Source organism: Molothrus aeneus, chromosome 16 (genome assembly GCF_037042795.1).
Source record: "Molothrus aeneus isolate 106 chromosome 16, BPBGC_Maene_1.0, whole genome shotgun sequence".
Taxonomy (NCBI): domain Eukaryota; kingdom Metazoa; phylum Chordata; class Aves; order Passeriformes; family Icteridae; genus Molothrus; species Molothrus aeneus.
This window is the reverse complement of record NC_089661.1, coordinates 6,769,059-6,913,237: the sequence shown is the minus strand read 5'-3', so window position 1 is coordinate 6,913,237 and position 144,179 is coordinate 6,769,059. Positions and strand designations below refer to the sequence as shown.

The 144,179-nt window shown below is 39.3% G+C and overlaps 2 protein-coding genes across 5 annotated transcripts; both read left to right on the top strand.

Moving 5' to 3' along the window:
- The first annotated feature begins 47,564 nt into the window (after positions 1-47,564).
- On the top strand, positions 47,565-63,151 carry ERCC4 (ERCC excision repair 4, endonuclease catalytic subunit). Its single transcript, XM_066560683.1, has 11 exons — positions 47,565-47,753; positions 49,095-49,275; positions 51,961-52,156; positions 53,456-53,663; positions 54,749-54,929; positions 55,282-55,416; positions 55,991-56,101; positions 57,236-57,827; positions 58,535-58,627; positions 59,256-59,368; positions 60,402-63,151. The coding sequence occupies exons 1-11, from the start codon at positions 47,580-47,582 to the stop codon at positions 61,133-61,135; spliced, it is 2,718 nt and encodes a 905-aa protein (XP_066416780.1). The 5' UTR covers positions 47,565-47,579; the 3' UTR covers positions 61,136-63,151.
- A 12,738-nt stretch (positions 63,152-75,889) lies between these two features.
- On the top strand, positions 75,890-143,109 carry MRTFB (myocardin related transcription factor B). Of its 4 annotated transcripts, XM_066560526.1 has the most exons (17): positions 75,890-75,905; positions 78,900-78,944; positions 92,775-92,948; positions 116,298-116,363; positions 117,335-117,390; positions 117,957-118,032; positions 118,540-118,701; positions 119,229-119,413; positions 123,524-123,664; positions 125,091-125,338; positions 126,895-127,048; positions 129,186-130,208; positions 131,549-131,704; positions 134,013-134,171; positions 134,459-134,596; positions 135,957-136,017; positions 137,679-143,109. In XM_066560526.1, exons 3-17 carry the CDS (start codon positions 92,795-92,797, stop codon positions 138,215-138,217), a joined length of 3,318 nt encoding a protein of 1,105 aa, XP_066416623.1. In that variant the 5' UTR covers positions 75,890-75,905; positions 78,900-78,944; positions 92,775-92,794; the 3' UTR covers positions 138,218-143,109. The 4 variants fall into 4 exon arrangements, with proteins under 4 accessions (XP_066416623.1, XP_066416622.1, XP_066416625.1 ...); XM_066560525.1 differs by lacking the exon at positions 75,890-75,905 and having other exon boundaries at positions 78,857-78,944; XM_066560528.1 differs by lacking the exons at positions 75,890-75,905; positions 131,549-131,704 and having other exon boundaries at positions 78,857-78,944.
- The last annotated feature ends 1,070 nt before the right edge of the window (positions 143,110-144,179 follow it).

The window sequence follows — 144,179 nt, the reverse complement described above, 5'->3', positions numbered from 1 at the left end:
TAAGTAGGAATCTACAGAACCTGTATTATGGCTTCCAGACTAGGTCAACATCCTCCTGGTTTGTTCTTATTTCAGCTCCCAACACAGGACGATATTGTTCACCTCTGCCTGGATTTCCTGCAGACAAAACAAGCCTGAGCAGCCTTGTCAGCATCCCTGTGCATTTGGGACCTGAATCAACTGTATCAATTCTTTCCTGAGGTCTTTCAGGTGCTGAACAACCATCCCCCAGTTTTTTCTTCAGTGAGCACTTAGCTTAGAGCAGCAATATAGGTCAGTCCTTACTGAAGGTGTTTTCATTTCTTTATCTCCACTAAACTGGCATCTGCAAAGGCTGGCTGTGGGCTTGGTTTCAATACACTGCTCTCAAATGTGCTGTATTATGGGACTGCAAATAACAAAATGTCTTCTAAGTCTGTATTCAATTTACATAGCATGTAATTGTAACTGAAAAGTCATCTTTATTTCCAGAATGCTTACTGGAGTCTTTTTGGCCATGGTGGGTGTTTTACAAGCTGTAATTTTAACGGTGCAGTCACACAGATGGGGTAATAGTTACAAAGTCTCTACTTGAGGGTGGGAACTGTTATTACAAATTCTACTGCTCAAGTTACAAACAGTGCTGTGGGAATCTGTGGTCATCCGAAAAAGCAAAAGAAGAAACTCCTAGAAAAAAAGAAAATAGGAATCCAAAAGTAGGGCCAGCTACTAAGAACATGATATCCCATTTCTGGAGATTGCCAGCCCAGCCAGTTTATAGCCAGAAACAAAATTACTCCCAATTACACACAGGCTCAGGAGGCCAGGTAATGAAGAGGTGACACAGCACCACTTCTCTCCCTCTTTAACATCTGTTTAACTGCTTTGTAAAGGAATGTCTGAACATAAAGTTAAAACTTGTATATATGGTGTCTTTTCAGCATCAATACAGAAAATTTACACCAAGACAGACAATTGAATTCCTCTTAAGTGGATTCCTCATTAAAACATCAGTGTGAGACCTTGCTCTTTTTCCTAAATAAAATTATTGATTTTTTTATGTACCTGGTAAGAACACAGAGATGACAAAGTGGGAGGGTTTGATTATTGCTGTAGATCTCCTACTTCATTTAATAAAATGGATGGAAAAGGAGATTACAATGAACTCTTTGTTCAAGTATATTGGCACCCCTTATAAATTCAGGGCATGAAAGAAGAATTCTTAGCAAATAAATGGGACAAGAGTAGCTTTGCTGGTGAACTGTGTGGAATGAATGTGCCACAGACATAATATGTTCAAATAAGATAATATCTCCTTTTCATGGCATGACTCACCCTGTCTTCAGCTGAGCTGGTTTTGATTTACACCACAGTGCAGTAGGAGCACCTGGGGCCTTGGTTGGGTTCCACTGTGTGTGCTGCTCATGGCTGACAGGGGGTGAGTATCAATCCTCTCTCCCAGAGCTGTCAAATGCTGACCCATCCATGGCAGCTTCAAGTTTTTCTTCTCAGATACATTCCCTCCAGGGAATGTGTTGCCTCTCCAGGCATTTCCACCATTATGGACAAAGAATGAGGAGCAAGACAAACCTTCTCCATGAAACCTTCTGTAACTGTGGCCATTTAAACAAAAAATTACAAAATATTACCTGTGACACTAACTTCAGAGTTCTAGTTCTCAAAATAACAAGATATTGTCCAAAATGTCCCTGCTCACTCTCCCAGCTGACAAGAGGATATAAAATATTTACTAAATTTTCCTTTTGTATGTTACTTACCCCAGCTAAATCTGGCATTATTTCAAGCTGAGGGATTATCCTTGTCTCCCAAAGGAACTGTGCTGTGCATGCTTGGCGCTGATTTGTTCCCATGGTGGGTACCCCAACAGCCACACTGCAATTCCAAAGCCAAATTCCCAAGGTTTGGGACTCCAGAATGAGCACCAGCCACCCACAGGGCAGGTGAGACTTGTTCTGGCACTGCTACAAGCTCTGCCTCACATTTGTCCCCACACTTGCTAAACGGAAATCAAACATTTTGTAGAGAAACTGAAAAACATTTTTCTCCTCTCTACCCCCCGCAACAGTTCCTGTCAGCAGTTTCAAGTAAATCAAGTTCATCATTCATGATAGCTGCCACAAAGCCACTGATGAATAAAAAAAAAAGTAATTCAAGTTTTTCAGAGATTTTTGGCATTTTGTTATGAAAAAGAAAGGTTCCTAATACAGAGATGATAGCGTGAAATGTGAGGATTAGTTAAAGTTTCAAAGCCAAGCTCAAAATAAAGAGAGCCAAGCTCAATATAAAGAGACATTATCTGGGAACCCTGATCTCAGTTATTATTGACAAAAGCAAAATTTCCCTTGGTATCTATTTGATAAACTAAAAAGACTGAAGCAGCTGAGAGTCCTAAGGCAAAAGAATTGTCTAAAAGAGGAAAAACCAAAGTCCTGTTGCACAATTCACTCTGTCAAAAAAGTATTATACCCAAACAACAACACACTGAAGTTCTCAAATTTGCACAATCTTTATCATCAACTGTTTTTCTTCATTTATTTGCTTTTTATATTTCCAGTCTAGCTGACCAGGTGTTGCTTATCCTGAATCCCAAATTGTTTCTGGACAATAACATGAAACCAAAATGTCAGGAAAGCACAATTCATTTCTAGGGTTGTTCACAAAAAGATGGATGATATTAAAATGCATCAAGTGCTTCTGTCCTTCCCTATGGAATGGCCAGACAGAATAGAGGCTTTTCCCCCTTCAATCAGCTGCAAGGGATGTGGTGCTAACCTGGGAGCAACTACGACAGAAGGCAAATGGTGCCTTGCTAACAACACAATCATTCTTTGTTGAAGTGTAAACAACCCTTTTTGCTTCTCCATCTAAAATCTGTTTGGTTCTAACTGACAAATACATGTTTGTGGAACAAAACCTGAAGTTATTATCTACTGGGACAAGTATTTTGAATATTAAATACACAGCTCAAATTTTTGTAGGTAGTTAGAGTGAAAAGTAGGTACCACATTGAACATAAAGGCAGATGGGCTGCTGAGAATTAATGATGAGTTGAGTTGCTAATTAGGAACTCATGCTAAGTTATAGTCAGGACAACAATTGATTCCTGTTAGGTTCTTCCTTGAAGAAGGAAGAACCATCTATCAAACAGCCTTTCCAAGCTACTTGATAAAACTTCTTGTGGCATAAAGATTTTCTTTCATGTTTATCACTGAGAAATTAATCAATCACTCGACAAATACTGGTGGTCATTAGTTCACCTTCAAGTTTCTAATGAATCAAAAGTTGTCTATGTTGACCAATATGACCTTTAGCTTGTGTGCCCGTGATCTGTGCTGGAATGGGTATTTAAATGTCAGTACTTATTCCTTCTAAAAATAAAAGTGTTCAAAATCTCTTACAAATTGTCTTTAGATGAAACAAACACTAATGCCTACAACATGCAGGATATTACAAATGACAAAAAATACGACTACCAGACATTATTCAAGAACTGATCTTAAAAATATTATGTATTGCAGTAGGAATGCAATTCAATATTCTATGTGCAAACTTCCAAAACATTGTAACTTTTTTCCTTATCAGCATACCTCTGAATATTCCCTTTGTGAATCTTATTTTAAAAATAGTTATTTACCTGTGTTTATCAGGAAAATAAACAATCTGCCAAAACTATTCCCTAACTAAATTGTAAACGTATTTTCTCTGCATGAAAACAAGCAATTAATCAAGTGCTGAATGACTTCTAAGAACTATTAGTTTCAAGAATACATTTAGGGCATAATATAATACCTGAGGGGAAGTCAATAAATTGCTCCTTGAGGACTGTTTGACCTGGGCAGGTCACACATTCCCAGGGTAATAATGGAGCAGCACAGCTGCCACTGCTTCACTGCTGGGGGAAGCTGAGCTGGGGTGTCTGCAGGACCTGCCTGGCATCGGGTGGGCAAGACCTGCTCAGGGCCACAGAGGGTTCAGGGTGCCTTCCAGCTTCCCCCAGCAAGGCAGGATGCAAAGCAATAGGGATGCACATCCAATCCATGGACACTTCCACAGCAAACATCACCTCTGACCTTTTTGGGGCAGTTACCAACAGGAGATCCCTCTTGATTTGACTCTACACACTCAGGTTTCACCTCACCCAGGAAAGAAACAACTCACATTTAGCCAAACCTGTTAAGCATTATGATTAATGAGAGGAGAAGATGCTTTCAACAGGTATCAATTTTCCTCTAACTCATTTTTTTGTAGGCAGAGAACAGTTGTTTTGAACAGTGAAATCTGGCAGACAGTTAACCTTTATTTCAGAGAGACAAATTACTTTTTCATCACAGTTTATCAAATCAGCAACTCACCTTCATAGATCAATGCAGTAGGAAATTTTTTTCAGAACTGAAAGAGGATTTTACTGAAAACAGATTGGCTCAAAATAAGATATGCCTGCTCCTGTGAGGAAGAACACCAGGGTTTTTCATGGTACTCCAAAATGAAGAATGGGGGCAGGCAAATCAGAGGAGGCAGCATGACTTGAACTGCCACAAATCCCTTCCTGCAATCTCCTAATGTAGGGGAAGATGGACATTTATTGTGAATTAGGTGTTCCCTGTCTTCACACAGGCTTCTTTCACTGCATTTTTTCCTAGAATTTTATCAGGGGAAGGTTGAAAAAGAGTATGGTAAGCACAAAAAGCTTGAAACAAGCAATAAAATTAAACTTCAGTGTGTTGAAGAGACACATAAGCAAAGCTTCAAAGACTTAGAATTTGTGAGTACCAGGACACCAAGATTTGAGTTTATCTTTAGTTCCAATTGCCTAGGCATTCTGTGAGAGCAATACTTAACACAAACAGGCTCCTTGAGTTTAAAATCAGTTTTTGCAAATCTTCATGGCCTTCTGCTCCTCCCTCAACTATCTTTTCAGTGTTCTTCCATCATGCCTGAAAAGCAAACACAAGACTGGCCAGTTTCTGCTCCAAAGAATATTCATTTTTCAGGCTCAAAAGTTTCCAGCTCTCCTGATACAGGCTCAACTAAAGTCCAGTAAGCAAAGCCACTGAGTGCCAATGAGAACAACAGAAATGTAAACATCCACATGGCAGAGAACTTTCCTTTGGAAAAAGGACTGTCAGGTTTGCTCCTACCTGTGTGTCTCTGTTGTTCACTGCACAGCCTGCAAGGTTCTCAAGCTTTGAAAAACTACAGACTGGTCTTTGCTGTGCAGCTAGTTCCAGGTTTGCCTCAACTTTCACCATCCATCTGTCCAAAACTGCTTCCCTGCACACATAAGCAACCCCACAAAGATGCACTCAGAAGGGGCACCTTTATTATTTTGCAAGCACTTTGACCCTGTTTTTCCTCACATCTATGCTACATGCTGGGGGGAAAAAAAAAAAAAGTACCTCTCCCTGAGTTTATCTTTTTAAGAGCTTTTTCTCTGTGTTACAGAAAAATTGCAACTCCATTAGTATCATACTGGCCTGGTATTATTAATATCTGAGCACTGTAGCATCAATCATCACTATGGAAAAGCTGTATTTATATATCACTGTATGGTTTCCTCCCCAGGAAGCCTAGGAAATAGTTTTCACATTATTGTCCTGGCATACAGAAATAGTGTGTATGTACTTAGACTGAACTAACTTCTACATCTTTACTAAAGTGGAATTCTCAGGGAATGCTAAAGTTCGTGACAGAATCATTTCCTCTCTCTTAAAAACAAACTTGTGATGTTGTAGAAATGTAATTTTTTTAAAAAAATTATTCTAGAATAAGTTGTGCTTTATTGCCTCCTGATTTCCAGTGCAGTTACTGCTCTTGAACACCATCCTTAGTACACCTTGAGGCTACAGAGAAGACAGCCAATTCCCCTGAGCTCTCATGACAAACACCATTTGGGGAATGAGAATAAATAGCTCTGAGAATCTTGAATTATTGAAACAAAGTTACATCTGAATCATTTCTTCCCAGCTTGTATGTTTTCCTCTGCAGAGTTATCTGGTGATGGAAGAGACTATTCTGACCCTTGATCCATATCCAAACAGGCCAATGCCTTTCCCTTTGCCCAGCCCAGCAGGGAGCAAGCACCTGCCACACAAAGCCAAGGAGTGGAGCTGGACCTGTGCCTCCTGCATGGGCAGAGCTCTCAAGGAAAAGGGACCCCAAAAGTGTCTGCAACATGGGGCCCAGTCAAAGACCCTAAAATTCAACAGGACTTGAAAAAGGTTCAGGACCACGCATTTGCAAATCCTACTGCCAAGTTCAGGACACATTCCAGCTTGAAGGAAAACATTTATAAACAACATTCCTCTGGGGAAAAGGAGACAAAAATTTGGTCAAGGAAGTCATTGTTATCAACACAGGTGGAAGGCAAGGGAGACTGGTTCTGTCAAGAAAGCATATTATTCTCTTTTCATGTAGTTCTTCACACAACAATTTTCTCTATGCTGAAAGGGACAACAAGGCCTTGCCTAAAATAATAGTACTGTGGATAAGCATGAAAAACTCTGATTATAGGTCAGATGCTGATGAAGATGATGAGAACAAGAACAAAGGAGCAGAGACAAGCTGTTACCATGTACACCACAGATATTATTTTGCTCATTACATCCCATTAAAGTAGTTGCTGCTTCAAATTATGCCAGTGCTCCTACAGAAAGATGCATAAAGCAAAATTGTGATTCACTAAATGTGACATTGAATAGAGTTTTAACTGTTTAAGTAGTAGTGCTCTGCACTGGGTTTGGCTGAGTCCTCAGTGGGAGGGTGACTGTCAGAATCACAAGGAACTTCTCAAACTTCACTCTCTGTTCTTCACTTCTGTTCACACAGAACTGTCTAATCCTTTCAAAGGAAAATCAAAAAGCACGATTCATATATCAGAGATTAAGGCCTCAGAAGACCTTTGGAAATAAAGTATCATCTTATCTTCTCTCCATCCAGTTACAGGGAGAGCCAGCAGATCAATGTCTGCTCTCATCCTGGTGTCACCAGCAGAATTTTAGGGTTTGTGAGCATGGGCCTGTTTACAGGAAAACAAACTGGGTACACCTGACTCCAGAGGGAAAAAGGATCTTTGCACAGGACTTAGCAGGAATCAGCTTTAAACCAGATTTGAAGGGGAAAGGGATAAAACCAGGCTCACCAGAGATAAGCCTGGGGCAGCACTCCAGTGTTTGAGGGATGACGTGCTAGTGAGGACCCTCAGTCCACTGGAGCCAGGGCTGGAGATCCATGGGGTGGCAAAGACAGAAGAGGCAGCAGGATCCCAGTGGAAATGCTTCTAACCAATGTGCACAGCAAGGGAACAGACAGCAGGAGCTGCAAAAGGCTCTGGATATCCTCTGCCTGGACTTGAGTAGCACCTTTGACACTGTTTCCTACAGCATGGAGAAATTGGTTGGCCATGGCTTGGATTTGTATTCTGTTTCCTGAGTAAAAAACTGTTTAAAACACTTTTTTTTTTTTTTTTTTTTAAAAGCACAAATTCACCATGTTTGGGACTTCAGGGAGTTGGTGGAAAAAGACAATGCATCCACATGACCTTTAAGAGATTGCTTTTTGGTTTCTAAGCATTCCTTCACCTCTCCCAGTCTATGGCTAATCTGCTCTGGGGCAAGTGCTCCCCAGTGCAGCTGTTAACAGCCACAGCTCTCTAAGTGGAGAAGGTGTGGTCAAACCTGAAAGTCCAAATTCTTTTCCCAGTTCTGGCAAAAAAAGTGGCTCCTAAGCTGTGACTATTTGCAAACCACCTTTGATAATATGCCCATTCAAGTTTCAATTAATTTATTTTTTAATATAAAAACACTTTCAAGTGCCACATCAACTAATTATAAACAGTAATTGTACCATGTATATCTCCATATTGTCTTAAACTTTTCCTATTAAATCTAATGAATTCCTGAGATAAACTATACAGCACAGGGACAGGGTCACAATCTGATCTGGATTTGGGTCATTGTCTGTGTAGCACTGATAATGGATTCATTTATATACTTACATATATCCTAAACCCTGCACATCTTGGGTTTTCAATAATAAACCTTAGAGCAAGGGGATTGAAATTTTGCTGCAAGAAGTGGATGCATTTGTACAATGCATGACACAAAGCACTGCAGCATAAGGCAGGTGGCCCTGGAATCATAGATAGCATCCATTACTGGCACAGAGAGAAGTACAAGTGAATCACCCATCTCTGGAAAAATTTATAGTAGGGAAACACCTGCCTGCCCACCTGTTTCTTTGCATTCCTTTGTGCAATTAACACCTGAGCTTTGTTTTAAAGGGCTGTGTGTTAAAATCCATAGACCTGAGGTAAGGGCCTGTTAAATAGCATGAGTAGGAAATAACTGAAAGCAGCAGCAGCCTCTCAAATCAGTTCTGAGACAACTTTTTCTCATCCAAGACCAACATTACTTTAAAGCCTGAGTTATTCTGTGAGTTGTTTAGTTATTCTGAGTTATTCTTTCCAACCTGAGTTATTCTGTGAGTTGTTTAGTTATTCAAAATGCAAGAAAGAACTCTGAGTGACCTTCACCTGAATTACTGAAGAAGAATCACTTGTTTGGGGTTTTATTCCCTACAGTCATAACATTTATTGTCCTTTGGGAAAAGTACAAAAAAATACACACAGTAGGTAGAAAATTACTTTTTAAAATGTAAAAATTGTGCAATTTTAGATTGTTCTCTTCAGCATATCATTTGTCCCATCACTTGTTCCATTTCTGGAGCAAGTAAGGGAGAAGTCAAGAAAAATGTAAACTCTTAAAATGTTAAAGAGCTTAAAGTCTACACACAAAAATATTCAGCTATTTTAAAGTAAGTGATTAGAAATTACAGGTTCTTTTTTTCATCCTGCAATTTCAGTGCATGGGGCATAGCTGTCGCTAAAAGCACTCAGAAATTTGGGCATGAAAATTATAATATGGAACTTTTCTTCAAGAATGAAAAATTATGAAAATTTGCCACCTACTATATATGCAACAGAAGGAGAACAGGCATAGCAGAATCATTGTTTTTACTTTCTAAGTAATCTCAACTATTTGACTTTGGTTGGCCCTTATTCAAATCATTATCTCTCTAACTATAAAAATATCCATCTATATTTTCTCTTACAGGATACTTCAATAAGGGGCAGTAGGGACAGGATCTTTGAAATATGGCTACAGCAAAAGGAATCTCCACATTATTTTCTATAAAATTTCATGTAGACACTACAAAAGAGTTTAGGAATGATAGATTTGCAGTGTTGAAGAAAATGGCAACAATATTGCATTAAATAAATCATCCTCCACATCGATGGCCACTATCTTGCCATGAATTTGAAAACTCTGTATTTGGCACATACAGTTTGAAATAAGAGATGAGCTTCTCCAGCTCTTTCCAGAGACAGTTTTTTCTGTTATCAAATTCGGTGTCTTTTATATGCAGGAAGCAGGAAAACTTTTAAAGAAAGGAAAAAAAGAAAAGCAACCGGTAAATACTGCAACTGAGCAAATAAAGCACTGTGTGTTAGTTTCTCTAAGGGTAAACTAGAGGTAACAGTTAGAAACCTTTGTTAAATTGCTGTATAATAACCAAGGATCCTTTCACACACCACAGGCATAAATCTTTCTCCAGGGGAAAATGGAACAGCAGTTTAATGAGGTAAAGCCAGACAACAGATCACAGTTTTTCTCTAGAAGCAAAACCAGAACAAAGCAATTTTCAATTTCCTTATTTTTGAAAGCAGTCTAGGTAGACAAGGAGATGCTGAAGGGTTGGCCTTTAGAGTTGCATTATTGTAGAAAAACCCATGCACTTGAAAGACCAAGACTTTCCCGTACACTTACTCTGCTCTGAGACATGGCCTGCTGACAATTCTAAAGCAGGAACCCCATAAAATAAACAATTTCTGGCACAATTTAGCTATTCCTGCTCTTGTAATTCCTGCTTAATTTTTTAAATAAGATTAAAGGGAAATAAACCAAGATTACATGGCTCTTTTCACTGTGTTCTTTTCAAATTCATTAGCAACATAAAAAACTTTAAATAAAGACTTTGAAAGTTACAAACAAAATCCTATAAAATAATGCAGTTAACAGTATTATTTAATCATAATATGTTGATAATGCCTTTAGAGATCTCTCTCAAAGAGAGATAATATCTTTAGAGATCTCTCCCTTGTTGCAGGAGCAACAGGTTAAAGTGCTTGAAAACAACTGTCCCCTTCCTCCCACTGCTATCAAGTGCTGGAACAGGCACAGAGCACAAATACTTGCAAATAATGTGATTTCATCCCAATTGAATACATGGTCAGCAGTGCTGCCAAGGACTTCAGTACTATTGCTTTAAAATAGTTTCTAGTAATTCAAGCTTTTTTGTTCAAAAATGCTCCCCTGTTTCTGTCAGGTTCCAAATAAACAAGATTTAAGGTTGGGATGCAAATGTGTCATATCTGTTTCCACATAATTGCTTAAAAGCTTTTCTCTGTAGACAGGGTTTTTTTCCACAGCCCAACAGGAAGGCAGCATGTCGGAATATTAAATTAGTTATTACAGTAAAGACACATTCTGAAAACAAGCTCACTTTACATCACCCACAGGATATTGGATGAAGTAGGGGCACTTTCAGAGAATGAATTCTATGGCAGCCACCTAAAGGTGCCTTTTCATCTGCATTATTTCACAGGTTACACACAGACACACACTCCTTCATAACACTTCCAAATGAGCTAGCACGGTTGGGCAGGATATCCTATATCAGAACATAAACAGCTTCATATAAGAAAAAAAGTGAAGCAGAATGATTTCCTAGCTAAAGTTCCTAGATGAATGCTTTCACACTCTTATACTTCTCATCTTAAAGGACACTGTCCACTTGGGAAATCACCTTCTGTGAGAAAAGTGAGGGATGAGTGCAAACAAGTACAAAATTCTGCTGACTCTGCTGGTTTACAAATCTGGCATTTCTGTGGCAGACACAGAAAATTTCACATATAAATTTCTTTCTGAATAAACCTGAAGTGTCCCATATATTTTTCTCAGACCATGCAATTACATCAATTTTTACAAAGAAAGATGATAAGCCCTCATCCATCTAGAAATGCCTTCTTTGCCTAGGCAGTATATCCTTACCCTCACCCTCATCCCCACAAAAGAGGCAAAAGTTGGCAAGTGACTTTTGCTTTAAGAACCTAGAATCATTGGTCAAGAAAAACTTATGTGAGAATGCATAAATCAGTCAGCCAGCAGCTTTTTGGCTGCTTAGTTTGTTTCTTAAAGGCTTCCATAGCCCCACTATCAGAAAGAAACTTGGAAATTTTAGATACAAACATTTTAGAAGTGAGCTTGGGTTTTATTGGCATCAATATTAATACAAAAAAGTGAGAGCTACCAGACAATCTTCAGCTGTTTTAAACTAGTACAGACCCACTGGTGTCAACTAAATGATCTGATGGAGTATCACTGGAAGAATCCAGCCAAAATGACAACAAAGTAATAGTTCGAAACACAGCCCTGCATTTCTGAGTCTTCAGAGAGTATTTTTGAAAGTTACAAGCATTTGGAAGTCTACATACATACATACACACACACATATATATAGTCCTTTTTAACACTTTGATTATATAAGATTAAGACAAAACAGCATTCTAATTCTAAACTGGCACATTCACTCAGATGATTTGATGCCATCTACAAGAAAAAAAAAAAAAACAAACTACTGCTTGAAAGGAATTAATTAAACTCAAAACATATTTTGGGTTTATTTTTCTGAAAGCTACTTTGGGATATATGACCAGCCTTGAAGGTTCATTTATTCCTTGCTAACGAGAGAGGTGGGATTACTCAGACAGCAAGCAGGCCACCAGTTATTACAGCCCAGATCCTACTGAATATAGATGAATACTAATGAAATGTCTGAAAGGAAACAAGGGATACAAAGAAGCTTGAAATGAATGATGAGTCAAAGAACACTACAGCACTTAAAAATCCTCCTACCCTACCAGCTACCAAAAGATTTGGAAAAATATTTGTATGCACATCCTGTACCCCTGTTCCTTCATCCTCCAGGAAAACTGTTTTTCATGGTTTCATCTTCTCTAGCCATAATTAAATTGTATGTTTTTCAACACTGATATTTACTTTAATAAGATGTATATTAAGAAGTTAAAATATTTGCATGTAAGAAAAGCCTTCTATTGAAATTGCCCAAATGAATGAAACCTGCAGTGAAACAAGAGTGGAGGAAGACAAGGGTGATTCCCTATACTGATATATGGTCAAACACACGGTAAAGACATAAGCCTAAAAAAGGTCACTGAGTAGTTCAGAAAACTGTCCTAGAGCAGAGCTGGTAGGGGGGATGTACTGCAGGAAGAACAACTTCTTTGTACAGGAGGTAATGGCACTTTCTGTGATTGCTGCACTGGCCCAGGATGAAGAACAGCACACACAAAACAGTTCACAGAGTTAGTGCCTCTCTGCAGTTACTACAGCCCCCATGGCCACTGCACAAACCTTCTCCAGCCTCCAAGGTGTACCACGACTGATCCCTCTGTTTTGCTCTTGATAACCCATTGACACTTTTCCAGCTGTAGAGTAAAACTTCTTTAGTTGCAAAAAACAAAATTAAAGATGCTGTTTTCAACAAGTACAGTGTTGTCATCTTATTGCAGGGGTTACATGCTGTTGTCTCCTTATCACAAAAGTTCCAAATCTTCTTGGTGTTTCTCATGGGCAGCTCCTCAGAGCACTGACTCTTTCTTCTTCCCAAAGCAGCCACTGACCCCAGTTCCCTTCTCACCCACCCACCCCACTCTTTTATAGCATCTTCTTCTCATTGCTTACACCTGTGGCCTGTTAAAGTCAGGCCTGTTCCTGATCTTTGATAATTGGCGCAGCTGCAGCTCCTTAGGGGTGAGATCACTTTCTACACTACCTTTATTTTCTTATATTCTATCCCCCTACCGTGCTGCTGCTGGTTTTACCACCTTCAACTGCCACTCAGCATCCTACTGAAGAAACTCTTGGGGACAGTTGTTAATTCATCTTCCCCTTAATTTAAAGGCTGAAAAAAGCACATAACAGTGTCAACAAACCAATTTGTTTACCTAAACTCATCTATTCTTTATCTTAGTTTTGAGGATTCATATTATATTTATTCATGATGACTGTTAAAACTGGGCTTTTATTATGGGGCTGTGTCACCACTACCCTGTATGTAGCTTTGTAAAAATCTGCAGGAACTCCCTGATTCCTGGGGGGAAATACAGCAAGTTGATTCCCAGCCTCATTTCACTTGAATAATTATTTATACACATATAAAGAGGACACAGTCAGAATTGTCCACAATGTGAAACCAAGGTAAATAAAATAGAATTGTGTATTGGGGAAGAGAGGCGGTATCATTCTTAAGGTGTTTGTAAGAACATATACTCCAGCATACTCCCCTTCTGCAACTCAGGTTCTAGTTTCCATCAAAATTCTATGGTTTAGGACTCAGTTTTTCCATTTCTATGTTCCATAAGAATGGGGCAGATCATAGATAACTCAAGCAAGGGAACCTCACAAGAGAAATGCATCATTGTCAAGGAAGAGCCACTATTTGAGCCTGGGTTCTCACCTCAGCATAAACATAGTTCATCCTCAAAAAGTACATTCAGTGTTGGAAACTGCTCCTTTTTTCCTGCCAAACACTCGAACTAAAGCTCACTGGGGGAAGTTTAACCAGTGCTCTGCACACATTCTGCCAAGTACCCATGCCCATTTGCTAAACACAGAAAATGGGGTTTGCACAACAGCTGCAGCACTGCAGCCAGTCTGGCAGTGCCATAAGCATTGGGCTGTTCTCTCACAGGAATGATGCAGAGCTCAGTCTCAGAACATTAAGATCATAATAAGATCATAATCATGCACTAAAGGAACCAAAGGCACTCTCAGTTCCTTTGTGATAATGAAATATTTTAAAGGTTACATCCTTGCTAAGTTCTTTTCCAACTTAAATTGAAATTAAAAATGGGAAAAAGCAAGAATGAAACAACATATTAGTGTGGAAAAGTAGGGCATATCCCATGAAGAACTGTATTCAGTGCAACTACTGCCTGTGATCAGGAACTACAGCCCAGAGCCCATGACAAGGCAAACAATCCCTTATGCCAAACCTGGATAGAGAGAGAGTATTCTCTCAGAGCATAGCACCCAAATTTTTCAAAGATATAAGAGGAACTCTGCACTATGAATTTCTGTGTCAAGAAATTTTTCCAGGTGGGAGAAATGTGAACACACCATGGTCAGGACCAAGTTGCATCCTATTCCTTCCTAAGGGGTATTGTTATCTATTTTTGAATTAGCTACTGCTGGATTACACCTTAGATTTTAAAAAAGCCTCCAAATCCAAGAAAAATATTGTTCCATTCAATAAATTTAGAAAACTGTGATTCCTTTGACTTCATCAGTGTGAAAATTCATACTTATACATAGTGGTTTGGTGTAGTTTTTTTACAATTCAGGCACTAAAGAAGCCAATATTAAAGCAAACAAAAGACAGGGTTTACACATTCAAAGCTTATCTGAGCCTCTGTCCCTCCAGGTGATAGTGGCCTAAAAGTCCAGAACTTCGGGAAGTTAAAATCTCTTTATGCCAGATATTCTGGAGAGACATTCCTAGACATGAACATTACATGTGATCAATTACCATCTTCCTACTAAAATCAAGGCTAGAACTTGCAGGGACAGAAAAAGGCCTGGCCTAAATGGCCAGAAGCTGCCCATGGCTGCCAAGGCAGGCCTGGCACAGGCACTCCACAGAACTCAGAAGGGCCATGGAAACACAAACCCCTCACCTCAGCTGCTCAGCTGCCTACAGTTCAGAGATTTGAGTAACACCTGAACTCTTTCTAAGACATTCAACTAAATACACAAAGGATCAATTCATTTATCTCTTCTCTCCCTGAAAAAGAAACTTTTCTTAGGTTTTATATCTGTGGGAATGGTGAGCCAAGAAGTTTTGATGATGTAAGGATTCAATTTCTTTATTTTCTACAATATAGTGCATTCTGCCAGTTTTTTATGCTGCCTCTACAAAACCAGAGTTAAAAAATATACCCCTTTCAGTTCAGCTCAAATCTCAGAGTCTTGCTCCATCACAAAAATATTCCTTCTACAAGTCTTCTATAAATATGAGTCCCAGTGTATCAAGATACATTAAATGGTAATATCAGAGACTGATGAAGTGATTCAGTAGATTTTCAGTCATCTCTCCCTTCCTCCTTTCCAGCAAAAATATTTTAGCACTTCCTTTGGCCTTTTGTCATGGTGGTGATTAATAGCTTGAACAATTACACCAAAATTAAATGCAACTTTTCTATCTGCTCTTAGTGCAAGTCAGAGACAAGAGTTATTGTTGCCCACTTTTTACATCATGTTATTGTGGCAAGGTTATAAAAGGACTTGGTCTGGTCAACACTTATCTTAAATACAGAACTGTTTTCTCAACCCCAAAAGAAGCTAAAAAAAAAAAGGAAAAAAACAATCCAAACACAGGAATTCTACTTATCACTGAAATTAGTAAATAGATAAATGTGGTATCTCCTTTAAGAGAACCTGGATGCAATTTTGATATTAGAAATCTTAATTAAATATAACAATCATTCTAATCCAGGAACTGCATGATACAAAGGGCAGATGGGATTTGTTTGACATGACAATTTTCTGTTATTGTTTTGGGATTACAACAAACCTACAGCTAGACTAATTGTGCCAGGATGGTTAAGGTTGTGTCAGCACTTTCTTTGTAAGCCTCTTATCCAATAGATTTATTACTAAATAAAAAGTTTTTCAGAGGCTGAAACCTGGCATGAGAGACTGCATTTATCTTGAGAGACTTGAAAGAGAAATTCAGCTCGTTTTAATGAAAGGAAGAAAATTGCTAATTTGGGATACATAACTTTTCACTGCTAATCTTAAACCAGTACCATGCATATTCTCCATGCTTTAAAAAATGTAAGGAAAAATACTTCATTGATGTAGCTTCATTTCAATGTAGAAAAAATTAAAATCCCATGCAAGCCACCTTTTCTTTTAATGGAGATTTTAAATTTTATGCAACACATGCAATGGTTTTTCCCTATCTAATACAGTGCCACAAACAGGCCCTAATTGTACCCACTGGTCCCACAAAAGACAAAACTAGTCTGTGAATAACCCAACACATTTATTTTTTTAAAAACCCTCTTGTGATATGCATTTGTTTTTCAATGGCAGCGATCATGGCTAGAAAGAAAGCCACCCTAAATAGAATTTGCTAAAAGAATTGTTATATGGCAATGAGAACAAAAAAGTATGAAGTCAAGGGAAGGCTCCTGAATTAGACTGGGAAGTACCATGAGGCTCTCACCTGACTGTAACAGCCCAGGGAGTCTGGGATGGCTCAAAGCAGGGCCTGGCTCCCACCCACAGCCACACTGGCAAAGCTCAGCACACAGCCAAGAGGCCGGAAGCCAAGAACTTCAAATATAGAACAAGCACTAAAACATCCATTCTGGGAAAACCCTGCCACTCATCACACCTCTTCTTCTGCTAGGAGCTAAGGCAAATTGAATTTCATACAAAGGTGAAGAACCTCTGACAAAGATTACACAATGACAATTTGACATATCAAGTTATCTGAAACTTGCATTCTTTGTATTTCACAGGATTTATTGTGCACTGGACTTTCAGAGGTAGTCAGGAGAGCAGCTCATCTTTTAAATAATTTGGCTTTTCTTCAGGTATTTGACAGCAATACTGAAGCATATCCCATCCAAGCCTCACATTAACATTTTATCTGAAATTAAATTCAAAACATCTTCAATTCAAACATACTCTACACTGGAGACCTCAAACTTAGCTGTGTTTGTCTTTTTTCACAGACACCTATTGCCAGCCCTGCCAACTCAGATTAAACAGCCACTTTGGCTTTTCTCTCATAACCCCCATCACCACCAGCAAAGGTCTGAGCCTCAACAAGGCATGGCTGCAAATTCATTATCTCTAAGGAGCACACATAAAAGGACAGTTTTCTCAATATTGCTCCTCGTGGACAGGTTTAGTGCTTTCCATGCAGTTCAGAGGTGCAATAAAACACCAGTTCACCCTTCTGCATTGCAGCTCAGGAGGAGCAATCTGGTACCAGCAGTCTGGACAGCACTTCTGCAGCTTTATCACTTCTGTGTGCCAAGAAAAGCAAAATAAAATCAATTCATTTTAAAAATCAGCTACTTGAGTCAGTAATTCAGCAGAGACAAGTAAACAAAAGATCTGAAATGCAGGAGCTCAGTTTAAATAAAGACACTCCTTTTAAAGAGCAGTTTAATGCCAAGAGCACCCATTTCAGCCTTGTGACCCATCTATCGAAACACAGAGAGGAGATCACAGCCCTTCAAATGGTTCAGGAAAGGCTTTGTACAGCCTCTCCTCCTTCAGTGAAATTCCCTTCTTTATTATTGTTCACTAGATAAAGGCTTGGCCTTTTACTTTCTAACTTTTTTCCCCTCTCCCCCTTCCCTTGCTGCAAACAGACATTTCAGGGAATAGAAGCCACTAAAGAGGGACAACAGAACAGCAATCACTACCTGAGCACTGCTTCATATAAAAATGATTTTACAGAGTCAGACAGTGCCTGTTCTCCAGAGAAAATGACTGGGCCCATGCCACACCACATCGGATATTAATGTTCTTTATGAAGTGGAAAAAGACTCAGATGAGGCAGAGCTATCAAGAGAAACATGCCTTAGTTTTGCTTCAGGACAACTTGTCAGAAGCTGTGAAGCCCTTCCACCTCAGAGGGCATTCACCCTTCCCAGTCAGGACATGTGTGTTCCAGTCTTTGTTCAAATGCAATGTCTCACATTGTCTCTCCTCAGCCTTGTTTACCTACCTGGTCAATCTCCTTTCTGTTCCGTGCCCTTTTGCTGTACAACATCTGCTCCCTACACCAAATTAAACTTAAACCAGTGAGTCTGCTTAACCAAGCTTGGCTCACAGCACTTCATAATGTATCCTTGTGCATTTATTAATAAGTGTGTGTCCACATGCACACACAATCTTCATAGCTTAAAATGAAAAAAAGTTAGAAATTCTTATTTGTGTCAAGCACTGGCACATCACTTTCCTCTCAGAATCGTTTTCTTCATTTGACTGACATACACTATCAAATTAAATCTGCATAGGAAAAATAAACACACATTTTACTGCAGGGAATAAAATGAGAAATTATTCTAATTTGAGATTTTCTTTTAATCTTTTGTAACCAGAGTAATTCAATCCCATATTAAAAAAGCATTGCTTCTGCAGCATATTCCCTTGCAACAAATAATATTATAATCAGAATAATACTGTTCATAATGAATACAGAAGAATCTTCAAATTGTTGCAGCACTGGGCCACCAGAATTCTGCTGGATGTTGGAATATGAGTCCTTAGTGATCTATGGACAAAATTACTATTTAGAGCCACCAACATTAAGAACTCATTGTACTGGTACTATTTAGAAATATGATAAGAATTTATGTGCCTTGAGAGCTCCTATCAACAAAGGAAGAAAAAACAGTTAAAGCTGATGTTTGAAATGCACATTATAAATACAACAAAACAGTGGGAGACCTGACCCACCCACAAACATATATTGTAAAGATTTGCATATATGGCTCCCCACTGCACAACACTCCCAATGGAACTCTGCAGTAATTCCTTTATATCCTCTACCACTTCAAGCATCTCTGAAAAGCTGTCATTTTGTATTCAAAATTATGCCATAAGGGATAAGTTTCTCTGTATCTTCAAAAGCAAACCATTTTAGTCTAACAGAGACTGGGATGGTGGAGAGAAGTGGGCCCTGCAGTGCTCTCTGCAGGTTTATACACAAACCTGCTCCAAAAGCTTTGGGAGATAAAACATATAAAAGTCCTGGGAAATGTAGAAGAGCACATCTCTAATACATTTTCAACATCCCAAAAATACTAAGAAATAAATAATTCATTCCCATCACAAAATGTCCTGGAGTTCCCACAATCACTGTTTTTAGTGTGAGGGAACAGCAGGACCAGGGACAAGGGAGGCAGGGGCAGTGCCCTGGCTGCCAAGGGGCAGCACCCTCACAGACATGAGCTCAGGAGCAGCAGCCAGGGCCAGGCACACGCCTGTGCCACCACCCAAGGCCAGGGCAGTGCAGCAGGGCTGGGGTCAAGCCCAGGAGTCAGGATCAGCAAGGTAAACAGCCCAGAACTGGCGACAAAGCTCAGGCAAGCAGCTGCCAAGCAGAAGCACAGAGGTCTCCAGCACAGCTTCACACTGGTCTTCCCACAGCACCTGAGCTCAGGTTTCACTGCTACTCCTCAGCAATGGCACCTTTGAGTGTGGGCAGCAAAGCCTGAGAGGGGAAGGGGTTGCAGTTCAGGCCTGACACTGCTAATTGAAAGCAGGTGTCTTGTGGAATACAACTTCAGTTAGCAGCACCAAGTCAATGGCTACTACTACACCTGCTCACTAATTCTTAACTACCTTGAGCTTCTGGAAGATTACAAATTGTGAAATGCTTTTATAGCACTAAGAATATCAAAATGACTAGTAAGATGCAGGGAGTTATGAAGCCATGTGTAATAAGGCTCTAAAGATCATGAGAAACTGATTTAAGCTGCACAGTTTAAATGTCATTGGATTTTTTTTGACAGTTCTTTCTGATCTGACATGGTACATATGGGAGACATGTTCATAATGGAGAAAATGTATGCATTAAATATAAACACACAGAGACCTCCCTTCAAAGTAGTGCTCCCAGCTTTCTCTTGCTGCTAGTAGTTGTAAACATATATCACTAGGATAATTTCTGTGTTTCAGTTTATATTGGTTTTCTAGAGGTGTAGAAAAACCTTTTGCAGATATAGGACATAAATTTGGGATCCTGAAACATTACTCTAGCATGTTAAAGGTGTGAGGAATATGGTTAGCACTTACAGCATGTTTGTTCTGCCACCAGTGCTTCAGTTAGAAAACAAAACTCTGTTCTTGAGCTCGAGTGGATGCTTATTCCTGAGTTACAACCTTTGCATCCAATGTGCAAGGCTATTACTGCTACAGGGTACTAAATCTGCTGTGGCTCAGTGGAGAAGTGAAATTGCAGTTATTGCAACCCATATTACTCATCCATACAGTTGAAATGTGAGCAAGAGAGTGTTGAGATGGTATTTCACACATTTTCAAGAAGAGAGATACAGGTGTTTTCACCTTACAGCTGAATTTGGCAGGAGTAATCATAGAGAGGGAACACCTTGCTGTACTCTGCCTTTGGATTTCTGCTCTGAAGAAAATACATATTTCATTTTTTACATGCCACAGACTCACACAAAGTTACTTTACATGGGAAGTATTTGTACTTTGCTAACTGCTTTAAAAAGTCACCCAGTATTATTAAGTGCTCATTTAAAGCAACATTTGTGATCTGCCAAACTACTTAACAGCATGTAGTAAGAAGTTTTAAGCCATTATCAAGCTTGCAGTTACATATAATAGGGAGGATGGGTTGAAATAGAAATCACTTTCAAGCAGAGGAATGATTAATCATTGCTGTTCTCTCCTTCATTTGTATTCTTAGCAAAAGTTGTCAACCTTTGTCCCAGCATTAATGGTGAGTTTTATGTGACTGTATGTGGTATTCTTAAACTTGATTAATTAGCAAGGCCACTTTTTATTTGAAGGTACAGAATGGAGTCACATTTTCATTCAGTTCCCTAGGGAACTAATTATAAGGTCTGCTCCACATACATCACAACAGTATCTCCTATATGGCACAAGTAATTATTTAGATACTGTAAATATCCTTCCAAATACCTAAAACAGACCAGCTTCAGCTATTTTAAAGTTTCAGTAGAAACTGCTAGCCTCTGCTGGGAAGTTCCAAATATTCCCTGCTCAGGAAAAACAGCAGGTACTCAGCATCATGAAAATATTTAACCCCTCTAACGGGAATTTATCTGAACCAGTACAAGGGGAAAAAATGAAGGAGAACATAGTAGTTAAGATTACACAACCCTTTAAAAAAAATGAACATAAATGTTTAACAACCCAATGATGTTGTTTTTTCTCCCTTAGCTCCAAGGTAGCAATCAATTATTTTTATTCTCCACCCCCAGTACACTGGCAACTGGCAGTTTTGCTGCATTAAAAATCAGGGTAGAATATGCAAAAGCCCATCTTTTAGAAAAGGAAAAATCCTTCTTTCCCATCTTTCATTAGCCTTGGGGCAGGGGCAGTGGGCTAAGGAGTGGGACAGGCTGACTAGTCATATTCCAGGAGCCTTGGGAATGGAATTCCATCATACTAGATGTACAAAGATACCAAAAGTTTTGCAGTAGCACAAGACTTCTCCTAAACTTTACACCAGAACTAGAAATGCAGCTGCTACAAAACTGCAATTTACCACTAGGAGCACACACAAGGAACACAAACACTGCCTTGGAAAGGGGCAGAGCGGCTGCAAAGTAGCTGAGGAGCTACACCAAGCATCAGTTTACTTCTTTTTGGCTTGTAGAATTCTCAGCTTTCTTAGGCTGTGCTCCAATTCCCAAGATTTGCCCCTAAAGGCAAATTTTAGGGGGGGGGTGGGGGGGGAAAGGCTATTTGATTGGCTCCAAAGCTCTTCCAAATTGGATGATACAGTGCACATCAAGCAGTAGAACAGCTTCCATAGCAACACACACTCTCTGCTTCGTTATTTCTAGGGCATCTGTCAGTGACTCTGCTCCCTGCACACACTTGCAGGGAGGGACGTTTGCTCGCAGCCTTGTCAACAGCCCCGTTATTCTCCAAGTGTTCTGTGTTACTGGCAGAGTGCTCCTTGGGAGGGCAGGCAGCAGCAAACTGCTCTTCCAAATTGATTCTAATACAGATTGATGCTAACCAGCATCTCACAAACAAAGACTTCAGTGCAGTCTAAAAATAATGTACAAATCATCCTGCAAGAGACCAGAATTATAGATTAAACTTTCTGAAGCCAGAAAAATAAATTAGAAAAGATCATGCTATCAGAAATACACACCAGCTATGCTGAAGCAGAAGACAAGTGTTTCCACATAGGAAAACAGTCTTAAATATTTCTAAAATCTTCCCCAAATCCACTTTTTCTGAAGGTCTATAAAATAGGTGAAAGTATCAATTGATCTCAACTTCACAATATAGCAAAACAAACCAAGAGTATAACTTAAAGTCCAACAAGCATATCAAATCACAAAAATGTATGCCATCATAATACTTCAGTTAAAATTACTCTATTTCATCTTTGAAGATTTTCTTGTATTAGTTCACAACTTACACAGTATCAGTATTTCTCTTTATTTTCATCACCTTGGAAACACCATTACATACAGGAAAACAAATACCAGGAAAATAAATATGGATTTATTATGTATAAACCAATAAATTTTTAATCCAGAATCTTCTATTTGATATTCTTAAAGAATTTTGCAGTAACTGAGACCTTTTTTATCCAAGTAAATATCTTCTGTAGCTGAGTAATAACAGTTGTGACCGTGATTTTGAAAATTTTGAGTATAGATAAATAAATAAGAGAGGGCTGATGAGCACCTACCATTTCCCTCAACAACAAAACCACAAAGATATTAAAACCATCAGGGAACAAAAACAGCAAAGGAGAAACACTGCCCCAGATGATAAAACAGCACTTCAACCTGCACTGTTCAACTGCACTTGTGTTCAAGAAGTTTTGTAACTCAGTTTGATTTGGAAGCATCATACACACAGGAACAGAGTCAATCAAATGACAACATTTAGAGGACATGAAACCAAAGGAAGGTCAATTTACTTGAATTCAGGACTTGGGTCATCAGTACAAAATGGAAACAGCAGCAAATATCATTAATAACCAAAAAATTGTCAGGCAAACAATGAAATTAAGAAAGGACGACCTTAAAGAATCTTTCAAAGAAATTTCTTGTAACCAGATTGCAAAGATGAAGAGGTTTTTTTGTCCAGTTAACTTGAACTGGGAGACATGAAGGGGAATGACTAGAAATGGAAAAAAAATAATAAAGAGGGATAGAGTTCAGAGAGACTCAGCTGGATACCAGTAACAGTGAACAAGAAACAGACATTCCAAATGATTGGAAACTTAGATTTAGAAATAAGAGAATTTGCACTTGTGTTACAAGGATTTCTGAAAAGAAAGAAGCAGGATAAGGAAGAAGCACAAGGAGAATTGATATTTTAATGATACTTTCTCCAAGACTAAGTTTCTTAGTTAATTTCAGAAAGGAAAACTTCAATAAACTCATTAGAACCTTCTAGCAAAGCTGTCCAGAAATAATCAGTATTTCTTAGTGACCAACTAGACATACCTAAATGGCCCCTAATATTTCCTTGTTGATAGGTAGAAATAGACAATTTTAACCAACTGGAAGGACAGAATGATTTTAGAATAAGAACTGTGGTAAAGATACAAACAGAAATCAAAATTCTCAATAATTTAGTTCTGTAAATATTTGGAATTTTGACTTGTGAAGTAGATCAATATTAAATAAAACCATTAAAATGTTTCAAGCTTTAAAAAATCTACATAGTCTTGTTGTCACTATTTACTATCCCATCCCCCCCTGTTGTGCAGACACTAAACCTCTTTGCAGTATTTATTTGGGGACCTGAGCCTTCAGAAGATGCATCAGAGATCAGAGCAGGGTTACCTGTCCCAAGGCACTGTGAGGCAGCCACAGCAGCAGAGTGCTGCACACCCAGAGCCCAAAGCATTCCCTGGGACACCACTGCCTCCTCCCACCTCTGACTGGAAACTTAGATTGAGAAATAACTTTAGCCACACCAATTGCTGAAAGCAGAGAGGAGCTCCAAGGGGTGGGAACATCCCATGCAGACCTGGAGAGCTCTGAAAGAATTCCACATTGACTAGGGTGGGATAGAGGAGCAGGGCACAGCAGGCCCCATCAACACAAGGGAATCTTTTTGGAACCTTTCTTTGAATAACAGCTAAACTGTAGAACACAACTATTCAAGGATGAGGAAGTGAATTGCACACATTTTTCCAGCAGAAGGTTTCACCAGGAAGAACTTATTCTGACTAAATGCAGATCTTTCAAAGTTATTAAAGAAACTATAAGCAAAACAGGCTTACTTTGGATTTTATTTAGAGGAAGGTAAGGAGAAGACACCAAACCAGGAGTCACATTTTCTTTAGCAAAGACTTCTTTTGTCATTTATCTTATTCTGAACTCACTGAAGAGGCAGAGAGGCTGCTGTGAACTACAGCCAAGCAGATCAGAGGGAGCAAGGAGCAAAGGGAGGGCTGTGAGCTGCCCAACAGATGGAGCATGAACTGCACTGGGGGAATCCAGTCAAAGCTACCAAGAATAACCAGCAGGGAGCATGGCTTCAAGGGCATTGGACAGGAAACTGGGCTTTTTTGGACTTTTTTCTGCTTCTCTAAGTTGGCATTTTATTGTAGATTCTTTCTGTAGCCTGTTGCCTCTCAAATCAAATCCTCACCTTCCTGTTGCAAATCTGGAAGAAGTGGTTATTTTTGAGCTACAAGAAAATGGAAAATCCCCCAGGTTTCTGTGCAAGGGTTCAAAGTTATATTTAATATTTTAATATTGAGCCCTAAAACTTAAACTGCAAGGAAGTTCCCATGTTGCTGTTAGTCAAGACCCAGACTTGTCTGACCATCTGCTTATTTTCCTGGTCTTACTGCCATCCATCTATCAAACAAAAACCATGATCTTTTGAGGCACTGTCTGCAGCTCCTGCTAATTTCAATCTACATTTATGGAGCTTATGTGTTTTGGAGAGCAGATAGAAATGTGTCCTAAAATTGATAACTGAGCAAACATGAGGATTCACAAATACAGTATTTCATACATGTATTCTGGCAATTTTTAAAAATCATGCTGAAACTAGTACACAATGCAATAATCATATACAATTACCTAAAGTGGACTCAAATGTATCTCAACATTTTCCAGACATGCAGAAAAATATACAAAGACATAAAAGTTTCCCAGATACAAAGATTCAGCTCCTAGAATGCTAATCAAAAGTTTGGCCAGATTTTAAAGCCATGAGAAATTTCTGCAGAAGGGAATTTCATAGGACTACTTGTGTTGTGCAGTTTTTCAGCAGTCAATGTGAGCAAAATTTTGAAGTCATGCAAGAATCCATCAAAATAGATACTGCATTGGGAATAAGAATGCTTGGATTCTACTTCTCAGGCTAAGCCAGACCTCAGATAAATCCTCAATCTCTTCTTTCATGCTCATTATCTGTTTTGCCTGCTACAATTACAATCATCATATTTCTGTAATGACAACAGACCCTCAAACGGGCCAGAGTCTGATTTTCTGGTTTGACATTAATTGCAGCAGTGAACCAGGTATCAAGTGCTGATGCAAAGGCAAAAATCTGTAGCTGCCTGGCCATCAAAAAGCAATCTGAGGGGGGCAATATTTTTAACTTATTGTGCTGCAAGACTTTCTGAGATAATTGTGTGCACATACACAATATGCAACACAGAATAATCTTCCATCTTACACACTTACAGTGTGCTCCTTAAGTCAAAGTTCCAAGTTTTCCAATTCTCTTTTTGCTATGTCAGTTTTACTGTGTGAAAAGATGAAAATTATAGCCTTACATAGAGAAGATGCCTCCTGAGGAGATAAAATATGCTTTATAGAAAAAAAATCAGACTCACATGAGTTTTGTCTACTCTTTTCTAATTAGATGTCAAAGCAACAACTGAAAGAACCATCTCAAGAGACATCTGAGATCAGGAAGATGAAATGGTGAGAACAGACAATGGTTCACTACAGGTTCAGGTACAGGTTTTGTCAGCATTTTGTTCTCCTTTGATCACATGTTGAAACAAAGTAACCCAGAGATTTATCAAGAGTGGAAATACTGTGCAAATAAACTCCTGAGTTTACAGGTTATCACATATCTGAGAAACTATGTCACATGCAAAAATCATCCTACAAGGAATGGTGAACCTTGCATTAAAAAAAGTTCTTTTTTTAAAAAAAGTACAGTAGTAGAAAGGTAAACGTACTTCAATCATACCAAGTGCTAGAACTGAGGTTTCTGTGGAACTAGAGTCACAAAAGGGTACTACAATAAAAGGCAAAGTTGAAGAAAGTTGTAAAGAGCAGGAGCTGATTGCAGTCTGTCTTCTTGAATATGCATCACTCCTACTACAAGCTGGCAAGTGAATTTTTCTCTCACAATATGGTGCACCACGTGCATGTTTTTCACTGCTGTAGTTTCCTGGAATAGCTCAGTATACAGCAAGATATGGGGCATTGGCAAAGGAAGAGCAGAAAGAGGTCACATTCATAGGAATCCCAAAGTATCTTCATTTCTGTTTGAAATGCTTCAATCTATATTCCTGGAACTGGTCCTACTAATCAGAAAAGGTAACAAAAAATTCACTTCTTATTTTTTAAAATAACCCTTCTCTACCACGGCACAAGTTATTGCTCTTTGACACAGCAAACAGTGTAAGGATTTGGTCCTTTTAGATTATTATCAGGGAGACAAATTTAAGGAGATGACACCTCCCCATTTCTTGGCCAGCTTACTACTGGATCCTAATTTCCTAATACATAAGAAATAAGAGTACATACTGTATAGCATTCAATCACACATGACAGTGGTAGTACATATTAGCAAAAACTACCCATTGCTTTTCTTTTTTGTGTGAAATTGTGCTTATTTTTTAAGTTAAAATAAAAAACATTATCATGACTCAAAGAATAATCTGAACAATTTAGATCTAAATATACAATATTTTATAAACAGTGTTATGGCCATCTACAATTCAGACATTATATCAACTAGAATTTTTGTTTCTCATGTGATCATCATTTTTGTAGAGGAAACTGCACAGAGAGTAAGTGGCTCCCTGGAGAATTTCCTCATTTCTAGAAAGAGATGGTATCTTTCTTTGAGAATAATATTCATGCCACAACAAATTCATCTGAAAGAAACTTTGAAACCAAGTTCACACCAATGTCTGAGAAATTGATCTCTTATACACTCTACTAAACACAGCATGTAAAACACCAGTCAAACCTGTCTCAAGGCTACTTCTATTTCAAACCTATATTCTTGTTACATGTATTTTATAGCTCCTGGGTTAGATTGTCAAGGTGCTAAAGCACCATGTGGCAAACTGGTTGCAAACCAGTAAAGCCAACAATAGCTGCCAGAGCTAAGTTGGGACTGACAGGTTACATGAGAATTGTACCTTAAAACATTTCTGTAAGGAGCCAGAACTTGACATCAGATGAAGCAGGTGCTTCCATTATTAGCTCAGATTGGTTTAACAGGATCTTTTTGGGGCAGTTGTTTGGCTAAAACTGGAAAATTTCAAGTTCTTCCAAGTTCTCTGCTGAGGGAGAAGCAGAGCACAGACACTAAACAGGAAGAGGGAACAGAACCAACAAAGAGGTTTGAAGAACACAGTAGGAGAAAAAGACTTGGTGCTTTGAAGGAACACTAAGAAAGAAGCAGCAGGATGATCAGAAGTGATGATCAGAAAAGAAGCTCCTCTGGAGCAGTCTGATCACTGTCCACCTGAGAACTGTACTTCCAACAGTTGCCTTATTTGAAGCCTTCCCTTCATTTATGTACATCATCACACTGCTGCAATTAATGTATGCCCATTCCAACATTCAAAATACATTGACAGCACCCTCAATAAAATAGGAAGGTTGTAAAAAAATCGTATCCTAAAATGAGCTGTCAAGCACAAATACAGAATATAAATTCTAGCTGAAGTTATAATGCATCTGGATAGTGGATCAGTTTGCAGCAAGTAAAATTTCTCAGGTAAATTACACAAGAAATTGAATTACTAATACATAAGCACCCACACAGACATGCCTTAGAATGCACACACTGAGAACAAATATAACCAGCAAAGAAAACAATTGGTGATGTTAAATCTTGTTTCATTTTTTGCCCCTAGCAGAATAACATGAAGGTGGTGACAGTCTACAAGAGGGACATCTCTTAGCAATTGTAATAGAAAGAACAGGCCCAAACAGATGGAAAAGGAAAAGGTAAACACCATGTACCATGATTTTTGAGGAATGTTTTCTGTCATTTACTTACAGAGCCATTTTCCAGACATGCCCATGATAATATTCCCTAAATAGATAATGATGCAACTCTACAGGTAAATAACTTCAAGGCATTTAGGAGACAAAATTGTTTTAGCCATTTTATATAAATGACTAGAAGAATGTTTTGTATTAGTTTCCTTCAGTAAAGTTCCAGCCTAAAACAACAGAAAATGGTTTCTACATTTTAAAAATTATAAAATTGAGTATTTGACAGTAGCCAATTTATTAAATCACAGAGAACACTTTTCCTGATATATTATTGTCCTATTTAATAAGCCAAACATTAGCACATTGTAACAACACAAGATTTGGTTGGCTGGAGGTTGCTGCTGGGGGGGGTTCCTTTCATGGTTTGTGCATTACTTTTCTCAAACCTGTTACAAATATAAACATTTTATGAATTACCAAATGTTTCCATACTAATGTTACCAGAAAAGAATACTGATGACAAAAGGAATTTTCAAACAAAACCACATTGAGGTTAATCCAGAAGTGCAAACATTCACGTGCATCTCAGCAAACCCCTGTTTTGTTCTAAACATTTTGATTGCAGCTTCTACAATATTGTTTCATACAAAACTGTATTCTAATGCAGAAGGGTTGAAAACCCTGTTTGTTTACCTATTCCATCAGTTTCTATTCTGATCATCTGCAGAGACCCAAGTTATAATCCACAGTAAGGAATGGGTAAGTTTAGAAACAACAGATCACATACTCCTGTAAAGAGGGGAACCTAAACTCAGGCAAGGTATTTAGGAGATGGGCTTCTAAAACCAAAAAGTACCTGGATATAAAAGTAGAAAACTTAGCATTCACTCAGCTGAAACAAAAGAGCCAAACCAAAACCAACCCTGCCAGATGAACATTTGAGGACAAAGAAGCTGAAGCAAATACAGGAGACCTGGTCTAGTGGTAACAGGCATTGAATCCAGAAGCAATGTCTGAGTGAGCTCAAGGGTTTGCATTTTCAGCTGCTGGTTAAAGTTTTGTCCACATTGTTCTGTGATGACTGAACTATCAACAATTAAAGACACATACACCCAAACCAACCTGAATGCTGTTCTTTCCCATTCCTTACCTTGGCAGAATCTGCTGCTGTTGCCCAGCACAGCTCCCCAGCTCTCAGATCTCCTGGTCACCTGGGCTCACTGCAGCAGCACCCCTGCACTGTAAGAGAAAGGCTGCTGAAGTTAGAACATATCACAAAAGAGATTTACCTTTAGGATTCGTGAATGTTTCTGATTTTCTCCTTTTCCACCCCCTAATTTTTTACCAGGGAAAAACATTAATAGTGACCATCATTAACAGTTTCTCCATATGAATGAGGAAAATGTTCTTTCTAGCACAAATAGATAATAGATAGAAATAATATTTTTATCCTATAAAATCATAAACTTTGGGCATGTCCTTTTTGAATTTTCACTTTCAAGAATTGAAAGCCACAGCAAAATGAATCAGAAAAAAAATTGAAATACTGTTATATGATGTAATAAGAAACACTGCATGCTTATTGGTAGCTGCAATTTTTTTACTAATAATATTTCCAAAGTAGACAAAATCAGAGCTTCTAGAGGTATCATAAAAAAAAAAGCTCCTAACTTCAGAAAGGAAGAAACAATCAATTATTCCATTTTCTGAAATACTGGAAATATCAAGCCAGTGTCTTGTAGCTGGTGGTTTTAATTCTTCATGACAGAATTTAAAGCCATGTAGGAAATAAATTCATGTTTATTGACTTAGAATAATTGAGATTTCTGTCTTCTGGAATCTGTGAAACAGGCTCTATTCACCTGCTTTGTTCCTGATCTCCATTTTCAGGTGGAACAATTTAAATAGTGTATCTTTCACTGCCAGGTTCCTTCCTGCTGTCAAGGGAGAAAGTTTCAGTTTTACTTTTTATTTTTCAGGTCTCCTTATGCTTATTTAATGAAGCATAAATATGGATGGCACCTTTTTCCTTACAGCAGCTGAAAACATACAAAAATACATTCAGCTGCAGAAGCACCTCCTTTTTAGCCAGCCTTTAAATAGTTCCCTTGGTTTCCATTATTTTTACAGAGACCTTTACTTCCTTCACACATGTGAGCCACACCATCTCCAAAACAGCTGTCCACAAAAACTCATCACACTGATGTCAGGAAAAGAAAAAAACATATGGAACACAGAGACCCTTATTGCTATTAACTTCATTTTCACTTCTTATGAGCCAAGTGCTCAGGACTGATGTCCATGTCATTCTTTCCTCTTTAACTGTAATTAACCCTACAAAGAGTCTGTCAGGACTATTTTAAAGTACTTATTACCTAAAATATTGTTCACTGATAAGTTCTTATCAAAATATACCTAGAAGGACCAGAATGTTGTGGATGTGCTATTTTCTAGGATTGAAATCATCAGGTTTTGTCAGAAGTATCTTACCATGCATTCCCTGTGCCAATGCCATAGTTCAAAAACTGAGGGCACCCCTGAAAAGACAGAAAAGATTTTAGCAAAATATACAACTGAAATGTCTGCAGGAGGTCTGCAGGAGACAGACTGTGCATGTCTTTTATTTTTCCTTCAGTTTTCTAGACCTCCATCTCTTGGTTGGTAAACATGTTGTCTGAATAAAATATTTCTTATTCTCCTTTTTGCTCATATTCCCCCTCATGTTCTATACCTCGTGGCCATCATTTGTCTGTATGTGAGGAGATTTTTCAGCTGGAACTCTGAGGTTCAGTTTTGCCTTTCTACAAAGAGAAGGATAAAATACAGAAAGGAAGGACATAAGATAAAGCCCCAATTAATGCGTCTTGAGTGAATAGGCAAACAGGTGCAGCTGAGCAGGGATCACCCCTCAAAAAAACTCATTCTTTTGGTGACATTTAATTATACTTTTCAAAATATCTCAGCTCTAAAAAACAGGCATTTCATTTCAAAGAATGGAGAACATAGCAACATTCTCTTCTACAGAGATGAGAAAGCACATCTATGAATCATAGCAGAAAGGCAGCTAACCCTGCAGCAGATTCTTCTGCCAACCAAACCTAGAAAGGACAGAGTTTGAAGGATTTCTGCATTTACTCAAACTAAAACATTCATGAGCCTGTAATATTAACACAACCCCACACTGATTCCCAGAGACAGAGCCCTGCTCCTCAGCTGGGACGCTCCATCCCAAGCTGACACATTGCATTATGGCTTTGTTGTATTTCCAGACCCTTTTGGGGTACACCAAAAGGGCTCAACTACAAAGCTGATCAAGCATCCTCTGTACACTAATGGATATATTACAGCTGGGCTTTTTGGAACATGACAGATTTTGACACCACGTGGATTCTAAAGAGTTCCTATAAAGTGTGAAAGAAGAATGAATTCTAGAACTAGAGGAAAAGGTTGCAGGACAGAGCTGCCCTCCAAGTCTCAGCCAGCAGAAAAGGAACACAGAATTTGGAGTACAGTGGTAAACATAAAATAAAAAATAGGGGGGAGAGATCCTAAGATGTTATTTCATCCATCAGGCTGCAAATTCCACAATTTCTGTGGGAATATAAGAAACAATTAGTCCTGAGAAAATATTCCTCCTACTGAAGGGCAACAGAAAAATTACAGGCTCTAGAATACAGGTAACAATTAAAAATGTGTCACTTTTTCTTTCTTAACACTTACTTCTTCCGTTAGTGTTTACCCCAGCCCAGACATTTCCATTCCAGCTAATGTTAAGAATAGTTACCCAGCCTCAAGACCCACTGGGCAGAAAGGTGTAAGCCAAGAACATTGCTCCTCAAAAAAAGAAAAGAAAAGAAATCAAACAACAAAACAAAATAGGAATAACATAACCAGACTTTAGGCGAAAGCTCCATGACAGTTCTGGAAGAAGACTTAGAAAATCACTGACTTTTTTTGTGCCACAACATTTCCTGGAATGCTACTTTTGGAATGAAAGAGATTTCTCTCTGCACACAAAGGGTGTGTTCCTCAGTGACACCACCCATCCCTGGGGAGCCTACAAAGAGCACAGCAGGCACTGCTCTGTAATGGTTTTATTGCAGGTGGAGCCTGACTGCAGGAAAAAAAAAGGTGCTTCACAACACATCAGACTTGCCTTAACTTAATTAGGAATGCCTTTAATCTTGTCTTGGATAGGGAGTTATTACAGATTAGTTACAGTCAAACTAGGATCTCTTTGCCTCTGTTCATTTCTACAGAATTTCAGGAAATCTGCCTGTGAACAAGTGGAGATGGGCCAGGGAGACTGAAATATAACTCCACATAAGAACATATCATCAGATCCCAAAGGTATAGAACCCAAAATGAACTTTCATGTACAATTGAATGAGCAAACCTCTTCATTCTACTTAGATAAACCATTGCATTTCAATACATCATTTTTAAGCCCTTTGTGTACTTTTATTATACAGCCTGCTAACTGCTGAGATAACTGCAAAGCACCTTATGAAATACATGAATATTTTATTTAGGGGGTGATCATAGCTGATGTTTCCTACCCGTGAACTTTGACATCCCCCTGTGGAAAATGCAAGTTTCAGCTTGAAGTGAGCCCATGGATAACAATTTGTTTGGGTGCCATAGTGCAAGGCAGCACAGCAGGTCTATTTTGGTGTGTTTACTGCAGGTATAAACACAAGCAGGAAATACAAGCATCTTTCCATCCTCCTCACAAAACCACCTTTCACCATTTATTATCTCTTACTAAAGCCTACTGTTGGCTTGATTGAAGTGTGTAGGTTGCACTATACTTACCTGCAAATAAAGCACCTTCTTTTGATTCTTAAGTTACTTCAGAAGCTCTCCCTGTTATTACATGCCTCCTTTTCAAATTATGAATTTCACACCCTTTGCTGCTTTTGTGTTTCATTTAAAGCCTTGTTTATTGGTAGCACAAAAGTAAAGCTTGACTAGTAATGCCTGCCTTTTTCTTTTCATGCTTTCCCTCAAGGGATGCAATTCAACTCACATTATTGATGTGAATTATTCATTTCTGAAAGTCTTTCAAGTAAGTCTGAAACAAGCAGGTTCCAACTTTTTCTACACTCAGAAAGAGGGAAGAATTGAATTAGAGAGTTTCCATCCTTTCATACATATGATTTAATGATGGAGCATGCATAATCATCTTTCCTAGCAGATACTGTTGAAGTTAAAATCTGTATCTAGATGGACTACTGTACCCAGCCAAAATCAGGTTTTCTGTGACAGGACCACAGGATTGCTTCTTATGACTTATTCAAATGTAAGGTTGTTTTTACAAACAAAAGACTGCTACATCTCAAAAGGCTTAAGACAAACATGTTAAAAAATAAAGTAGGTAAACCAAATTACCCCTATGGCTGATTTTACTTAATATAAAATTAAAATGCATTCATTTGGTACACATGTTTTATTATATTTAAACTATTTTCTATTCTTTGAAAAATAACTCCCTTCACCTGCATTCAGAAATGTATAATTAAAGACACAATTTTACTAAGTTGTATAATACCTAACTCTGTAAAAGAGTTTCTGTCCACAGACTGCAAACTCAGTAACTATATGATCCCTTATGTTCACGTCATGTTCAGACAAGCAATATTTTCCTTCACTCCTATTTTTAAAATTAGATAAGTCTGTTTCACTGTGACAGAGAGCACATTAGATCTTCAGATTATGTGAAAACATAGTTGTCATCTACTGTTTCCTTCAGCTTTTTTCTTTTGGTAAAATGCTCACCACAGGTCAAAAAAAAAAAAGCTAGAAAATCAACCCTGCTGGAACAAGGGGTGGGTTTGGGGTTTTTTTTCAAAATTGGCTGGAGTTAGGAAAACAAACTGAAATACTCCTAGACAATCTAGGTTTTATCCTCAGGTACTCCAGGAGCAAATGTGGCTTATACATCAGTTTATATAGATCCATATGCACACAAACCCCAAACGATGAGGGCTCTCAACGTTGTGACTCCAACACTAAGTTGTGCACATTGACTTAGTCATGTGAATTTCTATAAGTTCAGTTAAATGCAGGTTACTGAATTCCAACTGCTTATTTTAAAAATTACCAAATTTTGCTTTCCATGCTAGTTTTGCAAGGAAATAAATTACACAGATGCACTGCCAGCCTGTTGGTTCTTATCCTTTCCCTCATAACTTTTGAATGAATTGGCTAATTTTGATCAAATTTGACAAGAGGAGTCGGTCTAAAAGATTTGAAGTTCCAACAAGTTTCCATGAGAACTGACAGTTGAGTAGGAGATAAAGACTGACATGAGTCTTCCCAGTGAGGAAAATATTGCTGTGTAAGCTCAGCAATTATCTATTATGCTTGAGATACCCACCAGTTGATGATTGTGTATGTATCAGCCACACAATCCTCTTGCATGGAATTTGGAAGCAATTACAGGTCTCCCGTTTCTCTGCCAGCCACAGGCTGGAAACAGGGGAGTGGTTGGCAGTACATTTGTTGGCTTTAGCAACAAAAAGTGAATGAAGAAGGGGGCTTTGATTGGATGGAACTTCATTGGAAGCCAAGCTTCAGCATATACACTGTAATCATATAAATCTGTTAAATTCCAAAGTGTTTATAATCGTGACCCACTACAATCCAAAACAGTAAAACCCGGGATCAGGTTGGAAACCATCACTGTGGTACTTACAGTGAGTTAAGAAGGCTGCACACAAGCTGCTGTTTGCATTCTCAGGGCAAGTTAAAGGAGCACCTTGGGGTGCCAGCCCTTGCTCCAGGAGGCCACAGGCAATCCCAGCCTGTTTGGGCTGGAGGCACAGAAGCCCTGCTGGGAATTGCCACATCCTGTGATAACACCTTAGTAACTGAATCTTTTAGAATGCTTGATGCATTGTGAAAGAACTCTTGCACCTTTGCAGGCCTTTGTCTGATGCTCCTTGGCTCACATCTAACAGAGATTCCCAGTGATGCTGGTTCCTCACCTCTGCCCAGTTCTGCTGATGGCAGCCCCCAGCTCTGAAGGTGATGCTGTGTTTCTTTCCTGTCTCCTCAGCCAGTCTCACCGATGCTACAGAACAAGGAAAAACAAGCTCCCATCAGTCCTTACCCCTGTTTAGTTCCCCTGCTTCTTCAGGACAAGGATTGCATTACCTTTGTATGCAAAGGCGTCACAGCAGGAGCTCATGTTCTGTTATTTTTCTACTACTATGAATCCTTGATCTTTTCCAGGCATTGCTTCCAAAGACAGTATTGCATTCTGCTGATGAAGTACTTCACTTACATCTGCTCAGACCTAATAAACACTCCAGAACTGGAGGTCCATCACTGTTACTCAAAATACTTGTTTGAATTATCATTTAGGCAGTCATATCTCTCCCTCATTCAGATGTTGCAGAGCATAAATGATAAGAAACCATTCCAAAGAAATCTGCATTGCAGTCATAATCAAAGTGAGTAAATAAAGAAAAGCTGACAGGCCCTCACACAGTAGGCAAATTGCTGTGATCTTCACAGAGAAAGGTAATGGTTTTCTTTTTCTTTTTAATACAGCTTTCCTTCTAGATTCAGAGACCTTCATGTTAAATTAAATATTTTTAGCACCCACACGACCATCTAGAATTAAATTGCAGCAGTTCCTTAGCATCTAAGAAAGAAAGCAATGATAGATCACTGTGATTCTCCTGTCCTTGTACAGAATCAAAGAATCGTTTACTAATAGACTGAATGCTTCTGAAAGCAGAAATCACACAGCTCCATCTTGTGGAAGATGAGATTCCTTGTGAAATGTCAGCTCAGTTCATCTTGTGTCTTTGGTAATGATTTAGCCTTAGATGTTTTAACATACCAGTTTTACTTACCACAGCTATTTCCTTTCATAGGTGCTTTACACAACTTCACCATGAGCAGGAACAATCTGCCCAGTGTTTTTATTTATGTTCTCCTGTTGTACTTTAGTTACCCATAGTATTCTCCCAAACTGGTCCATACTTCAGCAGCTCATATTTGTACCAAGTGGTGCAGAATCAACTCTCTAATTTTCTTTCTATCCTCTTTCTTTGTCCTGTAAGAGCTTGAACACCTTGCAAAAGTGTCCTCAGTGAGCACACCATACATAATACTAAACATATTTGATTTTCAGCCTAGGGGTACTTCTTAGCAGGAAGCATTTTCAATACAGTTTGGATGACATAAAAATGCAGAGCAGCAGAGTTTGCCTCATTCATGTAACACAGAACTTGGATCTGTAATGCTTCCATAATATAATGCCATTAAAGTGAACCAAGCCAGAATTACTTTTAGGTCAGGTGAACCAAGTAACTTTTCACAACACTACAAAAAAAAGTCTTCATGAATTCTGGAGACAACTGTGGGATTGGTCCTTATTTCCTTGTTACAGGATCTTGGTCCTTTTGAGAGCTTTGGAATGGTTTGGACATCAAAAACCAGCACCAAAAACATGCACTCAACATAAACCTCAGTGCCACACTACCAAGAAAAAATGAATGTTTATATTTTTGACCATACATTGTACTTTGGGATAGCATATTAAACCACATGTACCCACACAGGGCTACAAACTGAAATCCACCAAGATAAAAGTTCCTTGGGCTTCAGTATGGAACACTTTGTAGAACTTCACAATGTATTTGGATGTTTCCAGCAAACCTTGGTGTTTGAAGAAGGTATTTCTCATAAGCCACAGTAAATTGTAAAATTCTCTATGAGATTGTCCCAGCCTACATTCACTGAAGTTTTCAGAAAAACCAGAAGTAATGTGACTCATGGGACTACTCACAGATGACTGGAAACTTATTTCCCATTAATTTTCAACTGAAATGCCTGAGTGGTCAAAAATGACCACAAACCTTCCCTCAAGTCTTTTAATTTAATTAAAAGTATAAATGATCCTAAGTATTTTCATCTTTTTAATTAGTTTTAAATTAATTTTCAGTGTGAGAGCCAGAAGTCTGAAGAGAAAGGTAAGGAATTGCTCATAGAAACTTCTCCAAATCTGCATGATGAATGTCAGCATGATAACCAAAACTAGCTGCTTATTAAAACACTGGTTTGGACTATATTAATACATACAGGCAAAAGAAAAAACTAAATAGAGAAAAATCTCCCCAAAAATCATCCCAAATTATGTATTTTTAACTAGCATTCTGGGGCCCAAGGGGGGGGGGGAAATAGAATAGCATCTCATGATTGTTTCCCTACAAAGGATATTCCTTATTGTCCTATTGAGATGATTCACCACAACTTCATTCACCACAACTTCACTCCCCTGAATCCATCTTCCACACTGAGAAAGGTTATGGCACTCCTTCCTCCTGGTAGAAGTCAAACCAGCAACTTTCAAGATATGACTGACAAGAAAAATCTCATCTCTTCTGCTAACCTTTTTTATTGTATGAAACTTCTGGAACAGCAGCGACTTGATTTTATTTTATTAAGTCTTGAAGTGATCTTTGTTTCTCTTAGAAGTATTCATATGACTATGAAACACTAAAAGCCAAAACCCACAGAAAGGATGAAGAAAAGAAGCCAAAGGAAAAGACCTTCCAAGGTTCATACACCACCCCAGTAACAGCTGTCAATCCTGACAGGACACAGCTGCCTCTGAACCAGGGTGGAGGCAAGAGCTCATCTTTGTCCCATCACTGTTTGGGCAAGGTTTCAGAATGTGCCAAGAAGGTTGGCAATTAGTGCCAATCATGACAGGTTTTTCTGTGATATGGACACCTCTTCAAGAGGTATTGGACTTACACTATCAAACTACTTGGCATCTGTATCCACAGACCCTCTGTATAGCTTGGCAGCCTTCAGTACCTACCAAGATTAGCCATGTAGATATTGAAACCATATTCCTCCATCATAAAAGACTACACTGGGCAGTTTACAGCTGGAAGTTCTCTTAAGCTTTTTGAGAAGGTGCCAAGAGACATCAACTAGAAATACCAAGTAATTTGTCCAATAAAGCTGCAATTATTTCGTTCCCCAAAAGCAGAGGATTAAAAATCATGTTAATCAGGATAAATATTGAGAAAGTATTAAAGCATTATTACAAGACAAACCAAACAAGAGTTGCTGACTATTACAACTGCTACAATTAATACTTTATAGTGATACACTGTGTTGCCTATGTTGCTTAGAAACCACATAATTACACATACTTAATCGGCCTTAACCTATGTATTTTCATTACCTTAATGCATGCCATTAAAATTCAAATGTTATCAAAATACAACATTAGAAATAATTTTGTATTTCCTATTTTATATTGAAAAAGTATATGATTAAATGCTATCTTTGAGGCAGGTCATTCTAGTTAAAAAAAGGACAAAGGACAGTACAAACACCTCAATCCGCTTGTTTCCCTCTCATTTATCTCTTCCTTTTCTGATCCGCGAGCATTCTGAATAAGGTATTGAAAGTATAATCCCAATTTCCCTGGTAATCTAAATGGGAGATTTCACTGCAGGAGAAATCAAACACCAGTCTTAGAGCAGAGAGAAACAAAAAGGAAAAAGCCTGTAAGACTTTGCAGGTAACCAGTTTTAATGTAAAGGCCGTTGTTTCATTATGCATGAATAGGAGTATGAGTCTTTGGATTCTAAAGTACTTTAATCAATGTTCAAGGGTTTTTAAGGACCTCATTATGTACCTCTTTTACAGGATTATGAATATTTGCAAATGGGGTCATGTGGCAAAGCTTCAAAGGCTACAAAGTTAGATCTAGATATATTTTCTAAAGCTCTTCAAAATATTTAAAAATCAGAAGAGCTGCCCCAATATGTATTGCCACATTCAAAGTATCAACCTTCCCTTTGAATTTTAGCAACACCAATTTTTCATATGTATTATATATATTACTGTTCTCCTTCCTCACTGCTTTCCTGTGACGATGATGTCTGCACCATTTCATCCAACAGTACTAAGAGTTTCATTCAAATAAAAGAAAAAGGTACAAAATTAAAGCTCTGTATACTAAACTAAGTTGATTAAATTAACATAATTTACTTGACAACAATGTGCAAGGATTAATAAACAGACTTAGATCATAGGTGACCACCTCTATTACAGTTTTGTGCTTCTTCTGATGAGTTTTCTGCTCATTAGAGAAACAGGAAAAACCAAAATGTAATAATTAGGATAGGTCAGCAAAGACAGAATGGGGTTTGAGCAGCAACACTGCTTGAAAAAAAGGGATGTAGAAAAGGACAGAATTTTTCCACCTCCAGCTCTCTGTCCATAAGTGACACTTCTGGAGGCTCTCCAGGAAGGCAAGATCCAGAGTTAAACACATGGCCTGATGTTGTTATTGTATTGCAGGGGTTCCATGCTGTTGTCTCCTTATCACAAAAGTTCCAAACCTTCTCGGTGTTTCTCATGGGCAGCTCCTCACAGCACTGACTCTTCACAAAGCAGCCACTGACCCCAATTCCTTTCTCACCCAGCCACCCCCACTCTTTTATAGCATCTTCTTCTCATTGCTTACACCTGTGGCCTGTTAAAGTCAGGCCTGTTCCTAATCTTTGATAATTGGCGCAGCTGCAGCTCCTTAGGGGTGAGACCACTTTCTACACTATCTTTATTTTCTTATATTTTATCCCCCTACAGTCTGACAGCACAGGAGGGACACATTGTAACATATTGCACCCAAAAAAGCTTTCAAAAGGGGGTACAGTGAAATCCAGAAAAAAATGAGTTCAAAGTTCCCTGAAGATATTTTTGAATTGTATCCATCTGTAAGGGCTGTCAGTCCCACCACCTCTTACCCTCATCAGCCCCACAGCCCCTGGAGACAGACTGGCCTCTGTCTCTCACCCCATGGACACCATACCCTGAGAGGAGCCCTGCCAGGCGCTGTTTTTGGAAGTAAAATGGGTTTTGTACAGGGTGGAGGGGACTGATGTCTGTGAAGATCCTCCAGAGGGGAGACTGGTTGATAACAGCACAAAGGAAGAACAAAAGGCAGATTTGGTACACAATGAGGGTGTCAAAGGAGGCATAGCAGAAGAAATAATACCCATAATGAGTTATTAATGGTACTGAAATTGTACCATCCATTTGTTAAAATGAATATGCTTGACTGTAGATTTTCTTGTCAGTCTATATATTTTGATTTTGTGCACCACACAGCTCAGCAGTAAATTACTGCAATTAACTTTGATTCCTTAGGATCCACAGCACTAGCATTTCCACATCTCATGACTGAGGCTAGAATTCAATTCTAAATTCTTGTCTAAAGAGCCCTTACAAAGTAAGTGGTTACTCTGAAAAGTGCTGACAAACTTCAGCAGAAATTCTATACAGATCTATTTCTCATAAGAAAAATATTTCCAAAAATATCCCCAGAAAATTTAGTTTATCCATCACAGTAAAGTTTGAAAAAGAGCTGAACAGCTTGAGTTAATTCCTTAACAAACACCTTATGTATTCAGTCACCATTTTTGGACTCCAAAGACAGACACTGCAGTGAGAACCTTCGCTTCCAGATAAGATGTTTTTCATGCTGTTCCTTTTCGAGTTTAGTAGCACATCCACTGTGAAAGTAGCACCGTTCCATCTGTGCCCTTCTAGAGAGTCAGACACTTTATCTCATAACAAATCTGCGTAGCTCACTGGGTTTGGCTGTGTGAGTACAAAAGAACTTGACACAAAACAAACTGCAAATAATCAGATGCAAGGTGTAACTCTCTGAAGAAAGTTAGAGCCCGACCTTGGTTAGGAGAAACCACAAATCACATGTCAATAGAGGGTGGGCAAGGGAGGAGAGACAAAACAGTAGAACCAGGGGGACCAAGAGATTACACAGTAAAAAATCTGCCAGGAAATAGCAAGAATAACCCATCCTCTGAATCAAATTTGACAAAGTGTAAAAAGAGTCAAGACAGATATTTATTTCTGATTAAGAACTCTAGTAGTTTAGTAGTTTCTCTAGTAGTTTCATGTCTATGTATGAGACATGCTTTCCTGGATCTGTTCCCATAACTTTGCAGTGAGCTACTGGGCAATTCCCAGCACTGAATTAATTTAATTTCCATAAGAAGGGTCTGTGATTTGTAAAAGTCACTGTGTGAAACAATTAATTGCTGCTGTATCACTAGAGTATAACTCAGAAAATGATACATAGATAATGGAGATAATGGAGAATTTTGTCATGACCTGGAAATCCTGTCAAGGGATCATGATCAAAAGGGCAAAAGCCAGCACAGAACTGGACCAAATCTACTTGCCAGTACTTTCTTTTTATATCACAGCAGACTTCAGGGACCACAAAGAGCATCTGATCCTCTTTTGGTAGTGCACAAGCAAAGAGGATTTTACAAGCTATGACACTACTTGCTCCATTTGACTCCACTCTGAAGAGCCAGGAAAATTAAGCATGTGCACACATCTCAACCACTTCCAGCTCAAACTCTGACCCAGCTGCATGAAAGCAATGCCCTGTGAAGTGGCACTCTTACCTACTCCATTAGACTACAAATGTGGGGAGATAATAGAGGTCGTTTTTTAATTGCCAAATTTGGTTTTGACAAATACCATGGCTAAGATGGCTGGTCCCTTTCCCAAAAGCACACAACAAATCCCCTTTGCAGCTCTCTTATAAAGTTACCTTGCACCATTCATCTGGTAAATAAAAATCCTTGGAAAAAAATGGAAACAATGAGAAAGCAGTTCCAAGCATATTCAGACAGTTGTAATTGCTATGGAAACCATATCTAGTAATAGTCCTTTGCTTCAGAGCATCAGAGGCAAATCATGATAAACTGACAGCAAAGCCAAGTGTAATACTGCCTAAGAAATCAAAGTTCAAGATTCCAGAGAAAATTCAACCTCTGCATAGGAAAAGCTTTCATGCCCTCCCATCTTGCAGGTTCCTTTGCAGCACATCTCTGTGGATGAGCACTTTGGGATTGATTTCTGCCCAGGCTTCCCAAATGGCAGCTGAAGTAGCACTTAGGGGTGGCAGCATCGTTACAGTTGTTACAAAATACAAAGATACAGCTTATTTAGCCTAGAAGTTTTCCTAATTTTATGACTAGAAGATTTAGGAAACCTGCAAACATGTAACTCCATTCAAGCAATGTCAATTCTTTTCAAGCTCCAAAGAGACTGATAATAGGGTCAAAGAGGGTAATGGGGTCGTGGATTCAGAGATCATTAATGACAGCAATTCCTTTAATGGTTTACCCACCTAAATTAAGGTGGGTAAAATAAGAAGCTACTAATCTTAGACTAAAAAAATCAAATTATTTTAGAATACTCTATGCCTTGCTTTCATTTCTGTATATGAAATATTCTCAGTTTATTTGGCTGTGTCTGCACTACACTAACCTGTTAATGGATAGGTGAAAATATTTTCAACATTTCATCTCCTTTCCTTGCAGCAGCCCACCTGCTGACACACCAGAGGTATTCTCCCTACTCTTCCCAATCAACCCCAACAACTCTTTCTGAGTTTCATCACACCAATTCTCAAATTTGTGTTTTGAATAAAATTAGACAATGCAATATGCATATATCTGCTACTCCAAATTCTGGCCAAAAGTCATCACTGCTGATGTGCCAGCCTCGACTCTCCCCAGGTACATAATTCCCAGAAACAGTACCAGCCCAAATATTACTGCAGAGGAGCACTGGACTTCAAACACTAACACTCCTTTGCCTTTCTTCAGGGAACTCCCATCCCATTACAGCCTCAGAAAGGAAAATTCCACAAACAGTTTTATTTATCAAAGGCTTACAGTAATAAATCATTATTGCAGTTGTTTATAAGCAACAACTTCTGCTTTTTAAAATGTTATTTTGTTTGAAAATTCCACACAGCTGCCTATAAACGGTATTTGTGTAATTAAGGTTTGAGTTTATGATCATCTGAATCTTGCCTTTCCCACCTTTTTTTTTTTTTATTAGGGTCTTCTAGGCCATAGAAACCACCTGACTTCCCACAAAAAATCTATAAACACCCATTTTCTATGCTACAATCAGTTAGAGGGGAGCAAACAACCCCATTTTGTCAGGAGAAGCACGGGATGCAAATTTGTGCTGACATTATCCTGACAATCAGAAGGCAAACACTAACAATTCTCACCTAATGCCATTTGTTTTAGCACTAAAGCACCACCATTTTTCACATAAATGTGGACAGGTGGGTGTGAACCTTACAGACCATCCTGTCCTGTGGTCACAGCCTCTTCATGAGAGCTGTGTCAGTCAGAAAGGGATTGATCCAATCCCCAAATCACACCCTGGGCTTTCAGAAAAAAGAGTGACCAAAATATACAGCAAGTTACACAATCAGCTACACACAAACACTTCAACACTTGTTCACAAGCCAAAATAATGTTTGGTTCTAAAAATTAGTTACATAAAAAACCCTTTTGTTTATAAAACATAAAGCAATGTAGCACCAATATAGCAAGGACATTCATTTGGCTTCTCTAAAATCTGCCACTGGGATATCAGCAGAGTTATCAAACTCATGTATTAAAAACTGGCAGGAAAATTGACACTTCTAATAACACTCATAACATTATATTGTCATCAATATTTTTTTTTTTAAATTTAGGATCAGAAAACACAAAATCTTCAACTAAAATTGAAAGAAGCAGATTTGCATTTGCCACTACCACACAAGAACTCTACACTGGTCACAATAGTGCAAATGTTCCCCATTGCATCATCAGCTGCTTCTAAGTAGGTTATTTGTAAAATTTCTTCTATTAAATGAGCAGCTACACTTCATTGAGTGAATATGCCCATGGCCCTCAGAAATGTGTGACAGATGTAATGTCCATTGACCACATGTAATGTATTAAAACGTTTCCTCTATCTGATATTCCTATATATTGCTACAATAAAGAAACCTCTTTGCATTTCATTACTTTTGCATCTAGAAATTATTAAGTAGGATAGTCTACACAGTCACCACATCTGTTATTTATATAAGATGCAGAAAGAGAGGGGGAAAAGTCCAAATTAAGGTTGTTCAGGACACTGAAGTACAAATTACATATATGTATCTTTGAAGTTTTAAACTTACCTTTGTAATTGTGGAGAATAAAAACATCCTGTGGAAAACATTGACAGCTGTTTAGGTCTAATCCAGAGTTTGCTTAAGACAAATGATGCTGAAGACACCTGTGTGACTTGTATGGCAATTACACCCCAGGGGAAAAAAGGGGGAGTTGGTAATTCCAGGGTGTCCTGGGCTGGCAGAGGCAGTGCAGGATGAGAACTCCCCTTTCCCTCACTGATGTTCCCCATCCATCAGACCAGAGCCCAAATATCAGCTCTTTTATTGCAGTTTATTTTTTACCCAGAAAAGCCATGTCATATTTAATTTTTACAATAGGCTCAATGAAAAAGAATAGTTAGGTTTTCTTTTATAGGGGTAATATTTTTTTAACTTCTAAAGAATGTTCTGTATGTAGACTGCTGGAGAAAAATCTATTTCAGCCAATTACAGATCACAGAAAGTGCCCCCTCAAAACTACCTGTTCTAAGAATATGAATAAATGTGGCTGAAACACAGGTTCTAATCAATTTCCAGATTATAAAACACTTTTTTTTCAATTTCCTATATATACTTAAACAAAAGACAAATACCAGTATTTCTAAATCCAACAACAAAGCAAAGCAAAGACACAAAAACTCCACAGAGTTGGCAATCTCACCATGTTTTTTATGTAAATTATTTAAATAATATTTTTCTTCTCACAGGGAGTCCTCTTCAGCTCTTCACATGACCAGTAATAAAAGTTTATGAATATGGCACAAAAGATCTGTTACTGTCTTCAGACAAGACTGTTGTCATTACCCAAATGAGCAGATTAATGACTTAGTCATGATTTTAGCACTTTCCTCTTTCACAGTAATGAGAAATAACTTGTAAACATTAAAATTTAAAAACAAATTAGTTGTCAAAAGTGTATCATAAAGACTAACATTAACATTGCTGATCCAAATAACAAGGAGTGAGCCAAATACTAATCCCCCCTCCAGGGATTTGTTCTATTGCACTACCAGGCAATTAACCTGACTTTCATTTAGTGTTGATATGATAAAATAAATAGATTTGTTAATGCATTTTTAAAATACACAAGTAAATGTCTTCCTTGGGAGGTTGATAATGGGCTGCACTGATCATCTCATATCATCTATCAGTTTGAAAGCAACTTATCATTTGTGTGTGCTTACTATTATATATGGAATGAAACACCAAAAGCTACATAAAAAACATGTTTAAAATTAAAACCAAACCTTGATTGTTGGATATAGAAATGTGTTCCTGCACTCCCCTGAATAACATTCTCCCAGCCTATTATTCCCAAATTTAAAATTAAATAGCTATTTCTTTTTTATTTATCTTGTTCCTAGTCAGGTTATTTCTTGTGTGCTTATGAATTTTTTTTCAATATTAATCTAGTGTTTTGCAAAGAAAAATTGCACAAAAATAAATTGCAAGATTTAGGCCTAAATTCTGGTCTCCAAAGGTAAGAAATGACAGCCCTCTGCTGGCTAACAAATATGTACCCACAAGAAGGACATCTCACAACAGCTTTACATTGATACAACATTTACCCAAGTAAAAATATATAAAAGTATATAGAGTAAAAAAAAACTTGTAATACAGGGATGCCTGAAATATTTTATCTGGACCATTAGGAAACATTCTGTCTACTTCCTGTAGGAAACAGTAGGGCAAGGAAATGGCTGAATCCTGAATTATATGGACAATTCTGAAGAATACTGAAATTCCTCAAAGAAGTAACCTTAGTGGGATTCAGTTTTCCACATAGCATTCAAAACCAGCAATAAATGTTAATGTAATCATTGTGTTACTGTGCCTTTGTTTTAGTCAATTAAATGACCCGCAGTCCACAAAAATGAAAAGTTGTCCAAAAAAAATACTGATTTTCTGACATTTTTATGGTCTTAAATGCATTTTAAAAGCAAACATCAGAGAGCTTATTGGCAGCCAGATAAAAATGAGAATCACAGCATGGTATTTGCCACAACAGTTAGCATTGTGATCCAACTTGCAAAGAAAAAATTGTTTAGGTCTCAGCATAAAATTTCATAAACATGAAACATGCATGAGAAAAATCAATACTAGTCCTTATATTTTATTAATTTTTGCCTGTTTTTAAAGACTTGTTTTCTACTTTGCCCTGAGGACCTGTACTGCATTTTAAAATAGAAAGACATACATTGTAAATAATCTGCACTTTTCCTACATTAATTTAAAATGCTCTTTAGCATAATTCTGACTGTGTGGAAAATTTACAAATCATGCTTTGCAAAGTGCCTCTTCATTAACTGTGCTGACTGGAACCGGTGTGCAGTAAAGGAACACATTGGCAGATTGTGCTTTATTTTCCCTCATTAGAAAAACACAGAAACCCAAAGGAACCCCCACTGCAGCTGCCCACAGGTGACAGCGTGAAACAAAGAACTGAAAGTGTTTATTTGAATATATTTGACCGTTGACTCAACGCCTGATAACGGCATTTTACCCAAAGAAGGGATTATTGACAGAGATAACTGGAATCGGTGCCCAGAGTGAATAGGAGTGATGGGAACATTTCGCGCACGTTCCAGGACGGAAGGAGCGCCCCAGCCCTGCACACCAAGGCGGCAGCTCCTCCTCCCCTTTCCAGAGCGGGATCGTGACCCGTCCCTGGGGGCTCTGAGCGGCCTGGGCCGCGGGGAGGTGTCCGTGCCACGGCAGGGCGTGGAACTGGGAGATGTGAGGGTCCTTTCCATCCCAAACCCTTCTGTGATCTCTGTGATGATGCTCGGCTGAATTGCAGGGGAAGTCTGAGAAGGGCCCTGCATTTCCAGCTGTTTCTGAAAGCAGCTCTGAGGAGCGCCTTCACCCTCTGCGCACAAACCACATTGTGCGCACTGACAGGGGCGGGCACCACGGAAACTTGTGAGAGGAATGCTCAGGAGAGTTTGGGTTTGGTGCTTAAAAAATGCAACTACCCAGGAAAGAATAATGGAATCACAGAATATTCTGAGTAGGAAGGACCCATAAGAACCATCGATCCTGGTCCTGCACAGGACACTCTAACAATCCCGCCCTGTGCCTGAGAGCGGTGTCCAAACGCTCCTGAAGCACTGTCAGCTTTGGGGCCGTGCCCACTGCCCTGGGGGGCCTGTTCAGTGCCCACCCTATGGATGAAAAACCTTTTCCTCGTATCTAACCCAAACACAAAATGCTTGGAGAGGACCGGCTACCTCGCATTTCCACTCGGCACGCACTCCCTGCACGGAGAGAAGCGGAGGCTCATCTGGCCGCAGTGGGAGCCCGTGTGTGGGGTCCCGTCCCCGCCCGCGGTGGGATCCGTGAGGGGACGGACATTTCCCTGAGGGACCCTGCTGTCCTCGCGCCCCGGGAACCCGCCCGACTGGAGGACCGCGCGCGTGCCCGCCAGGGGGCGCTGTCGGGGAGCGCGCGCGCGTGCGCGGGAGCGGTGCCGCGATGGCGGCGCTGCTGGAGCACGAGAGCCAGATCTTCCTGGAGCTCTTCCACCGCGACGGGCTCGTCGTGTGCGCCCGCGGGCTCGGCATCGACCGCCTGCTGCTGCGCTTCCTGCGCCTCTACTGCGAGCCCGCCAGCCTCGTGCTCGTGCTCAACACCAGCCCCGCCGAGGAGGTGAGGGCAGCTGCCAGCGCCCGCCCCTTCCCCTCCCGGCTGCGGCGGGCGCGTCCCGGGGCTGGCCGGCGGCTCTGTGGCTGCCCCGGCCGGCAGAGCGGCTCCCCGGTCTGGCGGGAGGGTGTGCGGGCTCCGGTGAGGGCAGCGCGGGGCGCGGGCCGGGCGCTGTGCACCGGCCCCGGCACAGAACCACGGAACGGTCAGGCTGGTAGGGAGCACAGTGGCTCCTCCGGTCCCGCTTCCCTGCTCAGGCAGGGTCACTCAGGCCTGAGGTCACTCAGGCACACAGCACAGGAATGTATCCAGATGGTTCTGGAATATCTCCAGAGAGGGAGCCTCCACAGCCTGTCTGGACAATCAGTCCCAGGGCTCGGGCACTCTCAGGGAAGAAGTTCTTCCTCGTGCTCAGGTGGAACTTCCCGGGCATCAGTTCCTGCCCGTTCCTCCTGTGCCACTGCTGGGCCAGGGAGCAGAGCCCGGTCCCTGCTCTGAGCCCTCCCTGCTCCCACTGACAGGCACTGCTGAGGGCTCCTCTCAGCCATCTCCTCTGGAGGCTCAACAGCCCCAGCTCCTTCAGCCTTTCCTCACAAGAGAGAGGCTCCAGTCCCCTCCTTCTCTTTGTCGCCCTCTGCTCCCGCAGCTCCGTGTCCCTTTTGTCCTGAGGTGCCCAGAACTGGACCCAGCACTCCAGATGTGCCCCAGCAGGGCTGAGCAGAGGGGCAGGGTCACCTCCCCGACCTGCTGGCAATGCTCTTCCTCATGCACCCCAGGATTTTCCAGGAGTTCTTGGCCACAAGGCACTGCTGGCTCAGGGACAGCTTGTTGTCCACCCCCAGGTCCTGGGGAAGCTGACAAACCACACACATTCGGGATTGGGGCAGTTGGATTTCTACTCCTGCAGCACAATGAAGTCCTAGTAACACTCATGAGCTGATAGCACTAAAAGATGATTTCTTCCCAGTTCTCTGTTCTTAAGGCAGTATTAAAATTGCATTTTCTCTGAAAATGAGATATTGAAATATAAGAAAATGTAAGCTCCTTGAAGTGTCAGTTGCTCATTTTTATGTAAGTATTGTCCAGTTACTATTGACTATGTAGATTTTTTTTAAATCACCTAGATGAGTTTGAAACTGAAGAAAGTATGTCAAAGAAAAAATCATAATAATTCTGACTTCTTCTAGTATGTTATACTATCATGTCTTAATCTGTTTTTGAGAGCTCCTCAAAATTACCAGAGTATAATAAAGGTATAAAATTACCAGAGTGAAATAAAGGTGCTTTATGGATCCCTTTCTCTGGATACCACAATAATGTCTTGTGTTTTTATTGTGTTTGGTTTAGGAGTATTTTATTGATCAGCTGAGGTCAGATGGAGTTGTTCATCTCCCTCGACGCGTTACCAATGAAATTGCAAATAATACTCGATATGAATTTTATACACAAGGAGGAGTCATCTTTGCAACCAGTCGGATCCTTGTGGTCGATTTCCTTACTGACAGAATTCCTGCCAATCTCATTACTGGTAAGAGCATAATGAAATAAAGGTGAGAGTGTTCTGTTTGAAAATACACAAAGCTTAAAAAAAATTCTGTATGAAGAATTCTACTAACAGGTATTGAGGTTGAAGAATTAGTCCTTTCCCCTCCCCACCAAGACTGAGGTGAAAGGAGCAAATATGTAGTTCTTTTGTTCCTTTTTTTTTTTCCTCTCAACTCATTAGCTTTATTTAATCATACACTTTAAAAAGGCTTTCAAAGAAGAATAATTGATTGTACTTGGTGAAATAATGTCCTGGGATCTATTGGACACTGGCCTGTCATTAAAACAGATTTTAGATGTCACGCTTTATGAGCCATGCACACTACCTATATTTTTGCATTAACAAATTACTCCTGATGACTTCTCATAAAAAAATACCTTTGTATTGACACACTTGGGTGCTATGCACATAGCAATATTTCGAAGTAATGCTGTTACTGTAATTGTAAAGATTTGGAGAATAGCTTGCAAACTTCTTTTGTAGTTATATAGAAGCTATACATGGAAGATGCAAGAGCTACCCTTCTCTGTTCCCCTTCCCCCCAGCCACTCTTGTTTTTATGTTCCTGTCTAATGTGGAAACCCTGTTATAGCCTGGAGAGCTGGAAAAAGAGAGCTCTAAGAGCCAGGGATTTAAGAATATTTTACTGTTTTTTAAGTGTTAACATCTTAATGATTAAACATAGCTGAATATTGTATGCTTAGAAGAATGTGAGTTTCTGCTTCAGAATCTGTACCTCCTTCCTTTCAGTCAAGCTACAGCAAGTTCTACTGTAAAACATTTTGAACACTTTTAGGCTGGAGTCGAAGAACACCAGATTTCTAAATTCAAAAGAAGTGAATAGGTTTTCTGGGCAACCTGTGGTAATTTCTCTTTTTCCCTTGACTCCTTTCTCTTTACCTTTCTACCCTACCAAAGAAGAAGGAAAAAAAATAAAAGAAGAAATACTGCAAAGTTTTAAAACTGGTGCTGTCCTTTATTGCCACGGAGCTGTGACAGGTTTTGCATTGCCACCAGAGGTCGGTATGAGAGCAGCTGCAATCGAGTGGTGGCTTCATTCTCAGCCTCCCAACACCTGGGTCTGTGTGCCTTGTTTGTGTGTGAGATTGTACAGCAAAATCTTGTAGTAGTGTTTCATGAGGAGATAACAGCAAAAGCCTTTCTAGGTGTTAAAAATGTCATTTGTAAAATCAGCATGAAATAACATCTGAGGAACTCATAAATCCAGCTAAATGAAGGTAAGAAATTCTCATTGCAGTAAAGCAGAAATATTCCTGGTGGTTTTAGCAGAGTAGAAATTATGTGCTTGACAGCACAGTGAAACTGATGCAAGTTGGTGTAGTAAAAAGTGGCAAGTTGTTTCTACCAAGGCTTACAGAGCAGGTGTGAACTCCCTTCATAAGCAGGAAGGTAGTACAATAAACACAGTCTTACTGACCTGTTAGAAATTCTGTCTTTCCTGTCCTGTCCATCTGGGGTCACATCTTGAAAAATTTGGAAGGTGTTCAGAGATGATCATGTATGGGAAAATTTGCTTCATAGGACAGGTCTAACAATATCTAGATAGAAAAAGACCTTGTAGTGGATTATTTCAGGACTTAATTATGAAAGATGAGCAGTTGTATGGAAGTCTATTTTCTGGATGCTTTTTCATTTAGCAAGCAAAGGCATATTAAAACCAATGGCTGCGTGCTGAATTGAGGAGACTTGTTACAGAAATTAAATGCTCTGTAAGTTTATTAGCTTCTGTAGGCACAAGATAAAACCTGTGGTGTTTGATGTCCTTTGCTTCCATTTTAGAAAGGCATTTATGATTCCCCTGGAAGCTGTGAACAGATACCACATAGGCCTGAATTCAGTAGGGGGAGAAGAAAATAATGCAATGTTCTGTTTAACATGATTAGCATGAGGAAAAAACAAGCCTTGGTTTAGCAGGTCTTGGCTGAGTGAACTTTGAACTTCAGAAATGTTTGCCTCAACCACATAATTAAATTAAACTCTTGTTTCATTTCTCTTTATTGAAATGTGCTTGATAAGTCTTTTATTCCTACTGCACCCATAGCCATGAAGAAAACTGGTGAGGTACTCATATATTTGTTAATACTTGCTGTCCTTGAGTGTGAATATGGGAGAGAAAAGCAAAATAAATGTTTTCAGAAGTTCTTTGATTATGTAAACACTTGAACTGTTACCAGTTCAAGTAACAGTTGAAAAAGTTACTTGACATGTCTGTAATTCCAGAATTTCTCTAAACAAAAGAATTCAACTATCACAGTGTTGAACACATCAAACTTGCTTTGTTGTAACAATGTGTTATGTCATGCATCTGCTTTTCCTGCTTTTAAAAGACTCAAGTTCAAGTTATGCCTCAGGAGTAGAGAATTTTCCTAGCTAATAAGTCCTGCCACTCATTCACAAGCTTTTTTCCTGTTAAAGATGCATTATTAACCCAGTTCTGTTATTTGGCAATTCCATGGTACTGAAACCGAGGAGTCACTTGTTTCAACCCCAGAAAGTTTGTTCAACCTTCATTTTAGATGACTTAAATTCCTGTATTTAAACAACAGTAGAAGAATAAGACAGTTGTGAGGAAAAATCCGTACAAACCTGGACCTTTCTGTATTTTTATATTTTTTTTAAACTTGATTATTTTTTTTCTCTTGCCAGGTATTTTGGTGTACAAAGCACACAGAATCATTGAGTCCTGTCAGGAGGCGTTCATCTTGCGACTTTATCGCCAGAAGAACAAGCAAGGCTTCATCAAAGCTTTTACAGATAATGCAGTTGCATTTAACACTGGCTTTTGTCATGTGGAAAGAGTGATGAAGAATCTTTTTGTTGGGAAGCTTTATCTGTGGCCAAGGTGAGGCAGTTCTTTACTTCACTGGAGAGTTAAACTTAGAGGAAAGATGAAGGATGTTACAGTGGGTTCCCAAGGAAATGAGGTGTATGCAGTCACGCTGCTAATCTGTGTTCCCTCCTCTATTCCCAAACAAAATTTTTTCAGATTTTGACAGAAGTAGTCTTAAAGATGCTGAATTTCTGAGAGTATTTTTGAAAATGGACTCCAATTGACTGTATTAAAGGAATGAACCTTATGGCAGAGCTCTCCTGTTAGTCAACAGAAATCACAGCAAAAAGTGACATTCTTTACAGTTTAAGAAAAACTTCTCTTACTAAACAAGAGTACCTAAGCCTTGAAATTACAGCAGAACAGTCTCTCAGTTCTGCTATTCATGGACATGTTTGTTTCCAGCTGTTCTGAAACTCCGTGCATCTCTTTCTACATGTCAGATTATTTCAATCTTCTTACACACCTGTGCTGTGTATGAAGAACATTTCTTGATGACTGTTAAAAAACCAATTGCCAAAATGCAGCATGCACGGAGTCTTCCAGGAGCAGATCCACAAAAGGAACTGAACACTCTGATGACTCAGTCAGTGCTTTTGCCCTAGGCAGGAGCTCTGCCCATTTGTTCCATTGGTCCGGGCTGGAATGTGTTTCACTCCTTCTTAAGGAATGGCTCCTCTGCATTGTAAATTCCTTAACAGTCTTTCAGTATCCCAGGGAAGTAGAAGTGGACATACCTGGGCTAGGAAAGGTTGAGTAGAAGCTCTCTAGATTTCCTTCCTTGACTTCCATGAAAAGACCTGGGGCTGCAGGCTGCAGTAAGGGAAATGTCCATGGAGTTGTAGAGGTCAGCAGCCATGGGGTTCTCTGAGCCTCCTCCTGTCAGGAACAGTCAGGTGGCATCCCTGGATCTGTGCTGCTGGAGTGGCTCCAAGGACAGGCTTCCAACAAGGACCTGCAGGTTGGCATTGCAATGAACCTCTTCCAGTTTCTCCCTTATATGATTTTTTGGGCTAATTTTAATACTTGTTATGTGTGATGATGATGCAGAATCCAGTGCAGTAATTTTCCATGGATCATTCACCAGCACTGTAGGCTCACATGACTAGAATGACTACAGTCATAATTGTGGAACAGATGGTTTTCCAGGGCTGCTCATAAGATTGCAGTCTTCACATCAGTAGAAAATTACTTTGGAATTAACTTAGTTGTTTACATTTTAAATAATTGTAATTGTAGTTTGTACAAACTTTTGAATAATTCTAAGTCAAAAGTATCCATGTAAATCTTAAGAAGCTGTTTTTCTCCTAGATTTCATATAGCAGTGCACTCGTTTTTAGAGAAGCATAAACCTGAAGTGGTGGAAATTCACGTGGCAATGACCCCTGCTATGCTTGCTATCCAGACTGCAATCCTGGACATTCTGAATGCATGTCTGAAGGAACTGAAACGTTACAACCCAGCTCTTGAAGTAGAAGATCTATCTTTAGAGAATGCTATTGCTAAACCTTTTGACAAGGTAACAATTTTGATTGTTCTGCAGTGTCTAAGTGACAGGATATAGATCTCCAAAGTGCCTGCCATGCAGACAGAAATGTTATTTGCAAAATAAATAACCAGCAGCAGCTGAGTGTTCTCCCATGACATGTTTATTACTGGTACAAGGGGATGTAATGGTGATGTGACAGTTGCCAGTAGGGTTTTTGATGTATTGGTGTTATTGTTCTTCCTTCATTTCCAAAGTCCCAAGAGTAAGAACACCTCAATTCATGGTTATAATGATAATTGTTGCTGCTGTTATTAAAAAGACAGCTGCAACTTCAGCTCAGAATACTTTGGAGATAAGTATCAGTAATTGCCATACACATACTCTCCCCTTTTCCTTTTGAATTTCTTGCTTGTGTTTTTTATTCTCTCTAGTAGAAGAAGCACTGTATGTACTAGACAATATGCACATGCATGTATCTGCTGTATCTTTAATCATTATGTATGTCAATAACTTTGGGTTCACTGTTATTTTTGACAGATCTGCAATGTGTGGCACACATATGCTTTTGTTAGGGTGAAATCAACTGTCATAGTGCAACACAGTTATTGGTTAACTGATTTAATCTGTATGGAAGGCCTTCTGTACTTTAAATATTTGAAGGTTCTTTCTTGGGGTCTATAAGTTGCACATCTTCATGATACCTATCTTGATTTTGGAAACTAAATGACATTATAATGGTTTTTTCTGTACCTAAGTAAAGGACACTAGATACTAAATACAACAGGCCAGTACCAGTAAAACAAGGGTGTTTTTTTATAATTTCACCAATATTTTATTATTAGATGGTGAGGAAAAAATTTATTGAAAGCATTAAATTGTATGTGTCTGCTAATTGCTGAAATGTGTTTCATAAAGACATCTATATTATGTTAACTTTGTTTTGATATAAGTTACCATATTTTAGCAAACATCTCACCAGTACATATTTATTTTGGTATCTGCAATAACTTTGGGAAACCAGAGCCTGTAAAGTTAAAGTGGATTCTCAGCTTGTTAGAAGCTATAATGCAATGCTGTATGTTTGACACTCCAAACGTTCCAATTTTAATTTCCAGACAATCCGCCACTATTTAGATCCTCTCTGGCATCAGCTTGGAGCTAAGACAAAGTCTTTGGTGCAGGATTTGAAGATCCTCCGTACTTTGCTACTGTATCTAACCCAGTATGATTGTGTCACTTTCCTTAATCTCCTGGAGTCACTGAAAGCAAGTGAAAAAGCTTTTGGTGAGAATTCAGGTAAACATGGAATAACCATACAAGTTAATGCATGAAACGGTGCAATGTTGATGTTTTTAATTATCGTTCCCAAACATATGAAAGTATCTAATTAGGTTTTACACAACCAGCCATAAGGACGTAGGTTTTTATTGACAGATAATTCTTTCATCTTCCCACTTAACTGCTGTTACTTAACAGAGTGAGATTTGCATCACATTTTTGTCTTTTATTAAGCTGGTGATTACACAGCAAGCAGGTAGGGCAGGTATTCCAGCTGAAGATCTGGAGCTTTTATTGCAGAGGGTTGGAACACATACACATTGCAGATGTCAAACTACTTACTACTGCTTCCTTCTCATTTCCTCTCCAGGCTGGCTGTTCCTCGACTCCAGTACTTCAATGTTTGTGAATGCTCGAGCTCGAGTTTATCGCATTGCAGATGAGAAACTGAATCAGAAAAGCAAAGGCTCAGGCTCTGAAAAACGTGATGTAAAGAAGGAAAATGGTACTGATCATTCCTAATTTTAAGTTTAAGAGTGTCACACGATTCCAAGTGCTTTGCATATTATTACTTGTACTCTGGTTCCCTGCATGAACTTCCACAGCTCAGGATCTCAGTCTGTTAGCTGGGATAAATTGAGATATAATCGAAGTTCCCAAAGCATATGATAAACAACCTAAAAGAGTCACAGAGTAGGGATTCTCCTAAGCTTGCTCAGCTGATCACTGGAAGAGCTTTTGTGAAATTGTTCTTGCATTACATTGATGTTTAGCTTCATCTTTATTATCTTATGTGAAAGAGTAGGAGGCTGTGGTTGCTTTTATTAAAAAATATATTCAGGAGTTTCAGAATTGAAGAATGAGTGAATACTTCACTGTTTTGCTTCACAAAAGCATTTATCTCCATTTTTAAATTTAAGAGTGTTCTCCACCTCATTAGCATAACAAGTTGCATATGTAGGCTGTTGAATATCATATGTGCCAACAGCCATCACACTAATGACATCTAACCACTGATTTAAAGTCTGAAGGATATTTTGCCTGCAAGAGCTGCTATGTTCAATCTTACTTTGTTTCAGAACTGAAAAGGGAATTGGTTCTAGAAAGTAACCCAAAATGGGAAGCTCTGAGAGAAGTACTGAAAGAGATTGAAAATGAGAATAAGAACAGTGACAACCTTGGCGGTCCAGGTGAGAGAATACTAAATTATGCAAGTTTTCCAGGAATTCTACTGGTTTGTATTTCTGCTTGACCCTGGAGAGAAGGAATTAACCCTTTTCTGTAGTTTTATCAAAGAGCTGGTTTAAATTTAGTAATTTGTGGCCTCAAGATGAGGAATTTTTGTACATTATGTACATAAACTATGTAAAATTAAACTCTTAGTAGGTCTTGCTCTAAAAGAGAAATGCTGTTCCTACAATGCAATACTTTTTAGGAAAGAACCTTCATTATTCTGAAAAAACATTTTAGGTTACATTTCAGTAATCTACTGATACCTTAGTTCCAAGCCAAATAAAACAGATATGGAGATTTATAATGATCAAAGCACCATTCACTCATTTCTGAAGTTTGGGTTCAAAACAAAAATAGGGGTTCTGTCTTACACCCTTTCTAACTTGCACATTCTTCTCATGCACCTGAAAATTTGCTTTGCATGGGTTGCATATAAATGAGGTAGAGATTAGAGGCAGGGAAGAGAGTCTAACTGCTATGCTGCCTTTCCTATTTTAGGGCTTTTCATTCCCTTAAAATTTAGCAAGTTTTATTTTAGGAAATAGTAAGGGTAAAAAAGTGCTCTTTTCTCCCACCCACAGTGTTCTGACTCTGGGTAAGAACTGGCTCTCTCTCCCAGTGTTGTAGGAGTTTATCTGAGTCAGCTTGCAGAGAATTGTTATTCACCAATGTCAATAATACTGTGTGAAACATGTGTTTTGTAGACTCTCTAACACAGCTGACAAATTAGAATGGTCTAAATTAAGTTCTCTCTTATTCCACATCTTAAAAATGAGTAGTTGTTTGAGTATGTTTCAACACGCACTGGATCTGCCTCATTTCCAATGGTCAGATGGAAAACTTTATGAATTTAGATATTGTAAGAAAAAGGAATGTTGAACTTCCATTGATCTACTCTAATTTTTTTTGGTGCAAAAAGCCATGCAATTTAGATTCTCTCAAAGTCCAGAGCAGCTGTGGCAGCCGAATGTGAAGGCATTTGGCAGGCACAGGGCTTGGATCAGTGCAAGCCATTGGCTCGGGAGGTGCTTTAGCTGGATAAGAAGCACAGCATTACAGGCTGTAAACATGGTATTGTTTCTTGACTGCAGGGCAAGTGCTCATCTGTGCCAGTGATGACCGAGCCTGTGCACAGCTCAGGGAGTATATTATTACTGGAGCAGAAGCTTTCTTAACAAGACTTTATAACAAAACCTTCGGAAAGGACGAGAAAGCTGCAGAAGTGTGGATTAAGGACAGAAAAGCCATGAAGTCCAAAGGAAATGCCAAACCAGACACAGGGCCTCAAGCCAAAAAAGCCAAACTGACAGCTTCTTCAAAACAAAATAAACAGAAGAAGCAGCAAGACCGGACTCTAATCCAAATGATAGGGAAAACTGAGGAGGAAAAGAGAGAGGAGGTGGAGGTGGAAGACAACAAAGAATTAAGTAGTAGCCAAGAAGGCAACATTGAAGAGATCATTCCTGAAGATTTTGATTTCAGCTTGCCCTCAGATTGTTACTATGGGATTTTCAAGGACCCACTGACAATTATCCACCCACTGCAGGGTTGTGGGGATCCCTACGCGCTCACTCGGGTGCTGCACGAAGTAGAACCCAGATATGTTGTGCTGTATGATGCAGAACTCACTTTTGTTCGGCAGCTGGAAATCTACAAGGCAAGCAGGCCTGGGAAGCCTTTGAGGCAAGTTGACTTGGCCAGGGTAATTGTAGTCTGAAAAGAAAAAATTGGAAGTGCACTGTCAGCAGTCAGTGCAGAACATGCTGCTGTTCATTTTCATTAGCTACCTTCCAGTTCCTGTTGAGCACTTCAGTTTAAACAAAAGCAGAATGTCTGGTGTAACCAAAAGATAATTTTTACTTTCCAGCAGGTATTTAGTCCCTTAACAGCAGAAACATATCTGTTAAAAAAAGAAACAATTCCAAGATCTCTGCTTCAATGATTTTAGTGGCAGTAGATCATTTTCAGGTGGAGTAGTCTCATTTTAAACCATCTCTGAAGATATGATTTTTAAAGAAAAGGATTCATTTTGGGTTTAATTAATTTTCACATTTCCTGATGTTCATCATGCTGAAGACCAGTAATTCAGAAACTGTAACAGAGAAGCAAGTAAAGGAAACACAATAAAGAAAATTAGTATTTGCAGTTATAGCAACTGACAGAAAGATCACCACATTGGGTATATGTATTTAATACACCTGGAAATTGCAAAACTCAGTTTTATGAATAAATGTCACATACTGATTAAAAACATAGAAAACTTAAAATTTAATATGCTATTAACTAGTCAGGCATTTACTGCTACTAACCTTAAACTTACTGGTTGTGAATTTTTTTAACTTAATACAAAGTTTTGTGACCTCTTTTGTTTTTCTCTTTTACACCTACAGAGTTTATTTCCTCATATATGGGGGCTCCACGGAAGAGCAGCGCTACCTCACAGCTCTGAGGAAGGAGAAGGAGGCCTTCGAAAAACTCATTCGGTAACCCAGTGTAACTGCCTTTAGAATTAGTGTTTCATGTAATTCCCCAATATGCTGACATTTTAAATAGAGTGAAGTTCTTAACTGTGTGAAGGCTTTAAATAAACTTTTAATTCAATTCTTTGTCAGATGTAAAGACTACTTTCCTATTGAGAGTCACCAAAAAGTCAAAACTTTCCTTTTCAAAGCACCTGCTATTTTGTTTATTAATTTTAGCAGGATTTAATATTAACATAAAGGCTAATCAGCATCACCTGAATTTTTTCCTAATTGTCTATGAAGTTCATTTGTGTAATTGTGTTTTTGCAGGTAACATTTCTTGTAAGATAGTTCCTAAAGCTCTTATAACCTAAGTCAGTTGAGGAAACAAAACATTTCCTTAGACTGCATAAGACAGTATTTTTACTGACAGTGCATTCTCAGCAGGTTACAGTGCTTTTACTAGTCATTAGTTCCTTTGTAAAAGGAAAAAACTAAAAAAACTGAGAAAATTGCATTTCTGATTGGGCTTGCATTTAGTATTAAATTATATATAATGTTACATCTGGATGAAGGGTATTGAAATATTTCAATCTTCTCTACTCCTGTATTTGCAGTTTTTAGTGTGTGTGTGTTTGTGGTTCCTTAGAGAGAAGGCCAGCATGGTTGTTCCTGAAGAAAGAGAAGGAAGAGATGAAACAAACTTAGACCTCCTCAGAGATGCCAGACCTGCCTCTGCCTCTGCTGACACACGCAAAGCAGGTGAGCAGCTCCTAGGTCAGCCCTGCAGCCCAGAGCTTTCCAAAAGTCCCTGAACTATTGCACCTAAAATCTCCCTCAAAGTGCCTGGGGCAGAGACACGTTGTACATTGGCTTCATGCTAAAGAAACATTCTCTCCCAGTGACAATGAACTGGGGGTTCCTTTGAAAGTACAGGTTAATGAAGTATTTGACCATTAAGATGGATACCATTTGGATTGCTCCTTGTCAGATTCTTGGTTATGAGGCTGTCTAGTGCTGCTTGTAGGAAGATAAATTAAAACATAGACACTGAAGTCTACAGATGGTCAAAGGAAGTGTTGTCCTTGAGCTAGTAAATGATGGGGATTTCTTTTCATCTTGACAAAACATGCTGCCTGGGTAAACAACTGCACATTATGGGTGTGATCACTTTCTTTGTAGACCTTTTTCTTTTGTTGCAATTCTAGCCATATTTTTGTTCTTTTCCTCTGAGAGTATGCTATGCCTCTGCCTGTTTTTCTTTACTGTTGTTTCTGTAATCCTGCTCTCCTTTGCCATATGCTCTCTAGTCTTTGCTATTACATCTTTTGTGGCCTTGGTGCTGCAGTCTTTTTATGTGTCCTGCAGATCTGGAGGGCGCAGCACGTAATTCCCACAATAAAGTGCTGTATTTCTGTGGGAAACAGCTGGAAATAAAAGGGATCAGCTTCATTATCTTGTTTTGCAGGCAGCCTTTTAAAGATTTCCCTGATTCATTTAAATAATTTTCATCTACAGTTTAATCTCCTTCATTGTCACCTATACAAGCTTTCAGCAAGTAGCATGGTAGTTCTACCAAGCTGCAGGGCATGCTCCATAAACTATAGTATATATTTAGGCAAGTAATTTTTTTCTCTAACAGTTAAAAATCAAATGAAATCTTTATTTATTGTATTGCTGAATTTGAGGTATAACTTAAGATGAGAAGTCCATCCATTGCAGAAGCCTTGGCAAGACACAGGAAAACAACCAGAGCAGGATGTACGGGGATAACTGTGTTCATTTTGCTCTTCAGGTGGACAGGAACAGAAGGGTGTCCAGCAAACCATAATCGTGGACATGCGGGAATTCCGTAGCGAGCTTCCATCGCTGATCCATCGCCGTGGGATCGACATCGAGCCCGTGACTTTGGAGGTTGGGGATTATATTCTAACCCCTGACATCTGCGTGGAGCGGAAGAGCATCAGCGATCTGATCGGCTCCCTGAACAACGGCAGGCTGTACGCGCAGTGCGTGGCCATGTGCCGCTACTACAAGCGGCCAGTTCTCCTCATTGAATTTGACCCCAACAAATCCTTCTCCTTGATCCCACGGGGCTCTTTACAGCCAGAAATTTCCAGCAATGATGTTACTTCTAAACTAACCCTTCTCACACTGCACTTCCCAAAGCTACGAATCCTGTGGTGTCCCTCTCCCCACGCTACTGCTGAAGTCTTTGAAGAGTTGAAACAAAACCATCCCCAACCCGACGCAGAAACAGCGATGGCCGTCACCGCAGACTCCGAAATTCTCCCCGACTCAGACAAGTACAACCCTGGGCCTCAGGACTTCCTGCTGAAAATGCCAGGGGTTAATGCAAAGAACTGCCGTGCCTTAATGACCCACGTTAAAAGCATCGCAGAGCTGGTGATGCTGTCCAAGGATGAGCTAGCCAAGATTTTGGGTAATGCTGCCAATGCCACGCAACTCTTCGACTTCATTCACCTGACCTATGCAGAGGCACTAGCCAAAGGAAAAAGCAAAAGATGACTCATGAGATTGTTCAACACGCAGCACAGATAAGCTTTTCTGGCACAGTACTTTGGCAAATACATGAAATATTTTAATAAATGCCCCCTCTAAGATAACCAGCTGTTCCTTGCTAATGCTATTCCATCAGTCTTAATATGTGAGTTAATTATTACTGAAGGCAAGTTTCAAGAGGAAAAAAAATATTTTTAATAGAGAAATGTGAATTATTTTTATTCTTTTTAAAGCACTTCAACCAATTCTATAATACCAGTGAATTAACTAAATTTCTAACTGAAATTAGAAATTTCAGTTAGAAAACTGAAACTAGAAATTTCAGTTAGAAAACTGAAATAAATTTCTAACTGAATTAACTAATTTTCACCAAGACCATAAGAATTAAGTGCTAAGACTAACTGATAAAGGTGTTTTCTTGTGAAAGTTATGATGTCTTGTTCAAGTTAAAAATGTGCTGTGTTTTGATTAGTCTGGGTGACCTGCTGCATGATACAACACTGCTTTTGCCATTTTTAATGTCTCACTCTCTGGCAACTGCCACTTTTTGATTGACAGTGATGAAGCTATTTGAAACACGTTGTGGTCTTTGCTCAGGAGTTTATTTAGACTATACTGGGACTGAATCCTGAATTTTAGAACCTGACCATAAGCCTTTGTCACAGTAAAATCCATTTGTATGCTATGCTCTACATTTTGCTTGCTTACTTCACTACCAGTTACACTTTTTACCATTCCAAAGCCAGTACAGCTCTGTCTTGCTAGATTTTACAAAGTGCTTTCCTTTGGTCTAACTGGGTAGAGATTCTGTGGTACCACAGTGCAACTTAATTTTGAGTGTGCCTTATTTATACTTTTAAGAGGCTTTGTTTTTTACAGTTTTGATAGCTCTTTCACTTGAAAGTGAAAAATCTGGGTACACAATTGGCACTGTTCCTTTATACCAAAGAATATTTCCTCTTGTATAATGCAGTCATTTTCTAAGCAAGGTTTTCCAAAAGTGTTGAAAGTTCTTCCAATATTGGCTTCTTTTATGTCCTATTGCTCTTGTATTTTTATGTCCCAAATCAACTGTCTGTCAATAACCTCAGTAAAGCCATTGTCACCTAGAAGATAATACTTTTAGCATTTTGTGTAGCATAAAAGAGGGAAAAGTTTGTCAATATGTGCATTGTTAAATTATATATTCTACATTGAACTTTGATACAGCTGTGTACAAACTGCCATTGCCAAAAGGGTTGGTCCAGTGTTATTCCATGCTAATGTATTTACATTTGCTATTTACAAAACCTTTATCTATGACTTGCACATGTATTTATATGATTCTAATGGGAACAACAGATTAATATTATCTCCTTCGTGAAAGGAGAAAATATTTTTTGTGTTCAGGTTTAGTAAAAACTGTACTGTGCACTTTCAGGTAAAATGTTTATTGTGCATTTTAAGTGTGAATTATGAATTGTTAACTTTAATCTGTGGTTAAGCTATGATAAATTTCCAAGGGAACATTTCTCTGCAGATCAAATTTTAGTATTAAATACACTCATAATAAGATTAAAATTTGTTCTTTATCTTGTTTTTCATTCGGCTGAATCGATATCAAGACATTTTTATTTTTAGTGTGTGGTTTACAATCCAGATCTTTGGGTTTCTATTGCCCTAGATTCTAATTTATTTAATATGAGAAGAAGTCTTTCAGTTTTGACTTTTGCTTATTCAAACTAATGTTGTGAGATGTGCAGAGGAATACAAGTGTCCTGAGTGCATGATTCAGAAAAGGGCAGCTGAGCAGCCTTTGAGAACAGACATTGCTTGTGCAAGGGCCATTAGGGTGCTCCAGGAACTGTGGCTTTGGGGTTTTTCACAGATGCTGCCTCAGCTGTCTCAGTGAGGTTTGGAGTTTTTGCATTGATGTGTATGGGGTGAAAATGAAGGCTGTAGTAATGGGTGATAAAGCTGTAGCTATGTGTTGTATGCTAGATCAAAGTTACATCATGCAATTAAATAATTATTTGCTAAATATTTTAAGGAAATTGCCTCTTGCTTATATGTGTGGAATTTTCCTTTTTCCTTCTCCGTGCAGGATTTGCCCCTTTTCTCTAGAACAGCCACAAGTATATGTTGTTGCATGTCATTACTGCCCCTGTGCTTTGGCACTGCACTAGATGAGGTGTGATGGCCAGTTAGAGCTGTGCCTCCTGGGGCAGGAGGTACAGACTGTGCCCCAAGGTGGGAGAGGTCCTGTGTCCTGAGACCACTTCTCCCTGAAATTCTAGAGCCCAAGGTCTGCCTGAATGCAGTCACAGCACAGGCTTGGGTGAATGATGGAAACCCTCTCTTTGACCAACAGTCATGGAATTTGTACATCTTGTCATTGCTGATGTTCTAGATTTGTGCTTTTTTATTAAAAAAGCAAACACAAACACCCCCTGCCTTCAGTTTGGGAGTGTCTCAGCTTCTTGCTTGTCCCCAAACCAAGACCTCATGTTCCCAGGTCCCTCATTAGGTACCTCAATGAACTTACACTTGCATTGAAAATACACTTCTTGCATTGAAAATACACTTACCAATAGTATCTGCACCTTCTTAATTCATATGTCTTGATAAGGTTTTGCAAGGAAATACTCGAATGTTATGAGTTTCAGTGCCATTTTTTATTTTGAGTACGAAATATTAGGAACTCATCTCCCAGACTCTTCAATACAGTCTGACCGTTTTTTTATTTGAGTTTTGATCTGTATTTTGAAAGCTTCTCCTCAATAAATTAAAGGGAAGAAATATCCTCTGTCACCATCTTGAAAACAGGGAAGAACTGTTCGGTAGCTTGGCTGGCCAAGACTTAGCTGAGAGATGAATTCTTCCTGAAGTTAGTGAGGGTAACCAGGGCTGCTACACTGCTATGGTGATTTGTTGTCTAAACAGAAGATGTTGCTGCAATATGTCAAAATGGGCCTGTGTATGTACTAATTTTAGCATCATTTTTTTTTAAGCATGATAAAATTACCTTAATCCACACCATCTGTAAAGCAGACTTCCTAGGAATCTTTAATCAGGACTAAACAGATACCATTTTCTCAGCTTGCATTTTACCCTAGTTCTGTCTGTGAGAGCTTCCCTCTATAAATTAAAGCACAGTTTTCATTTCTAGGGTCCTCAGTTCCTCATTGTTACTTCTTTTTTCTTTCACCTTGATCATCTCCCATCAAAGAGCAGGAGCCTGGAATTATTATTAAACAGCTGACATCGTTTCCAAGCTGGCATTTTCAGTCAGCTGTGCAATCTTGTTCTTGCACTCCAGCTTCTTCCTCAGCTCTCAGAATGGCACTTAGACCATTCTTATTTTTATTGGTTTTTGTTTAGGAAAACACAGTGGCTATGTGGCAAAATTTTTGGAACTGACTTGCCTTTTTTAATGTAACCTTTCTCATGTAAGTTCAGATCACAATCAATAGTCAAAGTAAAACCACACGTAAGTCTTCCTGTTTATGAGATGCTAAGGTTTACCATGGGCTAGGCCTAGAGTTCAGTGAATTCAAATTTCATTTACCTGAACTCAGAAAATTTGGAATTTTACATAATTAAATTAGCAAGAAGAGAAAAAAATTCCCACCTGTAAATTCAGTGTAATAGCTCTGGTTTCTGTCTCCTTAGTGACTATTACCTGTTGTCCACAGAAACATGCTAACCTCCAAATTTCAGCACATCAAAACCATCTCCCAAGTGATCCAAAGCCCAGGAGTTTTCCCAGTGAAATTGGCACAGGAAGCCTAAACTTGACAAGGCTGCATTTCAGCCCCCTAAAAACAGGCAGCACAGTTCTAATGTGAGCTCTTTGCACAGAGCCCTGCAGTTCCATGAGGATACACAGTGGAACACGGGCATTGTCCCTCCTCTGAACATCCTGGGCTGAATGGGATGTCCCAGCCGTGTCCCAGCTGTGCAGCTGCACTGGAGATCTGTGAGTCCTGTACTCACAGCATCATTTAACTCTGAATTAAGTAACATTTTACAGTTTCTTCATCACTTTTTTCTTGTGAAAATGTAAACTCTTGTGAATTTACTTTATTCTCAGATTCTCTATTCAACTTTTATCTTTCTTCTATTTTTCCTCTGGAATTTTCTGATTTATTTCTTTTTTACATCCCTTATCCTAACCATCACTGTCTGTATTCTTGTCCTTTTGCTTCCCCTCAAGAATGCTTAATAATGCTTAAATATTGTGGCAATTTGTGACGTCTGTTGAGCACAAATAACACTGAATTCTTTGCAAGACTGGCTGCACTGGAGCCTCGTCCAGCACATATTATCAAGGGGATTACATAAAAAAAGTATTGTACTTTGCTTTCATTTTGGCCCCAGACTTGAGGCGTGTCACACTTGGAAAGCTGACACTCAGGGAAAAGAGAACAGCAGGTTGGCAGTTCTTGCAACATTAAATTCTTGGGTTTGTCTTACATTTCTTTTGAAACAGGTTAAAAGCAGTCCAAATAACAGACACAATAAAATTATAATCAGTTGATTTTATAAATTTTTCCCACCCTGGCAAAATTTTGAATTATTTTTTATGTGTCACAAAACTCTTGGAATCTTATGCATAATAGCAAAAGTTGGAAATTTTCTTGAGGCATTTATATCCCACGACCATTTTTACATATTGCAGTACTACAACTGGCAAGTTCTCAGATCCTGCAAAAACTCTTATTCCATGCTTAAGCATTTACACTAGGGTGTGGGAGATCTGCAACAGCAAAAATATTAACTGCATGTCTTCTATTTTGTCTAGTTTTTCTTTATCCCCTTCTCTAACTCCTCCTGTTGTCAAAATATGCTGTATTTCTGCATCATCTTAAATCTCTGAGTGCTGAGTTTTGGGAAGAACTACAGTCTGTAAAATCAACATATATTTGTGTTAAGCTATCACAATTCTAACTTCTGGAGTCTCTAATGCTCTTGCATTTGGAAATCTATCAATCCTCTTTCTCTACAGCCTACACAATGTCTTCCCAACACTTGCAGTGTGACAGCAAGGGGGGCAGACACTCCAACAAAAGCTGGCCAGGATGTAAATGTTCAGATCACCTGCAGCTATAGCCCAACAGCAAAATCTAGAGATCCTTCAAGAAAAGTCCTGCCCATACTAAATACAAAAAAAATAGCTAAAATCTTCAAGACACATCCTGTGCAAATCTTGGTGCATGAAGTACCATCTATACAGACAGTCCTTCAGAAAATGAAGATGTCTCAAACAAGCCTTGAACTGCAGCAATAAATCTGGTGTATTACAGTTCACATAACTATTAAAGTTGCCATTTTCTTAAATATTTGCATTATACTGCACATCACCAGCTGACAGAAGTCATAACCAAGTTCTTCTTTTTCACTTTAATATTTACTTGACCGAAGGTCTGAATCACATACGAAGTTATCTGAGTTCCACAAAGTACTATTGGTATTAAAATGTGGAGATTTGGGGTTTTTTGGTCAGCCCCATCAGCTCCTTAGAAATCTCTGACATATTTCTAGTGCTTCAATAACTCTTGTGTAATTACCCAAACAGAGGAAGTTTAGCTGGGGTCCACCAGGAATGTCTGACTTTCCTGGGGCCATCACCAGCTTCAGCACCTGCAGGGGCACACATGGAGTGCCTGCAGGGGGTGACACGAGCCCCACATCGGCAGTGACCCTGAAAAAGCCACCTAAGGCCATCCCCAGTTCTATATTTAAAACTGTTTGTTTAATTGGTGGAGTGCACCAAGAATAAATAATGAGCTAATTCTGAAGATCATTCCCAGAACAACCAGTTCGGATTTTTTTTCTGCAAGTCAGAACTCTCTCCTCTCCTTTGTTTGGGTTTTCTGGATTTTGGTGTTTTTAATGGTTTCATTATCTGAAGGTGAACATCTTTATCTAAAGGCAATTGTAGGAACAGTACAATATTTCAAGCATGAAGCATTCTGCACATGAGTGAGGTTTTGCAGTGTTTTTTACTAAATACAAAAATAGTTAAAAGTTCAAATTCTAAAAACTGGATCAAAGATTCTAACCAGATTGGAGATGAAGTTTCTTCCATTAACAAAAAAAAACAAACCAAAACCAACCCAACAACAACAACAAAAAACCAGCAAACCAAAACAAAAGTCAGTTAAGGAATACTACCACCAGAGTTTTTCCAATGTATTCCACAGACCTTCTTTACCTTCCTTGATAACAGTTAAAAGCAAGGAGCTTAACTACAAATTTTATCTCAGAAAAAAATTTTAAAAGACTTAAACAGATACAGAAATTCCTTTTTCAAATTTTTCATTAACTTTTTAGCTGTAATGGGTTATAAAGGTTTGATAATAATTTTTTTAAAACCCTTCTCTTGTATTTTGCTTTGTTCTAATGCACCAGCAGCACCCACTGTGGTCTCTGTGTCTCAGTGAGTGCACAGGCAGAGAGAGGAGGTACAAAGTAAATACAAAGGTCAGAGTGCAGTGAAATGACTGTCCAGTAACAGAATAGGCTCGCTCATGGACTTGATGATTATTAATACAGCAGTTGTCCTTTTAATGACTATGGACATAAGTGGATCTCATTTAACTTGACTTACTGTGGTTGAAAGAATCCAAGCTTTAGTCAAATACCAAGCAGGTGCTGTGAGAAAAGTACTGTGTCTCTTTGCTAGGTTATAAAATAAAGAACTTCATTCTGGCATGCACTTGTTGTATTCATTTTATCTCACAAATAGGAAGCCAAAAAAACTAAAGGCAAAGGGTTATGCCCAAGCTGATAAAGCAAGTCCATGATGAAGTGTGAAATTGAAACTCACCACTGACTCATAGGTCAATCAAACCTTAAAACCTTAAAATCTTATTTCCATATGCTTTTTTAGCTCTCATATGATGTTGCTTATTGCCAGTTTCAGATGAAATCTTTATTTCTGTAGGAGTGTAGTGATCTCTGAGCAGCTTACACTGAAGTTTCTCTTGATTCCTAGCACTGATGCACCAATTCATTGTGTCACATGCAAAAACATTCTGCCACCTCCAGTATAGCTTTGGGACCAAGTATGGCAACTTTGGGACAACTATTCCATGGCATGAGCTCACAAAAAGCCTGTCTAGAAGCCAGCTGAATCTTACCTTCTGGGTTGTGTCTAACTACCCTGTAAGACAGGAAAGCTGGGGATTGAGTGGTAGCATGGAGTCAAGAACCAAGAAGTTCCTGTTTGCTGCTAGAGTTTTTCAATTCAAATCCTTCTTCTAAGAGTGGGTTTTAAATACTCAGGAATACCGAGAAATTCAAGTTGGCAGGCAGGACCCAGTTCAGACCTGGAAAATCTGGATTTCTGAGCAACCGTAATTAGCTTGACCCTTATTTTTAGGGTCACACTGCTTAAACTGGCAGATATCAAAATAGGCTGAGAGCCAAATCAGTTATGATCTGGTTTTATTTATCCAAAAGTCTCATACGGACCTAATTTGCTATTTTGTGTTAAGAAATAATGAGTGAGTAGAAAGGATTACGAACACATGTTTGGCACAGAGAGGAAGAGAGAATGCAGCCATAACTTCAGTTTGGGAATGTCTTACTTCATCATAAGCTTAAGTTTCAAAGCTGACACAGGGATTTTGGTACATAATGCCTCATTTTCAACTAATTGCATCTTAACTGAACATTGAAACCTTCAATTTGGAAGCTCAAATTAGCAGCTGTATGGTGGTAGTTTTTTCCCAGGTTGTGTGTAGATGCAACTAGAGGATATAGGCATATGATCAAGTCTTTAAATGTGGTTTTATAAAGTAGTAAGAATAATCAATATATGGTGACAGTTCTTACAAAACAAAACTTCTAGTCTGCTGTCTTATCCCTAGTCAATATCTTGAATAATTTACCCTGAAGTTTCCTCAGCACTCTGTAGAGAAAACCAGTACCCTTCCTTGAAAGTGCCTTGCTTTTCAGCTTATTAAAAAAAAAACAAAAAAACAAAAGAACAACAAAAAATGTAACTGTTCTAGGTAATTCCCATGCTATGTTGTGTCCAAACTGCTTTTGAAAAGTTGAAGTTCCCCCAGGGAAAAGTAAAACCATCTCTGGTGGCATATACCTGTTAAATATGAATGCAAATCACTGCTTCCTTTACTATTTATGCAAATGAATCTTTCAGTTGGGTATGAGATGTTTATACTTTAGGCCTACCAAGTTGATTAATGACTTGGTCAGCATAAGCCTTGGTTCACAGGGAAGGCATGTGCAATGCCAATTTATAACATTGTATTTGTACTTCTACCCTGTGCATGCGGAATGATGGCAGTGGCACATGAATCAAATGGGTACTCTACAGCTTCCCAAATGCCACAATCTGCCAATTTCATTAGCAATGCCATAAAATAATTTTTTCAATCTGGGCAATTTCCTAAGGAAATCAAACTTAGAAAAGCAAAGCCACCCCATGTTCTTTGAAAGTGTGAAAAAGACATATGAAATCAAACCATTGGAGAAGAAGGTGTGAGAAGCTGCAGAGGAGGAGATGCACCAAGGCTTGGTGGTGAATGGTGCAAATAGAGACAGATGTGTGTGCTTAGTGAGAGCCATCCACAGAGACTCCTCAGTCTGAGACTCCTCCCTCCCTTCCTTCCCAGCCACCTCTGGCTGGCCTTCCCTAGTGATCAGAAGGAATTGTTCCAGCACCAGCTCAGTGCTGCAGACAACTGGAGCAGCCTGGGCCAGAGCTCTGCGTCCCCACGGTGTCAGCGTGAGAACGGGAATGGCAAAACTGGGTTACATGGCTGAGCCTTCTCACAGTCCTCACCCAAGGAACAAGCACAACAGGGCATGAAAAGGATGGGACTTAAAAGGCAGAATGAACACACATAATTAATTTTCAGGGACTGCAAGACAATGTGATCACCTTCAGATTTTCCCCATCTGCTGCTAAGCAGCATTCTTAAGTCACAAGCTTTGCCTTACAAAATGAACAGCAGTCTCCTCACATTTTGCTGGTTTTCCATTTTACACTGTTCTTTTGCCAAACTTGTAGATTAACTATATTTCAAAATGCTTTAAAACAAAGATGAGCACTAATATAGCTGCAATCTTTGGGAAAAGGTTTCAGTTACTACCTGGGACTAGCAGCCCATGGAATCACCAATCCCCAAAAGGGAGTTAGAAAAGCCTCCATCTCACACATACCAAAGGAATTCCTTTCTGCCTCTCATGCCTGAGCTTTACATGAGAAATTGGACTTGCATCATGGAAAATGCAAGAGTATCATACATTTGGGGTTGTATATTCATTATCAGTCTCAATCTGTAAAAACAAAATCTTAGAATTTTTCCTGTGGTGGTAGTAAATTAATTGTATTTATTCATTTGATCTGTGCTAAGGACGTTGTTCCAATGATCAAACACCCATTCAATGCTCTGGGCATTCTGACAAAAATTAAAATTAAATTAAGGAGCTCTCTCTGTTAGAAATTCTCTCTCATTTAATTAGAAGTAAAGGGCTGGCTGCCAGTGTTCCCAAAATAATACCAAACATGCCCACTGCAAACACCCTCTCCACAAATCATTCACCAGAAATTTCAGAAATCCTCATTCTTGAAGACCAAGAGAAGTAAGTGACAAAGAGTTCAGGATCTTTCAGCAACTGTGGGGAATTAATTCCTCACACTTAGATCCCACGTCTGCAGTTTAACCACTCTACACTGTTAGCTCAGTTACACAAAATGAGCAATCATTTTAAAGTGCAAAATGACCAGCAGCTCCATTTTCAATATTCATGATATGAACAAATCCTAAAGCTGATTAACATAGGTGATCCTGTGAGTGTGCTCAGCTCTCTAGAGCATGTACCCTCAGCTCTCTAGAAACACATTTCCCCAAGGGATAGCCCAAAAGTTTCCCAAGTCTCCTTGGCTAACTGTAGCAGCCTTTAGAGCCCCACAGCCAACAAGTGTTTCTCCCACAGCCACTGGCCCAAACCCACACACATTGGTCTGTGACTTTTCGTATCCTTCCAGATGCCTCAGCACTGACCAAAGCAACAATTCTACCTGGTCACACCCCGAGTTACAAACCCCAAACTTGAAGGAGCTGCACTGTTCTGCCACTAATAAGGCCATCACTGTTTTGGCAATGAACATTGCTTATTGAAGAAGATTTTTGTTTCACATAAATTCAGATATAAACAGAATAGCTTTAATGTCCTGGGCATTTATATTCACCTACTGCCCAGGAGTAGCTGGGGATCTATACTTTACATCTGCACAAGGATGTGTCCAAAGCCAAATTTGTTCCACTAGCTCCAGCTGACAGTGCATTCCTCACTCTTTTTGGTATATCTGTAGGAAACAGATACAGAGAGTGGGTTTGGGTATTTTTTTTTCCTTTTTTTCCTTTCATCTCTTTTTGTCTCTACCAGGTGTTAAGTAAAAGGACAGGGAGCAGGTAACAAAACCTGCAGCCTAGGGGTAGGTAGGCAGACTCCTGTTGCCAACTCAATCTCCTCCCTGCAAGCCTCCAATTTCTGCAAAACTGCAGGACTAAGGCTGAGCCACGAAAGAACAGCAGCCTCTGGCATTTGTCCTGTTGCTTAAAGGAGCAGGCAAATGAGGAGAAAAGAGGCATGAGGAGGCTGCAGAGATGGAATATACACATATTCAAAGGTGAGGTTGCATCTACACGAGAGGAAAAACAGGCAGAAAGGTCTGATGCAGGCAAAATGGACTGATAGAGGGGATACAGGTACCCCACAGGGGAAAATAACAACAACAATAACAAAGAAGTTATTAGGAGAATTAAAGGAAAGAAACTAATGGAAAGACCAAATAAAAATGAAAAAATAGAACTTAAATGCCATTAACAAATATGCATTTCTTGTGACAGACTATTAAAGCTTCAGTGCAAGACTGATTTTACAATTAGTATGGATAACCACCGTTTGGCAGTGTTAAAACCTAATGTAATAACAGCCAGTGGTGATCAGGTATATTATTTTCTCAGATGTAACCTGAAGTGTAATGCTATTTTCTTTTATGAGGAGCTACTGATGACCTGCAGTGAGCTCCATTCAGTAAGGTCAGCATGACTGTGGTTGGCAATGGAAACCAAAACTGCAGGAAAGCTGCTGTCAGACATCGAGTCCCTTCTGTAGAATCACTGGGTTCAGATGTTAGCAAGTTTCTCCAGGGAATACCAAAAACATTATAGCAGAGATAAGGTCAGCCTAATGTTTCTGTAATATAGCTGTTTCAATATCATAATGATTTATAATGCTTATTTAACTGACTCATTTAACTTGTAAGCTGGTGAGAGGTTTCCATATTTTTGCTTTTGTTTTCAGCTATGATGTTGATAAATGCTGCCTTTTCCTCTTTCATTTCCTTGTCAAATAAGAACTGGTTCTGTGGTTTACACTGAAAGTCCATCTAGTCCAGCAGTCCCCTTGAAGAGCAGCCACAACAGGATACTTCACAAAGACATTCCTGTCCTTTGATTTCTGTGGCACTCAAGGAGTTGTTCCCCTGGGAGAGAGCCACCCCTTGTGAGCTATGCTGCCATTTTGTAACTAGAGAGTTAAAAGCTTCCACAAATGCAAATAACGCTGTATCAACAACTCATCCACTTCCCCTCACTTACAGCCCTTTGGAGAAAGCTTTGTGGAGAAAGTAGTTATTTCTTCCTCACATAACATGTTTTGTCAATCTTTTGATCTCAGGCCATTAAGGAATATATTGAAACATAATAATTACAAATTATATGACTTCAGGAGAAGCTGTAGTAGTTCTTGCCCTACTTTCAAAGTAGCTTGCTCAACTGCAAGCCAACTGCATTACTATTCTGTAATCCTGCAAGTTAGGTGGCAAAATGGTGGTCTTTACTCAATGAATTTCATCTAGAAATTTAATACCCTCATGGAATCTCTAGTTGACACTACTATATAGTATTGTATGTTTTAAATAATGAAGTGATTATTGACAAATCTAACCACAGTGTTTACATCTCTAGAATAATCAAATTCTTTCTTTAAAGCCTGTACTAGAATTGAAAAGCATAGGTTATTTCTAAATAATTCCCAAAAGATATTTGCATTGTTTCATTAAACAAACAATCCTTCCCTAAAATATGCAGCTTACAATTGCATGATTAAATACATATTCACTATAAATCACAACCAATGTTTTTATTTGTGCATCAATTGGAATATTAAAATGCTGATATTGGATCATTTATCTGCTTTTCATGTTCTGCATTTTCTAACAGCAGAACACTGGTTTGAAAGCAAGAGGGAGAGGGGGGTCCATCCTTTCACTTCAGAGCATTGCATTGCTCTGCCAGCTTCAACCACTGTACAGTGCTTCTCATCCTTATCCTGTTATAAAAAAGGGGAATACAGAGCCCATTGTTATTGTTGGAGGCATATGCCAAGGGCTCTTGTTGAACTATTCTGTAAGGAGAAGGAAGTGTTGTACATGTCCGTGCCCAAGACAGGAAAGGTGGTGCTCAAAAGTGAAGAACAATTGTGTGCAGCTGGACAATTTCCATGGAGTGATTTTATGGAAGAAACTGTTTATAAGTAGTTAATTGCCACTTTAAATGTGTCTTTTTCATTGACTCCTATCACCATGTGGTTTCATAAAGCACAAATACCTTCAAGAAATGAGCACCATCTGTGTTTTATGTCAAACCCCTTAACACACCTTTGTCTCAGACATTTTTTTCCCAGGCTTTTCAAGTTCTATAGTATTCTTTAGCAAGGAATACTCCATGTGTTCTGCAATATGATCCATGTCTATGCCCTTCTTATCAATGAATGGGCAATGCCCATTAATGCAGCCATTGGAACAACCAGAATGATCCAGGCTGCATTGCAAAATTAAAGAGATTTCCACCTCCTGCACAATGCTCTTGTACATTGTTGTTTTTAGTTTGCTTCTGGAATTGGATAAAATCTGATTAGCTAACTGTAATCTAGTGAAATATAAGAGAAATTTACACTGTTTTACAAAGCTTAACCAAAAAATAACCTTCTAACCCATCTAAAACAATTTGAACAAGTAATTCTTTCAATGTCAAAGTATCCATTATTAGTGAAGTGTATTGGAATGTTGTCTTAAAATCATAAGGAATTATAACTGATTTTTTGTGCCTGTGGTATCACTGCTGAACAAGTGCACTGTAAAACTCTTTTGGAGCAGGGAACCATGTTTTGCTTGGTCAGCACGTAGCGTAAGCTCGATGCAGTCTCTTAGCAAGCTCCTGGACATCAGCAAATTGCAAATAATAAAAAAGCTGTATTAGACCGTTGCACCAAATGGCAGCTTAGTACTTAATTTGTGACCTCAGAAAAAAAAAATACAACTCAAAAGCAGGGTTGCACAATACTGGGCCTGATGCAGTTTGTACTTATAGAACAGGACTGGCTTGGTATTAGTAAAAGTCAATTTGTTAGATATTCGCTGTGAGTACAGTGTTGCACAATATGTGCAATAAATTACTGCGTGCATGTATGATCATATTCTGATCACAGAACAAATGCCTCTGTTCTCTATTGCACATTCTCAAGTGTAAATCATCAGGTTTCCAAAACTTCTTTGAAGAATTTTTTTTCCTCGTGATTGGTTTGATGTTGAATCAAGTTCAGTCACCTCAGACACTGACAGCTAAGCCTGAAGGTGAAATACACGAGGTATGAGTCCCATCTTGTTTGTGAATGTTTGCACAGCCAACATTTGAAGCCATACCCAATCCATCGGCTTCGAATTTCAAATCTGTGTGACTGCAGCACCCCGAGAAGAGACACGGGCACCCTAAGCCTCCGCCCGCCCCGGACAAAGCCCCGGGGACGGGTCGGTCCGGCCCAGGACAAAGCCCTGGGATCGGGTCGGTCCGGCCCGGGACAAAGCCCTGGGATCGGATCGGTCCGGCCCAGGACAAAGCCCTGGGATCGGGTCGGTCCGGCCCGGGACAAAGCCCTGGGATCGGATCGGTCCGGCCCGGGACAAAGCTTTCAAAAATACCTGCACCAGGAATAGTGTGACCAGCAGGACCGAGGAAATTATTGTCCTGTACTTGGCATTGGTGAGGGCACACCTCGAGTGCTGCATCGAGTTCTGGACCCCACCGTTCAGGAAGGCCCTTGAGGAGTGTGTCCAGAGAAAGGCAACGAAGTTTGGGAAGAGTCTGAAGCACAGCACCTATGAGGAGCTGATGAGGGGGCTCAGCCTGGAGAAAAGTAGGCTCAGGGGGTACCTTATTGCTCTACAAGTACCTGAAAGGAGGTTGTAGGGGTAGGGGTCCAACTCTTCTCCGAGGCAACCAGCGCCAGGACGCAAGTACACAGTCTTAAACTACGCCAATGGAGGCTTAGGTGGGACGCACGCGGAATTTCTTTCCAAAAAGAGTGATTAGACATTGGAATGGGCTGCCCAGGGAGGTGGCGGAGTCACCGTCCCTGGAGGTGTTTAAGGACAGGCTGGACGTTGCCCTTAGTGCCATGGTCTGGATGACACGGTGGTGCTCGGTCACAGGTTAGACTCGATGATCTCAGAGTTCTTTTCCAGCCTCAACGGTTCAGTAACCCCTCACCGGAGGCACCGGGGACCGGTTCCCCCCAGCCTGGCCCTCTGAGGGCGTGAGTGCCCGGATGTGCCGCCCCGCCTCCCGCACGTGCGCGGCGCCAGCGCGCGCGGCTCCCCCGCCCCCGCCCGCGGGCCAACCGCCGGGGCGCGCGCCCGGGGAGGGCGGTCCCGGGCGCAGAGCTCGCGAGAGGAACATGGCCGCGGCGGGCCGGGGTGAGCGGGGCAGCGCGGGTGGGGGGCGCGGGGCGCGCGGCCGGGCGCCGACTCAGCGGGTCCGCGCCGCACGGGGCGGCCGCGCTGCCGCGCGCTGGAACCGGGCCGGGCCGCTGAGCGAGAGCGGCACCGCCGGCAGCCATCGTCGCCCGGCCCCGGGGTGGGCTGCGCGCCGCCCCGCCCGCAGAGCCTTCTGAAGGAGGTTGAGGGGGTGGGAGTGCCGAGAGCGGCGGCCGCCCCCTCTCTGCCGGGGGCGGGCAGGGTCCCCGCGAGGCCGCAGCTGGGCACACGGGGGGGCGGCCCCCCAGCCCCGCCGGGCCGCTCTGGGCCCCGAGCAGGTGGAGGTGCCGGTGTCCGCACCGCGCCCTGCGACGCGGCTCGCCCCGGCCCGGCCGCTGGTGGATGTGTCCTGTGTTAGTACTTGCTAGGGAGGAACACTCGCTCCCGGGGGAGGTGCGGGGCTGCGGGCAGTAGGGCGGCGCTGCGGGCCCGGCCCGAGCCCTGCGGGCGTTGAGATGGGAGCGCCCCGCCCGGGGGAGACCGGAGGCCCTCCGTGTCCCCGATCGTGGAGCTGCAGCGGAGGTCACTGGGCTGTGAGGAGAGCTGCGACCCTTAGAGCAGGGACTGTTAACGAGTTCGGCTCGTTTTCTGCGGCATGCCTGGATTTAGATGGCACTTGGTCAATCCATTTTAGCGTGGAATAGGTTGCCCAAGAAGGTGGTGGAGTCACCATCCGTACAGCGTTTAAAAGACGATGTGGCGCTGGGTGATGTGCTTTAGAGGTTTCAGTGGCAGTGCTGGTTTGATGGTTGGACTGGACGATAGAACAGGTCTCTTCCAAGCCTGACGATTCCATGATTCCAGAATTAGCGTTGATAATAAGTGTATGTATCCGCAGCACCTGCATGCACAGATCCACATGCGGGTGCAGGTCCCTTGGCTGGCACTTGCGGCAGTGACATTCTTGGGGCCGCGGGGAGCCAGGTGCAGAGCTCTGCTGCCGTGCCGTGCCTTTCTGCCAGCAAATACATTTGCCTTTGTTCCGTTTCTGTGGGGTTTGTCTTGGTGTGCAAGTGTGCAGTGCAGAAAACTGCTGTTAGGCAGTCTCAGTGCAGTCAAGAGATACCAGGACTTCTGCTTGCTGCAGGCAATTGGCTGAAATAAAGAGTACAGGATTTAAAGTGAATAAATCTGTTTGTTTAGCTATAAAGTAAATATCAGGAAAATTATCCTTTTATGAATGTTTCAAAAGCACCTCCATAATGTCTGGTATGTCAATATGTCTAAAATACTTAAAGCTTAAACATCACTCACCTTTTAAGAAAAAAAAGCCAAGATTTCCCTTTCCTGTGAGTACAGCATGTTCTGAAGTTCTTGTTTATGCGAAGGTGTTCACATTTCTTCCTCACAATGCATCTTTTCCTTTATGAGAAAAAAATGCCTAGGTTTTGAATTAATTGAGGTTTTAAAGCTTTCAACCAAGGCACAGCTGGCATTTCATAAAATTATTCCCTTAATGTGTGACATTTTATCTTGTTCCTTCCTAAAGTTTTCTGTCCTGTGTAATTGCTTAGGGCAGGTATGACTTTTTGGTATAAACTGCATTTAAAACTTGACAAGATTGCTGTCTGGTAATGACACCAGTTATTAAGCAAATAAAAACACCTGGAAGCTGAACATCCTTAGTACATTGTTGGGAGTACAGAATATCTTTCAGGATTTGGCAGTATTTAGAGAAGTGTAGAAAACTGAAGTTAATGATGCAAATGAGTTTTTAGAAGCAGTCATACAATAACATGGAAATCACCTTTATGTTTACCTTTTGTTTGTCAGATTCTGTTGAATTATAACGTAGTATCAAACAGCTTTAATAGTGAGGGTTAATACATAGCTATTCAAACAAATTTAGTGATTTATATGCATAAAATACTTTAAAAATATTGGATAGGGAATATGCTTAGTTGAGGTTTGGGGTTTTTTAAACAGCGTTTAGATTACTGATGAAATGATTATTGGAAGGAAGAGGGAATATATTTTACCATAGGCCATTTATTTTTGTGGGCCTTTTTGGCTCTTTTTGGCATTTCCGTCTTGTAACCTCTTCCTCTTGTGTGTTTTGCTTTGGTTTTTTACATGTGCAGCTTTTAACCTCTGTCACTGACATGTACAGAAACCATAACATCAGCTTCAGCCTCTAAAAGAATTAAAAGTAGTCTCATAGGATTCATCTCTGGGACCAAAAGTAAAATTGTGTGGCTGAGCAATACCTGTGGGTTCAAAGCCAAAACTGGCAAACTCCATTAGTGTTACTGTATGAAACAGCGTTTGATAAATGCCAGACTTTAAAATAACTGATTTTTTAAACTTTTCTAAATATGGTGAGCAGTAGGTTTCTATTGACTTAATCATATGTGTCTATATATGTATATATGTACACACACAGTCTAAAGTATTCTAATAAATGAAATGTTGATGTTGGAACAGGTCCATTTGAGTTGATGACATACCGAAAAGACAAAATGTGGATGGGAACAGTTTTCTTTTTTTGTAAACATTCCATTGTATTGGAATCTATAGAAAACTAAAATGCATTTCTGTTGTGTAATTGGTACTTGTGTAATTGGTGTGGAGACTTGAAGGAACTAGGACTGACTTTGTGTATTGCAGTTGAGCTAAAAGGAGCAGATGATGCACCTCTGGTACTGCTGTTCTTGCCAGAGGTAATTGGAAAGACAAATATCATCTTAGAATTTGAGTAGGAATATGAAAGGTGCTAAAAGATGCACATAAAGTATATTAAAATCACTGTACTCTCAGGATTTTAACCTAATAACACACTTTTACATCTGAAAACTGCAGAAGCTGAGAAATCTGAACTAGTATTCTTAAGACTTTAATTTCTCAGGTAGAACAAAATATGTAATTTTTAAAATAACGAATCCTTGAGACATCTTTGTGATTTTTGTTTTTCCTTTTTACTTTCCAACCAACCAGGAATGTGCTGAAACAGACACTCTACAAGGGTGCTAGAGATACAAGGTAAGTGCTGTATCTTAAAAAATTTAAACTTTTTAAATAAGTTTTTTTTTTTTAATAAAGCTGCTAGGCTATTTTTTTAGTGAGCAGGGTATTCCTTTAAGTTGTGCTTAAGGTTTTATAATCCTGTTAAAATGGAAGGTTTTCCAGGAGATCTGTTCCTATACAAACAGAAATTTGGTTATAGGTAGTACATGTATTACATAAACTGAAGAGCAAGTTATTGTGATTTTATGCTTTGGCCTTTGATATGAGTGGGTTTTAATTGCCTCTTAAGATTATGACTTAACTACTCATATGCTGATTAAACAATATTTTCTCTTTTTAGAGGACTGTCATGCTTGCAAGCCTTCATAGATGTTAGCTGTTTTCCACATGTGAATAGTTTTGATATTAAAACTTCAGCAGCCTGTAGAACATTTTGTTTACTTTTAACAGTTTTTCTGCAGTGACTCAGGCTTGTACCAGCACAGCACCTCCAGAGGGACTCCAGATCCTGTGTGGTTTGGTTAAATCAATCCAGTTAGAGATGAGGAAAATTCTCTCTCAAAGGGAGTCACAAAGGGTGCTGGCCTCTGCTGATAGTGCTGTTTCAGGAGGTGTTAGCAAGGGAAGTCAAGCAGCTCAGTAAAACAAGGAACTTGGGTTACATTGACTAACACATTCTCAGTTCTGGAACTGTGTGCTTCTGGAGGTTACCTGATCCCTAAATGGTGAAAATTCTGATCCTGCCCTTCCCTCCTCATCTTCAGTGTGGGAAAAAGAGGATGGGACAGGTTGCCTGATTTTCAGGATAACCAAGACTTAAAGCCTCTTGATAGTTTCCACTGAGGCCTCCTAGATGAACCAGAGCATTGGTTCCACCTCTACAGAAAAAGCAGACACTGCACACTACTGTCATGGCCAAGAGCTGCTGCAGAGCCTGGAAGAACAAGATGTACAGAAGTGGATGTACACAGAAGGGGGTATGTATCTGTAGCATTGATGTGTTCCAACAACCCCAGAACTGTGTTAGGCAAAAAATCCCAACTAGAAACACTTAAATGTAGGGGAGCTTCCCCTAACCTGAAGGCAAGGTGTGTTTAGGGTTGTGTGCAGGCTCCATGAAGAGCAGGTTTGATTACACTTGGCAAACCAGTTCACCTTGTGTCCTCCTGTAGTAAATCTACAACCTTTGGTTCTTACTGTGAATAAATCTGCTGCTTTTTTAGCTGCATGTCCAAAAACCAAAGATGAACCACTGAAATAAAGACTATTTGCACTTGACAGCCATGAATGTTTGATGTTTGCTTCTTCAGATGAAGAAATGCTTCTTTTTCCATGCTGTGCTGTATTCCTAGCATTGTTTTGAAACATTTTTAGCACCTGAAGTTCAAGAGCCAGAATTGCCCAGTGTTAGTTACAGAATACAACTTTTTTAACTTTTTTCAAACTTTCCTTCTGTGGCAAATATTGATGTCTACCACAAAAATCTTCCATATCCTGAAACTCCAAAGCAAATGCACATTACAGAATTTATTGAAGTGTTCAGATTACTGTAATTAAATCCAGATGTTAATGTAGTTTTGTGCTTGGCCAATAAACTGGATCTCTCTGATTGTTGACTCAGTAGAGAGTATTTTAAGATTTCATATTTGGTACTTGGCTTAAGCACTAATTAAATGTTTGAGAAGGGGCTTTTACTTGGGCATGGTGCCAAAAGCAACAAAGTGAGAGAGAAGTCCTGGTTACACTCAGTTTTGATCTTTACACCAACTAGTGAAACACAAATTAACAAAACAAAAAATTAAGACAAAAAGGACACCCACTGGTTTTCTATCCTTCTAAGTGAATTTATGACATAGGTAGTCCTAGTTACCTACCTGAGAGAAGGACATGCAGTTGTGTTCATGTTTCCACATTTTGTGTCTAATCCTAGAAGCCTGCTGGAAGGCTAGGGAATGGTTGCTGAAAACTTGTTTACAAAGTCTAGAGACATCAAAATTAGAGTCTTAGTCATTCTTGAAGTGTAAAAGGTAGCTTATAAAAATTCAGCAGAGAAACTCATTAAAATGAGTTCAAATTGTTAATGTATTAAGTTATTTCAGGATTTTTTGAATGGACTAATAAATCACTCTGAACTATTTTTGAGTCTGTTTTTTCATTATATATCACTTGATACACTATTTTTTTTAGGATTTCATCTTTAAAAATAAAATTTTAAACATATTTTTCCATGGAAAGTACAACTAAGACAGGTACCAAAAAAGAAAAGCCTTAATGTTTGGCTAATGTTTTTCAGTATGTAATTTGTACTCTTTGTACAGTTATACTCTTTATAAGTATACTTAGTATATTTATAAGGTTTTTGTTAAAGATTTGTAACCTGTATGAGTTAGGAATTTATAGAAACAACTGGAAACTTCACCATTTTCTACTTAATGTTTTCAACGTTAATTTCATTTGCAGTGTCTGGACTGCAGAGGGTTTTTAATACCCAGTTTAGGAGGGTAGAGCTCCAATTATGGTCTTTCTAGTAAATACTTAATTAAAGAGATATTACTGCTTTAATTTGCAGTCTTTATTATTTCTGAATTTGTATGGGTTAATTACAGTAATGCTTCTTTATATTAATGTCAAATAATACAGCAGCATTCAAGTACTAAGTACTGAGCAAATACTGTCAGTTTTTGCAAAATATGAACTGTCTCTATGGTTATGGGAATTATAAGTCTTCCGATGTGAATCAAGCCCTAAATAATTCTCTCTATGTCTTTAGACAGTTTTAACCAACTTTCTTTGCTTCTATGAATAACTGAGTGTATTTTGTGATTTCTTCTGGAATCAGATCCTCCCTCCTCTGCCAGATGTTCCACCCTTCCTCTGTTCTGCCAGTTAAACCATTTGATGACTCTTTTACCAGGTCCTGCATCAGAAGCCTAATTTAAAAAACTTGTCGTGCAAAATTGGTAAAAGAGAAAAGTAGAATCTCTTGGAAGGGGTGAAATGCAGGTGGTGAGAATCTGCTCTGGCCCATAGTTCATCCTGGCTGTCCTGGGCAGGAGCACAGGTGGGAATGTGGAGCCAGCCCAGCCCCCAGTGTGAGCTGGGGATGGGTAAAACACTGGGGCTCTTCCCTGTGCTGCAGGGAAACCCACACTGACAGGAGACCCTTGGCCATGCTTCCACACCAGCTGTTCCCAAATACCTGGGGCACCTGGGGCCTGAAGGTGGTGCAGGAGAGAATTCCATGGTGTCTCCCAGCTGCCTGTGGGTTCTTGGCATAGGTGGGAGACTTTGGAAAGCCTAAGCCAAGCCTTGTGCTGGCTGCCTGAGGAACATGGTCAAGGAAAGGTTATCGAGGAAGGATGGTATACAGAGCATTTTTGATGGGTAAAACTGATTGAGGTGATTTAGTGATAGATGGAGGATAGAAGAAAATAGAGAATACAGGAATAGAAATCAGGAAAGTGGGTATTGAAGTAATCTGGGGAAAAAATAACTATTGTCTGACACTAGAAAAAGAACAACGAAAATAAACCAAGAGAAAAAACTCCTTGGCTACAGTGTTTCTATCTGATACCAGATTACATTTAACAAATATCTTGTATTTTCCAACAGTTTCTAATAAAGCTTTGTAGTATCTTTTTAAAATATTTTGAGTGCTGCTCAAACTACAAGAACTACAGAAAGTAAATGTGTGACAGCTGCTAAGTGCAGAAATTTGTAATCTACTGTAAACAATTTTATGTCACCATCTATTTCTTACTTATTTTTAAACAAGCAGCTTTGTATATGGATTGAAATATTGGAACACAATAGTTTAACAGATAAGACTTCTTTGAAACTGGCCTTAGGCAACATAAACTCTCCTGACCCAGAGTTTTTGTCCTATTAGTCCTTAGCTAATTTCAGTAGGGAAAATGGAATTCAAGTTCATTTTAGCTTTGGAGATCGTGAGAAATTGGTTCTTAAAATACTGAGGGCATGGACTGTGGATTATTGCATTAAACTGTTTGGAACATCAGAGTTTTCAGGCACCATACTAATAAAATACTTTTCCTGATTATTTCAGAATATGGGTGTTGATCTGGAGATTAGGCTTCATCAGTTATAATCTTGGATCTGTATTTATAAAGAAGCAAGAAGTTATATTCCTTCCTGTAGTCTCACCCTGTTCCTTGTTAGAAGAAATGTGTTTGATTTGAAAAGTAAAAATTTGGCTTCTGTTAAGTGAAGAGTAATTTTGTCTTTATCAAATTACTTGTTATGCTGTTAGTCATAATACTATGTGTGTGGTATATCCTCGTGCTTCATTTCCAGTGTTTAGGAGTGTCAGGGCTGGGATTTTGTGGTTTGTTGTGGGATTTTTCTTCCTGGAAGTCTGCTTAACTATATGGAATTCAGCATTCTTCCAGTCTGCATCCTTGTTTCTGTTAAAAAAACCCCTGACTTTATTTCTTAGGAAGATGCTGCAAGGTGTAAATCTAGTAGAAGTGATGTAATTGCATTCAGATTGTGACCTTTTGTCACTGCTGTATAAAAATGAGGCCATGTAACACAATGTGGGATTAGAAGTAAGAAACAGGAAAGAATATTGTCAGTGAACTCTTAAGCACTTGGTGTTAATCAGGTAAAGAATGTACAGTAAATTGCTGCTTGAGATGTACCGCAAGTTGATTTATATATTTTTTAATTAAACATTAATGTGTCACCTTCTAAGTTTTCCTTTTGTCCATTAGCAGATTAAATATTAAAAGTTTCATTTTCAGAAGTTGGGAGCAACAAGTTGACTGGTTTCCATGGGAGCTAATTCAAGTTACTGTTTGCATTGTTAATACCTCAAAGTAGCTGTGTTGGTCCAGTCAATATGCAGGAAAAGGTTTGTGTGAGAGAGATTTTCTTAGCTTTCCTAAAGTTGTGTGTAGGGACTGCTTAATTGAGGACCTTCTGCACATGTCACTGAATTTCAGCTCAGACATAATGATTCTGATTTTTGCAAGATCCCCTAAATTGAAGTTGCTTGTAATCTCTAATTACGCTTACGTTATTTTGAATTAATGTCTAATTAGCACTTAGTTTCTTGCTGAATGTGAATAGTATGTTAAATTCTGTCCAGTAGAAGTTGATTGTATTTTTAAAGACAAATTTAACCCCAAATATTACAATAATAAAATTATTACAATAATTAATAACCAAATTTCAATAATAAAACTTGGCTAATCTTTGTAAAGTGCGTAGATATAAAAAGAAGCAAAGTGTAGATTTTTCAAGAAACCTCATTACTAGAAATGGTTGTGCAATCAGTCCCACTTCTGATAGGAGATGGAAAGCAGCATGTTCAACGGGAGGCAGTCCTGCAGTTCCTTCCTCTTTGGTTTGAATCCTTGTGCTTTCCTTGCTTTGTTCAGTTCAAGGGCTTGGTTTGCAGGCAGTAAAATAAACAGAGTAGCACCTGCAGCTTAGTCATAAATGGGAACATCTTGCAGTATCCAAGCAAACAAATGAAATCATGGAGTCATCTAACCTTTCCTGAAATGCCTTAAGAGCTTGACCAATGTTCATTTTTAAGATGGACCTCTCTTTTGGCTATCAAAGGTCTCTGAACACATAGGGAAGGATTATGATCCATTTCATTGGTAAAAGTTACCAAGTATTGTCTGAGCTATCAAGTGCCTTTATTATACAAAGACAAACACTTGGGGTTTGCTTTTTTCCTATGTTGGAAATTTCAATTGCATAAATAGATTCTTCTGGCTACACCTTGTGTTTGCTGGCCACAGAAAATCATGGAGCACATGGGACCTTACTAATTCCTTTCACAAAGTTCTGTCATAGACAGAAGAACTGGACTTGCTTTTAAGCAGCTTAATCTGAGTTGATGTCGCAATTACTCAAACACTCCTGCAAAGCAATTCATATTAAAACTGAAATTAATAACTTTGGGATTTTTGCTCATTAGAATTCAAGTAAGTTGCTTTGGAAGTCATATGTCACAATGTTTCATTGGAAAAAAATATTATTCAAATATGTAGATATTTATGAGGGTGAGAAAGTAGGAGCATCATTTGTTTGCACACCACACTAATGCAGATAGCTGTTGTTTGGTTGGTTTCTTTGTTTGTTTGCCCTGCTAAATTTAGGTGTAAAACTGACCTTGTGTTGCTTTGTAAACTCAGCCTAAATGTATTTGTTGTCAGTGTTAATGTCAGCTTCTTAAATTAGAGTATTAAAGGAAATTTAGAATATTGACAATCGACATCATCTTCAGAGACTGAAAAATAGGAATGTCAGATTTTTCTGACCATTTGCATACAACACATTTCTATATACAGTAACATGTAAACAAGACACTACTTCATGTTTTGCCTATCTAGTTTTAAGTCTTTTTATGAAGCTCTTTATTTTAATAGAACTAGTGAGGATATGTGCTATGACAGCTTTGTATTTATTTAATCAAGTGGAACCAGCTGAACCACTTCAGGTTGCCTTAAGACAACATTAAGAGGAGCATTGTTTATTAAGAATATCCACAGAAAAGATGAGATTAAATCAAATTATGTCTGCTCATAGAGTGATTAAAAGTAAAAAGTTGTTGAGGACTGTGCCTGAAGTCCTTCACTTACAACAAGTTATGGGTCAATGTTTTCTACACTTCAGGTATTGTGGCCAGAATTCTGGTTGCTGCTAAGTGCTCTTAGGGAAGATGGATTTAGTTGTAGATGAAATAAATCATTGTCTTCTCATCATTCAGAGTTTTCAGCATAAATCTTTCTGAACTCTGCTGCAAACACTGCAAGTTAACACAGCATAGCTTCTGTTCATGAAGCATTGTGTCAGTGGAAGGTGAGTTGAAGGCTGTCCTGGGTTATCAGGGTGGGTTAATGGATGTTTGCTTCCATGCCAGTCTTAAACAGCTCTCTAGAGATGAGCATCTCTCCTGCAGGGTGGAATTGCAGAGCAGTTCAGATTTCTCCCTAAAAATGGAGGTTGTTGACTGGGTGGTACCTTTGAGAGGCAGCTAATATTAGACTTCACTTTTTCTTTGGTCTCTCAGACCAATTTATTGGTTTTGGTGCACACTTTGGAGTTTCTCAACTGTTTCTTAAAGGAAGATGACATAGTTGAACAGTTTTATATAATCAGTAAACGATTTAAAAATCACTTCTGTCTGAAGGTATGGGTTCTGTTTCAGTGATGACTGTTGTGCATATTGAACCTTTGCTTGCTATATTTAAAATACTTGTAAAAAGTGTAGCATTTTGAATAAGTTCTATTATCATTTTAAAGCCCTTGAAATGTGAATACAGAAGATAGTTGTAATATTTACAATTACTTTAAACATTTGTATGAAACCTTAAGGTATTTAAACACTAAGCTTCACAGCATTGCTATGAGGTAGATTCTTTCCAGTGAAGGCTGATGTGTAGCCCAGATTTCACAAACTCTTGTTTGAACAGGTTAGTTTGAGAAGGCAGTAATGTGAGAAAAGAATAGATAAATCATCTCTATGGCCCTGCACAGCGACAGGGTAGGCTTTAGTTTCCCCACACTTTAATGGAGCTGTGGGAGGCTGCCTTTATTCCTCACAGCCCCACACTGCAGGGTAATTCATTTGCACTTAGCAGGGCTCAGCTCCCATTACCAATTACTGTGATATTTTTTTCCTGCCTGGAGGTAGCAGTGGAGGGAATGAATGTATCATCAAGGATTCTCCTGACTCATCCCCAGCCTCTGTCCAGGTACAAGTAATTGTCTATACATTACCTCATGGGCAATGTGCATTTGCCACTGTAGCTTATTCATTTTTCATTTTTGGATCAGTCCAAAGACTTAAGATTTAAAGACTTCCTCTGAAGAATTAGTAAAGAGAATCTCAATGTAGCATTGTCATCAAAATATGCAGAAGTGTTAAATGAGTTTCTGGAGGTCTTTTGGTGTCTGCTCAGTGGTATTAATTTAGCTAGAGCAGACAGTTACAAAAATTTAATCTCAGTTATTTAATAAAAGTGGATATTTTTCTGCAGTATCAACCAGTCCAGGAGGACTCTGGGCTCCTGGAAGAAACACATTATTCCAGGTACTGGAACAGTGAGAAGCTTGACAGGACCTCAGTTTTGTCAGATACTTCTGCACACTGTTTTTTAAAGAAATGAATAGTAATAGTGAGTTTCTCATAATGCATAATCCAAGGTGATTACTCATGGTTAGTCAGCTGCTGATATTTCTCATCTTTTTCTTCTTTTGTATAATTACCTTCATAAAAATAGCTGTATGATTTAAATCCTTATTGCCCTGTATTTGACCACAAAACATAATTAATTAGGTTTATCGACATTGTGTTTAACTGTGAGATTGCAGTTTCTCTTTCAATATGGTAATTAAATGTCACTTTTCATGTCCAAGTTCCCATGCTGCAGTTAGGTGGTGTCTGTAGGAAGGTGCCAGCCCAGCAGAGGTGAGGCTGTGCTGTCCCATCAGGGTTTGTGTCCCCACAGCCCTTGCTGTGTTTCTGACTCCAGCAGCCGCTGGGGCTGAGGAGCATCACCCTTTGGAGCACAGCCCCTCTTTGGTGTGGCTCCAGCAGCTGATGGAGATGGAGACTGCAGCCAAGCCATGATTTGTTTGTGCATTTCTCTTCACCCCTTGCTGATAGGCAGCATGCCGAGAGCAGCCATCCTTTAAAAGCCTGAGTCTCCTGCTCTCCTTGGAGTGGATGTTCCATGGCCAGGGCTCCTCTCCGGGAAGTGACTCCTGGAGCTTCCAATTCCCGCACTCTGCAGTGAGCTCAGTGTTCCCGACTGCTCTGTTTATGTTCAGGCCTGATGTGCGCTGATCCTTGGAAGAAAGGAGACACTGAGCATTCCAAGGCTCTGACCACTGGACTGGACTCATTTGTAGCCTAGGAAGGAAGTTTGCTGTAGGCATGGGGAGGGTCTGCTGCATTCTGAAAGCACAGTCCTTGCCCTTCTTCTTGAGAAGGGAAGGGGAATTGCCAAGTCAGTCTCAGATTGTGACTTCTCACATTCTCTCAGGTCATTGGTGCCCACTGCTCAAATAGAAGGAATATTTAAAACTATAACAGCCCCCAAAGTGCCTATGGGCCTCAGTGTCAGAAATCACTGTTCCCACTGCACAGGTTACCAAGTCTTTCTAGGCACTGACAGGGAGACTGAAAAGCTTAATGCAATGGCCTGCCTTGGCAGCTGTTGGTTAACCTGCTGGATCTCACACTTTTTGAGGATCTCTTCTAGTGTTTTCTGATACATTGAAGAAGAAGGTAAGAAAAACAAAACAAACCCAACTTTTGACATTTCTAGTATTCTCCCCACTGAAGATTCTCTTCAGTTTGTAATATACTGAATTATATATATTATATATATATAATTCAGTATATTACAAACTGCTAGAGTTTTAAATTTTGCTGAGTTTTATAAATGGAGAAACTGAGTGCTCATGTTCACACCATGATTCTGAAAATCCTGGAGCTGATATTGCTAATATCTGATGACTGTTAATTCAGTACTGTACTGGGTACAGGTTCCTTGCAGGTGTGAGTGAGTGAGCAGTGTTAATGTCAGCCAGTTGACTTGGCCAAAGCTTGAATGCATTGTCATTCTTGAACTGTTATTTTCCAGCAGATTGCTAAAATAAAAGCTGGTTTACTACTGAAGTGTCATCCAGATTTCAGAGCTTGTGCCAAATAAAATACCAGTTCTGGTGTCTCAAGTAGCAGGGAAGTATAAGATGATAAGATTTTTCCAAGGAAATACATTTTGTCTTCTGAAGATAAAATGTTTAAAAATAAAAGGAGCGTTTGTCTTCAGCAGTTAAGAAGATAGCAACCACCTACAATCTGTGAGAACACTTACATAAGGCTCATACATTGTACAGGAGTTCTGGTTTGCCAGTGCTGGAACACTGTTCCTATGTACTTGTCAGGGAAATGTGAACTGAAGCCTCCTAGCAGTGCTGGTGCACATTCTAATTTGATAATGTGTTCTAAAGGCTAAGTAGGAAAATATTTTTTTCTAATTTTCACTCTACTATTAAACATTTTGCTGTTTCTATGTTAAAAAAAAAAACCAAAACAAAACAGCTACCTGTAATCATTTAAGACTATTGGAACAATTGAGTAATGTGATTTTTAGTTTCTGGAAATAAGTTGGTGTTATGCTTTGCAACAGTTCATAAGCAGAAGTGGAGCAGAGGAATGGATCACACAACTTTAACTTCAGGTGTCTTAGCTGCAAGGAAGGAAGTGGAAACCCCTTGAGTGACAACTGATTTCTGTCAGATCAGCCTGGTATAAAAGGTGCTTTCTTGGATTATGTTAAGTAGAATATTGAAACTTTAGTAGAATGGATTTTTTAAAATTGTATTTTCCTGTACATGTTTTAACTGTTGAGTTTCAGTTATGTTATTAATATACTTTGTGTGCAGGTCTGCTTCAATTCAGGGGTTACACAGATAATGGTTACCATCTGTAAATGCAGATGGCAAATCTGAAATAATTCTTCAGGATTGAGGAGGCTTCAAACAAATGAGAAAGGGGAGGCAAATTGTTATCTTTAACATAAAATGTGAGAGTATCATGGGCTTTACATTCTAAATCAGAGGTTTCTCAGTTTTGCAGATGGCTGCTGGATAAAGTGTTGTACAGGGTTTGATTTTAAACAAGGTGAATAAATATTTTCTACTACTCATTTTCGTGTTTGGACTGTTGATGTACAAACAATTGGTTATATTAGAAACATCAGAATGAAATGGCTTTTGAAGACTGAAAATAGATGGGAGATATTCTGCATGTATTCAGTTGAGTTTTATGTGAAGTAAATGCTGCTGGTTGTAGCCTGCACCTGATGCTAAAGCAGCTGTATTCATCTGGAGCTGTTAAAATGAGTGTGCTAGAAAATGGTAAGGGTTTGCTATCATACATGCAGCAGTGTAAAAATACATTTACAGAGATGTTTGCAGATGTTTTTTGTCCTCATTTATTTCTTTTTTGTTTGATTGTTTGGAAAGATATTTATTAAAGTTATTTTTAAGTTCCTAAATTAGTTTTTTTCAATCAATAAGGAAAACCTTATGCCAAAGGCAAACTATTAATTTCATGGATGCCAAGTTCAGGAGTTGTCTTCAAAAAGTTGAACAGCTGAATGAATTCTTTATTAGATTCTAATAAAACAAGAGATAAGAATCAAATTAATTGTTTATATTTTATTATTGTAAGTCTCCAATTTTCCATCTTTATAATAGTTTTTAGAAGTTCTGTTTGTTGATTCAGTAAGGAGCTGTAAGAATCCTAGTGTATCTATGCCAGATGTTCATGATGTAGGTCACTGGTTTTTTTTCCCCCTACAAAAAACCCTGGAAATGTTGGGTGGAGATGTGTGTTTTCCATTTTGGGGAAGGTTAAGAGAATTTGTTGTTCTTAGCTCAGAAATATTTCTGTAGTCTGATACAGCAGCAGTTCATAAGTAATAACAAAAAGAAATGAGAGCAAAATGTGATTTGAGATACGAGTGAAGAATTTGAGGAATTTAGACTTTCTGGGAATAATGGAGTGTCTTTTGTTCAAAGATTATGTAGCAACATAGCAGTAGGGTTGTTGTAGAGTTAAAGGATCATTTGAGAACATACCTGGGTTTTTAGCAGCCTATATAAAAGATTTAGGAAAAGGGAAGTGCAGTATCTGAGACTCTACTGTGAATTGGAAAGTTTAAAATTAGGGTTAGATTTCTGCACTGGAGAACTTTGGATTTAGAGGTTTCCTAATGATGATGTTCATGTACTGTATGAAACCACAGTGAAAATAGGGCCCTGAGAGTCATGCTCAGCAGGAGAAGAAATTCAGTGTGAAGCAGAGGGGCAGAGCATTCATGCTGAGGTTACCCAAAGGTGGTGAAATCACTTGCTTTGGAGATTTTCAGAAGCTGACAAGGCAAGTTCCTGAGAGCTGGTAATCCCATGAGATGTGGGGATGGACTAGATGACCTCCAGAAGGTCCCTTCCAACCTGATCTCTTAACGTTCATACCACAGATCAAGCACATTTTGTGTGGGAAGTCAAACTTATTTTGAGTTGTGCTGCTGTGCTCAATCAACATCATTTAATTACATGCTGTGTTCTCAGTTGGAGAAACCCACATTTGTGTACATTCCTGAAATAAAAATTAAGGGATGGACGTTACTGATTCCGCAGTGTGCTGTAGATGTGGTGAAAGTCAAGCTAGTTTCATTCAAAGCATGATGTTTACTTACCTGTCATGGGGAAAAAAATTAGTCAAAGCTAATCTGCAGCATAACAAATGCTGAGCCTTAGTACAAGAAGGTGTTTCTATTAATGTCAACTGGTTTAAAAGCATGAATACAGCTCACGTGGCTTCATCTCTTTGAAAAGTGACTCCAAGGCAACTCCTAACTAGTAAATTGTGGATAAAATGCTGTGAATATGAACAGATAAGCAGCTGAATTTTCAGTTAAATTCTGCTCTGAAGAGACCTGCTTGGTTAATAATGTACTTAATTTGTATGAGTGAGTGGGAGTTTGAGGAGAGTGTAATGTCAGGAAATCGAGTGAGAGCTGAGTAAATTATGCTTCTAGAAGCTAAGAACAAAGAAGAAAAATCTTGCATAACAGTAAGTTAATGTGTCTTCATTTAATGTGAAAGCTCCAGTTGGTAACTAGGGAAAATAATGAAAAATATGCACTTAACCATGATAATTGTTCTGTTTAGGTGTATATCAAGCAGTACTTGCTTATATTTCTTATTTTTCAATTCACACTTTCAGAACATGATTCTCTACTCTTTTGTAGTGTAGGCCATTCTTTGGTTTGTCATCTTGGTTTTTTAAATGTCATGTGAACACTTGAAATATTTTGGTATTGATCATTGAAACATATATTGCATTTTCAAAATTCTGAATACGCACCCCAACACATGTGGTGTTTATATTCAGAATATTTGGAGTTTAAGGCTGAGTATGGTTAGCAGTTGTGGTTTTTAAGAAAAATAATTTTAAATTAACAAAAAATCTCACAATAACAAGACATTTCCTTATTTTTGTGGATCTGAGTTGTTAATATTTCATATCATTCAAGTTTCCAAGAGTCCAGGGATAGGACTTCATTGACATCCATATTGATTTATTGAAATTTTAATGACTTGATAGTTCTGTGAGGTATAAAAAGCCTGTACCAGTAATTCATACTTCTGTCTCTCCTTACTGTAGATTAGGTACTAAACTAATGATAGAAAGGAAGGCTATAGTAAATTGACTTTTCTTCTACTATTCAATAAGTAGCTAGTGTGCAGTAAAATTAATTTTAAAATATTCATGGCCAAAAGTCTTCCTTACTGGGGAGAATGAGGATTAACTAGTTCTGATATACTCCTTTGGTGATGTGAAGTCCTCTATAAATACTGACGTTGATTTGGGATCTGAAGGAGAGTTGTGTAGCGCTTCAAAATATTAAAAGCCATTTGTATGTTAGCACAACATATAAATTCAGCATTCTCTAATAGAAGCTATTGGGAAAAGGGGATGTTGTGCTGATACGCGGGTGGGGACGCAGGGTGGGGCACAGGAGCTCCGGTGAGGGTGAACACGGGGTGATGTTTCTGTCAGTGTGAGCGGAGGAACTGTCCTGCTTTCTGTTGAATTGCCTCTGAATCCATTCCCTGACTGTATTTTTGCCAACGCCGAGATCAGTAGGTAATGTCCTTAATTCTGAAGCTGTACTGTGGTGCGAAGGAACTGCCCACAGCCCAGATGCGAAGGCAGAGCAGTGTGTGAAGCGTTTGTCGGTGCTGCCGGAGCACAGAGTGACCAGAGCCGCGTTGTTTCCGCAGAGCGCCGAGGCGAGCCCAGGATGGAGCCCGCGGGGCCGGCGGACGCCGAGGACGAGCCCGGGCCCCCGGCGCGGCTGGCGCCCAGCCCGCACAGCGAGGCCGTGGCACACGAGCTGCGGGGGCTGTCGCTGCAGCCCAGCCCCTGCCTGCCGCCCCTCACCGAGCGCAAGAATGGTGAGTGACGGGTGACCGAGTGCCCGGGGGGGACCGGCCGGTGACCGCGAGGGACCCTCCCCGCCCGCTCTTACCGCGTCCGGCTGCTGCGGGATGCTGGGAAGGCCATGCCGGGAGCTTCACCCGCCAGGACAGCTCTTGGAGCAGCAGCAGGCACTCTGGAACCTGCAATGGAGTTGAGCAGATGTTTAAGTTTTAGTTTAAAAACTGCACCTGGTGTATACTACAAGTATTGATGAAATATTTTTGAGAGTTGTATTATTATCAGACAAAAAGGGATAATTTTCAATAATGGGGTTTTTTTCTGCATAAATAATACGTAGTTTATGTTATCCTACAAATTTTAATTCAATATTAGAATACTTCTGGAAAATTTGTTTTTTCTTAGTTTCCTGTAAAACTGAAATGGATGAGGTGGGTGTCTGTGTCCTGTCAAACCTCCAGAGCAGCCAAACTATTGCTCATCTATAAGTTCAGATTTAGTAAGTTGGGTTAATTTGGCTAGAAACAATTTTTTGTAGAAATGATGACAGTCAGAAGCAAATTTGAACTTTGAACTTGATGGATTCACATTTAAAGTAGTTCTAATAATTTAGTATTTTTACTTTTTACCAAAAATTGGATATTTGCAAGAGTCACTACTTTATAAAGTCTGTAAGCGTAAGAGATTGCAGTTCACAGAAATACAGTGGCACTTTAAAAAATTCTGAAATGTTTAAAGGTATTTTTTTGGTAGGATATTTTTATGCAGGAAGCATTATGCTTACTGGGAGCTCTGGTAGTGATCCTTTAAACCTTTTGTTTACTTGAATGAGTCTTTTGGCAGTAGTCCAGTAGGAGGCTGAACTGTTCTAGGGTTGTTCTGCAGTGTTGTTAAGCTGACTTGCACAAGTTAGTACAGAAACTGTGTTTCCAGCTTTTCCAATGTCACTGCAAGGGTAGGAGGCTTCTGCTCTGGTTTGGTTTTGTTTACCATGGAGGTAATCACAGCATGCCTGGGTGAGCCAGCAGTCACTGGAGCTGTTACTCCCTTCTCCTTTTTCACATTTTCCTCCTCTCCCCTGCCCTCTGCCCCAGAGATCCCAGTCCCAGAGCAAAGCAGGAGTAAGATTTGGGTGAGCAGAGCTCGGTGGGTTTGCTGCAAATTCTCATGGTTAGCTTAAGCTCCAGTGGAATTACTGTCCCTTGAGTTTACAAAGGAACATTTATATGCTGTGCCAACTCTGTCAAAGAGGTTTTAACTTCCAACAGAGGATCAATAACAAAACAGTTGGAGTGCATTAGCAGCTTAAGATTTTCTAGTCACTTATTACATGCAGGTATTTACTCCCTGAACAAAGACAAATGGATAATTTTGGGAGGTGGATGTTATATGTCAGTTTCCTGGACTGTCATAATTTTAAGGTTCTCCTATTTCATTTGAGCTGTTTTCAAGTTCTTGGCTGTGGGCAATACTAATGAAACTAATTTCAGGTTCTCATTAGTCTGCATCTTTTTGGATAATTAGGCAGTACACAGAGTGCATTGATCATGTAACCATATGCCCTGTGTATTGCAGTGGTTTTCCATGCCTGTTCTCTGGAGGCAACTCTTGCTCCACTTGCTAAAAAGCAGCAAAAGTTCCAATTTCATTGGTTCTGCTCTTCACACTTGCCACCTCCTGAGTGATGACAGAGATGTGTCTGTGATCTCATGACAGCCATGGGTGTACAGTCCCTCTCATGAGCAGTGGGCCTGGAGTCTGGGAAAAGGCTCTGCATTTGCATCCCTGCCTGAAGGAGGCCAGGTTGGGTCCAGGATGTGCTTTTAGGCATGATGTTGTGTCCTTAGGAAGGACAGCTTGGAGGAAGAGTGACATGGGTGAGGCTCTTTGGAAGCAGCAGGGAGAAAGAAGACTGATGCCTGGTGTTGAGTTGGGCTCTGGTGGAGGAAGCTGACAAGAGTCACAGCAGCGTGGCACGGCCCAAGTACCAGTCAGAACAATGTGCTGCCCACACACTGTACCACAGTTTCATGAGCTCCTGTCTGAGAGCCAGGAGGTGGCAAGGGAGGGAAGGATAGGCTGGCTGCTGCTGACAGCAGGAGGGTGGATGGGAATGATGCTGCCTGCAGCTTTCCAACCTGCTGTTTCAGAGCCAAATGATGGGAAGGGATTTTAGATACCATCAAAAAAAGGAAGCAGTGCATGGCCAGAGCTTTTTGCATGCTGAATTAATACTTTTGCAGAGCTGGTGAGCATGCCACTTTGCCTGGAAGAGGGAGCTGTGACGGGCTGGGTGTGAGGAGCCATGCAATCATTATTTCCAGGTACACATAAAATAGAAAGCTCCTTGTGTATTACAGCAGCCTCTCTTGGCTCTGCAGTGGCTTCCTTGACTATCTCATTGTGCCAAACTCTTCTTGTGACAGTGGCTACTAGTTTCTGAAAAAGAGACACGTTTCTGAAAAAGAGACATGTAAGTTGCTCTTGTGCAGTTGTCATCCACAGGTAGGTGCCTGGTTATATTCCTGGAAAGATGAGTGGATAAGTGGCTGGCACCTGTCAGGGCCATTGAGTGCCCTTTGGCTCTGCATTTTAGCCATAAATCCTGTCAGAAGGAGTGTGTGCCCATTCCCTGCCCTTTGTGAGGTGTGGAGAAGCAGTTCTGTTCCAGGCAGTGGGATCTCTGAGGTGTCTGCTCCTCCAAGCTCACAGCCAGCACAGGAATGGGATTGCTTCTGCTTCCCTTTGGGCTTGTGCAACATCAGCTGGCGGAGGAGAGAAGGTGGTGCTGTGCCTCCCATTGCTGGCAGCAACTGTTCTCCAGCAGAATTGGGCTAACTGAGAGAAGAACCAAGAGTCTTGGATATTTTGTAGGAAAAAAGCCTTGGGACAGTGAACACCCTAAAGTAAAAGTAAGACTGGTAAAATCTCAATTAGGAGAAAGCAAGTGCCCCTGGCTGAGTAAGGACAGGGACACTCGGGAGCAGAGACCCTGAGGCACTGAAGGTCAGGTGAGAATTGCAGCTTCCTGTGGGGCTGCAGAGCTTGTGGGGTACTGTGGGGAATTCAGGGGAAGGTGGAACACACACACACACAAAACCCAGCACAAACCCAAACATAAACAAATACTCCAAATGGTGTATATTGAGTCCTCCTAAGGGACCAGTCAAGTCAGCTGGGAGACACAGTTCTTAAAATAACTGAATGAAATACACATCCCACTTAACCTAATGGTATTACTTAAATAAATTTGATGATCCAAGGGTTTTTTTCTGGCATCTAAGAGCTGTGGTGTATTAGTTTGCCTGTTATCTCTTATCTTCCACTCCTTCAGTATGTAGCACTGGTAATGTGCATTCTTGGCATAGTTTTATGGCTTCTGAACAAATTCTCAATCCTCTGTGCAATTAATAGATTTGAACTGCAATTTTGATATTAGGGAATCAGGTGAGATTTGGGACATTCTTCTGGCATCTGTGTATGACTGGTTTTTCTCCATTCCTCTAAGATCAGTGATTAGGTGTTTTTTTCCCTTGTAATGATATATGGGTAGGTCACTGTGCTTAGAATTTTTCTAGAGAGTGCTGGGAGAGACACAGTGTAGAAAAGATGGCTAGTGGAAAGACTAGAGAATAACAAATGGAAGACTTAGTTCTGATTAAAGTGATAGCTTGGCAGGGAATATAATTGAAAAATCATCTTAAATTCAGCAGTTTCGTAATCACTAAGCTGAAAGCAATGAGATCTGGAAAACAGCATGCAGATATTCTGATTAACAGCACCACCACCAACAATAACATCAACAAACCGTGTACAGTGGTGGTCCAGAGAGGCTGTGCAATCTCCACCCATGGAAATACTAAAAATCAAACTGGGCACTGTCCTGGGCAAGCCTGTTCCAGCTGAGCCTGCTCCAGCAGGACTTGGGCCAGGGGATCTCAAGAGGCTGCTGCCAGCCTCAGTGATTCTGGGGTTTGTCTTTCCATTAAGGTTTTAAAAGCCCATGGAACATCCAATGCAAATATTCTGTTAAATAATCTTTGCTAAGAACATGCAGCATATTGTAATTAATATATATTTGTCTTTATGCTTTGTTTTTTTTTTGTAGTGCTCTGGTTTTGGGGGGAGTTTGTTTTTGGGGTTTTGTTTGGTTTTTTAACATATCAGTAGGAAAAGCAGAAGTCCCTTGGTCTCCCTGTAAATATTTGAATGCCATCCTATCTGTTCCGAGAGGAGAGCGCAAACTGAGTAGGTACTGATTTCCCAGTAAGTCTGTCTTTGTCACTGGTACTGCCAGTTCCCACAATCCTAGCATTCCCAGGCCATCAGTCAGTGTCTACAAGGAACAATTTTCAAATATTAAAGCATGTGAAAAGACACACAAGCCAAAACTCAGAGATCTCTAGGGACTGTGACCTCTTAAATGGAATATATTCTGACATTTTCACAGGCTACATGAAAGAATTCCAGCAGGGTCATTCCATTTGGTAAACTTCTAAACAAACATTCCATCATTTTAGTTTGATTTATAGATATTATTTTTTTTAATTATCTGCTTATTGTGAAGAGATTAACACAGGAGACATGACCTGTGACTGACTCAATTCAAGGCATCTGGTATATGTGAAATCCTGTTTGAGGGCCTGGCATTTGAGTGATCACAGGAGATACAGAAAGCATGTTTTCCTTTAAAGAGATCACTTGATCAAACTGTCTTATTCTGACCTTTTTTCTTGAAATTCCTTGTGCATAACTAAATGCATAGCTAGAAAAGAATGTTGAGTTAATTTTAAATTCCATTGTATAATTGTTTTAATTTGTTAGAACTAAGTCTTAACTGCAAATGTTGTTGTTGAAGTACCAGTTTGTGACAGAGCCACTACAAGAAGGTGACAGGGAGCAAACAGAACTGGAGATTGGTGTGCAGCACTTATTATAGGCAACTTGTGCAAATCAGAGGTAGCACAGTGGATGACTAAATATTGTCCTCTACAGGATATATATATGCAGTTAAATGTAGATCTGTACAGTTAAGCATATATAAAAATGCACATTTTCATGTACTCTATATACACATTTTAAAAATATTTATTAATTTAGATGTGTATATGGGTAAGACCAAATGGAAGGTGGTTTTCATTTAAGCAGTGAACACTGCCAACATATGTCCTCCCTTAAAAGGAATTTGTGTGGGTTTTAGTGGGAGTAGAAGAACATGCAGACTTATAAATTTGACATCACTGTAAGTGTTTGGTATTTTTCTGGGAAGGGTGACTGAGGTAGATGGTGACCATTATTTGTGTTGTTTGGGTCTTTGTTGCCACAATGGTGGAGAATACAGGCAGAACAGAGCCCCCCCAAAACAATTTCCCTTAATTAATAATTTGAAGTAATGTTCTTAATGTTTACAGAAGTAATAAAATAAATTATTATAGGGATTATGTAAACTGATGCTTTAGTTTGTGTAGTCAGAGCACTATTTTCCTATGTGAAGAAATTATTACATCATGATCAAGAACTAGATTATCCTAACACAATATAAAGCACCAAGATATTCATCAAGGTGTATGTAAAGCCAAGGTGAAATAGATATTTGAGTAATTAGGCTTTTTTCCCACTTGAAAATGTTATTATGGTAGTGAAAGAGTTTAAACACCCAAGGGCATTTGGTTTGGTTTTGTTTTTCTTTTTGATGGGATTGCAAAGGAATGAGTTCCATATGATGTGAAGAGTTGGAATGTACTGTTAAAGCAATTGTTGCTTAGTTACTTGGTGTTTAATGAGGCTGTGAAGCAGCTCCCAGTCAGTGATGTCACTCAGCACATCACTGATGCTTCACCCAGATAAGGATTTGTTGAGAGGGGCAGACAGGCAGGCACTGGGGAGGTACCATGGGGCTCCATTGCTTCCTCCTGTACTTTGGAATTTTAGTTTATATCTACTAGACACTTCCACCTTTTAAATAACACTTTTGCTGTAGGCTGAAGGTTGGCAGAACACTTGGAGCCTGTGCTGCAGAAGAATGGAAGGAACAAGTGCTGATGACCTTAGATGTAAAGCAAATGTTTGTGAAAAACTTGTGCAATACGTTGCTCTTAAATGAGATTCTGGCTTGAAACTGACAGAAACTGACAGAAATGTTCCATTCTGAGGCCTTTTTTCTTCATTTCACCCACTCTTATGCAGTATATTCAACTGTAATTGAAATTCAAATGAGAGGTACTTCTGCCCTCTGAAAATAATGCAAATTCCAACATTTCATTTTCACTGAAACCAAGAGCTTGTTGTGTGTCTTTTACTTCAGCTTCTGGTTTGGATGCACTGATGCAGTTTGTAACAGAGTTCAAACCTGTGACTGAAAAATACCACCTGCGGGACTCAAGATTTTCTCTCAGCTGAAAGAGATACTTTGGTTTTGTTGTTTGATAGAAAACAGTCTCTCAGCCACAAGTTTTGTTTCTAGGTCATTATAGGTTTCTCTGTGATTCTCAGTTTCATTTTGCTGTTTGTAATGTTAAAAACAGCTCATTTGAAACAGGTACATGCTCAAATTGCAGAGGTTTTATGTCCAATGTTTAGTTTGGAAATGAGTAGTTCTCTTTATTACAAAACATTCTCTATTTAAATAGTCAGCAGGAGAAAGAGAAGATGAAAAATTTGCAATCTGAAAAAGTTTTTTGCCTGTTCTTAACAATGCCATCAATTTCAAATGACAATCCAAATTCCAGCTCACTTTTAGACACTGAACAACTGAACACAAAATCATTTCAACCTCTGAGGGGAGTTTTAAGATCCCAAGCTTTTTCTGTCCCTGATTTAAATTGTGTAATTCATGGGTTGTTCTATTAACTGTATTACTGCTAAAATAAAGAGTAGCCAAAGAACAAACAAGTTGCTGTTGTTTCACTAATACTTACACTAGAGGATTTTTTGTGGTAGGCCAAAACGGGTGATTTGAAGGGCAAGGTGTTAAGTTCCCACCTGTAAAGTCACAATTTCTTTTCAGAGAAATATGGAATAGGGTCCCTTAAAACCAACAACAAAAGTAACTGAAATACAAAGCAGTTTTTATCTGTCAAAACAATCTTCAAGACAGGTACTGCCCAAACACAGGCAGCGTGTTCAGTGTATCAGTGTGGTGGTAGTGGTTCATGACAGAAATTCTGCTATTTCATAAGAGCTTAAAAAATTACCATCAGATTTGAAAGTGCATGAGTAAATCTGAGGAGTCACTGTGGTGCTTTAGCAGTCACAGGTAAGAACATGTGTAAAACTTTCTCGAGGAGCTCCAAATTTATTTCATTTGGCAGGGAAGAAGGAATCCTTAACTGGCAGGGGGTGAGCACTGGGGGCAGCAGGCAGCAACTGCCTTGGTTCACATGGGACCTGCTCGTGGAACACCTGGGTACTGGTAGTGAGCAGGTGAATTTGGACTGGAACGTGCCAGAGGTGTTTCTGTTCCTTCCAGTACAGCTCTTAGGAATGCTGACCAAGTCCATCATAGGAACGAGCACTTTTCCCATGTTGCAGTGCTGTGGAGCTGGGAATTGTGAGATGCCTCCAGCTGCCTGTGAAGCTGTCCCAGCGTTTTAGGCTTTTCCAACAGACATGTTGAGATGATGATTAGTTTTTCTTTGAAGCCTTATCACTAAAAATGTAAGAACTATATTGTTGCACACTCAGATAACCAGTAAAACCAAGTTATCAATTGAGCTTGGATTAAGGTATATTCAAGACTGCTGGGAAAACAAAAGGTTGTTGGAATAGGAATGTTTTTTCATGATGTGGGAGATAAATGTTATTCTTCATGCAGGGATTTAAGAGAAACTTATCCCTGAGCAGAATATCCAGATATTCTCCATATTCACAGTATAACTGAATCTGGGGCAGAACTATTTCCTTCTTCAAATGCATCTTTTCTTTGTCTTCATTTGTTATGTCTGCCCTCACCCAACTATTCCATATTGTATAGCATTTATTGGCAACGGCAGTATTTGGTTACATGAAAAATACACAGCATCATTTTGGCCTTTCATCTTTCCTAGTCTGTACAAGAATTTCCTCATTCTTATTTTTCATAAATTCTGTAATTCCTGCTTTTTATACTAAGGATTTTTCATGTTACTGTTGAGATTTTGATCAGCCTTTTCATCTCTGTGTTAACCTTGTATTGAACTAAGAGGTGAAATTGAAGCAAAATATGAGGTATAACTTCAAGTAGCTGAAGCATAAGCACATTGATCTGCTGTGGGGTGGCTACCCTTGGAAAGGGGGAGGAGTGGATAGCACCAACTCCTGCCTAAGATCAACTTTTTGAACAAGAGAAATGCTCCTGAAGGCTTGAACTGCTCCCACCCAGCTGCTGTTACTGTGGTCAGCTTTCACCTGAGCACTGGGCACTCTCAATTTATATAAAGCACTGTAAAGGGATAGGAATGGATAGAACTTCCTTCAGAAATATGGTGTTTGAAGAAAAATGTCCTCCTCTGGCATCTTTAATTACACACTTCCTCATTAGGGCATGGAATTTTTTAATTTCAAAATACTGTTTTCTGAATCATTGGGAAATCAGAGTGTATGAAGTGCACTGTACCCTTTTCATAAAATAATTTATGCTGTTATATATTGTTACACTGTTAGAATATAATTTATCAATCCAAACAATTAACTTCTCTCTTACAAGATAGAAATGTGGAGTACATACAAAATGGTACAAGAAAAATGTGGAGTTATAATCTGTTATATCAGTAAGTGTGTAATATTCTGTTTATTGACTGTGTCAGAGTTTAATGTGTGTTTAAGTAGTCTGTGTTTGTATTCTGCTTGTCTGTTTTTATTTTCTGAATGTGTGGAGTTTCTCAACAGTAGTTTTGTTTCTTATGCACAGTAAGTGTTCAGCTGCAGGCACTGAGGAAGTTAATTTGATTTATGAAGGAGCTTTTCCACAGTATTTTTTCCTTGTTTTCAGTAAAAATCACTGCAAAAGCAAATGTATTGGAATAGTCTGTAACTTGTATTTAAGCAGAACATAATTTAAGCTGATAATTTTTATACAAATGATGTGCAGACAACTGATTTTTAGGCTGGGAGAGTGGCCTCAAATCATTCATGCTGCAAAGAGTTTTTTGCCTGTTATTGTCAGCTCCTTACATGTCAAGAGGTTGCTAAAGCCTGGTGAGCTCACTCCTCCTTGGAGGGTGCAGTTCTGAGCAGATCTAGGTCTCCTTCTCCCAGCAGCAGGCAAACAGGGAGAGGCTTCCAAATCTTGCTGGGCCAGGCAGCTTCACAGCCCGTGGTGTCACTTGCACTGGGAGTCAAGGTGAACAGTCAGTGCTCAGTGGCTGTCTTGTAGAAAGATCCAAAGAGGAAAAGATGGGGGTTTTTTCCTAGTTTCCACTTCTAAAAATTCTGTATCTCAATCTATGTAGGTATTTTCAAATCTGATTCTATGGAAGTGAAACATTTTATCTGAATGGAGATATCCTTTATAATTTCAGGTTGAAGGATTTAAAATACAAAGTAGAGGTGTGGAAAATGTGTGCAATGATAGCATTTTTAGGCCAAAGGGAAGGGAAAATACACCTGCCAGAATTCCTAGTTGACATGTAGAGACTCTTAAACATTATGTATAGTTTCTTTTCTCTAAGTACAGGAAATGAAATGCAGACTTGTCTGCTGTTCCCTTATGGCCAATGCCAGGTAATTAGAGGGGATCCATTTCCCTGAAATCTTCCAGGTTGACACTGAAGTTGATGACTCATGTAAGATAAATGGGATATGCTGCAGAGACTGGCAGATCAGAAGCTGTGGGAGGAAATACTCCTGGAACTGTTGGGAATAATGAGATGTGTAACTAATGCAAAAAGGAAAATAATAAAATATTCGGGGCTTAGATTTTTACAACAAGGAACAGAGGCTCTCATACTGCAGGAATGGCATGGAAATAATCACTGGTTTTCCCAGTTACCTCTGCTAGGTACATGTCTCTGGAACCAGTCCTGGGGTTGATGGGTGCGAAGGTTCCTTAACATAACTATAACATTTTCAAATGCCGCTGTGCAGCTTTGTTTACGGGTGAAACTTAATGAGTAATGAATGTGCCGGTCAGGCAAAGATGAAATATTTCTGCTGCCTGCAGCAGTGTTCTGAGGAGTGGGGGCAGGGAAAAGGAAGGGGGGAAAGGGAGAGGGACCTCAGCAGTAGTTTGTCTTAGGTATCAGCGAATGCTCTCCAGCAACTGCTGGATTTATTTTTAACCGCTTGACTCATTCTTTGTCAGATGATTGACCACCGAGCTGCACATTGAACACCAATGTGCAGAGGAAGCGAGCGTAACTCCAGGCACAGGAGGAGTGTCTGCCTGGGAGGAGAGGCGGGCTTTGGGAGTTCGGCTTCACATGCTCGGTGCCCGCGCTGAGAGCGGGCTGCGGGCTCGGAGCGGCCACAGCCAACTGAGCCGAGCCGGGCTGGGCTGAGCCGAGCCGGGCTGGGCCGAGCCGAGCCGAGCCGAGCCGAGCCGAGCCGAGCCGAGCCGAGCCGAACCGAACCGAACCTGGCCGGACTGAGCCGAACCAGGGTGGGCTGAGCCGAGCCGAGCCGAGCCGAAGCTGGCCGGGCTGAGCCGAACCAGGGTGGGCTGAGCCGAGCCGAGCCGAGCCGAAGCTGGCCGGGCTGAGCCGAACCACGGTGGGCTGAGCCGAGCCGAGCCGAGCCGGGGCAGCGCCATGGGCGGCGCGGCGGTGCCCGGGCTGCTGCTGCCGTAGGAGCCCGCGGCGGGCCCCGTGCGGAGCGCGCTGCACCGCTGCCCACCGCGGCCTGCGCTTTTTCGGTGCTGGATGTTGCCATTCTAAAGGATTCCCACCATGATCGATAGCTCCAAGAAACAGCAGCAGGGCTTTTCCGAGATCTTACCTGCAGGAGATCTTAAGCCACTGAAGGAGAAGGAATGCCTTGAGGGGAGCAGCCAGAAAAGTCTCAAGGAAGGTCAGTCACTTGCTGCTTGGGAGACAGAGAATGCAGAAGTCCTGGGCACATTCAGTTCACCAGCATGCCTGATGTAATTCTGTAGGTCAGAAAGAGTTTTTGTACATTAAATGAGGTATTGTTTTCCCTCTGAAAAAAAAAAAAAACTCTAAAAGCTGAATTTATATTTTACTTGAGACTAGTAAAATAACGATGATGATAGCTTGATAGCAATTGTAGTATGAAGAAAAATGAGCAATCAGGTAGTCTTTTCAGGGTATTATTTAGTGCTGAATTAATGAAGGACTCTGAAATTGTCCTGTAAATATTGCACAAAGTGCTTCAAAATGTCTCTATTGAAATACATTTAACGAAATAAACATCATTAAATATGGCATGTCAAAATAAAACCCCACACACCTTTAGTATTAGACATATTGTTACCTCATTTGCAACAGTGCTTTTCTCAGCTCTTTTCTTTCTTTGGAATTCTGTTCTCCCCTCATACTTTAAATTAAATTTGATTCTGGTTTTGAGAAGTGTGCTTTTCAAACCACATTATGTCTTTTTAAATTATTAGATTTCAGCTGGGCGTTAAATTGATAAAATGCACGGGCATTAGTTTTTAAAATAGCAGTAGTTTGAGAATATTTGGAATATCATTCAAAGCTGACAAGTAGAACTATACGGGATTCATTTAAAGTAATCTCTGTTAGGCTGAGGCAGTAATGCTGCTGAGACAGGGAAATGTTGTTACTTCTGCGGACAGGGCTCTTCCCGCTGGCCGGGGTGAAGGAGGAGAAGGCAGAGACCTCTGGAGGGCGGCTGCCAGCCCTGCCCAGGGCCGTCTGGCACAGGGGGAGTAACACACCAGGCTCTTGCAGCTCTGGGCTCAACTCCAGCTGCTTAATCAATAGGACACAAACTGTGTTTGTAGTAGACAAAATTCCTGCTTTCCTTTCACAGCACTCTGCTTTGGCTTTTCCTCCAGATATCTCTGGATTGTCTGGTGATTCAGAGATTTCTCCCTTGGTGTGGTGGGAAGAGTTCTATATGAGATCCTGCCTTTTTCAGAATTTAAATGCTGGGTTTGTTTGGGGGTTTTGTTAATTTCTTTTTTAAATTTGGACCTTAATAGTGTTTAAATTTGGCAAAAAGATAGCCCATATTCAGCATTAAATTCAGTACCTGACAGGTTAGTTTAATGCCCCCATTACTTAGCTTTAAGTTTGAGCTAGAGAAAGCCCTGATCTTTGTGCAGTGTTCTGGTCCTGAAGGTGTGTTGGTGATCAGGAAGGTACTGAGAGGTTGGGAAGGTACTGAGAGGTTGAGGGTTGCTGCCTGTGGCAGTGGCTGAGAGCAGAACAGTTTTGCCTCCTTTGTGGCAGGGAAGTCCTGACTGGGAGACAGTGATGAAAGAAAGGGCCAGCAGTGCCTCTGGCTCGGGGTGGTTTTGCCTCCCAGCTCAGAGCAGCCCAGTTAAAGCCCTGCTGCTGCTGAGGCTCTGGGGACAGCAGCGACAGAGAAGGGAGCCAGGAGGGTCAGAGGGGTGGGCAGTGATGTAGGAAAGAAACAAAACCTATCTGGGGTAAGCTACCAAAAAATCAAGTGCCGAAAAACATGGCAAAGCCAGCAGGGTGGGTACTGTAGGTGGGCTGATGAGTAACCACAGTACTGATTATCTTCAGGCCTCTTCAAGCATGTCAGTTATGGAGAAAGTGGATGAAAGAATGTACATTACAGTAATGATGGTCTGTCAGAGTAGCAAAAAACCTGCAATTATGGGATACTCTGCCAGTCTAAATTCATTAATATTTGAGAGCTTAAATTATTCACTGCATACAAGAAGATATGTTTTCCATAATCACTATCTTTGCTTCCTTTTCTGAGTTTTAGTACCTGTTCTCCATTTTCACTTTCCCCAGTAATCTATCTTATTCTTTTATCTCTCCCAAGTTTGGCAATGTAATGATTAAAATAATGAACCTCTTCTTGAGAGTTTGATTGACTACAGGATCTCCTCTTCCAGCCTTTCCTCCTTCTAAAGCTTAGAAAAACAATAATTTTCTTTCTTGTTGTATATAGAATGAATTATTGAAAACACTCCAAATCTTCTTGCTTTACATCTAGTGGGACTAAAACAGAGCTTCACATTTCCAGTTTGTTATGAAATACGTAGTTCAGACATTTTATAGATTTTTAAAAATTCAGTTGCAGTTGTTAGTTTAATCCTATTTAAATAATACTACAGGTAACAGATTTTACTTTTTTAAAAACATAAATTGTAGGACAACTTATTTTACAGAACAGTATCTTCTAAATTAGCTTGTGCCATTCTGTGTCTGTTTTTTTTGCCCTCCTCTTTTCTCCTCCTTTCTTCCTCCTTAAAATGATGTGGCTGGTTTTGCCAGGTGAATTCTCAAACGTTTCTTCCTTAGGACACAAAAATACTTAAAAATACGATATATGAATTAGAAAACTTGCAAAAATTAAAATGTAATTATGTAGAGATCCAATTCAAAAAGTGCCTTTGTTTCATAAGCTACTTTGCACAGGTTTAGTAAATGTAAAAATCCTGAGATAGTGCAGTGCTTATTTCAGCAATGAGTACCTTAAGAGAACTGCAAGGTGCAAATTTTTTTTACTTAGTATTTCTTTATAAGAAAAGGAATTTTTGATGGAAGCAAAACCAATAACACTGTCTTCAGCAAATTAATATTAAGGACATTAGCAGTTTAGATTGCAAAGCTGAACTTTTTTCTTTCCTTAGGCTATTGATACACATTATAGCACCCTGTAGCATATGGGAGGAAATCCTTTTAATTATCCTACTTACTTCTTGTAAACAGCTCAGATACTATTGTTGCCTGTTGCCTTTTTTGTGAAAAAAGTTCTTACTTTTATCTGTCTGATAAAAATTACCTTTTGTATGAGCAAGGAACAAATATATTTTCTGTCTCTGAGGTCAGTCATACAGTGCTAACTAAACAGCTTTTTCAGAAATTCCTGTACCATTGACTCTACCTCCTGCAGCATCTTGTAGCACTGTCAAGTAAGCAACCAAAACATTTGGAAAATTCAAGTGAAAAGCCTTAAATATGCATACAGTTACTAAGGAATATTCAGTGCCATCAAACAGTGCATGTGTTAGGACCTGGGAGTATACCTGGACTGCAGATTGAAAGGTTTCCCAACAGCACTGGAGAGAGCTGAGGAAATCTTGTTTTATACCCTGAATTGTTTCAGTATAAAGATGGATGAGCTGCATGACTGTACAGAACTCCTGAAGACACAGTATTAAACTGGTGAAACAGATCAGTCTGGTGATTAGGTGGGATTTAAAAGGAGGCTGAATCCCAGTTTGTTTGCACCATATTTTTCATATCATATCTGAGTTTCAGAGTTACCAGTTGCCTGCAGGCTACTCTAATTTAGAAAAACTAGCCAGGAAGGAAATTTTATTTCCACCTTGAAACACAATTTCTTTCCGGGATTTGTAATGCATTTTCAATTTACTGGTTTGTGAGGAACTGGAGACTGGCAAGTGCTGGAAACAGGATACAGGGTGCAATGAGTGGATTTCTCAGGTGTGCACTGGAATTGTCTTTGTGCTGCCTGAGTAACAGATTACCAGGTGTAGTCAGGAAGGATTTCTTCCCCTCATCCCTTGCAATCAAATCCATGTTGCATGAGAATTGTTTATTCAACAGACTTCCTGCTATTGCTGGCATGTTGAGTATTGCTGATACTCTCGACCTCTTCTGCTCTCCTGCTCTGGCATGATAAAGATTATTCTCTTGGTTTATTTGGGTTGGTTGGTTTTTATAAAGAAAAAGCTCTGAGTTGGGTTATCTGGTGTTTAGAGGTGTTTTTATGACCCCTTATCAGTGGTAATCCATCAGGTATGTTTCTTGAGACACAGATAATTAGAAAAATACTGGTGAAAAAAATGTTATTCCTTTGTTAATAAAGGAAGCACTATAAATTCTGTGTAGTGATCCTGCAGGGCTGTGCTAAATTCTACCACCATAAACAGTCTCTTTAATGTCATGGGATAATTGTATGTCATAAAAGTAAATCAGCACTTACTCCACAGAATTTTCTTCTTCAGTGTAGCACTTAAATTAATAATAAATATATTGGAATACCATTATAATAAACACATGCTTAACTACTTCAATAAACCAAGACTACTATGTACTAATTTGATTTTGTATGTAATCTGTATACAATTAGAAGACGATAGTGGCTAACCAAGAAGAGCTTTTAAAAAACTTGCTATGGCAACTATAAAATTTCTTGAAGTTTTTATAGAAGGATTAGGAGTGCTGCTGCCAAGAGCCAGGGGTATTCCCATCCAGCCCTACTCTGCTTACTGCCAGCCTCTTTCTCCTGTTGGCATTAGGAGCCCAAAGTCAGTGGCTATTGCTGAAGAGCATTTCTTTCAAGGTGCCAGAGCACAGACCTGACAGGAGGCACCTCTGCACTGTGAAAGCAGCAGAAGCAGCTGGGGGTGGAGGGAGGCACAGACCATTGGCTTTTCATTGGTAATCCTGTGTTAGATCATATTGAGTTATGAAACCACTGTCTGCTTGCTGCTCTGCTGGGGGATTCTTCTTTCCTGTCACATCCACCACAACACGTGGGAGCCTCAGCCTCCAGTGCAGGGTCCTCCCTAATGCAGCAACTTCTCCATCTCTGTGATCAGCTGGACTCACCCACTGAGCATCTGCAGAGTCTGGAGCTGTCTGCAGCAGAGGTGACTCAGTACCATTGCTCACACCCCCGTTTGCAAGCAGGCAGCTCAGTGCAATCCACCTTGCTCTGCTTTGAATTGCTGTGTACTCTCCTGAGGTGGAGAATCTGCTTGGGTGTGCGTTTTGTTTGCTGTGCCTAGGAATAGCATGGACAATGAATGGAGGGGGCTTGGCTGGAAATCATCTGTCATCATTCTATGTAATACACTCCAAATTATCACAAAGGAAGCTGTAATAGATGTAGAATTTAAACTCAAGTTTCATGAGTCCCTTCACAGTACATTTTTTGGCTAATAGTAGTATTTGAGGAAATGCAGATTATTTTTTAAAAAATCAGAGGTCTGCACTTAGCAGAGTAATACTTGCAGATTTAGAAAATGTTATTTTTAATATACTGAAGTTATGCAATTTTACAGAAAATGGTAATATAAGCTTTAGTTTGTTAAGACTTCTCACCCAACATGATAATGATTTTTCTCATTTTAAAGATGTAAACAGAATCATGAAAAGTATAGATTTTGCTTTTTACATATCCATGCATATATATATATATATATATTCATCCCAGCAGACATCCCAGTAATTTGTTTGAAGGCTTGTGTATATTCTGGCTGGTTTCTAAGCAACATGTTCCATAGCAGTAGGATACAATACAGATTGTCCTATATCTTAGTCATTTAAGCCTCTCAGCTAATGATATTGTTATAGTTCATATGTTTGTTTGAAACGTTGAGTTTACATGCAGCTCTCTTTGCCATCTAGGTTTTCATTTTCTGCTTTCAGTGGATGCTGGAACTGCTGGAAGCACTCATCTGAGCATCAGCACTGGCTGCAGACAAAAGCTTTAAATCACTGTGGTGTCATTTGAGAGATCTGGACGTCCTGCAGGGCTCCCCTCCAGAATTCTGGAGAGATGATCTGAAATGGCCCTCAGGAGTCTCCTCTCATGTACTTTACATTTACACAGTACATTTCTAAGCTGAAATGGAAGTATGACTGAATAATTGTTCAAAAATGAATATGCAAAAGAGCTGCTTCAGCTTTTCTTAATTATTTTGGATATAGTCTTAGCAGAAAAATCACTTATACAATAATGGAAAAAAAGAACATTAAAATTATATAACAAGCCAGTAAGGGTTTTTTTTTTTTTTAATGAAAGCAAGATAACTAAATAAAATAGCTCCTTTTTAAAATTAAGTCCTGGCATACATGGAAGTTTTGAAGGCATTCACCCATGGTTAGATGATGTCTGATACTTTTTACAAGATGAATTTGTGATAAATTATTTTTGTTTTAAAATGCTGTTATTACCATCTTCAGGCTGATGGGGAACAAGTACCACAATTTAAAATGCATTTTATCTTAAAATTCCATACAACTTACTTAGAATAATTTCCAACAAATTAAAAGTAGCTATTTTCATGGTTTTCTCACCTCTCCTTCTTTGACATGCCATATATATGAAGTTAACATTATATTACCAAATTTCTGACTTTGGACTGGTGGAATGTGTAATACCATGTGCAAACTACCATATTCCATAACCTTCCTGAATTATGTATCTTGCATATCACCTGCTCTTTCTTTTACTTAATACACAAAATATACTTTCTACTATTTTTTTATTTGCAGAACAAATATTAGTGGGAAAAATTAACCATTTTTTAATATATAGAGTACAATACCTCAACATAGAGCTGAGGGAGAAAGCTCAGGAGAAAGCAAAACCTATTTCTGGAAGACTAACCTAGCATAAAGTTAGGGTGTGTAGAAAATCCAGACTTTAGGATGTGAGCAGATGGGGTTTGGGGTGCAGGGCAGCAGTGCAGGATGCCCAGAGAGCACTCGGTGCTGTAGGATGTGAGCAGATGGGGTTTGGGGTGCAGGGCAGCAGTGCAGGATGCCCAGGGAGCACTCGGTGCTGTAGGATGTGAGCAGATGGGGTTTGGGGTGCAGGGCAGCAGTGCAGGATGCCCAGAGAGCACTCGGTGCTGTAGGATGTGAGCAGATGGGGTTTGGGGTGCAGGGCAGCAGTGCAGGATGCCCAGAGAGCACTCGGTGCTCAGGTTCTGCGGCTCTGGAGCTGCTGCCGTGTGAGGCTGTGTCACAATTCCAGGGCAGAGGTGATGCTGGGATCACTCCCGGTGGAATTCCCTGCTCTGTGCAGTGCCACACGCTGGTGACACCCTTGCCTTAAGGGTACAGCTGCTTCAGCCCAGGGGACACCTCTGTGTCCCCCGCAGTGCCGGTGCCACTGCAGCCTCTGCCGGGAGCCTCTGCCCGCTGTGCCCCAGCCTCCAGGGGGCACCGGCTGCACAAAAGCTGTTGGCAGCTGGCAGGAGGAAATGGAGGCTTTCAGTACCAGCTTTGCATTGAAAGGAAGCGGCCGCGGTTCCAGCCCTGTCGGTTTCCATGGCAGCCAGCCTAGCAGCCTGCGCTGGAGTTTCTGCCGCTCTTGGAAATTTCCAAGGGGTTATGGAGGAATGTTGGACATTACATTTTCTCGTTTCCACTTGCAGTTTTAAGTGTTTAAATAGGTAATATCTGTTGGATTTTAACTTCAGGAGAATAATGAGATGATTACATACAGAACATTAAAAAAATCTCGATGTGTTGTTTTTCTTCTTGCTGCCATTTGAAAGGACTGTGTGGTGTCTTCTGGACCCTGTGTCCACGGCTAAATGTTTGTTTCAGCTGTGTAATTGGGAAATGACAACAACTATTTGCTGTTTCATAGTACCTTCTATAAAAAGATTAAAATTTGATCTTAAATTAATAGGCTATGTAATGGGCTATGTAATGAACTACGTTAGATGTGGAATTATTAGTGCTGGAACTGCTGGAACTGTGCACAATATGTGTTCTGGTTTTTTTCAAGGCAAGAAGCAGTGGTGAAAGCTTGTCAATCAGTGTAGATAGCATTGCTCCTGCAGGACAACTATTGATTTATTTTTGGCCTCTTTACATTCCAGTGCTTGTGATTATGTAGTACTACTTTGAGACTGCTCTTCTATAGGATACACATTACAGATCCGTAACAGGAATCACTTGCTTAGCTCTGATAAAAGCTGTTTGTTGTGGGTGATTTAATAATACACATTATTTCACTCCTTCTGCCACTCACAGCAAGTAAAACATGCCCAGAGCGCTCTGTTTGCTGCCTTTCCAAGGTGTACAGGACGTGCTGTGTCTCCTCAAGTGCCTGTTGGTGGCACTTCTGCTCCCACCCCCTGGAGCCTTCAGCAGGAGATTGAGGAGCTGCTGGTTCTGGTTATCCTCAGTCTCTGCCCCTTTGGGGCACATTGTGTGTAAACCAGAGCAGGACTCCTGGTGTGACAACAGGGCATTCATTGGCTTTATAGAAGTTGATCCTTTACAGGAATACACTTCCACATACCCAAGTGCATTGGTTAATGGATGAGCTCCCCTTTCTGCACCATCCTCTCCATTCCCTGGTCAGAAGTGTTGATTCCCTGGAGTGCTGACACTGGAAGGAGCTGGAGTGGAGCACCAGCCTCTGGCACTCAGCTTTTGTGCTGGCTAAACACTCTCCCTCCAGTGCAGTCACAAGACTTCTGCTGACTCTGAGAGTCAGATAACCAGATGTTCTTACTGTGGGGAGGGATTATGCTTTTTTGTTTTGTCAGTAAGTATGAAATAAGCTATTCAAGCTTTAATGATCATTTTATTGACTTAAGAAAAGACATGGAAACTTTGGAATCTCTCCACCTGGTGTTCAAGTGTTAAAATCATATGCTTAGTTGAAAGCAAAAAAGAATATCCTCCCTTGTCCCTCCGTCAAAGCAGGAATTGGTCTGACCTCTCTGTGCATGGCTTTTATTCAGAAGCAGTTCACAGACAATTTTTAGAGTTGCAGTGGTGTGAAGGAGGATTCCTGCCAGATAACGTGAAGTGCAAAATATTTGTACTGTCTTTTAACAACTGCATTTGCCAGTGGTGTTAACACTGCCCTTCTTTTACACGTGTACTTTAAATAGGAGGAACAGCATTAACAACATAATTAGTTTTTCAACATATGTAAATATTTGTTAATGTTGTGCCTTCATTTTGGAGATCACTTATGATTTTAGATGTTATGTAGGTAACTTCCTGATTTTCAAAGTGTAAAAGTGAAAGGTAAACTATCTGGCAGCAAGCTGAATGGATTTATTCTGATAAGAACCATCTGTAAAACACAATGTTTGAGTAAACACCATTCCAAGGGCGACTTTGTTTTGTAGTACCTCCACCTCCTGTCTTTCAAGTTCTCCCTTCCCCACATTCCATGATGGTTTGTCTGTAAACGTTTCTTTAAAATAAAGGGGAGGGGGAAAAACAAAAGAAGGAAAAGAAATCCAAACCCTGACCCACACTAGAACAAGAATAAAAAATATATATGCATATATCATATATATATATGTATGTGTGTATATATATATATATGTTGTATTTGGGTAATGCTTCAGTGGTTTTTAGATTTTTTTGGGGGGTTTTTTTGGGGTTTTTTTTTGTTTGTTTTTTTTTTTTAGGCTGTGTCTTATCTCAATCCAACTTTACTAGATTTATCACTTTGTGTGTTACTGACTGTTCTAGAAATCTCTTGCTCTATGGATTTCCATATATATGATAAGTAAAGTCTGTATTAGCTTTAATTACATTAGATTTAAACCAACCTGTGTTCTGTTCTAGATAGTTTCTCACAGAAATAAATGAGCAATTCTTTGCCATAAGTGGAATTCTCATATGGCTCATCCTTGTCTCTGAAGATAATTTCATTATATTTTCCTTATTGAAAACGTGTGATTCAGTTTCCATGACTCCCATCCTCCTGCCGGGCTGGCTGTTCTTGTGAGTCCCCACTTCCTCCTGAGCTTTTCCCAGACCTCACTGCTGTTCCCTTCCTTCATACCCTCACCAGCTTCCCCTCTCGTATAAAGAGACACATCTGTCTGTACCTGCAGAGACAATGAAGGGTCACTCCTGACTGTGCTGTGACCTCCTGCTCTGACACCCTGACCTGTAACCCAGGTGTCCTCTGACTGTGTGAAGTTTTGCAACTCACAGACAGGTGTTTCTGTTTCTTCCTTATAAACAGCTCTGATTTTTACTTTGTGTCACTGTAGGGGCAGAAAGTATTTTAGATCCTCTAGATCCTTGTATTTTTTTTATAGAGTTATCAATATTGGCTTTTTTCTGATGGATTTGCTTTGGAAAAGCAAAACCTTTACAGCTTTCCAACTCTAAAAAATAATATATTTAGGGGTTTTATTCAAGATTGCTTTCTATTTGAAAATTTTCTATTTAATAATGCATTTGACTCTCAATATTTATCTTTTTAAAAAGTGTAGCTATGAAACACTTTTTCAACGTTAGTTTTGGAGTTGATTGCAAAAGCAAACATCTGGTTTTCATCCAGCTTGGTTTCTGTTTAACCTCCTTGCTCTGGTCAAGTCAAAATCTTCAGTTATTATCTTATACCATCTTTCTAACTGTGAGTCATCTCTTCTTTAGCATTCCCCTGCAGTGCTTTCCTATTAGTCATGCTACAGGCTGTCCTTTCCTTATTATGTAATATATAAGTTCATGATATTTATCTAGTAAGTGAATAACTACATGTTCTATATCTTCTATATCTCTAATTTTCTCACTGTTTCTATGACTTGTCCAGATACAGATGGGACAACTTCAAAATCTTTCCTTATTGCTTTGTAGTGCCCAGTGTAGATGAACAGATGATGGGCAGACAAGTTATGTTATGAGAGACAAAAAGGTTTGTTTCATGTTTTTCTTAAAAAATGCTAAAGCTTCACACATGAGCACATCAGGTTTATGTGCAGGCACATTCTTACTGTTCTCTCCCTTTTGCTCTAGTCCCACTGTATGTTCCCTCTTTACACTGTACATTGTTTAGGATATGGCTCAGTTTTTAGTCTTTCTGTAAAGCTGAAGCCAAATATCTGACCATAAATGAAGCCACAAATCATAGATACCTTCCTAAACTACACAGCAGGGCTTCCAATCATTTATATTTAGAAATAATGTTCAGTATAATATATTCAGTAATAATGTTCTTTCCCACTTGTGATTACTAATATTGAAAGCACGTCCCTGCAATGCTTAGGTAGTTACAGCTGAACCAGCTCCACCTACAAAATGGGCTTTATGAGAAAGCTTAGTGAAGAAAAAATTGTAAAAGAAAATTGTAAAGTCTGACCAGATCTGCTGTGCCACAGCCCTGAAATGTTTGTATTTGAACTCTCAGTGTTTGTGTGATACAAGAAAATAATGTCCTTGTTTTCAGGACTTGCTATTCCCGGTCTTAATGCTTTAGCCAGAGGAATATCCTTCCTGTACTGCAGAACAGGAAATAAGCTGGTTCCTTTTAAATTCTGGAAACAATGAACTTTGTCCTTAGCTTAATTTTTTAGAAATTACATTCATTTTGATGTTTTGGACAATGCATTAGCTTGTTTTGCTTCCTTGTGAAATACAATAGGAACAGCATACCATAATCATACACCCATAATAAGCTCTCGTTTCGGAATTTCAGCATGTAAATATCACATCTTTAATGTGATTTATACTTTGTCTCTTAACTGTCCCTTGTTCAGAGGATGAAATTTCACTTTGGGGTAGTAGCTATATGTGTCAAAGAGATAATGAAGCACTATGATAAATTGATATAGTAACAAGGGGAAGGGAGGGGTAGAAGAAAGAAACAACTTTTTTTCCCCCTTGTTTTTCCCCCTGGCAACAAAAAGCCATAATCTTTAAAAGTATAAAAAACTTTTATGTCTACCTCTTCCCCCAGGCTTTGTGGTTTCTGGTGTAGCATTTAATATATGTCACATTGGTTGACACACAGAAATGTGTGAGAAACGTTTTATTAAATGTAATGAAATGTAAGAATTTACATTTCATTACAAGCTTTATAAGCTGTTTTTCTGCATTTGACAGTACTGGATTTATTCTGTCCTTTAAGTAATTATGATAACACATAGTCAAAAAAACCAACATTTTCTGATGTTCAGAGAGAGAATAAGGTGTGTTCCTGATTGTAACACTTTTTTGTTTTTAAATAAGGCAGATAAAATTCTGCTTCTCTTCAGTTTCTTGTGTTTCAGCAAGGTTTATTTAATGTACAATCAGAGTTTATATTAAAAAAAACCTTAAGAAGAAACTATCAGCAAGACTAACACAGACCTTTTCTTCTAAAATGCTCTGCACAGTTCATTTCTATTTCAGCCCAGTGAAGTCATGTAAGATTGGCTTAGGACATGCAGTAAGGCTCTGTAATCATTATGGGCTCCAGTTTATGGTTTAAACTCTACCTCACTGTTTTCTTGATGTAAGCTCAACACTCCTCATGAGGCCTGACTGGTGGGAAAAGTGGATGCACATGGGAAATACAGTCCTGGCATCAGAGATGAGACTGAGAGCAAACTCCAGTGGAAGTGGGGCTGAAGTCACCCCTGGGAACTGTTAACAGCAGCAGTTCCTGGGATGGCTCGTGGGGGGTTACTGTCAGGGCTGAATACACAGCAGAAAGGTATTTCTAGGGTTGCAGTACTTGGTATCATTGGAATGGGGGCTTGCACTTGATGAGGAGACTGTGCTCACACAGGAATCAATGCTTTCTTTTGTCAGTACTTCAGCTGAGGCTGCAGCAGAGACGGACACGAGAACAGCTGGTGGACCAGGGCATCATGCCACGTAAGACTTACACCTAGTAATTTGTATTTCTCTAGTGTTAATTATGAATTGAATATAGAAAATGATGAAGATAAGCATTTCTGTGAGATCATTAAAATAACTTTAGCATTTGAAAAGACTTGTGGGATCCTTTTGATAACCTAAGTGAGCATGTAGTGAATTCACTGTGCTTCAGTGAATTCAAGTGTGTCATGTTTCAGTTAAAATAGCCATTGTGACAAAAATGCAAGGATTTGTAGACCTAGTCTGATTCTGCTTTTATTTTCTCTACTTAAATAATTATGACTGATATACTAAATAAACTGAATTACTTAAATGAGTTGGCATTATTAATAAAACCAGCAGTTTTTAAAGAGTAGAATGATAAAGGTTGCCAAAAGTGCACAGGATGGAGGATCTCAAAGTGGATAGCACTGAGATGGAGCACTCTACAATTTATGCTATTGCTAGGTTAACAGTGGTTTTTTTACTCTTTTTTGGTTATTTAGTAGCTAGACATCATTCTTTTTTCTAAGATGAATATTTAAGGCCTCTACATTTTTCTATATCATTTTTAAATCAACACATAGTTCTTAAGGGAAGGTCCAGTTCTCTCTAATAACAGCAAGTATGAGGTATGGACAGCCAGAAAATTCAGTGGAATAAATTAAATTAAATTGGCATTTTGGCATTCTAAACCTTACCTCACAAAATTTCCACTGTGGGACAGTTTTGATAACTAAACAAACACCTCTGTAGATACCGAAAAAGTTAACCATTACATGCTAATAATCTGTTAAATATTCCAGGTATTCTATAAAGGGAGCATTGCTTATCTCTGCTAAATATAGGTGGATACAACTAGCACAAATCAAATGTAATCCTGCAAACACATCTCTGAGGTGGTGTTAACACTCATACACACATTCTGGTTAACATATTTCTTTAGAAAATTACTTCCTGTCTGTTTAACTCTTACTCTCCCTTCACAGCTTTGAAAAGTCCAGCTGCATTCCATGAGCAGATAAAGAGCCTGGAGCGAGCCAGGGTAAACCACTTTGTGTAAACTTGTGATTAACATCTGGAAATGGAGAGTCAGTTTTTTGTGATACTAAATTCTCTGAGTACATGGAAAAATTCTTACCATTACAGTAATAATGTGTGCTTTTATTTTGGGAGAATTTGTTAAAATAAAATATCAAATCTGAGAGGAACTTCTCTGAGCCTTCACAGATCAGTGGGGATTAAACTTATGGGGGTTAAAACGTGGGGGAATGTTAACCTCCAGTTAAGGATTGGATACTTGGGGAAATTATGCTTCTGCAGTTTTTTTCTATGGCAAGTCTATACTATTGTGATTATGTGCTGGTGTGGGATCAAATCCAGAAAAATTCCCATCTTGTTTGAAGAAGTTGGAAATCCATCAGCCCTGCTTAACTGCTAGGAAAACAGAACAAAGCAGGAGGAACCCCTCTACTGCCTGTGTTTTGACAGTGCTGCCCCCCCATCTGAATGAAACTGCAACTATTCATTGATTGGACGTGGCTGATTTGTCAAACTGCTTTGAGTTTTTAAGTGAACAGTAGCTAATGGTGTTTCCTCCTTTCTTTTAAGACTGAAAATTTCTTGAAGCACAAGATCCGGAGCAGGCCGGACCGCTCGGAGCTGGTCAGAATGCACATCCTGGAGGGTACGTGCTCACAGTGTCCGCCTGGAGCTCTGCTCAGGCTGCTCACTGCAGGGCCTTGCTTCTGCTCTCACTTGTCTCCCTGAATGGCACTTGATGGCAATTAGTTCTAAAGGTTTATCTGCTCTATTTCTCTGCTCCTACAGTGCCTGTATTCTAAATCTGTGTATTAACAGATACATCTATGGCAGTGAAGGTATTCCCAGCAGTGTATTTATTTGTTTGCTCTTGCATATTGTTCTTGATCTATAATGGTAATTATAGTATCAGATCTGTACATGGAGTGTTTCTATTTCAGTTTCTACTCATGCCCTAAAATGACCTTGACAGCCTTGTGCTCTCCTCTGGCCCTAAAGAACCTTTAATAAATGTGACTGTTATCCTGTTATCTGTTATACCTGGCTGCTTTTGATACAAGTGGAATGGTTCTTGCAAAGACAAGACAGTGTTGTTTGTCATGAAATTGGGGAACAAGTGGAACAGAATATTTGAATCAATATATCCTTTTAGAGACCTTTGCAGAGCCTTCACTACAGGCCACTCAGATGAAACTGAAGAGAGCTCGCTTGGCAGATGATCTGAATGAGAAGATTGCTCAGAGACCTGGCCCTATGGAACTGGTAGAAAAAAATATTCTTCCTGTAGACTCCAGTGTTAAAGAAGCCATTATAGGCAAGTAGAAGTCCCACAGCTTCTGTTTGTGATCTATGTGGCATTGTGGAAAATAAATAATTTAACTCTTGAGGGTAAAGTTCACTAGAAGATAACACATGCTAAGTTTATTACTACTTACTCTTTCAGCTTCTGAGACCTAAACTTTGTTATCATTTAAATAAAGTAGTCCTATTTTTACATGAAACTTTGACAATACATTTTTAAAAGTAAAAATCGTTACAAATAATCAAACATCTGTAGCCATTTCTCAGCCTATCATAGGTGTCTGTGTGCACTCCACATCTGTTGAACGTACCTTTTAATCTCTTACTAAAACCACTTCTGCTCCACACTTGGTTTTATTGATTCCTTGAATATGATTTAATATGTCTCTCATATTAAAAACACAATAAATATTAGGTACCATATGTTTAGACTGCTGAAAACTGATCATTTTCCAGCAATTAGCTAATTCTGCCATAAATGTCTAAATTCAATTTGTGCAATTAAAAAAAACATTGTTTCTTTCTGTGTAAACATTTTAGCAGTTGGACAAGAGAATTACCCTCAAGCTTTGGATGATTTTTCATTTGATGAAGACAGCAGTGATGCTTTATCACCAGATCAACCAGCCAGCCAAGAATCCCAGGGTTCAGCAGCTTCCCCTGGTGAGCCAAAACCAAGTGACTCACCCTCACCAATAACCCCAAATGCTGCTACATCAACACAGGTACAGTTTTTAAATGTTAAGATCTTCACAGTATGGTTTTTGGGCTGGCACTGTAGAAGTGGGGCATGGTTTCAAACAGAATGAATACATCTGCTGCTACAAAGGGCTGTCTGGGACTCTTTTCTGCTTGGCGGTGTACAGAGTAGAACCCTGGCTTAGCTGGTGGCAGTGATGAAATTCCCATAGGCTGCAGTGAAGCCATAAATTCCCTGAAATTCATTATGACAAGATCTGCAGCTTTCCCAGAAGTTGTTTAAAAGGTCATGGCTATGGTTTACTCCAGCTGTTATTGATTACTTAATGTCTGTCTTCCTTCTGGGCAAGGTCTTGAACTCATTTAGAATTAAACTTTACTGAAACAACAAGAGTTGATGTCAGTTCCGTTACCTCCAGAAAAGTCCACAAAAAAGGTTTCCTGCATGATTTAAATATTCTTTCCTATATTATTAAAATACTGCCTAAGGAATTTACTATTTAAGAAATCAAAATAACAGTTATGTTGATTTTTCTGAGGTTTTTAGTATTTCCTCAAGGTACTTACAAAGAAAGGAAAGTAACTGTTGTGGCAGATAAAATGTTATCCTTATAGCAGAGCATCTAAATGTGTGAGGATTTAGAGAGCTGTGGATTTGCTCCTTACTGCAGAAAGTAATGTAAAGTCAACTGTTAAACAAGTAAAAAAGAGATAGCTCTTGTTAATGCTCCAAAGTCTATGTTGTCTTTATGACCATGGACACTTGACAGCTGAGTGGTTCAGGATCTGGTGTTACTCTCCTTGATTTTCTTATTATCACAGGAGATGGAAAAAGTATTTTAAAGTTCATATACAGAAACAATGCTGGATGCAAAGTACAGCACATCCATTTTATTTCATTGTTCCCTAACATACAGATTAAGATATGAGTTGGGTTTCACATTGAAAGAACATAATTTGTGTTGAATAAACTGAAAAGAAACCACATGAAATTAGATTCCTGAGTAAGGAATTAGGTTCCTAATGGAGAGTTAAATAAAAATACTCAAAACAATACATGCCAAAAGCTTTTCAAGTAGGAAGCATAAGAGAGATGTGTGATTGCAGAAACAAAAAGTAAGGCACTTGAACTTGACTGAAAAAGTGCTTCAGAAAAAACTTTAAGCCTTTGCTTATGGATTTCATATCACATTACAGCCACTTGTGTGCACACATCTAAAATGAGAAGTTGTTCTTCTGCAGAATAAAACAGATGCTCACCTTGTTGTTCCTTTTGAATTAAAGAATAACAGCACAGCAGGTCTTTACAGGAGACATGTCTGGGAATGTCTCCTTTATTCTTTTAATTTCCTCGGATAAATTTTAAATTTTATTACAACAAAGTAAATACAAAGAATACAAAGAAAGTTTTGAATAAAGCAGAGTGCAGGCAGAGTTCTTTTAAAGGCTTCCTCCTCCGCACATTTCCAGACATTAGAGGATGTAACATAATTTTGAGAACCTTCAGCTCTTGCTGACTGATGACCTAAAACTTGCTTTACCCCAGTGTACTTGCATCTGGTAAGGATTAGGCATTTTAGTCATACTCTAAACAGATCAAATTGGGGTATTCACAATTCAGAAGATATTAAATAGTTACCTTCAAAACAGCTGAAGAAGTTTGCTTGATAGCAGAGAATGACTGTTTCCCTAATATATTCTCTGTAGCTTGTTGACCTGCTAGATTCTTGTTGGCATCCAGCAGGAAAGGTACAGAAAGCATATTATTTGGAAATAGGGATCTGTTCAAATTAAATAATGACTAGTTTATGAAGTAATCAAGTGAAGAAGTCAAGACCTGTTAAATCTAAGTTTTTGAATTTAAAAATAAATGAAGTGCACGGTTCATTGCCTCATCTAACACGTACAGGTAAAATTGGGAAGTCTGTAAAAAGCTTTGTGTGTAGGTTAGGATAATGACTAGTGTAAGGAGAAATAATTTACTCTCTGGCAAGAGGAAAATGTTTAACACCATGATTTTCACGCAATGTGAAAAGAGGTAATTTGGGGTTTTGGAGGTGCTTTTTTTTTGTTGTGCAAGTCCAGCAAATAACAGACACTGTGTAGATACCAGATGCTTTCCAGAGCAAATACTTGGAAACTTGGAAATAAAAATAGAGACATTTGTATCTTTAGCCTGCCACCATAAGCTGACAGGATCCCAGGCCAGGCACGTGCACAGTGTTTCAGTGACAGGGAGGGCATGGTAAATCTGCTATTTAATAAAGCAAGCATCAGGAGCTGTTCTTCTGTGTGGCTGCAAGACACAGGGATCAAACCCACTATTCAGTTTACTGGGTTGTGGGAAGGCAGCTACAGTTGCCTCTTGGCAGCTGATGGTTGGGAACACAGCGGGATGTCTAAATGAGACATGAAGATAAAATGGAAATTTCTTACAAATTAATTGTGAGCAAAAGTCAGAGAGCTTTGTTCATGCAGACTGGCACCTTGGGAACTGCTATCCCAGAAATACAAAAGAACCAGGACATAGAGTTGCAAAATGTGTACCAAGTTAAGTCCTTTGTGGTACAATCTCATAGAAAAATACAGGAAAGGTACAGGAAGAAATGAAACAGAAAGTACCTGTCAGACTTAATTATGATGCAAGTCTTGGAATTAATTTGGAAGAAAAAGGATGTTTACTGATAGGAATATAAAGAAGGGGCTTTTATAAAAGGAGCATTGTACTAGGTGATCTAATTGCTTTCTTAAACAATGGAAGTGCAACTGATGTCATCTGGCTGGATTTATTACTGGAGGATATTAAACACTTGGAGAATGAGGATGGAGATTACCAGAAATGAGACAGAAAGAGAGAAGTCCTGGGCTGAAAGGAAGCTGGTACCAGTGCTCTATGGGAGGTACCTGGGACGTTCTGGTTTCATGTTACGGTAACAACCTTGACGTAAGAACAGGTCACCTAACAAAGTAGGAAGGCGTAGTCAGCACACAGTTGGATCGTTATTATGCAAAAAGAACTGATTGATTTGGCTTTTAGGAGAGAAATGCAATTCCAATAGAATGAACAGTTCTTGGAATGAAAAATACACAATGCCCCTCTTTCCCATGACAAAGAAATGTGGAAACCTGGGGACTCTTGACTCAAGAGAAAACTGAGGAGGAAGAGAGCTGGGGTGCAGTGTTCAGCAGTGGAGTCAGGGAGCTACTGTGGACATCCTCTGTAAAAGTGCAAGCCTGGCAGAAGAGGTGATTCCAGTAGAAGTGCTAACGCCACTGTAAGGATACAGTGAGACTCTAGGTGGAATATCCTGTACATTTTCAGTTACTTATATCCAAGAAAGACTAATGAAAACTGTTAACACAGTTAACTGTTACAGGAAGATAATCAGAGAATGAAAAATCTGTTTCTGAGAAAAGAATAAAGATTTCTTTGTATATCTGGGAGCACAAGGACTGAGATCTGTTTATGTAGAGTCTATATTCCATCAGAGGGATATTCACCACCATCAGAAGGAAATAATAAGGTTTCTTTAAGACCTAAAATCAGAAACCAGTTTCAGCACAATAAAAATTGGTATAACAAATTTAAGATGAGCAAAGTTTGGGTTTACACTTCTGCTGGCATAAGATACAGAAGAAATGCACCTCCTGGCACAGTCAGAGGTGGGGTTCTGTGAAAATGCCATAGGAAGGGTGAAAATACACCTTCTGTCCTGCTGCGTGATCATTCTGAAGCAAGAAGTTTGTTTGCCTGTTGAAGGTTGACCTTTAGCAAAGCAATGCTTTTCTGACAGTACTTGTTTGGGTGCTGAGATTCTCCTTGTATACACAGAAATCTGACTTCACAAACAAAAAATACTGAAGGCCTCAATTTTATAGTAATAAAGCAGTATTTTCTTAGATAACTAAGAAGTCAAAGTAAGAAACCATTTTATTTTATTTACTGTGTTTGAAGTGTGCCAAAATGTGCCCTTTTACACACGTACAGGAGTTCTGTTTTCACCATTCCTCCGAAAAAGTATTTTGGGAATTTGATGTGATAGTCAATTGTCTTAACTTTTTCACATTTTTTCAGTTACTCAGGCGGTCGATGTTTTTAATGTTTCTCTTTTTCCTTATATTTTTTTTAATACTAGTATCCACCTTTAACCTCTCCAGTTCCTGAATTCCTCAAAACTCCCTCTACAATCGAACAGCACGTGACTCGTTCCACTGCTGCAGCCACCCTGACCACAACCACTGTATCTGCAGCAAAGCCTGGGCCAACCTTAGTGAAGGTGGGTACCTGCAACTGTGGCCCCTGAGGACAACGTTCTTCATCTGTGTGCTAAACACACAGGGCTGTGTTTAATGGAAAACTGCACAAGTAACCTTACAGTGTCTGTAGCTAAGAACAACTGCTGTTGCTGTTCAGGGGAGCATTCTGGGCTGGTGACTCAAAGTTTTTGTGTGCTAAGGTCAGCCAGTAGCCCAGAGACCAGCTCATTATTCCAAGAGGTCCTTACAGTACAGTTGACAAAAGTTTTCGGGCAGAATTGTACATTACATTGCTATGGAAGTTTTTAAGAAATAAGGACAATAGGTTTTTGCAATACAGAGTTTCTACCTTCTATCTGCCTTCTAATCTAGTTTTATATGGAGGATAGCTGAATAGAAAGAGAGTCACTGCATTCATAGTCTACCTGTAACCAAAGTGGTGAACCACACTGCTCCTTTTCCACAATTCTTTTCTTAGTTGGTTTAATGTATAAGCAGAATGCATTGTGAGGGAGAAGTTACTGTATCCTTGTTGGAGATCAAAACATACTCAATTCTCTTTTCTGCACTGACTTAGCCAGCAGCATTGAAAACCCTTTCAAATACAGTTAGAGAGGGATTTCTTTTAGATGTCCATAATGTTTTATTTCAGTAATTTCACTGTCTTCAGCTGTGTTAATGAATATATTTATGTAGACTTCTACTTACCTACCTGAGTGAAATTAACTCAGTTAAATGTACCAGGATGACCTCTGGCACTCATTTTCTAATATAAATTTGGCTATATCCTTTGAAATCACTGGATATGTACCAGCTTACTTAATGCAGGATCTTAATTCAGATGTGCCCCAAAAGAGGCTATCTGTGTAGTGAACAGGCATGGATCAACACAGCATTTCTGCTTTGATACCTTCTGTATGATTAGGTAACTGCCTTCAATTTTCCTCTCAGAATAATTTCAAAGAGCTTGTAAAGGAAGATAGTTTTAACCACTTGAGCATTGCTAATGAAGATGTTGCTGCCTGTAATTTATAGGAGTGCCTGTCCATGCTTTCACTCTAGACCTGAGTACCTCAGATGTTTACAGATGGAATTTAGAATGCTGGCTTTTACTTCCACAAACTGCTAAGTGGCCTGAACTTAGCTGCTAAGAAGAATGCCCCTTTGCAATGACAGGTCATGACTAGTAGAATCCCTTAGCTGTGCCACCTTTAAAAAGCCATTCACAAACTGTGATTTGATGACCCCTACATGTGCAGGGGATAAGCCAGCTGGAGTATGTTAACCTTCCAAGGATGGTTCCTTTGGGGATGTTTTCAAGGACAATTGTTTTCAGCAGCTCTCTACAGTAAAAGTGCTCTGGTATGCTGCATCTCTGAGCCATGCATAACTGCTTTAAGTGACATCTTTTGTGGTTTTGTTTCAATCTTTTCCATCCATAAACAGCAAAGCCACCCAAAGAACCCAAATGATAAACATCGGAGCAAGAAATGTAAAGAACCTAAGCCAAGGGTGAAAAAATTGAAGTATCATCAGTATATTCCACCTGATCAGAAAGGTGAGAAAAATGAGCCACAGATGGACTCCAACTATGCTCGTCTGCTACAACAGCAGCAACTGTTTTTGCAGCTGCAGATCCTGAGCCAACAGCAACAACACTACAACTACCAGACAATTCTACCTGCACTGCTGAAGTATGTGAAGCATTGTTTGTGTCCTTTTAAGAAAAAACATATACATCAGTTATAGGCTTAGGCTTTAGCACTAAACGTGGTTTGCAAACATTAAAGAGACAGCTGGAACCCAAGAAAACTTTTAAGTGCTATTATGCATCACTGTGGGTATTATTTGCCTTATTTAACAGGTGGTGAGGTTGTTCTCTTGTGAAAATAACCCTGAGGTCTGAGAAGCCTTGAGGTGGTCCTAGTTATTTTTATGTGACATGAAAACAGAACTTCTTACCTGTCAGATGTTTTTTTCTGACCAAATGCATATCTGAAACTCAAAAGCATTTCTTCAAAATCAAGAAAGTTTTGACACCATTTTCACTCAAATGTGAGATAGGTAGGCAGGAGAGAAGCTTGCAGACCATGTCTTTAACAAAGACATGCACTATTCCTGTGGGTTTATTATTTTACATCGAATTCACAAGCCACATTCTTGAATTTACAAATAAGACATATCAGTGTTTTTAGATTTGATAAGATCTGTCTGTTGTCTATAGCCTCATCTCTAATGCTTATATGAGTTCCTCATTAGTACTGATCTTCAGCACTTTTACCCGTGAGAAGTACACTCACTGATTTATAGGTAGAAACAGTCAAAAAAATAAATGTTTAAAGAGTTGCCAGCATCCCATAACAAAACAAGAAGTTGACTATCTGCAGAGTTTCATTCTCATCATCTAAGACCAATCTGTTCCTAGAAGTGCTTAAAGTGTAGCATGCCACAGTCACACGAGCCTAAATTCTAACTGACTTTCAGCTGTTTTTTTAAAATGAGTTTTCACTGAGTTCTTTTTCTTCAGCAAGTGAGGCTAGAAAAGTTAAAGCTACCATCTGTGGTTGTATTTATAATTACCATGTATCCTAACATTTGGGCTGGCGATGTTTCTGCCTGCTTGCCCACGCTTCTTATGTTCCATTTACTGACATTTCAGAAACATTTCTTCATAAATCAGCTGAACAAAATAAAAGAGCTGACTTATGATACCTAGTGTAAATGGTGGCATTTTTAATTTTTTACAATTACTTCAGAATCCTTATACGAGATTCTTGAGTACAGCTGATAAAAATGCATCCTCTTCAAAGTGAACTGCTTTTTGTCAGTCCATACTGTGTGTGAACATTGGACATCTATGGAAGGGTTGCATCACAGAGTTCAGTACTGGGGGGTGGTTACTGATGCCAGAAAAAAACTGACTAATTATCCTGGCTGGTGATGTAAATAGAGTTTGCAGTCCATAGTGTTCTTTGGAGATACCATGACAATAATCAAAACTATGAAGCATAAATTGGTATGCTTAACTGCAAAACCAAACCAAAATAGCAACACACTACTCTCTGTTTTCCTGTCTGTTTTTACTGAAAATACTTAACAGTAATGTGTTAGGTTAAGCATGGATTTGTAAAAAAAGTTAATTTGTTCATTATCTTCACAGACATGAGATTCAGAATCACAGCCTCTTGATTTGAAAACATAATATATTTAGCATTGACATTCTTGTCCCTCTTTTTCCTATTACTTGAAGGCCACTGAATGACAAACAGAGCAACAATGGGAATTCACCACTGAATACCCTGAACAACAGTACACCAGCATCAGCTGCCAGCTCACCAAGACAGAGCAGTAATGTTCCTAGCAGGAAACCAGGTCCTCTACCTTCAAGCTTGGATGACTTGAAGGTAAAAGATAAGAGGGATTTGTCCAGTCCTGTGCATTACTGTAATGCATAACTTGTGAACTGTTACTGTTGAGAATATGCCTGGTAATTTGAACCAATGGAAACCGTCCTTTCCTCCTAATTGGTTAGAATAAGGTTGTCAAAGTTGTCATACACAGCTCTCCTGGACTGAAATATTTGATCCTCATATGCATATGTTCCAGAACTGACATTTCTTTCCCAGAGAATTAGAAGAGGAGGAATTTCAGACACATTGTAATGGTCCCTCACTGTGACACCTTGGGTAAGCTGTGAGGTTTTTCAGCTCAGGCAGATTTAAACACAGGAGCAGTAATTTCCTCATGACAATTTCAGTGTATAGGTGAAGAGGTTTAGTTAAGCAATATAAATTAGAAGATGCCCTAATAAAAACATACTCTGAGAGGTCACTGCTATAAATAGAAACAGAAATAAGACTGTAAAGAGAGAACAGAAAAGATCTTCTTACCAGAGTTTAACACATCTGAAGATGAATGCTAAATTCCAAAATTTCTTTAAGTTCTAACTAACTGTGTAGACTGTTCAGGTTGCACTATGAGGGCATTGCATAGGATCTTCTTCCTTCTGAAACACATGAGAAGGAATAAAGACAAATCTGAAGCAGTTTGTGGGGGTTTAGGATTCAGCAGCTGTAGGAATGTGCCAGACTTCAGCAGCAGCATAGGGACATCTAGTGGGCAATTAATTCCTTTCTCTCTGCCTTTACCAAGGTTTGTGAGGGGTGGGAGGGAGGATTCCTTTAGCTTTGAAGGGATAAAAAGAAGAAATTTCAGAATATTGGATTCTCAAGATGGTAATATATTCTCCTAAGTTAAAGCAAATCTTTTAATATGAAATAAGTCTATAAAATGCAATTCAAACCACAGCATTTGAAATCAGTTTTCCAGTCTTTATATTTTTAACTAAAAACTTGTGAAGATATTTAAGTTAATACCCAGAATTGTGCTTTGCAGTGATTAAAGCTGTTCACTTTTATATTTCTTGGCACAATTTATTGTTATTCCTGCTGATCTGGTAACACTAACAGAAGCCTTCCTTGCAGACCTGCTGGTAGTGGTTTTACCACTGAATCAGCTAAATCAGTTCTGAGTTCAGAAATGAATTGTTGAAAAAGAGAAGAATTAGAACACACTCTCAAGTACAGAGAGTACCAGACTGGGGGAAACAGCTGATAGTCATTGGCTAGGGAGTTATTTAACATAAAATTGCTGTGGGTTTTAGAGATGTAAAATATATTGCTGTGAACTTTTCATCATTTCCAAATCAAAAATACCTCCAACTTATATTCTAGGCTGGCTGAGTACTGAAATACTACTGGGGTCACTGCCTTTTGTTCTATTCGAGGTAGCTCTGACATGCAGGGAGCCCCAGCTCTGCAGTTAGCTGTGGTGCATGTTTCTGATAAACAGAAGTCATTCTTTGGGACTGCTTTTCTTTAACTGATATTTTGAAGCATAGAATCAATTTGCACTCAATACACTTGCACTTTACTTTGTCTGTAAGCTTATTGGAAAAAACTGAGAACGTTTTTCTGTCAGAAAGTAATTGTGACTGCTTATACTGTTTTTGTAAAGGAAACACAGATGGCACATAGGGTGACTGTTTGGGTGCTAATTAGCAAGAGAGCCTTTTGTGTTTGATGGGTCTATTAAATCATCAGCTGACCTGATAAAGTTTCTCAGAAACAGATCTCTCTGTCCTGATGGTGTAACAAAGGGGCTCAGCGTGCTGCTCACTGCTTTTATCTGCACTGCTGCCATTGTCTGCTGGTTTGCTACAGAGGTTTTTAGCTCAGAACTGGAGCTGTAGGTGCATTTTTCCATGTTGAATATTTATGAAAAAACATCATCAGTTTGCTACTATTCACTGTACAACTGAACACTGCTAAGATTTTGGCAACTTAAACACTGAAGTAAGTAGGAGGTCATGGCAATGTGCTCATAGATAATGCATGCTATCAGAACCCAGAGGTGTAATAACTAGCAAATATGGGAATGAAAATAATTTTCATTATTAAGATGTAATAAGAATGCATATCAGTAAGTTGTAATATTTTCCTTTTTTATTATAGTGTTTTGTTTTATTTTATTTTATTTCAGGTAGCAGAGCTTAAAATGGAGTTGAAACTGAGGGGATTACCAGTGTCTGGAACAAAAACAGACCTTATTGAGCGTCTGAAAACCTATCAAGATCTTAACAACAATGGGGTTGCTACAAGTACCTCTGTGACAGTGACCACTTCTAGTGGGGCCACAGGGAACACTGGGGAAGTGACTGTGGCATTTCCTGTTGCAACAGTAAATAAACCAGTGGCTAATACGATATCCAGCTTCCCTCCAGAAAAAACATCTACTGCAGCTGGCAGCAAAGCAGGAAATACTGAAAACATCAGCTCTCCCCTGCCTATATCTCCCTCTCCCTCTGAACAGTCCAGTCTAAGCACAGATGACACGAGTATGGCAGACACTTTCCCAGAAATGACCATGATGTCACCATCCCAGTTCCTGAGTACTTCACCCCTGAGGGCAAGTACAAACGAGGACAATCAGAATCGCAGCAGTGGCAGCATCTCAACCATGGAGTTTGATGTAGCAGAAAAGGACCGCAAGCTTCAAGAAAAAGAAAAACAAATTGAAGAGCTCAAAAGAAAACTGGAACAAGAGCAAAAACTTGTGGAAGTATTGAAAATGCAACTTGAGGTTGAAAAAAGGGGACAACAGCAACAGTCTCAGACTTTTGGTAACTCAGCTGCTTTGGAACAGAAGCAGTTCAGTGCTGCTGTCAAAGATGAAACTGCCCCTGCTGACTGCTCCAGTACCAGTCAATCTGTCCCTGTGGCCAGCCATTCCTTAGGACAGCCCGTGTACACCGCTGGCCAGAATCCAGTTGCCAAAAAGGCGGTTGTTATCAAACAGGAGATACCTGTGGCCAAAGCTGAACCTCAGAATGCCATTTCTCAGTTTTATGTTAGCCCACAGAGGCAGCCTCAAACTGCAGTTGTTGCCCAGCCTCAAGCTTTATTAACTACCCAAGGAACTGCCCAGCTGCTCCTCCCACTGTCTATCCAGGGACCGAATGCTGCTACTGCAGTGCAGTTACCAGTTGGAAATATCAAGTTGCAGGTAAGGGTGTTTCTATTTTTTTATCATGTAACCTGCATGGCAGTATTTCATAACTTAGTGTAAATAGGTACATGTGCTGCTTGTAAGATTAACTTAAAACTCAGGCTTATCCTGCTTCTGGCTTAAGGCAAACAGTACAAAAGCTTGAGCTGATCTTGTAATACCTGCTTCTAATACTTGTTTCTTTGCAACTTTTGTTCCTAGATACTCTTTCCTGAAAAGCAATTGCCTTACCATGTACTGCTTCCACGCACAATTTGATTTAAAGGAGCATATTACCATCATTTTGTTAGCTGCAAATTGTCATAGAGAGCTACAGTCTCAGTACTTTGAGATAGCCCTGTTTGCAAAACATATGTGAACTACCTACTGTGTGGTGATGCTTCAATATATTGAACTCTCCTGTGGACTTGGAAAAAGAAACCATGGTTGTGCAAATATTATTTCTAGGCTGATTATGGGTAGTGAATAAATACAGCATAAACCAAGACAGGCTATAAATACAGAGGTATAGGAGTAATCTGACCCAGCTGAATCAATGTAACCTGTTGGTCTGAACTAAGAATGGTAGAATTAAGCAGTAATGCACTTCCCACTGGCATTGTTGGAACATCCCCTGCCACCCATCATGGCAGCAAAGTATTCCTCCAGCTGCAGTGTGTCCCTGGCTGTTGTGCATGCTGTGGGCCTAGGCTTGCTGCAAGCCTGTGCAGCAGCACATCCAGCAACCTTTATGAGGGGCTGAAAATTCTGGTGAGGATGGGCCCCAGTCTGCAGTGCAAGAACTGTTCCTAGGAGTTATACACCCAGATCTCCACATGAATTGTTCTAAAATCCTGCTAGAATTCTGTCACAACCTTAAGCAGCTTGTCCTGGTATTTTACTTCATCTGTACTCCAGAAAGTTTTCCACTATCACTTAAAATTGTTTTTAATGAGTTGGACACACTTCTTGCCTTTCACTGGCCATGAAAAATTACTGTGGTCTTAAAAGCAACCTTTTCCTTGCATTATCAGTTTTGTCTTCTGATTACTCAAGCCAGTTCTTATAGTCCTTTCTTACTGATATCTGCTCTCTCTGTGCCCTGTTATTTTTAGCATTTCCGCTGGGCTCTCTCCAGTTTGTCTTTGTCTTAAACTGTTGGCAAAATAAACATCACCTTTTAGCTGGGAACTCCCCAGTACCAAACACAGTAACAGTTTGGTTTCCTGTACAGTTCCCACTCATCCTTCCCAGAATATATGTTACTGCTGTTCTGCATAAGGTGTGCATTAGATTTTTACATGATGTAACTTAGTGTGAGATACAAATAATTCAAATATTTTATCTTCATCCTTTAGGCTCAGTCACAAGCTGGAATACAGACCCCATCACAAATACCTGCTCCTATTTCTTCCTCTGGCCTGGTGCAGACAGCACCTCAGATGCATGCTCCACAATCAAAACAAAATACCATCACGCAGCACGCACTTGGTCAGAGCCAACAAATCAGAAAGGTTTGTGGATAGCAATAAACACTAAGATAAATAGTTGTGTAATCTAGTTCTAGGCAGTGCTTTGAGAATCTTGTATGTGTCATCTGTGTTATATACAAATGATCAAGTCACCTAACATCTGTACCTTGTTTTTCTGTGCGATACAATGGGCTTGTACCTCCTCCTTTTCCTAACATTTTAGTCTGTGCAGGACTCTGTTTTTCAGTTGCAGATAAATACATTGTCTAAAGACTTTTTATCTTAATGGTACACCTAGGGCATGATTCCTACTACAACCTTTCTTACACTTGGAACAAGTGGTGTGTACCAGGTATATTCCAGTCAGCTTCTCTTATTTGCCACTGGCTCAAATGTGAGATTCTCTTAGGCAGTTCTTAAGAGAAAGCTTTTACTTATGACTTCAAAGATTTATTCTTTTATAGAATAAAATTCTGGTTTTCTGACTTTCCTTGTTGATTTCATCCCTCCTTATGAAGAAAGCTATGGACTCAGATCCTGAGGATGGTAATTCCAGTGAGTCCAAACCCTACCATATCTCTTCCTAAGGAATGCAGGGGATGATTCAGAGAGATCCTTCTCTTCCTTCTACCAAAAACAATCAGCTCTGTAATGTCCCATTCCAACACATGTTCTCAGCACTGGATGTACAGTTGTGACTGCCACTCCAGTCATGTTCATATGGGAACTGATACCAACCCATCAGCACCAGTCATCACAAAAGAAAATATTTTCTCCTCCTCTGAGCCTCTTCTAGACTGACCCCTATTATTAGGAATGTTAGGTCCAGATTAGTTCTGGACCTTTATTGCATCCTTATCAGTGGATTGCAAGGTTTTTCAGCCTGCCCCTAGGGACAGATAATTCAGAAACAGCTCAAATTCCAAGATGAAGAGGGTCATTTTTACAGTATATTATGTAACTGTTACATCTCAGCCTTCGAAGTTCTTATTTCAGTTCACAAAAGTGCATCATGAACCCCATGTTCTGCTGTGATTTGGGGATTGTCCCTGAGTAACCTTATCTGCCTCTGCTTGGGCTCTTGTTGCAGATCAGAACTTAACTTAGAGGATGCATGATTGTGCATTGCCATTCTCTAGAGCTGGGTAATAAAGGGGACACAGCTAAAGGAGCATCAATACTTTTCAGACTGCTTGTTCAATCTATGTAATTTCATGGACATTGAGGCTATCCTCCAGGAGTCAAAATTGACATACATCCAAAAAGCAGATCTAAAGCAGGTTCTCTGGGATTTGGTGAGGGGCTAATCTTACCTTGTTAATGTAACATGTCCTATAGAGAAGTTTTCCAGTCATCCTGAGGCATGTACTTGTACCAGAGACTGGCAGCTTGCTGCCATTGCTGCCTCCAAGTTCCTTGAAATGTCTGTAGGACATTTTCTCCAGTCCTCCCCGCTATTCAGATCAGTTGTTATGAAGACCACAGTTCCCAGCAGAGTTTGCAGCCTGCTGTTGCACATTTAACATTAAAATGAAAATATCAATGGGATACAACAGATCAGGACACCCCTCATGCATTCAGCATTACATCTACCTCTCTCCATCCATGACCTAAGATTTGTCACCTTTGTTATAAAGGTATTTGGGAGTGATACTGAATTTACAACAGCATTACAATGCTGATGCATTCGTAGTTTCTCTTAATCTCCCTTTAACTCAAAAGTATGAGAAACAGGATTCTGATGGGAATCATTTGCAATGAGTATGTCGACTACCAGTTGAAGAAATAAAAAGTGTCATATACCAGTAACCAAACTTATAGTTCATACCCATGTTCATCAGTTTTATCTTTTGCCTCTCCCTCAATCCTCATAGATATCTGTAGTTACTTTCAAAAAAAAATTAGAATTATATGACAGACAAACCATTCTGTCTTAAAACTGGCAGGAGAGGGCAAATGTGGATATATGTACAGTTTGTATCAGGTCAGAAATAAGCTCATGTTATTGACTGTCCACTAGATGGGGAAACCATGGATATGCTATTGAACTGTTCCATACACTTTCCTCATGCTTCCTAGAAAATTGCAGGAAAATATTTTTAGTAATGAGTGATGAAAGAAAGTATGTCAGAGCACAAAGTTTCTTTCAGAAACTAACTGTTCTGAATTTAAAAATTATTCCACTTAAAGGAAAAATAAGTATAAATAACATTTACTTCATAGGGAATTTTAGCAATCAAGTGTTTTAGAAAAAAAGGTCTTCTATTTCATTAATGTAATATATCCAATGTTACCTTTTTTTAAAAACAAAAAACCCACAATCTGAGACTGATCTGTTAATCCTTTTCAGGTTTTTCCACCTGCCACATCAAATGCAGTATTTTCCTATCAGACTGCACCAGTTTCAACACCTTCACAATCTTTTATTAATAAAACATCAAACTCTAACATTCACCCTGGTGGTAATCAGGTTCCTTCTGTGCAGAATGGACCTGCTGCTCCCAACAAGGTAAGGATATCCTAACAATCTTCCATAAAGTTCATGTTTACATGATTATTCTAATATAACATGTGACTGTTTATATATGGCAGTTCACTCAAGGAAGAATGTTTTGTAGATTGAAATAATGCTGAAATGTGCATATGTGTTAGAGAGAGGGAGAAAGAAATTTATTTTATCCCTCTGATTACGCTAATACATGGACTGATGTGACAAAATAGAACAATCTGTAGAGCTTGATACATCCTCAATTCACCAAATCACATTATTTAGTCATTATTTGTTATTTCATGCAGCCTGGGTCTCCATCTCAAGCCCAGCCTTACATTGTTCAGCAGCCCCTCTTCAACAACACAGTGTCCAAGACAAAAGATCCTCCTCGTTACGAAGAGGCCATAAAACAGACCCGCAGTATTCAGCCATCACAGCGTGAGGTACTTGTTTTCTTTAGGCTCTTAAAACCAAAGCTTTTCTCTATAATTACCAAAACCATTGCTTGTTTTAGGTTTTGATTTTTTTTGTTCGGTGTCAGGATTTTCTAACATACCCTGTCACTAGTTTCATAACTGTGTTTAACTGCAGGACTCCTGTTTCACTGTTCTTTAATTAAAGCAGCATTTATGTAAATAAGTCTTAGAGTTCCCAGCTGGCAACACATCCAATTGGGATAATGCTGCTGCTGGTACTAACAGTAACTAGCCTTCAGATGAGTTGCTTTGAGAATGTGTGATACCCAAACCCACCTTAAGAGAGGAAATATGTTTGTATTTTCCAAAGTGAGTAAACTTGAGGAGAATGTGTGTGAATGTGTTTATACACACAGGCAAACATGAGCATAGGTGCTTGCTTGAAAAGAGTCTGTATTGAGTGATCTTGGTGAATAACCCTGTGTAGTGCTCTGCCAGTGTGAGTAATAATGAGTGTTCCTAATTTTGTGCGTTTCAGAATGATCCCAAAAGACAAAAACTTGTAGCCCCTTGTGTTGGTTGGGTTTTTGTGGTGGCAGATCTGAGGCACAGCTATGGGTGCCTAATGCCCTTTCCTGTGTCCTTGCACACGTGGGACGTCCCCACAGTGAGGGCACACAGGTTGTCTTAGGTCACTCTATCACTACAGCCAGCCAGGGGCTCCCCACTGGATCTCCTGATGCAATCACTTCCCATCCCTGGAGTACAAGCACTGGTTTAAAACACTTCTTCAGAGCTTCATGAAAGTCTCACTTTTTCTCGACTTTTTGAATGAGTGGGTTTGTGGGGGGTTTTCTTACCTTTTGCTTAAGGTTCAGTTATTTAGGGAATGGCTGTTTAAAACAAAGATGAGCAGTTCCTGAAAGCTTACTCCTCCCCCTTAAAAAATAAAAGAATATAAATCTACAAATTGGGAAGAAACCCCAAAGACACCTAATAAAATGCATCTTACATGACTGACATTTACAGGCTATCTCTGAGAGACAACAGAGCAGGGTTTGCAAGCCCAAAGTGCTGCAGTTATGATTATCCTGGTACAAAATGGGGTTAGTAACTCTCCTGATCCCTGGCTTCCTGCACCTCTCCCCTAGGTGGCCTTCATGAAGTCTTTGTCATGCTTTTTTCCCTATTCCTTTGTACTGAAACCAAGTACAGAGATTGCAAATGTCTCTCCAAAGTATCTGTTTTCTAGCTAGACAATTTCCTATTAAGGATTTTAGTTTTTATTATAGGTTAGTACTTACATACTGTTGATAGAAACTAGGGAAAATAAGCATAGGAAAAAATCCCACATGAAAGAGAATAACCCTGTTCTCCTGCACTACAGATTTCCAGTGCACACAGTCAGCAGATGGATGATCTTTTTGACATTCTCATCAAGAGTGGAGGTAAGCTCATTGACAGCTGTGTGATGTAAAGATTTAAAACCTGGTAATAAAAACTCACTGCTATAATCAAATGAGAATTCTTTTAGGAGTTAGAATCTAGCTAGCCTGAATGAAACTAAATTTTTCAAAGTTTCCTTGGTTCCTTATTAAAGAAAACATTTACCAAAACACATAGAGTCAACCTGCTGTGGAACTTCATGCTTGCAAACTAGCTCTGGTAGACCTTTACAATAATCTCTACAGCATTCAAATCATTAAAATAACACCTTAGGTTAGCACAGACATACTTTATCAAAATGGGAAAGGTTGAGCAAGTCCATAACATGTTTATTGAAATTATACAAAGAATAGAATAAGGTAAGAGTTCTAGCACGTTGATAGTAAAATTTCATTAAATATAACCATGAGTTATCAACTATAAACATCAAAGATACATTACTGGGAAAAGTGTGCATGAACTATATGGAGATATTAATGAATAACAACTTTGTGTCAGTTAACATAAGGGAGCTATCAGAAAGGCACTGATATAACTAAAGTAATGAACAGAGTAGCTCAGCAGTAGAAGGAAGAGGCTTTCAGCCAGAATTAGGCTTAGTAGCCCAAGAAGCCATTACAATAGTGGGAGATGTTGTGGTGCCAAGTGATTCAATTAAGAGAAGGGTTTGTAACTGCTGTCATAAAAGGATCTTGACAAGAGGGAATGCCAGGGCTGAGGGTCTGGTTCTAGGCTACTGGAAGACTTCAGCCATATTCTAAACATCAGAGTTTTTTTGGTTTTTTTTCAATGCAAATTGCAAGGTCACCTGCAGAAAATGTGAGTAGACTGAGATAAGTAACTTGAGTATTCAACAACTCAAGCTAAATTAATGATCGTCTTTATGAAAAAAACATAATAAAGCATTCAGGCCTGTTGCACTTAATGTAAGTAAGCTCTGCACTGAAAAATGTTTCATTTACTAATGTACTTCAGGAGAGTGAGAAGGCTGTGGGTTTTTGCTTGGAAAACCAGCACAAAATATATTGTCAGGTATATTTTTTCTGCTGGGAACATCACTTGTGCTAGAGGATTTATCTGCATATTTGTCTGTCTTGTTTTTGGGCTTCATTCACATCTAAGAATAAATTGGAACTTAGGCTTTATTTCCCCTTCTTTTTACTGCCACAGTCTTATATGGAACTTCTTGACAGAAGTGTAGTTTTAGATTCTAGAATTGGGAATAAATGCTTCCTAATCACATCATTTCATCTCATGGACTCTTAATTAACCAATGTGGACAGTACTAAACAGGGATGAAACTGAAAATTGGTTCTATACAAGGAAACGTGTTGGTTCCATAATTATTCCAGTTAATGAGAAGAACTGTAAACATGAAGGAGGTTAAGGTAACATCTAGAGATACATTCCTTTTTTCATCAATACTCATGCTAATTTGCTGAGCTATCACTGAAAGCAGAACTCTGGGACTTGTTTAAAATACTCTGTGGTTCATGGAGGCCATGCCAGAGTCTGATGTATGTGAATATGAGTGGAGCAGCACAGTGACTGTTACTGCACTTAATTCACTATGGATGCATCCCAAAATGGGCTGGAATTTCTCAGTAGGAGGATATTATGTCATTATCTGTTTGAATTCAACAGTGGGGTTTTTTTATTCCAGAGATTTCCCTTCCAATAAAAGAAGAACCATCTCCCATATCTAAAATGAGACCAGTAACAGCCAACATCACTACAATGCCAGTGAACACAGTGATATCCCGTCCACCTCCGCAGATCCAAATGGCCCCTCCTCCTGTGGCCTTAGAACCAACAACCAGCTTGTCTATAAGTTTGGAAAACCAGCTCGAAGCCCTCTTGGATGGAACTTTACCATCAGGTAATGAAATTCCTCAACTGACAAGCAGTAATGAGGACAGAGAGTCATTTTCTTTAATTGAAGACCTCCAGAATGATCTGCTTAATCACTCCAGCATTTTAGATCACTCTCATTCACCCATGGAAACATCTGACCCACAGTTTACTACTAATAATTCTTGTCTGTCTCTTGACCTGCCCGATACAAATTTGGACAATATGGAATGGCTGGACATTACAATGCCCAGCTCCTCATCTGGACTCACCCCTCTCAGTTCTGCTGCCCCGAGCGTGTTTTCCACTGACTTTCTAGATCCACAAGATCTACAGTTGCACTGGGATTAAGCTATAGCCAATGAGAACACGACCTGCAAGTCTCTCTACAGCAGAGGTCCATTATGAAACCATTCTGATTGCAGTTAACATAAACTAAGACAGTAATGTTTGGAAGAACAAATGCTTGAAGCTAATTCCTTATTGATTTTCAAGTTTACAACAGTGAATCACTTTATGCACCTATCAGTAATACAGATCAGGGCCCTCTGGAAGCTGTATTTCACAAGTCAAGAAAGGATGATTGTACTTCGTGATTAAAAGTAGCCCAAGGTAAATGTATCAGAAATATTTAGGAGAGAAGTTACGTCTCTGACTTTGTAATGCTTAAATGAGCAGCACAACATGACTAAACTGAGAGTGAGATGGCAGTTCTCTGTAGTGACCCAGTGAGCAAATGGCTGGGGGAGGGGAGGTATCACTGCACTTCATTGTTCCTGTGGAAAGCCTGAGCCAGGTTCAGAACTAATTGTGAGGGCAAAGGCAAATAGAAGCACTGGCTGGTTCAGTGAAATTTCATATATCTAGTCTCTTAATTTGTTCAAATTGTTTTTATATTTTGCTTTTGTGGATTTTAAAACACTTCCCCCATTCTTTAATCATGAGGGAGGAATTTACCTGCATCCAAAGGGATATTAATTGCAAGAAATCCACTGTAGCTAATGCCAGGTAATATTGAGAACACTGAATTTTCTATAGCAATGCTCTGGATTTAATAGCTAGGTTTTAATGTGTATATCGGACAGTTATTTGTATACTCTTTTAAATTTATATAGCTTATTTTTGTGAACAGAGGGGAACACAGTGGTCTTCAAACAAGAGATTATTATAATGGAAGTAAATATCCTATTTTGCTTTGTGTTTGAGGATATTTGTTAGATCATTGAATCCAGTATCTCAGCATACTAGAAAAGTTTGAGGAAGTAGAAAAGTTTAATTAATAGTGTTGTATACTACAATCCTGCAAGCATCTATGCAAGAATAGTCCCAATGCCCTCAATAAAAGATGTTTGTAGGATGAGATCAAGTTGCAGGGGACAGTGCTGACAGGACAACCATAATTTCTTAAGGAACACTTTGTCTGTTGAACAGCTTTGTCTGCCACTACGTAACATCAGGGAAACCAACAGAGAAGCTGCTCAGTGCAAATCCTAAACACCAGGATCAGAATGTACTGTTTGTGGTAAGAAGGCATATTGCATATCTGAAACAGAGAATAGCAAAAATGAAGCTCTTACCTCACAGCAGAGCACATGAATATTTTTTTGTTGTTTTAAAGCCCTTAGTTGTTGTTTTCAGAGTCTATTTTGAAAGCAGTTAGAAAAACAAAAAAAAATCAAGTAGAACTAATATACTTTGACATTCTATGGTTGCCTCTCAGGTAATAGCTGTTAAATGTTGCCATAGATGATGGAGGTTAATATCAAACACAAAATTGGAATTTCCTATTAGGGAATTCCTAAATTACGATAAAAGGAAACACTCCCCGTTTCCTGAAATGTGGAAATATTGTATGTTTTCTAGTCTGAAAACTGATCTCATTGCATGGTTCTTTCCTCATGGTTCTTCCCTCAGTAAGTTTCAAAAATAAAGTTTTGTAGGATTGAATGAAAAATGCCCCGAAGCTTTTGCCTACTTCTTAGAATAATGATATGTATCAAAGAAATACTGAAAACAGTAAGTAGCTGTTATCCACTTAGCAACCTTCACCACATTTTTCAAAAATTAAAACACAACACAATCATGTTAAAATCAAACAAATACTTTTGTCAGAAAATGTTATGGAATTAACTGAAAATTTGCATCTCCAGATATAACACAGTCTGGTTTACTGATATGACAGAGTTCCATTGGCTTCAGATAAAATAATGGATTCCATCATTGATTCAGGGTTTGAACTGATACCATATGTTTGCATCCTGTCAATTACAGCACTTTAAATCATTATGTATCTTCACTGGTATTACTGGCCAAGAATTACTGTAATATGAAACTAAGTACAAGAAAACAATCTTTGGAGATTTTCACTACACACAGTTGAAAGACATAATTCCTTATTCCTTCTTGCTGTGCCTACAATACTTGAGTACAACATTACATGTGGACTGTCTGCCTTAAGCTTTGATGGTATAGGACTTCTCAATAACAGTGAACACTTCACATTCAACTTTTTGCATTCCTGTTCATCATCCAGTCTTGGGAGCTGATACTCTGAGATACGAAGTGCCCTCGGCTGTTACGAGAATAAGAATTAAGGACTCTTGGTCTGATAGGAACAACTCTGAATGAAATTTAGTGTTCTGCAGTACTGTCAGTTTATTATGTGTGATACACCAGACATCATACAATATATGTGTGGTTAGAGTTATCCCTTTTTGACCCTGCCTCCTGATTAAATGAGAGGCAAGTAAATTAATTTTTAGAGGAGAAATTAACCTAGAGCAACTGTACTGTCATTTTTGATGTGCATGTAAATACAGCTTGAAACTGGCAAAGTCATCTTGCTACAAAATTACCCTTATTGGCAGTGTAGAATGTTAATTAATCCATAGGAATCTTTGTGCAGAAATAAAACCAAACAGGTGAGATGTCTTGTTATCAGTACGGTATAGCTTTCTGCTCTGAACGTCTATTTGAAAAAAAAATAAAAATTAAGGGATCATTTTAGTTTCTGAAGTACAAATATTCTAGTGTAGGGAATGTGTGATTACTTTTCTGTACATTTCAGAATTGTGTATTGAACCTTATATACAATGGTTTGCTTTAGACTTTGTTCTGAAATGTGATATGTTTGCCATAGTTGTATATGCCTGTTTATGGCAGAAATAGGTTTTGCTTAGACTTTTGTGTGTGCATGTTTTACATGAAAGTTTTTGTAGCACAAATACATCTTAGAAATTTAATTGTGACTGTGCAGTTTGACTGCACAGAACTGAATCCTTCTCATTAAGAGAACAGTTGCAAAGGAATGCACTGGCACTAAATTTGCCATTTAATGGCTGCAGTATACTAACAGAATGCATCCTATCAAATGTGGTGTTAGTGGGTCCTTCAAAGTAATTAAGAAAACCTTTTAATCAGTATGAAAATCAAAAGTTGGTTGTTTACACATCCAGACAGAGAGAGCTCAGACAATGTTTTCCTAGGCTCGTGTTACTCAGGAGGAGTCACATCCTGTGTTCAGTAGAGAAATGGAATTTGCTGCACACTTTTAGTGTCCTTCAGCATCAGTTACAGCAAGGAAGTTTACAGGCAAAATTTTGTTTAACTTTAGAAATAGTTAAAAAAGCATTGTCATACTCTCTCTGACAATAAAATTAATTTATGGCAGTTGTTCTCTACAGAAATTTAAAATGTAATCCAGCAATATGGGCTTGCAGACCTGCAGAATCAGAACTTTAAAAAGCTGAGGCCACAGCTTTTAGAAATGATCACTACTTAATACTGACATTTATTTCCCAAGTATTTCTAAATTCACCAACAAGAGTCATGTTCAGAGAAGATGGTGATCCAAAGAGAAGTGTCAATATTAAACTTTTTCTGTTACATAATCTCAAACATTCAGGTGCCTCAAAAGTGTAGGCACTGTAATCAGAACACAAGTACAAGCTGCTGAACTACTTTCAAGGCAGAGAAACTGCAATTACAGGATACATTGAACTGGAAGGGCATTATGTAATCCAAACACAGGAAAGTTCACCGATGTAAACCATTATTATTTGGATGGCATCTTAAGTGTATTATAAACTTAAAGCAAACTCTATTAAAACTGGAAAAAAATCTTCCACTTATCTCTAATAAATGTTCTGTTGAAACTCTTTGTATTGTGGTCTATGAAATCACCTTTCAGTGACTTCTAGACCATACCCCAGAGGGTATTTCATGTGAGATCTGTGGAATTGAGTTACATATAGTATATACATGGCCAATAAAGAGCATCCATTAAAACCTGAAATAATCTCAAATATTCCTTTTATACCAGTTTGCTAGGAATAAAGTGCAAAAAAGAGACACCTACATCATTCTGTAGTGTCCAGCACTGAATAGAAAGTGTTTTTAAGTTAAAAGTGCATAATTGTATTTGTAGAAATCTAGCCAAAAAAAGCCATTCTAGCTATGAGAGCAAATTCTCAAAAAGAAAGCAGGGAATGGTTAATAACTATATAATCACACTATTTTTATAAAATTATACAGCTCAGATATTCAAAAGACAGCCTAAAATAAATTATAATAATATAAAAATTTAAATAGCAACCAAAGCATTGCCATTTATATTGCCAAAGGAGGCACTTTGTATTTTAAAACATAGGAAATTAAGTCCCCAAAAGTGTTATCCGTACTTTTTTAAAATTGAGGATGTAGATATTTTCAAAGCTGTTTTTGATGTTTAACAGTACAGATTTGTTTTTGTTGTTTGAGAAATTTGTAGTAACTAATAGCACAGGCTTTTTTTCCAGATAGGATTTTCTTCACAGTACTGCTTGCAGTAGAAATAACGCTAACCCAAGTAGGTGTTTCTCTTCTTATTTTCATAGTCATAATTATGTCTTAGCATCTCATTTTGTGAAAAGAAGAAGATAAACACCTGTCTCTGGGGCCCTCTTCATTTAAGCACTACTTTACTAAATGCAAATTATGGCAATCAGGGCGTCAGTTTATGTATTGCCTTTCTAGAACCATGATGCCTTTGTATTTGCTGTTTGCACCCCTAAAATCAATTCCATATGTTTGAATGCCATATGTTTTGCACATTGTACTGTATATATGTAATGCATACTGTATTTTTATATGTGTACTACATTTATCAAATATTTTGTACATAGTGGCAATATTGTAGCTACTGAGGAAATGTTTGATATTTCAGCATTTTTGCTAAGTGTCTCAAATAAAAAAGGAAAACTGTGTTCATTTGTCCATGGTTACTACTTAAAATGAAAATATCATTCTGAATTTTATGGGTCTGATACATTTGGCCTATGTTCTAAGTACCTTTCTCACAAAAAGGAGTAAGAATGAATCTGCACTTAGACAAACCCCAAAAGAATTATGGCTTGTCTTTAAAATCAGAACCAAAATCTCTAAGAACAGAGACTTCCTGAACCCTTGAAGCTTAGGTTTGGATTTCCCTTTCTTTCAGCAATTTTTCATCTAGCATCATTTACTCATAGAATGGCCTGGGTTGCAATGGACCTTGACGTTCATCTTGTTCCCTGCCCCGGGCTGGGACACCTTCCACTGTCCCAGGCTGCTCCAAGCCCTGTCCAGCCTGGCCTGGGACACTGCAGGGGTGGGGCAGCCACAGCTGCTCTGGGTCAGTCACTCCTGGACCTCAGCATCCCCAGTTTGAATCTGTTCCCCCTTGTCCTCTCACTACAAACCTCTTGGAATGCACTTGAATACATGATTTTCCCAAATCCTTCCAAGGTTTTCAAAATGTGTTGAGTTGTGAGATTTTGTATTTTTGATTTGCATTCTGCTCAGTTTCTGGAACACCTGAGTGGATTTTTTTCAGGAGAATGAGCTACGAGCTGTTTGCACAAGCTTCTTTTGAAGATGAAGCTGTTTCATTTAAATATTTAGTGTTACACTTCCCCTTGTGAAGGCAGTCCTGTACTAATCACCCACCCTTTCCTCATTAAAGTCTGTTCTACACTGATAACATCAGAAATTTTGATATTTGGCCAAATATTAAAAACTCCATAGTAAGTAGTAATTAAGTGGGTAAACTGAAAAAATTAAAAACTACTAATAAACACTGTAAATTTCATATAATACATTTTATCTGTGAACTTTAACCATTCTAAAAGTTTGTAGGCTGTATGTGCCACAAACTTACCTTTGATATCACACACCAAACACAAATATTGCAAAACAAGTGCAGCACTTTTTGACCAGGTATTTGTGCATTAAAGAAATTACAGCTGGAGTGTAACAGAGATAAAGCACTTGTTTTGCTGCCAGCTGACAGTCGGGG

Coding starts and splice junctions, on each gene's coding strand:
- ERCC4 (XM_066560683.1), top strand. CDS start 47,580: ATGGCGGCGCTGCTGGAGCACGAGAGCCAGATCTTCCTGGAGCTCTTC. Junction 47,754..49,094: donor ACACCAGCCCCGCCGAGGAG/GTGAGGGCAGCT, acceptor TGTTTGGTTTAG/GAGTATTTTATTGATCAGCT. Junction 49,276..51,960: donor TCCTGCCAATCTCATTACTG/GTAAGAGCATAA, acceptor TTCTCTTGCCAG/GTATTTTGGTGTACAAAGCA.
- MRTFB (XM_066560526.1), top strand. CDS start 92,795: ATGGAGCCCGCGGGGCCGGCGGACGCCGAGGACGAGCCCGGGCCCCCG. Junction 134,172..134,458: donor GACCTGCTGCTCCCAACAAG/GTAAGGATATCC, acceptor TATTTCATGCAG/CCTGGGTCTCCATCTCAAGC. Junction 134,597..135,956: donor TTCAGCCATCACAGCGTGAG/GTACTTGTTTTC, acceptor CCTGCACTACAG/ATTTCCAGTGCACACAGTCA.